Source organism: Mytilus galloprovincialis, chromosome 3 (assembly GCF_965363235.1).
Source record: "Mytilus galloprovincialis chromosome 3, xbMytGall1.hap1.1, whole genome shotgun sequence".
In the NCBI taxonomy this organism is placed as follows: domain Eukaryota; kingdom Metazoa; phylum Mollusca; class Bivalvia; order Mytilida; family Mytilidae; genus Mytilus; species Mytilus galloprovincialis.
Genome location: NC_134840.1, coordinates 104,346,453 through 104,490,631, shown reverse-complemented (window position 1 = coordinate 104,490,631; position 144,179 = coordinate 104,346,453). Strand labels below are relative to the sequence as shown.

The following is a 144,179-nucleotide window of genomic DNA, read 5'->3' as shown; positions in this document are numbered from 1 at the left end:
GGATAGAGACTAACCTAGAAAGCCTTATGCTGGATTGTAACAATTGTTTTATTTTAATAGAGGAGGATAGAGACTAACCTAGAAAGCCTTATGCTGGATTGTAACAATTGTTTTATTTTAATAGAGGAGGATAGAGACTAACCTAGAAAGCCTTATGCTGGATTGTAACAATTGTTCTATTTTAATAGAGGAGGATAGAGACTAACCTAGAAAGCCTTATGCTGGATTGTAACAATTGTTTTATTTTAATAGAGGAGGATAGAGACTAACCTAGAAAGCCTTATGCTGGATTGTAACAATTGTTTTATTTTAATAGAGGAGGATAGAGACTAACCTAGAAAGCCTTATGCTGGATTGTAACAATTGTTCTATTTTAATAGAGGAGGATAGAGACTAACCTAGAAAGCCTTATGCTGGATTGTAACAATTGTTTTATTTTAATAGAGGAGGATAGAGACTAACCTAGAAAGCCTTATGCTGGATTGTAACAATTGTTTTATTTTAATCAGTCAAGGATTTGCACAAAAATGCAAAGACTTATTAGATGACAGATTGATTTTAGATTTAAACATATACTGTGAAAGTACTTTTACTCATAGGGAACCAGTTTTTAGTGGTTTTCGTGAATGACTTTATCCACGAATTTAAGTGTCCAAAGAATTAAAACAAACATTGTCCAAATCAAGACATGGAAAGATCCCCATGTAGGTTTGACTACTGATATCAACTAGAAAATATATTGAATAACGCCAACTCTGAGAATATTATAATAGTAGTCACAAGACAAACACACTATGAACTACAACTGCAGGCATGATTATACCCAAATAATCTTTAAAAACCTAAACTGTAAATCTTTAGATCATTTATATCTCATAAAAAAATACTTTTGATCAATGAAAGTCAGATTTCCAGTATTGATATGCTATGTAAAGTGTTTATTTTATATCCTTATAACTCTCCTACATATGGAAAATTATAATTTCTTGCTGGGCTTGCTTTTGATAAGAATTATCTTACAATTCAAGATACTCTTATAGCATTTGTTTATGTAACTGTTTTCTTTAGGTGACATGTTTATGGTCTAATTAACACATTTGATGGTCTTTAATCTGCTGATCACTCCATCTTAGGCTAATTAGTGTCATCCTACGATTAACACAGGTCCATGTTTTTGCAATTTCCTTCAATCCAGAAAATTTGTAACCTTCGTTTCTAATGGCTTCAATTTTTAGAAACACTAAAATCCAAGAATTTGGGACTGGCAAAATATTCTTAAGTTGATATTGAAAAAATTTGGGGGTGCAAGATCTTTTTCTTTACAAAACTTCAAATTTTTAGAGATTGGAAATCAACTCAGCAATCTTTTTTGGAAAGATGTTTTTCAAGCTTTACACTCATCTAAACCACATGTTAAAACTGATGTCAAGGAGTGTCTCTCGATGGATATCTTGAATTTTGTGAAAACAGAAGATTTCTCATTATATAACAGATGGGGAGTTGCCGGTGTGCAAAACCTCTGTCACATTTTTGACCATCAAAGAAGAGATTTTTTCACATTTGATCAGATTAAACAAAAAGTTCAGACAAATAATTATATGCACTATTACAGTTTAATATCAAATATCCCTATGGAGGTAAAACAGTGTATTAGGGAAAACACTGATACTGACTTAGAAAATTTTACTCCGCAGGAAATTTTTTTGGAGAAAATTACTAGCAGTAAAAATATCAAATTCATATATAATAATCTTATTGTAAAATGTGCACATCCTCCAGTTGTAAAATTTTCAAAATGGGAGGATGAGCTGCATTCTAACATTGAAGACTGGAAGAAATACTTTTGTATACTTCAGAAATGTTGTAGAGATACATATTTGTATAATTTCCAATATAAGTTTTTACATAGGACTATTCCTACAAATACATTTTTATATAAGATTAAAATCAAAGATACAAAGTTATGTTCTTTTTGTAGATGTGAAGATGAAACTATTGGACATTTATTTTATGATTGTCAAGTGACATCAAATTTTTTATATTTGTTTTGTGCTTGCCTGAAAAATTTCTATGTTAACATTGATTTTAACAAAAAAAACTTTTTTCTTGGTTTTGTAGAAGAAAGCTTATTTTTAAATTTTCTTGTAATTTTTGCCAAAAAATACATATATAAATGCAAGCTAGAAGAAAAGCTTCCAAATGCAATTGAATTAAAAAATAGACTGAGAAACTTTTATAACTTAGAGTTATATACAGCAAGAAAATACAACAAAGTTTTTGAACTTGAAAAACTTTGGGCCCCTATGCTAATTATTTATCCTGAATGGTAATCTAACAACCAAATTTATATCAATATATATATCTTTTTGACCTATTTATGGAACAGAGCAAACAACATGTAATATATGCATAGCACATGTAAACCTTCTTTTTTTTTTTCTTCTATTTTAAAATAATCTATAGATATTTCTATATGAAGAGATTGTGAAAAAAGAGAGAAAGAGAGAGTGAGAAAGAAGGAGAGAGAGAGTGTGAAAGAGAGAGAGAAAAAAAAAAGATTTTCAAAATATTTATTTTTTAGTTTGTGTAAATCTTGATAAAACAATAGTCTATTGTTGTTATATATTTGAAACCCTGTAACACCCTAGTCAGGTGGTGCTGTAAGGGTGATGTTAAATCCTGACTATTGAAAAAATAAATAAAAAATAAAAAAAAAAAATCCAAGAATTTAAAAATCCATGAACATTTAAATGTTGCTCAAACCACGAAAATAGATACCCACGTTTTCATTGTTTTCCATAATAAAAAATGTCAATTCAACACTTACGCAATTTTAGCTGGCATAAATATTAACAATGGAATGACGGGTGAATCTTTGTTTCCGTAGATAATAAAACCCATATCATGTAACCTCCTTCTGAAATAGCGTGTATTCCACTTAAGTTGTTGTACTCTTTTTTGACCTAAAATTGAACAACAGCATGTTAGCATTCTATAGTGCCCAATTCTAAATATCTGACATAAATATCATAAATTATTTCACAACTAACAAAATATTTTGCATTATAAAAGCATAAAAGGAGGTTAAATTCCTTTATTGCTTTCTTTAAGTGGTTCACACAAAGGTCTAAAAAATATGTGAACCAGACTTTAGAAGCATTACTGTAAATTCAGAAATAATATTGTGATGTTTTCATTATTGCAAAAAATGCAACAGGGTTATAATCGCAATAATTAAAACTTGCATTTTGAAATTTTGTATATAAATTAAACAGGATTTTTCTGAATATTGCAAAAATTAAAATCGCATTTTAGTCTTAAATGAAAAATTGAAATAATAAATGCACACAATAATTTCTGAATTTACAGTACTATAAATAACACTGAATTATACTGAAAGTCAAGCTTACATTCCATATGGTCTTAAAACTGTAATATTTCAATATACTATCTGCTCTTAGTTCGGTATGATGTTTGCAACATTTAAAAAATAATGCAAAACAAGGTTATTAAGTTTTGATTTTTCGTTTGAATTGTTTTATATTTGTCATTTTAGGCCTTTTGCTGTATCGGTTTTACTCATTGTTGAAAGCTGTAAGTAACCTCTAACTGATAACTTCCATGTCATTTGGTCTCTGGTGGTGAGTTGTCTTATTGGCAATCATACCACATCTTCTTATTTTATATTTACAAAAACCTTTAAGTTATATCAAATTGACTTTATAATTATATACCAGAAATATCATTAAAGCTTAGAAGGTTTAATTTAACTTTGTTTATCTAAGAATTTTTCATATCCTTACCTTCATTTGTGCCATCTGCTCCCATGATGATTGACATTGATGATATGATTTGTTGTGTTACTGGAGGGGCCATGGTACAGGAATATATTGATCCATGAGACTGTAATTTCAAATGGTTAATCAAATCCTGGAAAATAATAATAATTTTAAAGTTATTTCCCTTTGATTAATAAACGCAATAACATCCACCATACAAATGTCATTTTGACTGAACTAGTGTTTCAGAAAAAGGGTGAAGGTTTGGATCCATGAAAACGTTTAATCCCGCTGCAAATGTTTGCATCTGTCCTAAGTACAGTAGTTGTCATTTGTTTATGTAACTTATACGTGTTTCCCGTTTCTCATTTTTTTATTTTATATAGATTAGACCATTGGTTTTCCCGTTTGAATGGTTTACACTAGTAATTTTCCGGCCCTTTATAGCTTGTTGTTCGGTGTGAGCCAAGGCTCCGTGTTGAAGGCCGTACATTGACCTATACTGGTTTACTTTTTTTAAATTGTTATTTGGATGGAAAGTTGTCTCATTGGCACTCACACCACATCTTCCTATATCTAGTACACATTTTGGTTTAGGGGCTAGCTGAAGCCCGCCTCTAGAATCGTGATTTTCTCACTATGTTGAAGACCCCATTGGTGGCCTTGGGCTGTTTTCTGCTCTTTGCCCACTTCCATTCTCAATTTTACCATATCTTCTTTTGATTCCTTTTTCTTTATCTCTTAAATGATATCAGGAGATTGATTATCCAAATTATTTCTGCATTGCATATTATTTAACAATAGAACTAACGGTAATATAATAATTGGAAAGTTATCAGCTCTTATATGCTTCTTTTTTTGATAATTTCAACAAAAACTTCACAGAAGTTGAATACTTTTTCTATAATTACAATTTACATATACCTTGGACCCTCCAATATAACCGCCAGCAGCACCAAAACTTTTTGTAAACGTTCCCATCATGATATCAATGTCTTTAGGATCAATTCCAAAATAATCCACTATGCCTCGGCCATGTGGTCCCATGGCTCCAACACTATGGGCCTCATCTAAGTAAATGTAAGCTTTGTATTTCTTCTTCAATGCCACTACTTCTGGCAATTTTACAATCGATCCTTCCATACTAAAAGAAAGAAGTCATTATTATTAGATGATCATTAAAATTACCAATAATACACCAGATTAATTTCCTGCCAGAAGTGAATTTATTATGTGTAAGTGTGTCACTTTAATATCTTCAGTCTAAATAACTAAAAATAATGTACCACACCAAATTCTTTTCAATAATAAAATTTACACCGATTGAGTTTACTTAAATTATAAATGCATTATAAAAGAACTTTTTAGAGCCTATATTAATCTTAAAACCAAGGCAAATAATCAGTTCTAAATATTTTTTAATTATATGAAAGTACATGTCTTTCCCTCTAAAAACAAAGATGTTTTTTTTTCACACAAAAGAATGTTAGAGACTTAATTTTTTTTGTTTAAAAAATATTTAATTTAAAAACTCCTTGACTCTCAAAATTAAATGTTATGACCTAAATTGTTATAATGACAAAACAATTTTAAAACTTTGTAAATTATCATATGCTTTTTTCATCTTTACCTCAATATCTTAATATTGATTAAATAAGGCACACTATACCAGTGTTTCAGCTGGCATGAAATGGAGGGGCGCAGCGTCCCGCCCCCGAAATTTTGCGCCCCTATGTGCCCTTTTGAAAAAAGTTTAAAAACATTCTTTTTTCCTCATTTCGTACCCTTTTTTGAAAACGCCGCCGCTCTATTTTCAAATCCTAGCTGGAACACTGCTATACTCTAATGAAACACAATCTGTCAGAAGTTATACTTTTAAATATATTTTGCAGTACTGTGGATTCCATTAATTTTGTGTGTAGCAATTTTCATGGATTGAGTTAAAAATGTGTTTTCATGGATATTTAATTTTTAGCAATCTCCATATAGAAAGCTGATAGAAAATTTGTAGTTTGTTGAACATTTAAATTCATGTTTCACCTGTACCAACAAAATCACGAAAAATTGGTATCCAACAAATAATACTAAATCAACAGTATATGTACTATCAAATACACAATTGCTTATTTGTTTCCTACCTATAGACTCCTTCTACGACAATTAGAATTTTTTTCCATGGCCTGTGTGTTCTTGGCTGTCCAAAGACTACTGCAGTTTTTAATTTATTTTCTAAATCTTCTATATCTGAAATATTATGTACATCAAATAGTGAAATATTGGCAACAAATAGCAAATCAACCATACACGTCAAGTGACATGATATTTGCGTGTAATACACGCGAGGATTTTGTCACATGGCGTGTACACGCTTTTCACCACTTTACACGCAATTACACGCTTTTTCGTTCTTTTCATTTTTTGGTCGTTAGTGATATCGCTATTCTCGAGTTTTTTCCTTATTCGGCGATAAAGACCGAAAAATTCGAAGGAATTGTTTGGCTGCCATATTGTTTATTTTTCTATATGGACAAACACTTGAAACAGTAAAAGGTAAGTAGTTTGTGATTAGTTTTAAACGATTTTGTGACTTTCTTTCAAGTTCACTTTATAGGGGAAATGTGCACAGAAAGAGGTCACTTTCAGGGCCTGTACCCTCGTCTAAAGCGCAGATTGTTAAGCTAAAACGATGTGTACGGCAAGATTCAAAATTTATAAATTATATTTTGGAGTTCGAGTTTAAATGATCTAGTGACAAGTAACGCATAATTTGTGCATTCTATGATGCAATGACAAAAAAACAATACATGTGAGAGGAGAAATACAATGTAGCTATTTGAATAAGCATTATACATGTTTATCTAATGGAAATCAAATTTGTAAAACATTTTTCTTTTTCAATTTCAGTTGAGTTTCAAATCTAGCCAACAGATTTCTACATGCCATGGGGATGAAAATATCATAGAACTGTTGGATCAGCTCTCATAGTACCAGCTATCTTTTGATAAACTACGTACCCAGTTTTGACCAGGCAATAGCAATGGGAGCAATGGCAGATTTAATAGATGACATTTTACATTGCCAAATTAAAAGACATTATGACATTCTTTCAAATCTTGATGAAGCTACATGTAATTCAGTCAAATATCAATTCCTACTGTTGGAGAGCATTTTCAATTATAAAGAAATTGACACTGAATTCTGATCAGAACTTGACTATGTTACATTTATGTTGTGTGCTGCTATTTAAAATAAATGTAACTAAACTTGAAACTGGCAGTTGTTTTGGAATATGTGCCTAGTGGTGGTGCTTTACAATAAAAGTTAACAGTAGAATATATATTGTTTCTTATATTAACAAATTTGTATGTGAAATTATGAACATTACCACATTCATATTAAAAGATACGCATCTACGTCACGCGTTTTCACACGCTTTTTGACATGTCATGTCATGTCATGACATGATTTTCCATTGTCATAGTTGGCAAGTATGAAATCAACAACCTGGATCAGACAGTAATTACATACAGAAATAAATAAATACCAAAGAAAGTCTTCCAAAATATGATTTTTAATTAGTATATAAAATATGCAGATTCCAGTTAAGTTTTAAAAGAGACATTAAGAGATTAGTCAATATTTACCATTATGACGGAATGTTTTAATGGAAGCTCCTGACAACCTTGACCCCAGCACCAAAGATGAGTGATTCAGTTCATCACTTAAAATGAGACATCCCTGAAATTATGTAATGATAATAACTCATAAAATTGCTAACAAATAATGCACAAAAGTATACAAAAATTATTTGTTTTCACTAATCTGAACGACCCTATGTTTTATGCATACAGTCACTAATTTATGGTGCCTTCCATAAATATTTTGTTATCTTGCACAAGGATTTTTTGAATCTATAGAAACTTCTTTTTTTTCATATAAAAATATTTGACTTTCAACCAACATTATTATTTCAACATGTGAAAAGAAACATTATTTTATATATTTTTGGCCTTATGAAGTCATCCTATCTTTTTTCTGCTATCAAAATTTCTTACAACTTTGTGAAGATTATTGATGTTGAGGTTTGTGTTCTATTCATACATTTTCATCGGTGGAAATGGAAGACATTCTTTACTTTTAAACTGCTGTTTCTTTAATATTGATGGGGTACTAAATTTCCACGATTTATGTATTTCTAAATTACAACAAACATTCATGTTTATAACACTTTATAAACTTAGTGCATCTGTACTCACTACTGCTTCTCAGAAATTAACGTAACCTTTTATGTTTTAATCTGTAACCCTAACTTTATTGTTGATATTGTGAAAAATAGCTTGCAGTGGTGTTATCCTGGTTTTGCCCACATTTAATTGCAGGTTTATAAAACATGGGTGAATAATGTCGTAATAATGTACTCCATAATAGAACTAGTTTGCACAATGACTTACCTTTACTACAATGCTTGGCATATTCATGGAATTAGTAGTAAAATCCATTGGAAAAGTGGTTACAGTATATAATGATGTACTCTACAAGACTTAAAGGGTTTGTTAATAAATAACTCACCTTTCCTACAATGCTTGGAGTTAGTGGTAAAACCAAAAGGAAAAGTGGTTACAGTAACAATGTACCGGTACTCCACAAAAAAGTTAGTTTACACAATAACTCACCTTTCCTACAATGCTTGGCATATTCATGGAGTTAGTGGCAAAACCCATTGGAAAAGTGGTGGCAGCTTCTACTCCAAGAAACTTTGCCACTAATTCATCCAGCTGTTTATGGATTTCTAAATAACCTGAAATAATTAAAATATAACATTCAAATCTTTACATTAATTGATAGATCTAGTTTGTACATTTCTTTCATTTTACACTTCTTCATCCTAAGAGTTTCTTAAAATAATTATTCATTTAGTCATTGATAAATATTTTACTGATTTGATTCTTCTTGTCAATATTAATTGAAAATCAAATATTCTGTCAAATTATTTTGATATTGTCTGCTTTCATTATCCAGTTAGTGCAGTTCTAAGGAAAACTGTTGTTGATTCAAATAAAATGGCAGATGACAAAATTATCTGAAAACTGTCAGGTTTTTATGATATCAGATATAACTAATGACAGATACTGCTAACGAAGCGGTACAAAGATGTGGTGCTGTTAAACTTCTTTATTTTGCAATCAACCCTTCTTTTTTTAAAGATGTGTTTTGTCATTCTTACAACATCAATAAAGCACTATCCTAATAGGCATATGTATAGTACATGTAATGGACCATTGTGGAGATATTGTGTTTTTTTTTTAAATTGTTGGCTTATTAGGTCTGTAACAGAAACTTCTATAAACTTGCATAGTATTTTTTCTACACAATAATTCATCTGTATGCGAGTGCCTTTTGGAATCTTATTCGGCAATAGTGCATCTAGATTCATCCTAAACTTAACTGAAACATTAAATTTCATCATGTATTCCTCTTGATGTGTTTTTAAAGCTGAAAGGTTCCTTAATATAAGTTTCAAAATTACAAGCCTCTTAAGTTAAAAGGGAACTTGCCCTCTGTTATTAACTAACCTAATTCTTGCCTACTTCCACAACATCCCACGCCATACTTCATGGTAGATTTTTCTACAGCATCTGCACAGGGACCTTTGTTTTCAGCAAAACCAAGATAATTATAAGATCCAAAATTTAATACATGTTGCTTCTTTCCTGTTAGTCTGAAATAAAAGAAGTTTCATTTTTAGCTAAGAGACAAATTTTTTTTTTTTAATTCTGTTTTTCTAACTATGTTAAACAGGTTGAAAAGTGTTCTAAATCAAATTACAAATAGGTCCTTGTATAATTGCAATTGGCGATAAAAAAATGCTGAGTCGTTTTGCAAGCCTAACAAAGGTCACTTGTGAAAAAAAAAATCATGAAAATTCGCCAATATGAGACATTTCTTACAAATACCCATTGACATGACTGAGAGTCCTGTAAGAAGGGTGAATAGACCACTTTCAAGTTTGTCTGTCAACGAAAAAAACTCAACTATGTGCACTTAATGATGCCATTAAACCAAAAAGAGGGGATTGCCTGTATCCCTGCACTATTAATGTTCATCAAGCATCTTTGTGATTGTGATTTTACAGGATAAACTAGAAATAATGTTTTTTTCTGTAGGTACTTAATCACAACTCCCTGATGACAGCAGTACTGATTGTCAATTATGAGAATTCAATTTGCCGAATAATTTGTGCAATATACAATGTAGCATCATATTTTTCTCACTCGCTCAACATGGGAATGGAAGTAATGATGTTCACTAAAACCAACATTTTTGGACAGAAATGCATCTTGAAAGTTGTCTGTTATGTACATACTCGAAGTTCCATCCATTATCAGGAGATACACGTTCTAACATATCCATTTCTGCGCCAGCTACACTGCATATTGGTCTGTTCCAACAATCTCTTATTCTTCTGTAGAGATTCCTCGTATAAAAACTTTCCCAGCTCTGATAGAGTGAAACATAACCCTACAGAAAAAAGTCAAACTATAATTTTTAGAATTTAAATTGCATGATATACAAACATGTTCTATTTCTTTTTTTTAAACAATGATAATATGATGTATAAAACATACCAGAATCAAGTTACTGTTATATTTGGTTTTTTTTTTTTTTATCTTGGCAGCCTTGTGTAAATAAAAGAGACAGGCACATACAAACCGATTCCAAAGTAAGATTATCATGATTATGTTTAAATGAGAACAAATACCTTAAAAATAGGCACAGAAGCTTAAAATGTATAAATCTTTTTTTTATATATTTCACACAACAAAATAAAGAAGGGGGTTCCAAGTCTAAAACATTTGTATTATACATGTACTATGTGTACCATATATATTGTACCTGAAGCTTGGGTTCTGTGCATGACTTTATTTTTTCAATACCAAGACTCCTTAAGAAATCTCTAATATGTCCAATAACAACAAGAACAGCATATCCCAGATATGTTAAAATGGCTGTAGATAGAGGTGTTTCCTCAAATGTTTCTATAAATGTATCCTTCAGAGGTGTGTTCTGAAAATATAAAGGTATTATTTTCAATACAAGGGAAATAACTAGTATTTTTTCTTTTAAAATGACCATTATGAAAAAACTAACTTCATTATTGCAACATATTGTGATTCTTGATCAATAGATATTGCTTTAAACCCCTCTGCACTAAATATTTTGGCTGTAACAATTTTTTCAATCTGTATTCCTTTTTTACAAATTACATGGACCAAAAATTGTTTATTATACACAATGTATGTTATATCTTACCCATAACTGTTTACCCTTCATACAATCAGTTATATCGTCTGTGCAGGACTTTAAAACCGGTTGACACTTTTACAAAAATGTACCCTCTTAGTATCTAACATGAAGTGGTGATCTATCCTACAGACACATGTACATCTGAAACCACCCTTTTCATGGGTACTTCACTGCAACACTCATTTAAAATGGTTTTCATAAAAATTGCTACCTTTTGTTCAATTACACTTTAACTAAACGTATATTGCATGCCTGGGACATTGTTAAAGTCTGAATGTTTGTGCAGTTGGTATCGTTATGGTGTATTTATATTGCACAAATCTATACTAATCAATATTCTCTATTCATCTATGTATGCTCTGTATGTCCCTTGGGGGTCCATAATCAGAAATAAAGTATGCTGTTGATATTCAAAGGTTGCAGTTAAGTTATCAAAATTCATATTATCAAAAACTTGCAATATATCCAATCATTTATGATATATTAAATGCTTTTAAAAAACAATCTGTCAAAAGGCTTAGGCACTCTATACTGTGTAAACAATGATTTTTCCAATAACTTGTCAATTTGATATGGAAAACAACTCCTCAGTCATTTAAACAGAGCACTTAATGAGATTTTTATCTTCACACTTTTGTTAATAGGAGAGTGATATTTGACTTACTTTCAGAAGACCAGTCTAAAAACAATTTAAAAAAAATCTCACTCATTTGTAAATAAGCTTACATATTTTTCAAACAATAATATTTGCTTCTGTGTATTAAGAATAATTATAAATACTTCTACCCATTAAGAATAGTAATCTTTGAATGTACATATTCAGAATATTAATATATGATTTAAATTTTCCTTTTCAATATTCAGCTTGTAACAGTGTTTCTTTATAATTAGTAGTTATCTGTCATTTTGTCTGTTTAAAACACTTATAAAAATTACCTTTCGTAGAATATTCAGAAACAGTTTAATACCCATATTTCAAACTATATTCCAATAAAGTTTATACACAAATGGAATTTATTTTTTCATGTCCTTTTTTAACTATACTACTAAATAAACATATATAAACAATACTTGTTCGTACATGTACTTATAGAACAGACATAAACAAGTTTTCACACTCAAATCTTAATTGGTGACAGCAGGATGTGTCAATAGATTAAACTTTTACTATAAGTACATGTATATAATTGTTTACAATAGTGTTTCCTTTTATTTTGGTTAGGTCTCTCAGTGTATTGATAAAGGCCAAAATCAATTAATTTTACAAAAAAAATCTTCAAATTTGGAGTGAGACACACCAAAAATAACAGTGAATCATGCATTTTTTTTTTTTATCATTATCAAATGTCTTTCTATAAATACATGTATGATGTGGCATTGATATTTAAAAAAAAAAAATTATTCATGCATCAGCAAAATTGTCAACTGTTGTATAAAACTTTTAATTATTTAATTACGGTGTATTTATATCTTATTTCAATTCTTTGGACAAATGCTTCATTAATTATTTAGTTTTATTACAACATCAACACATGGAAAGCATTGATTATATATGTAACAATATACATAAAAGTTCACTGTTAATATTTAACAAAATAAAGGTGGATTGCTAAAAATTGTAAGCACACAGAGTCAACACTTATTTCCTTTCCCAAACTGAAACTGCATTGTATCTTTCTCATAAGGAGTTATCTGAGTACATGTATTTCAAATTTAGCTTTACAAAAAAATAAATGATTTTAATCATAATTCAAATTTTCTATAGAAAATAATTCGTTCTGCTTCCAGTATAGAATAGAATAGAATAGAATAGAATATTTTTATTTCCCAAATTACAGGGCCCGTAAAGGGCATAAAATCAGATACAATTGATTTGCATAATTGGTAACAACAACAATAATAGAGGCATAAACATATATATTTGGAATATAAGCATTGGTCAGAATCAAGCTAAAAACCACATATATATTGTGAATAAAAGAATAATAAAATTACATTATACATGTATATGTATTTATTCTCAAATTATTTACTTGACTTAGTGTCAGTATTCATACCTGATCTCCTTAATTCAAAACAGTCACAAATATAACAGCCCAGTTTTCCATAAGAGTAACATTTTCTTGGGTCAAGAGCCACAAAAATTTAGAAGATTTATTTAAATTTATAAAATTATAACAATTGTTAGAAATATCTTGAAAAAAATTGTCCCTTTGAATATCATAAAGAGGGCATTCTAATAAGAAAATGAAGCTCATCTTCAACTTTACCAAGTGAGCAATTTAATAGAACAAAGACGCTCAGATCTTTCTATATGCTTTTTTGAATATCTGTCTGTCTCAATTTTTAAAGAGTGAGCACTTATTCTTAATTTGCAAATTGACTGTCTTTTTTTGAAGTCCTGTAATTCTAAATATTTTTCTTTTTTAAAACAATTTTTTATAGAAAAATAAGTACCAAGCTTCCCTTTTTGGGAGTTAATTGTTTGATACTTCAGTTTATTCCAAAATGTGAAATAACTTTTACGTAACATAGTTTATTTTTAACATACTGACATAAAGAATCAATTGATTGGTCAAAATTTGGTAATTCAATCTCTCTCTGAATATAATCTATACTGGAATACCATGTATTTACAATAGAGCTATGTAACTGTTTACAACATATAAATGCATCAAATAATAATCCTTCTTTCAAATGTTCCAGTCTATGACAATAGTTTAACATTGATAAAATTATAGTAAAATACATAAGAAATCTAATAAGCTCTGACATTACAGCTATATTACTTGACTTTCTGTTTACACCAAGAATATATTTCATAAATTTGGTATGAGCTTTTTCAGAAGAATCCTGACCAAAGACTTTTTCTAATATATAATCATTATCTTTTTTACAAGCAGCTGAATCCGTTCTAAACATTCCCCATATTTCACTGCCATATAATAGTATGGGTTAAATTGTATGATCATAAAGATGTAAAAATGTGGCAATACTAGGGTTAGATAATGACAAGCATCTCTGTAGCTTAAAACAAGCTTAATATATCTGAAATGATCTCTTAAGGAGCTTAATGAAAGAAACAGAATTACAAAAACCATCATTGGTCAAATTTGACTGAGGGAATTGGAACCTTGCTTTTTTTTTAATAACTTATCAACAAAAAACATGTCACTGGTATAAAACTGATCATTTAAAAATTTTAAAAATACAGCATTGAATGTTAGCAGCTACAAATGTAGACTCATCAGTTATCATTGAATTTGTAAACAGAGACTTCACCAGCTGTATCTAAGATTCTATGAGTTGAATCTTGAAATACTACTTATTTATAAAAATATGGATATCAGAAGTTATCTGATTTAACAAAAGATAATTAACATAATGGGTTAAGATAATTTGTAGTTAATTATTGACCTTTTTTTTTAACTACATTGTATATAGATTGGTCATGGCTAAAAAAAAATTTGTGGTTAACATTTGAACTTAAACAATGAATTAAGAAGGAATTATTTGGTTTAAAAAAAAGTATATATTTTTTTTACAACCGCAGCATACCCGTAGCCAGGGGGGTTCAGGGGGTTCGTCAGAACCCCACCTTGAAATCATATAAGCACGGTTAAAGTCAACATTTAGTTCAAATTGTGACTGTTAAAGTCGAGTCCATGAGTCCAACAAACCCCCCCTTGGAAATTCCTGGCTACGGGCCTGTGCAGTGTGCATTAAATAGAATAAAACATACAATAAGGGACAATAAATTCATCACAAAATTATTCTAATAAATTAATGTATCAATATAGAAATGTTCTTTAACTTGCAACAATATATAGTTCTGTATATATAGAATGCTAAAATTGAGAATGGAAATGGGGAATGTGCCAATTTGTGCTATATATTTTATCTAAGAAACGGTCAAGGATATATATGCAACAAAAAAATTGTTTAGATAGCAACATGCCTAAATTCTAATTATACAACGCAAATGTAGTTCATAAACCAGGTACAGCACAAATTTGTTTTGGCAACCGGCAATATTTACAACGGGAGATAATCATGGAATGTTGTTTATACTATTAAAATGGGCGTGTCCAATCACGCATTCGATTTTTTTTAATATACAAAAAATCGAAAAATTATTTTAGGTTTATTCTAATATTTTCATTAAATATAAACGAGATTTTACAGTTATTTCGAATTTCATCAAGATAATGGATCACTTTTTTCCGGTTGTAAAAACTGTTTCCAACAAATGTTTCAGTTGTAAACACGCGCATTTCAAAATATCATACAAAACATGCGTTAGCACATATTTTTATTTTACCTGTAAATTCTGTCCGTTTTGATAACAATGATTAATTCCATTAGTTTTGCCGTTCATCCCATTTTTCGGCTTCGTTTTTCCAGCCATCTTCACCACCCTCAACTATAATTTCTAACCAAATTTCGTAACTCTTATTAAGTACACGAGATTCACCAATCAAATATAACGTTATATTTTCTCAAAAAGTAACTGACGTGTATTCCCTATTCGAAACAATATAGCTAAGGGAGAAAACTAAGATTATACCGGAAGTTTCTGAAAATAATTTATGTATGCGCATGGCCATAACGTCACTTTTCAACTGCACGGGACAGCTGAGTGAACAGTTTGTAAGATTAACCAAGAAATTAAAGGTGTGACAGAATGGCAGACAACGATCTGTTAGGAGATTTCCAGTCAGAAAATAACTACCACCAAGAGGATTTCGAGAAAGTGGAGAAAATACCAGAGCAAGATGAAGAAATTTCATCGAGTTATGTCGGTGAGGAGGCAGAGGCTGATCGTTATGATCCCGGGCCCGTCAATACTGATCCAGTTGATAATTTAAATGATTTAGTTAACCTTGGTTCTGCTGGTCAGTCTGCATTTGCTACCAATGACCCTTTTTCTTATCAGCCCCAAGAACCTACAGCACCCCCTAAAGAAGTAGATCAACTTATGTCTGCATTTGAAAACGAGAACACTGAAAGTGAAACGAAAATAGAACCCCAACAAGAAGTGCCCAAGCTTCCCAAGACAGGTAATAGTTTATTTGAAATGCGCTCTTGTTTTCAAAAGATTTTTCAAACATATGTTAAGATAAACTCATTCTGGCAATTTTGTTACGGTTTGTCAAGACTCCAGTTGCAGTGATACAATTTGCGAGTCTGACTCTTCACGCTTTTTGTGTTTAAAATTAATTTATTTCATGTATACATATTTTTAGTCTTTATCATGTATATTAATACTGTGCATTATTTCATATAATGATTTATGACCAATTGCTTCAGGGCAATTCAGGTCACAAATTGTAGTTCAGTCTATAGTCGCCGTCACTTAAAATTGGCACCATGTTTTTTGTTAATTTTTTCTTAAATATCGACCGCGTTTACTAAAGATCATGTTTTTCAATTAGTGGAATAAAAATCCTGTCCAAATATCCACTACTGTCCTACCTTTTATTGTGTTTGCACTGTATAATCCTGACCTTCACATAATCCAAGATAATTTTGTATGGTGGAATCCGACATTGTTATTATCGGAAGTGTTGCCGTGGAGTTCCACGTGCTCTCCATTTTCTTGTGTCTCTCGGAGCTTTTCGTCATCTTTACGTAAAAAAGCGCGGGAAATTGTATCATCAATGACAATGATATTACCGGAGAGTAACGAATGTTATGGAATAAGGGATCCTCATAGAAACCAAGATGGCGGTTTTACAATGTAAATAATCTTGAAAAATGTGAAGGTCAGGATTATACAGTGCAAACACAGTAAAAGGTAGGACAGTAGTGGATATTTGGACAGGATTTTTATTCCACTAATTGAAAAACATGATCTTTAGTAAACGCGGTCGATATTTAAGAAAAAATTAACAAAAAACATGGTGCCAATTTTAAGTGACGGCGACTATAAAACATGCTAAGCCATGTGAGCCTTGGACAGAAACATCTGTGAATAATTGTGTTACATGTTCATGGACTGAAACCCAGAAAGGTTAAAAATTTTCTAATGCAATACATTTAATGCAAGCTGAAAATTGTCCTTATAAAACATAGTGACAAAGTAAATTTTGAAACCATATACAATGTAGTATACTACACAGTAACATGTTTATAAATGAATTAAACTGATCTTAGACATGTTACAGACGGGGTTGTAAAAATGGAAAAGCAAATGCAGTTGGACCAAAGATCCTGTTGAGTGCATTAACATAGATAACCATAAAGAGTGCTTAGGCTATAGCGCATGGACATAACTATTTATCACCTTGTCAGTTGTTTTGACTTGCTTCTTTGCTGTTAGAGAAAATTTGGGCTTTGCTTTCTGTTTAATTTCTGAATTTAACCTCTGACTGGACATGGGTATCGGGATCGTTCGCCCTGATTACATGTTCGCCCTAGGTTCGTTCACACTGAGTTTGTTCGCCCTGGCAATCCGTTCGCCCTATTTTCATTTATGATATGTATATGTTACATGGGCTTACATTAATGAAAGAAATATATATTTATATTATATTAAAATTTATGTATATCTATTAAAAGTTAAATACAGAATATTAATTAAATAAAATTCTTGGCTGCATTGTTGCAATTTATTTTATAATTACTTTTAATTACTGTTGATTGAATTTTGATTGCTGATTAGGTATAATTTGAAATCTTTGATATCACTGATTGGTATATGAATTGTCTTTGATGGATTAATAATGAAAATAACATTTTTCTCAAATAAAATAGTCGGCTTGGATGGGTAAAAAATTTCCTAGAACGTAATTATATACAGGTACTAACTTAGTTCTCAATACCTTGAAGTCACAATATCTTGTAGTCCTGAAATTTACAGGAACTTATAACCTAGTAGCAGCTAGCTGTAGACAACATAATACATCGTAAATATTCGGCGAAATTGTAGACTGACTAAAACATATTCAATTAAATACACACAACACAACGCTATAATAAAAAATAAAAATCAGGGCGAACGGTCTCAGGGCGAAATGGAACTAGGACGAACAGTAACTAGGGTGAACCGAAATCAGGGCGGACGGATCGGCATTCCTGGACATGTACATTTCAGCACCTATTGGCTACAATAATTTTTTGAAAAAAAACCAGTAATTTTATAAAACATTTAGTAAAAAATCTTAAGTAGTGAAGATTTATGTCCAAGCACTGTAGTTGTCCATTTGGCTATAGCTAGCTACAATGTACTTCTAGTTTTTAGTGTGTGTGTTAAACTGACACTGCACTGGGTCTTTCTTTGTGTAAAAATCCTTACTAATAAATTTAAAGTAGTATGGACTGGAGTGTGTGCTCTGCTCAACATAAACAGTCAACATAGTATTATACATATGGCTATGCACAGTGTATCTTCAATTTGAATACTATTTAACACAACATTTGTTCAAAACTAGTTCCAATTGTTTAAAAAATTTGGATACCCTGGCAATGAATGAGAATATTTGTTTTTATACGACCGCAAAAATTTTAATTTTTTGGTCGTATATTGCTATCACATTGGCGTCGTCGTCGTCCGAATACTTTTAGTTTTCGCACTCTAACTTTAGTAAAAGTGAATAGAAATCAATGAAATTTTAACACAAGGTTTATGACCACAAAAGGAAGGTTGGGATTGATTTTGGGAGTTTTGGTCCCAACATCTTAGGAATTCTAAGGGGCCAAAAAGGGCCCAAATAAGCATTTTCTTGGTTTTCGCACTATAACTTTAGATTAAGTGAATAGAAATCTATGAAATTTTGACACAAGGTTTATGACCACAAACGGAAGGTTGGGATTGATTTTGTGAGTTTTGGTTCCAACAGTTTAGGAATAAAGGGCCAAAAAAGGGCCCAAATAAGCATTATTCTTGGTTTTCGCACAATAACTTTAGTATAAGTAAATACAAATCAATGAAATTTTAACACAAGGTTTATGACCACAAAAGGAAGGTTGGGATTGATTTTTGGAGTTGAGGTCTTAACAGTTTATGAATTAGGGGCCAAAAAGGGGCCCAAATAAGCATTATTTTTGGTTTTTGCACCATAACTTTAGTATAAGTAAATAGAAATCTATGAAATTTAAACACAAGGTTTATGACCATAAAAGGAAGGTTGGGTTTGATTTTGGGAGTTTTGGTCCTAACAGTTTAGGAATAAGGGGCCCAAAGGGTCCAAAATTGAACTTTGTGTGATTTCATCAAAAATTGAATAATTGGGGTTCTTTGATATGCAGAATCTAACTATGTATGTAGATTCTTAATTTTTGGTCCCGTTTTCAAATTGGTCTACATTAAGGTCCAAAGGGTCCAAAATTAAACTTAGTTTGATTTTAACAAAAATTGAATCCTTGGGGTTCTTTGATATGCTAAATTTAAAAATGTACTTAGATTTTTAATTATTGGCCTAGTTTTCAAGTTGGTCCAAATTGGGGTCCAAAATTAAACTTTGTTTGATTTCATCAAAAATTAAATAAATGGTTTCTTTGATATGCCAAATCTAACTGTGTATGTTAATTCTTAATTTTTGGTCCAGTTTTCAAATTGGTCTACATTAAGGTCCAAAGGGTCCAAAATTAAACTAAGTTTGATTTTAACAAAAATTAAATTCTTGGGCTTATTTGAAATGCTTTATCTAAATATGTACTTTGATTTTTGATTATGGGCCCAGTTTTCAAGTTGGTCCAAATCAGGATTCCATATCAAGTATTGTGCAATAGCAAGAAATTTTCAATTGCACAGTATTGCACAATAGCAAGAAATATCTAATTGCACAATATTGTGCAATAGCAATTAATTTTCAATTGGAGTTATCTTTCTTTGTATAGAATAGTAGTTGATAATATATGTTGGAAATTTGCCAGACATGACTATGATGTCATTTTCTATTTTTATTTGCCAATAACTTTATGTAAATAACTTTATTGGAAATTTGCCAATATAAAATATTGGAAATTTGCCAATATAAAATGTTGCTGATGAAGCTTTTTTTCCTTATCTTATCTAAAATGTTTTTAGATAATGTATGTTGGACATTTGCCAGACATGACTATGATGTCATTTTCTATTTTTATTTGCCAATAACTTTATGTAAATAACTTCATTGGAAATTTGCCAATATAAAATGTTGCTGATGAAGTTTTTTTTTATTGTTTTATACAATAAACAATGTATATTCACTTTTACTACCATTGTAACCAATCTTTACCATTCAGTGATAACAAGCACTTTATTTTACATTTTAATATTTTATGATGTATTTAAAAGAGTAGTTATTGTTGCAAACTCCATTAGAAATTTAAATTGATATCAGTTTTGGAAAAAGGGAAACGGGGATGTAAAAAAAAAAGGGGGGGGGGGGTTTAAATTTTTCTCATTTCAGATTTCATAAATAAAAAAAAAATTTCTTCAAACATTTTTTTGAGAGGATTAATATTCAACAGCATAGTGAATTGCTCAAAGGCAAAAAAAAACTTTTAAGTTCATTAGACCACATTCATTCTGTGTCAGAAACCTATGCTATGTCAACTTTTTAATTTTAGATTTAAAAGTTTGAAGAAGAAATCTTTAATTGATTTGTAAAATCTTGACATTTGTTTTGTGTAAGAAAAAACCATGTAATGTCAAAAATTTGATCACAATCCAAATTCAGAGCTGTATCACGCTTGAATGTTTTGTCCATACTTGCCCCAACTGTTCAGGGTTCGACCTCTGCGGTCGTATAAAGCTGCGCCCTGCGGAGCACCTGGTTAGATGATATTTTTTTAGTCCTAGATACAATGTTTGCCAATGAAATGAGGTCGTGAAGGTGGTATCTTGATCTTGAATTATTGCAATTACTGCATTTTTAGAAAATATGCATTTACAAATGTATCAAGTTATCTAAGGCCAAAAAAAAAATAGGTGTGTTTCCTGTTGCATGCCCCAAAAAATTAGGGTCGGTAGGTAGGTATTTTTTTTTTTTTTTTTTTTTTTTTACTGGCCTGCTTCGGTTGTGGGAGATATTTCATGGTTTTTTCCAGTCACAGTAAATTCATTGTTCTTTAATCCAAAGTCATGATACTGATTGAATATATCAATAAAGGTGGTAGAATTAGAAAATGGGGCTATTATACTTTTTTTCTCGTTCCTGTGTGGACACTCATCGATTGTTATTGATAACACACTTTGACTGATGGCCATAGCAGAAGCCATGCCGTTGTTTGACTTCAATCTGTATCACACAAATGCTTACTGTATTAAAATTTTATTTGAAATCAAACGTTTAAAAGATGCCATTCAAAGGCTATACTAATCAAATTTTTTTTTTTTTTTTTTTTTCGGGAAAAAAAGTTAGGGTCGGCGCCAAAAAATTAGGGTCGGTCGGGCGACCGGAAACACACCTATTTTTTTTTTTTGGCCTAATCATTACAAAATCCCTTAGAAAGAGACTTTTTGTGGGTAAAATAATTTCATCTACTCCAAATCCATAAAGGATGCCTTTTGGCTTTACAGAAATCTTAGCTTTTTTCTTCCAATTGGAAAATTCTTCCCTAGCTAATATTAAGCGTTCTATTTCTCATCTTTAATGTTTGCATTTCACGTCATGAATTACCTTTTATTCATTTGATACTTGCGTTTGGTGTGTGTGTGTTTTATCAGCTCATGAAATTGATTTAAAGTATTTATAATGCATTTATTTAGTCTTTATAAAGATCATTTAACCTGTTACAAACTTTGATAAAATTTTAAATATTATTAGCAATGGAAGTTTAATAATCAGAATTTGTTTCTCTATTTTAAATTTATATACAATTTTTTTTATTGTTAAATACATGTAAAAGATAATATAATTGTAGCACAAGTTTTTCTGTTTACAGATATTAAAATAATGTGTGCACTTGTACATATATGAATATCAAATAGTCACAAGTAATAGCACATCATTTATATTTTCTTTTTCAGAATCAGTAAAGCAAAGCACAAGTCCACCTGCAGGTAACAACTTTGATATTTTTGTTTTCTTACTTTTATATAATGAACCCATACATTCTATATTTTTTTTACAAAAGTTAATTTCCTACTATTTCTGTAATATGTACATGTATTACAATTCTGATAGGCAATTAAATAAAAAATCAAATATTGCTAATATTCAATAACTTTACTTGGATTCAAATGAAACCCCTTTAGTAAACAGGTCCCACACTTTCAGTCATATGTTCTAAACAAGCCCATGAGAACCACTTTTGCAGAATACTTGAGTGTTACATGTACATGTATATTTTTCTGTGAGTGTTTTTCACCTTCTTCCAGACCTGTATTGTAAAATATTGAGTATCAACCTTAAAATCATTACTTCAATTGAAACATTTATTTAACAGGTCAACTGTTGATACATGTCAATTATATTTTCAGAAACTGCATCATGGTTAAAAAATGTAGATCCAAGAGGTAAGTGTTACTATAAATAACTTTCTTTTGATTAGTTTGATATTTGATTAGACAAGACGAACATTATCTGTTTAAGGTTGCCCAAATTACCCTGAATTTAGTATCTACCCTTTTCAATTCCATCTTCAGGACAGATACTTATGTACCATCTAAAATAAGGTTATTTTAAGATCACTTCCCCACAGAACTAATATTTTTGAAAGAAAAATCATATTAAAACCTTAAACAGGTATATTTGAAATCATACTAATATTCATTACTTTTACTACAAAATTTGAATGAATGCAACTTTTGATAATAAAGTGACATGTAATATACAAGCTTATTTTCACACCAGTTCACAATAACTAAACAATTGTTTGTTTATATGGTAGACTCCACCTAATCGTCTAATTGGATCAATATACAGGGTAATGGGATATTTTTTGCTGAGTATCCGATTTGTTGGATTTTTACTGTACCCTTAAATAAGGCATACTCTGTAACATGTATTATATAAATATCAACTTCACAAAGCAGTTGCACAAAAAAATCTTTTTTTAACTTCCAGTCCTAAATCCACTTTTCTAACATTTTTCTTATGTATTCAAGGTAGATTTTTCCTCAATCCATGAACATTGGTACCCATGTTACTGATGAAGAAAGTAATTCCTTAGTTCAATACCTAGGTGATAGTCCGTAAACTTAACATCAGAAGTCACGTCAGTAAAATTTACATCAGACCTTGAAGGCATAAAACTTTGCTCAGTGCTATGAGCACAAAAATCCTGCCCGAAACATGAAATCCAGCAATTTGATTGGTTGATTTTCGACTCTTTGAGTACAAAAATCATGCCCGAAAGTTTTATGACCGTGAGGCCAGACCATAGAGTTAAACACTATCTTACAGTCTCAGAGTTTCAGTTACATAATGAAACAATATCCATCATGCCAAAACATACATCCATGTTTTTATAAATTAATAAAACAATCTGCACCAAAAACTTTTTCAATTACTAGTCTGAAGACCAATATTCTGACATTTTTCTTATTGGTTCAAACAAAGTTTTTCAAAAACTTACTAGTCCAAATGAAATTTTATGAGTCTGGGACATCGAACTAGGGGCTAACTGTGAAGACTGTAAAAAATAAAGGTCAAAGCTCATATTCAAATTAAATGGAAGCCCTCAACAGATGTTTTATCATATTCTGGTGCCTTAAATTAAAATTAATATCTGTATCAGCCCTGGTGACATTTAGGACCTTCAACCTCAATATTTGAAAAAGGATTAAATTGCTATGATACAGTTATAGTCTAAAAGTGGTGCTCTGTAGATTTTCAAAGGACTGACATAATTTTGGTATTGTGCAATAGAAATAATAGCTGGGAAACTTGGAAATCCTATGTAAGGTCTGTGAATAAAGGTTTCAGTGGAGTTCCAGTTTAACCTTGTCAATCTGTTTGTATGTGACACTGTATGTCTGCAGTCTGCACGGTTAGCCACTAGTCCGATGCCCCAGACTAGTAAAATTTCATCCAGACTAGTTAATTTTTGCAAAACTTTGTTTAGACCAATAAGAAAAATGTCAGAATATAGGTCTTCGGACTAGTAGTTGAAAAAGTTTTTGGTGCAGACTGTGTCTGTATCTTTGTATTACATATTATATCAGCAATTGCTTCTTACCAGTTGATTTCTTGCTGAGACAGGTCTTTAGATCCCTGCTTTTCTTCTGAATGTTTGAGTATCTGCTAAATGTATCCACCACAAGTTCGAAACATTGTTGTTTATATGAGAATGCCCATTTCAAAGCATAGTACCCATAGCATATTACCCATATAGTCATATTCTTAAGATCTTGTCAAGACAGTAGGCTTAAATTAAAATATTGTTTGTTTGCCCTTTACCGACCGACCCTGTCAATTCATTCTGCCTGAAAATCTTTTATTTGTATTTACCAGCAAGATTTTATTTTATTTTATCTTTTCGTTCCTACCAAATATCTTATATTTGTATTTCCCGCTCAAAACTTTTTTACCGGAATCCTTGGGTTTTATCTTTACCGTATAAGGTCTAGTCCGTTTGGTATCTCGTGAGCGTTTGACATGAACACTTGCAAATAGAGTTTCAAAGCATTTGTTTGAAATCGATGTTGAACGCTTTGAGAAAACATGGTGATATGACGTTAGCTGCGAAAACGTAGCTCTTAAGGTCCTTTTGATGATTTTTGTCGAGCCTGCAACTTTTGTTGCAGAAAGCTCGACATAGGGATAGTGATCCGGCGGCGGCGGCGGCGGCTACGGCGGCGGCGGCGGTGTTAGCTCACTTCTTAAAAGCTTTATATTTCAGAAGGTGGAAGACCTGGATGCTTCATACTTTGTATATAGATGCTTCATGTTACGAAGTTTCCGTCAGTCACATGTCCAATGTCCTTGACCTCATTTCATGGTTCAGTGACCACTTGAAAAAAAAGTTCAAATTTTTTGTAATGTTGAATTCTCTCTTATTATAAGTAATAGGATAACTATATTTGGTAAGTGCGTACCTTGCAAGGTCCTCATGTCTGTCAGACAGTTTTCACTTGACCTCGACCTCATTTCATGGATCAGTGATCAAGGTTAAGTTTTGGTGGTCAAGTCCATATCTCAGATACTATAAGCAATAGTGCTAGTATATTCGGTGTATGGAAGGACTGTAAGGTGTACATGTCCAACTGGCAGGTGTCATCTGACCTTGACCTCATTTTCATGGTTCAGTGGTTATAGTTTAATTTTTGTGTTTTGGTCTGTTTTTCTCATACTATATGCAATAGGTCTACTATATTTGTTGTATGGAATGATGGTAAGGTGTACATGTCTAGCGGGCAGATGTCATGTGACATTGACCTCATTTTCATGGTTCAGTGGTCAAAGTTAAGTTTTTGAGTTTTGGTCTTTTTATCTAATACTGTATGCCATAGGTCAACTATATTTGGTGTATGGAAATATTTTATGATCTTTATGTCAGTCGCGCAGGTTTTATTTGACGGTGACCTCATTTTCACGGTTCATTGCATAGTGTTAAGTTTTTGTCGAGCCTGCAACTTTTGTTGCAGAAAGCTCGACATAGGGATAGTGATCCGGCGGCGGCTACGGCGTTAGCTCTCTTCTTAAAAGCTTGATATTTTAGAAGGTGGAAGACCTGGATGCTTCATACTTTGTATATAGATGCTTCATGTTACGAAGTTTCTGTCAGTCACATGTCCAATGTCCTTGACCTCATTTTCATGGTTCAGTGACCACTTGAAAAAAAAGTTCAAATTTTTTGTAATGTTGAATTCTCTCTTATTATAAGTAATAGGATAACTATATTTGATATGTGCGTACCTTGCAAGGTCCTCGTGTCTGTCAGACAGTTTTCACTTGACCTCGACCTCATTTCATGGATCAGTGAGCAAGGTTAAGTTTTGGTGGTCAAGTCCATATCTCAGATACTATAAGCAATAGGGCTAGTATATTCGGTGTATGGAAGGACTGTAAGGTGTACATGTCCAACTGGCAGGTGTCATCTGACCTTGACCTCATTTTCATGGTTCAGTGGTTATAGTTAAATTTTTGTGTTTTGGTCTGTTTTTCTCATACTATATGCAATAGGTCTACTATATTTGTTGTATGGAATGATTGTAAAGTGTACATGTCTAGCGGGCAGATGTCATGTGACATTGACCTCATTTTCATGGTTCAGTGGTCAAAGTTAAGTTTTTGAGTTTGGGCTTTTTATCTAATACTTTATGCCATAGGTCATCTATATTTGGTGTATGGAAATATTTTATGATCTTTATGTCAGTCGCGCAGGTTTTATTTGACCGTGACCTCATTTTCACGGTTCATTGCACAGTGTTAAGTTTTCGTGTTTTGGTCTATTTTTCTTAAACTATAAGTAATGTGTCAACTATATATGTTGTATAGAAGCATTGTTAGCTGTACATGTCTGCCTGGCATGGTTCATCTGACCTTGACCTCATTTTCAAGGTTCATTGGTCTCTGTTAAGTTATCTTGATTAATGTTAAGTTTATGTGACAGTTGTAATAAAGCTTAGCTTTATACTTAGGACTATCAACATAATATCAATGATTAGTATAGAAGGCGAGACATTTCAGCGTGTGCACTCTTGTTGATATTTGCGGACCATAGATCTATGGCAAAAAAAAAAATCAAAGGACAATAGAGCTACGTTTTCGCAGCTAGATATGACGTACGTTACTCTGTATCTTTATACTTGGAGAGCAGAGTTCACTTACAAAAAAGTTCGTTTAATACAAAATTATCAACGTGTGTACAAACTTTTTTGTAAACGGACGTTGTATTCTATGTACAGTAGGGATGGCCTTTTGTGATCCGTAGATCAGGATGATTATGTTAAAGATGCCTTCGACCAGCATTGCTGTATTATTTATATCTGACATGAACCAAAGGTGGCAAAACCCTGTAAAGTGGAGAATATTTGGCAGTAAAAGCTCCCAAGTTTTCCAAACAGATCATTTATAAATTGCGATGTAGAATACGTACCCGAATGGAATAGACTACCAGACAATCTCGTGTGTGCTAAGACAATTGAGAGCTTTAAACTTCGGTTGCTCTCACAACGTTGGATTAATTTTCCAGCGCCTCTCTCCCGTTGCCACTGATGCCATATATACTGGCCCTGCAACGTACTTATTCAGATTCAGAATTGAGTTCAAGTCTTGTAGCATTTTTATTGGAAACCCAGACACACACGAAAATTTAAACACTCTAGGGACTTTTTCTACTAGTAATGTATCTCTGGCCGGACATATTTTACCAGGACAAAGTAATCGCTTATAATATACAGAAAACCTTAAGGTAGAGGTCAGCGTACAAGGTACGTAGTACAGAATATTAGTGCAAGTTAAAACTCTTCAAAGTTCCAGGCATATACACGTTGAAAATATGCGGCACAGCTCTATATTTTGATATTTGAAAACAAAGTAGTCTTGCATATGAATTAACTTCACATTCTACATGATATTTTTTTTTTTCAAAACTTCCTGGGACTATTAGTATAATAGTCCCATCAACTTATTAGCAAAAGCAAAACAGACAAAAATGACATTATGCAGATTTTGTATATTATGTTTCTTGTCACTTGTGTATACAATGTACTATGTTTGCATTTTAACCCGTCAGGGTTTCATGTTTTTTTGCAATATAAAATAAAATATTATACCTACCTGCCTACCCATGACAAAAAATATACCGAGCCAAATTATTTTTTTTGGGAAAAAAATAAAATATTTTACCTACCTACCTACCCTGTTTCAAAACATAGGGTCGGAAAAGGGCCAACAAACAATATTTTAATTTAGGCCTTAAGCAATTTACAGCTTGAATTATGGAAAGAGAGTTGTCTTAATATTGTTAAGACAAAAAATTGACATTGAGACATATAGACATATAGATGTCTTATTGTTTGTTGGGATGCTGTCTTATATATGAAAATTGTATACCATCCTGAAAGAAACTAAGATATTGTTAATTTGAAATGAGCAAAACATGTTTCTATGAAAGTATATATAAAATTGGGATTTTGTTCTGAAACTGCTGGGATAAAAATTTAAAGTATTATGTACTTTTGTTGATGTCTTTTTATATAGTTTATTGAAAAGGGTTGGATATTTAAAGTTAATATGAATGGGGAAACCAGTCTTTTCTATTGGTATTTAATTTCACTGCATTAGTGAAATGTGAAATCAACCAAATTAGTAATCAATTGATACATGTAATTGTATTGTATACAAGTCTGAAAAAATAAATCGTAGAAAAAAGATTAAATGTATATGAAAAGTTAAACATGTAATCATGTATATTCATTGAAAAAGGTTTGATGTTAACTAAGATCTTGAAGATAGCTGCTGATTTTGTTTTTAAATATTGGTTTGTTTGTGTGATTCAAAATGGGTCATTATTAAGGATCATTATTACAATGGATTTGCTTAATATCAATATAGTTTTTAACGATCCAGAAATTTCTAAGAATGAGACAAATTTGTGGAATTGAAATTGAGGTTGACTCAAATTTATGATGCTTCTGTAGACCAAAGTCATGATGAATCCTCATTTGCTCATAGGACAATAATCTGGTTTACTTCTCCTGGGTTGTAGGGTATTGTTCCTGTTTGCTGTATTTAAAGGGAAAATTCACGATTTTTTACTTATGGTTTAAATATGTTCATTATGACATAATATATATATTCACAAAGTTTTATCGCTATATGTGCAGTAATAAAGGAGAAATTCAATAATTAATGAAAAAATATCAACTACTTCCTGTAGGTCGTGACGTTTTCTCCTGATTTTTGCATGCCGGGATTTAAAATACAATCATTAAAAGTCTTGGTTTTTAATCATATTTTAACGTAATCGTAAGCGCGCCGATGACGTATGCTTTATCTAATAACCATCCGATAATAAGAAGATAAAACGCACAGACGTTCAATTGTACTCATTCGTGAGATAAATTATCTATGTTAAACGTATATATTCGAATTATTTTTGTAGACAACACAAAAAGTTATAAATTTATTTTTAATAAATGCATTTTCGGACTGATAAGGTGAACAAATTAAAGTACAATAATCTGTAAAGACAATATGTTGGTGTACTATTATTGACCTTTTACTATCTCTGCTATGGCTAGGTTTATACGATGTGTGTATTCACGGTTCTGTGGCAATACTCGTAGATGGCTTGTTGAAAGGTAAATTGTTATTTGCACTTCGGTATTTAACCACGCCTCTAGGGCACACCTTGCCAGGTGTGACTGTCTATTCGGATCAGTGGTAGCATTTAATACACACATTAAAAATACATATTCAAGTTGGTGACAAATAAAAATTGGTCGCCGTGGAATTATTTAATTATATTTGGTGCTATTATTTATTTGAATTCAAATAAGTTAATTTACTAAGAAATACACAATTTTCGGTTAAAGACGGGAAACTTAATTCATATGTCAGAATGAAATGATATACAAGTCTTGTCCTTGATTTATGTCTCATAAAAAAGGGGGACTTAGAAATTAGAAATAGCTTTACTAAATCATTTTTATTTGTCTTTATTAGGCGAAAAAATGTACGAGCACACTTACATTTAGACTTTTGAAAGCCATGTATTAATTAATATATGAAACTATCTGAAGATAACTCTACCGAAGCGGAATATAATATGTACGAATAAAGAAAAAAATATTTTTGTAATGGAATCGAAAAATTACGAATAGATATTCTTTTCAAGTGTGATAAACGTCAACCAAATTTATTCATAATCGGGAACGTCCTTATTAAAATCTGAGACAACTATAATAATCGTCGTCTCCCAACGTATATATATACTTAAATAACTATTTGATCAACGATGTTTAAAATTAAAAGACAACGAATTTAATGTTATCTTTCCCTATTTTTGAATGTTATTATAAGTCTGTTCAACTTGCAAGAATACCCCTAAAGCGGACAAATATCCGACAAGCAGTTTATTCTTTAAATTGCTGTCATTGAATATCAAGAAAGAAAATAAATCCCGAAATTGATACTCAATAGTTTTCCTAGAAAATATTCACATTCCTTGGGGATTATTAGTATACGTCCAGTTGCATATATTTTACATGAATGTTGGAACAATTGTGATGATGACGAACTTCGTCCTTTATTCGAGAACAATTTAATTGATATATAAATCTGTGAGTTTACTATGTTCTTAACTTCGATGAACCAAAGCAAGTTATAAATTGACCTGTATTTAAATCAAATTCTTTCTTTTTTTTTCTTCTTCTTCTTTTGGTATACAATAGTCTATCGAATTCGTTGATTACATACTGTTGGCATACGTGGACTAATCTATTTACAAAACTTTTACCACAATTTACACAGAATGTATGTTTCTTTCTTATGTTCAATGTATACATGTATACATATTTTAAATAGCGCTACTGACTATAGTTCCGTAACTTTCTACCAGGCGTATGTATACACGAATCGTCGACAAGTGCGCACATTTTTTTAGATCAATAATTCTGGTATGTTCCAATCTGTCCTAAACTATTGACAACGAGTATATATTACATTTTCCCAAATTAACCCTTGGAAAAATATGTAAATAGATTTGTATTTCTTCAATTATTTTTTTTTGTATTATTTTTTTTTTTATAAATAATATTCTTTACACCAGAAATGTTATTTATAAACAAGCGTATGAGTTCAGTAATGACTAGTATATTATATCACTTTCGGACACGCAAGACAAAAATGTATATTAAACATGCACCTGATAGTTCAAATGGAAAGTTATAAGTAACGGTCGTGTACACTGATCAATACCTACAGAAATGAAACGATGCATGAACTTGCAAGCCCGCCGGACAGGAAATCGATTGAATACCTGGACGTGTCACCTTACACCCCTTCCAATACCTTTGGGAGTAATACCTTTAGCCATGCTGGTGATCAGATGAGGGAAGATCCGAATTTATTTAAATAAAGTTTATTACTTGAAAGAATTATGAACGAATTAGATTTTCGAAAACAATTTCCACGGAACACTTATTTATCATTTTATGATTTGAACTTTGACTTTTTAACTAATTACAATATTATCAGTTTAAAAATAACAGACTATATGGTTATTTAAAAATATAAGACCATTTTCCGTATCAAGTTAGTCAGTCAGATAAAACAACCGTACGATTGACAAGATATCGACACGCAATTACGACTACATCGTTTACTGTAGTTTTGTTCCTTTGTGGTTTATTGACATATCGTGATTTTTCATCGGAGAAGGTGACAAGATGGCGGAGAGTAGAGAACTGATACTCAAAATTTAAAATTGATGGTGATCTCTTATTTAGCGGAATAAAACTTTAATATCTATAAATTTGAGCATTTTTATACAGAATGGACATAATATCAATTTTTGATTTTTTTGCGAAGTTTCCCTTTAAGGTTCAAACCCTATTAGAATCTGACATAGTTTAGTACATATCATCACTAAGCATGCTAAGGGAAGTATGAGTAATGTTATAATTAACAGGATCATGATTAGAACAGCATACCACAGTTTTTACAAGTCCCTATTGATTGTTTTATCATTGATATTGATTGTTTTATCATTGATATTGATTGTTTTATCGTGGTTGTAATGGTTATAATTCCATCATAAATATTCAATACACTGGTTAACACCAGTCTCCCGAGTCAGTAGGTCTGATTTTATTATCTTTATCATCTCAAGATAAGAATGGATGTCTTGGAAATGATGGAAGGAGTATGGTACTATTATATCCGTCTGCCAAGTCAATAGACAAATTCAGAATCTAAATATTAGAATTCAAAATGACATTTTATGGAATATATTTTTTTTTAATCAGAACAACATAGCCTTTGAATTCAAAATATACGAGAGTTTTGTGGAATAATTAAAGAGTAAATTTAAAAGCTTTCAGTGATTTTATCGATTTTAATAATGATTGAAGTCATTGTTATTATTAAGCTGAAATATTTATGAAATTTGTATAAAATGAGAGATAAAAATCTGATAAATGTAAAGTATATATATTTATGTCAGATATATCACTCCAGCTTTCTGTCTGTTAAAGAAATGTCTTCTATATTACTTGTGTGGAAACAACAGATGACTATTAAGAACTTTTCCAAATAAACAGCTGACACAAGAAAATCCTATAATATATATCAGTGTGATAGGATAAAATGAAAAGTCACCTTGCCTTCATGTCTCGTCATTATAGACATATTTGTTTTAATGGTTGGGTATAAAGAAATAAAATTCCTAATTTACATATAATAGCATTATATTCTAGTTAGAATGATTACTAGTAGAATTTTGTGTTGTTTTTATTAACCTTCTTTATTTGATAATTATTTAAACACCAGACGATGAAGAAGACACTTATTTTGCCTCTGACCATAAAGTTACCACTATTGAGGAAGAACCTGAGCATAAAGTTTGTAAGTTCGGCATGTGTATTCCAAACTAAAATGGCATCCAATATACATGTAGGCTGCAAGTACTCTGCATGATTGTCATGAATAATAGCAGATAATGTCCAGGCTTTCCTTAGTAGGCTATTTTACTCCCAAAAGAAGACCTACTTTGAAAATATGGGTTATATATACTGATCAGGCTTGTAATCTACAATACATACAAGGTGGTTCATTCAATAGTATTCTTGCAAATGTTGAGGGATTCCGTGTATAAGAAATAACGAAATAACCAGAGGATCTCTTTTTGAAATTCATTGAAAACCGATTACATGTACTTGACACCAAAAATCATGGAAAAATGAGCAAAAGAGATTTGGGATTAACATCTTTGAGATAGCTACCCAACAATCTTGATGTTAATGCTTTTTATTAGGCCTTTTGTATGCAATATTTGCTCTTGTGTTTGCTTGTGTTTCGCATTTCAAATTTATCTATTTTAGTACTACAATGTATTTGAACTGGTTAAGTGTGGTTTCTTAAAAACAGGATGAATTTATGAGATTAAAAAAATCTGCTAGACAAGATAAGCCTTATTCCTTGCATATTGTGTGAAGGCGTAATGATCAATGAGCATACATTTAGTAATTTACTGGCCCACCATGTGTCTTCACATTTGCATTAATGCCATTATGGTTTGGGTCACATACATTTTTGTTTTCAAAATTATTATACATTTTGGTTATGCTTTCTTTGTTTCACATTTTGTATTTTTTTGTTATTTCATTATTTCTTTTATTGTTCTATTTCATATTATTTCTTTAAAAAATCTTTATACTACAAAAAAATGATTGATTTAAAAAAAAATGTACTAGTAATTGAGATCAGAAAAGGTAACGGTCAACAATAAATTTCTAGTTTTCTTGCTCAGACTTCATTGACATTGTATTGAATATATATTAACTTGTACGGAAAATAAATATAATCCCTTCCATTTGTCAAATAGTTTTGTTATGGTTAAAAAGGATTTGTTGATCAGTATAGGCTGTCAGATATGCAAAGTGATTTTAAAAGCAAATTTTCTTTTAAATGAATGCAAGAAACTTGCTTTGCAGTAATTCAATGAATGAAGTAGGGAGAAATGTATTGCCACTGAGGGGACCTAATCTCTTTTATAGTCTGGGACATTCTTGATTTTTTTATTGTTTTCTGCTCAACACTTAAAAAAACAATAAAAACATTTTTGGATCTTGTGTCAACCATGGCCAGGTATACATGACAAGTTTACAGAATTTGTTTCATGCTTCATGGTACATATGTTAAATGGATTTACAAGGCTTCCACCTACCTACATGATATGCATGCATACATTACATGCCCTTCAAAAATTTAAATATATGTATATATAACTTTTATTTTAATTGATGTAAAAATTGCAATTTGAAAGCCCTTTCTTGACATTTTTGTTAAAGTATTTATTACATGAAAGAAGAGTTACACATACATTAAAATGCAATTGATCATGTATTTCTGCTTTTACAAGAAATAGTTGGTGTTTAAGATATTTGAATACACAGTCAGGTAAAAGCTCATGACGAGGTTAAGCTATGGTTACCTATAATAAAAAAAAAGAAATGTGCACTAAATGGAAGCAGATCTTGGCAAACAAATAAATTGAGTCCTCCTCCTCCCATTCTGGGACATCAGGTTCTTAATGAGTCTCATCGTTTAATTCAGATCTAACCTTTGCAACAAAAAAAGTTGTTGTTAAGCTTGACGAACCTTGGTATACTAGATAGGTCATGATAATTAGATTGGAATTCTATAATTTAATCAGAAAAAAGTAACTATCTATTAATTATTTATCACATAGCTGTGCAGTGATGTGTTAAACAGCTACTTTTTATGTTTCCAGTATTTATTCTTGCATGAAGTTCACAAAGTAACCTTCAAAAGGGAATGGTTAGGTCTCACATTAGTATTGTTGTCCACTGAAGTCTAAATTGGATCTGACTTAAAAATAATAATTAAGGAGGCTCAATTTTCCTGAAATTACCAAACATACATTTACCTTCCTTTTTCAGTGGCAATCAAGTTTAATCTTTCATTCCACGTTGCCAAATCTACCAGTTATTATATTTATTGTTATTAAGTTCTTATCTAGAACATGCATGAAATATTTTCTACTGGAGTCGAGCAAAGACCAATCAATAAATCAATCTTTCTAAGGGAAAATAATGAAAAAATGTTCAATTGATGTACCATGGTGACAAAGATATACACATAGCATATCTTTGTTTACGTAAAATTATTTTGAATATCATTTTAATTTTTGCTTTAAAGTGGTGAAGATGAGTATGGGCTAAATGAAATCTAACAAAACTAGTTTAATCCCTACCACTTGTTAATACCTTATAATACTCCAAGTTGTCACCTTACAATACCCTAACTTGACACCTAACAATTATACCCTAAGTTTAAACCTTACAATACCCCTAGTTTAAACCTAACAAAACCCCTAGTTTACAGCATACAATACCACAAGTTAACACATTACAATACCCAGGTTTACACTTACAATACCCCAAGTTTAAACCTTACAATACCCTAAGTTTACATCTAAAAAGTTTACACCTTACTACACACCAAGTTTACACCTTACAATACCCCAAGTTTACACTTAACAAAACCTCAAACTTACACCTTATAATACCCCAAGTTTACACCTAATAATGCCCCAAGTTTACACCTAACAATACCACAAGTTTACACCTCACAATACCCCAAGTTTACACCTGTCAATACCCCAAGTTTACACCTTACAATACCCCAAATTTAAACCTTACATTATACAATATCTAATGTTTACATCTTACAATACCCCAAGTTTACACTTTACAATACCCCAAGTTTACATCTTACAGTACCCCAAGTTTACACCTTACAATACCACAAGTTTACACCGAGCAATATCCCAAGTTTACATCTTACAATGAATACCCCAAGTTGACATCTTACAATGACCCCAAGTTTACACCTTAAAATCCCTCAAACTTGCACCTTGCAATACCTCAAGTTTACACCTTACAATACCCTAAGTTTACATTTCACAGTACCCCAAGTTTACACCTTAAAATGCCTCAAACTTGCACCTTGCAATACCTCAAGTTTACACCTTACAATACCTTAAGTTTACATTTCACAGTACCCCAAGTTTACACCTTACAATGCCTCAAATTTGCACCTTGCAATACCTCAAGTTTACACCTTACAATACCCGAAGTTTACATTTCACAGTACCCCAAGTTTACACCTTACAATGCCTCAAACTTGCACCTTGCAATGCCTCAAGTTTACAACTTACAATACCCTAACTTTACATTTCACAATACCCCAAGTTTACACCTTACAATGCCTCAAACTTACACCTTGCAATACCCCAAGTTTACACCTTACAATACCCTAACTTTACATTTCACAATACCCCAAGTTTACACCTTACAATGCCTCAAACTTACACCTTGCAATACCCCAAGTTTACTTACACCTTACAATACCTCAAGTTTACACCTTACAATGCCTCAAGTTTACACCTTACAATACCTTAAGTTTACACCTAAGTAGACTCCAAAGTTTACACCGGTAGTAATCAGAAATCATTATTTCCTACATCAGAATAAACTGTATAACATCTGTTCTTTGGTAGTGGTTAAGAAGTGAATTATCTATGTAATAACATGATTAGAAAGTTTGTCAGTACAGACTAGATGTTAATGTTTACATTACTGCAAAATCTAATTATTGCATCATTAATACATTTTTGAAGTAAATGAAGATTCCAGACATTGCAGGTATCAAAGCAAAAAAAATATTTATATTGAATACAATAACCCAGGCATTTTGTAATAGTACATATTCCTGTTTCTGGGATTATCAATAACAAAATTAAAACCCTCCAGGAGTTCTCTAAAACCAAACAATTGTATATTACAAATCTTGGTAAAACTGATTAATTTCAAAAGGATTAGCAATGGCAGTTGTGAAATCACAATTTATGTGTAAGATTTGCATGACTCCTGAATCATAGATGTATAACATTTCTATAATGATAAAGAAGTAGACTGAAACAACAGTACACAAACTATTGACAAATCGTATATTACAGTAACTGAGTCATTGACGAGGTGATTGATTTTACATTTATTGTGATTACAGATCAATAAAATCTTGATCACCTTTGGATCACCTGTAGGAATGCATGTTATCAATGGAATGCAATGCATGATAAGGTGAAAAGAAAGCTTTGAATGCAGCCTGGTTAATCTTTAGAATTTAGAGAAAAAATATATCATGTATAATCAATATGAGATGCAGCTTGAATGCAGACATAAATATGTACTATATAAAACGCAGTGTTGATCATTGATTTTGTCAACTTTGGTTGTGGTTAGGATTTTTTAGGTCTTGCTGCATTATACAACTGCAGTTGTTTAATCCTTTATCCGAGTCACATATTTACAGAAATTAGAGAAAAAAGGCCATATTATAGATTGAAAATGTCACTTGTCACTAAAAACATACTTGCATAAGTTCATGCACAAAAGAACATCTTTAGGAGATATATATATATATATAATATCACTGTTTTACATACCTTTTTATAGGGGTGTGGGTCTTTAATGATGGATATAGTTGTATGGTCAATACATAAAAATATGATTGACCACAATTTATATCCGAATGATATCACAAATTTTGTAGACATTGTTAAGGATTTGTAATGAACAAAATCTTTCGTAAACGTAAACCTGGTAAATAACTATTGTGTTTGCATTTATTCATTTGCTTTATTTTGATAGATGTAAAAATTTGTTAATATTGAACTCGTGGGTTTATGAGACTCGATCTCTTATTCAGAATCAGGGGATTCAAGGATTTGTAGATAATATGTTTGGAATAATTGTAATTATAGCTTACATGTTATCAATATTTATTAATTATTCATAGGAGTGTTCATCTAAAAATTGAAATGATATTAGATATATGGTCCCCCTAGATTAATCAAGGCTAAACTGTGGGTACTCTATTTTTTTCGATGATCAATTTCATCATTACATGTAAATATTCATTGGAATTGAAATTAAATGAAAGTATCCAGTTTTTATTGTGTGTGTTTTTTTTTTCAAACTTAAATCAATATTAGGGTGGGCCTAGCTTCATAAGTCAATATTTTATTTTAATTAACCACCATTATTGGCAGCCTTTTTGCAGATTAGGGTTGAGTGTTCAGCATTTTTTATCCTACTATATTTCTTATATGAACCTTTCCCAAGAATGAATCCTGTAATTCAGTGTGTTGGGTTTTTTTTGCTGGATTTGACAGTTTTTTGTATGAATTAGGTTGTTAATTTCGTCTTTTGAATTATAGCACATTTTGTCATACACTCACAAAATCTTATCCCACACAAAATACATGTAAGTCCAAAAGTAATTTGCTTCAAATATAGTGGAATGAAAGCTGTTGTCCTTGTTAGTTTATGTAATGAGTCACATGTACCTATGAAATATATCCTTAATGTGAAAATATGTTATGAAATCATAGTGTAATGATTAAGTATGTAAGTGTTCCGCTTATCCAGGGCCCTTAATTGGAACAATGCATAATCTTATTCCTTACTAGAGGATTCTTCAAAAAAATTACATTGGTGCACTTGTGCTGTGTGGAAAAGGGATAACTTATAGATGACTTGTTCAGTATTGATGGTTAGATGACTATAGTTATTATGATCTGTCATTTAGCTTAATTGATTGTCAAGTTAAAATATTGATTTTTGTCTACCAACAACAATAAAATTCCAGTGCAGAAGGATGGATTCTGCATCACAATTGTTAACTTAATTGATGGGGACAAGGGTATACCAAAAGTATAGTTTAGTATAGAAATATTATACTATAAAGTCCAGTTCTACATTGAGTCAAATCAAACTTGAAGTTCTGTTAGAACTTTACTATAAATGATTGATGATGGTGAAGTTTGCTTAACACACAGCTGTGTAAACTTATTAAATTTAGATCCTTAACCCAATACATTTAATAATTTTCTATCCACCACTTACAAAGTTTTTTTACATCAAGATGGCTTAAAATGTCATTGAATATCCTGCTTTTATCATGCTTTAATCAAATATGTTAGAATTGTTGAAAGACTAGGCGAAATCTGTCCTTTTGCAAAAACTATAATATCTTGATACAAATTAGATGCATCCCTTTGCTTTGGCCCTCTGGTGCGTATCTTTTACATATACTGATTGACTGGTGCAGTGAGAAGCATCAATAGACCAAAAGGTGGAAACAAGCCTGCTGGCTCCAATATTTTTGACATTCAGATATTTCATTTAGGTCGGTCCACTAAATTAAGCTGTGACTCTAGAAAAAAAGTACATTATATTTTTGTAAAACAGGTTTCTACATGCATAATAAACCTGATCATGCTAAGATAATAAACAAATAACATTGAATATTTGATTATGCATATATACATGTATCTATTCTTTCTGTATTGAAGGACTATTATTAGATCGATTACAACTTAATATATAAAGTCAAAAGTAGTTGCATCTGGTTCAAAAACAAGGTTGAGACAGTTGAAGGTTAAAAATGCTATTAATCATGTACTTAACTTAAAGTATACTGTTATTGGCTTATCATACATGGGACGCATCTATAAAAAGTTATATTCTGAAAACATCATGTTTAATTGTGTAAATTATTTGTTGTGAGAGAAAGTAATTAAAATTAAAACACTTCCAAAACCCCACCCAACCCCTTTTAATATATCCTACAATATTTCTTTTTATGTTGTGAAATGAAATGCCAGAGTTAAAACCTGTGAAATAAGGGACAAGAACAAGAGAAATGGATACCAGCCAAAACAAATTTGCTCCTAGAAACAAAAAAAACTTAACTAGAACAAAACACCAATTTATAAAATTATGATTTTCTTCTCGTATCCCAGTTTTGCTATTTTAGAATTTGCAGTTTGCTTCACTTTTGTGATGCCAAATGCACAACAGTTTCAAGCACTTTTGAAAATATATAGATTTATGTTGCCTCATTTTAGTTTCAGCATCTTAAGTGTGATATTGTTTTGCTGGGCTGTCATTTTCTTGCCAGGCTTAATTTTACAATTAAAATTACTGTGAATTTTATCATCGTAAATAGAAGTTAAATAAAACGTACTGTTTTAATTTCAGTATTGGAGCTGATCTATTGGAGAGATTTAAAGAAGACCGGGATAGTGTTTGGGTCTATGTTATTTATATTGCTGTCTCTGGCTATATTCTCAGTACTCAGTGTGTTAGCTTACCTTTCACTAGCTGTCCTGTCAGTCACGTTAAGTTTTAGGATTTATAAGAATGTTTTGGCGGCAGTGCAGAAATCGGGAGATGCTCATCCATTCAAGTAAGATTTTTTTACTTTTATGGACTTTATGGAGGTTTGGGATTTGAAAATAGTTTGAATCATTTGTCTTATGTTACTGATAATTGTCAAGGATTGCCAGTTTCCCTTACAAATATAAAAAAGAAGATGTGGTATGATTGCCAATGAGACAACTCTCCAAAAGAGACAAAAATGATACAGAAATTAACAACTATAGGCCATTGTATGGCCTGTAGTTTAGTTGTTCTCTCAAGGGATTCAGGAGTCGATTTCACAAAGAAACTTACGGCTAAGTTTGGTCGTAAGTCATGAACAATTCAGTATACTTAAGATAAATCTTAGTCGTAAGTTTTTTTTGTGAAATCGACTCCAGGCTTTCTCCACCAATGAAAACTGGCAAGGATGATATAACCTAGATTGCTGAAAGTAGTGTTAACAACCAACACTCAATTAAGATTACTGCATCTTCACTGGAATAACCAATTAATACATAACCCTACACAAAAAAAATAGTAAATTCATGAGGCAGTCGACAGTTTGTTAACCTATAAAAGTGGGAATGAAGAATTATTATAGTTACATGATGGTGTAATATACATGAGACAGCAACCCAACAAAAAAATTACCAAAACACAGGGCCATATAAATGTATTTATACGAATGCCATGTTCTTAATTATCAAAAAAAAAAAAGAAGCTGTATACATTATACTCAGAAACCAACAAAGCAAAAGCTTCAAGCACTAATTCTACAAAGAACCAAAGTTTATCACAAGACAACACTGATTGTGTCATCTTTCAAAAGAAATGCCACTTTTGTACCTCAGATAATGAGATTATGTATAGTTTAATACAATGGTATCACAATAGTTTTAGTTGGATCAGTTTAAAATATATTCAATATGTAATTGTAGAGCCTTGTTGGATCTGAACATTGATTTACCTGAGGATAAAGCACAAATGGCTCTGAAGAACATCTGTAAACATATTAACTGTACTGTTAGAGAGCTCAGAAGATTGTTCCTTATTGAGGATCTTGTAGATTCTATGAAGGTAAAAATGAATAGTAAATTTAACATTTAACAAACAACAATTACAAGAACAAAGAAGTTTTTTCAAAGTATAGAATTTCAAATTTATAGAATACTATTGAACTTTCAGTATCTGATTACATACTTTTGGTTAGTTTTTCTTCCTCTTGTCCTCAAACTAAGCTTGAAGGAGTTTCTATTTAACAGATGTTATAAGAAACCTGATTTCACATGGGACATCTCTTCACTCATTAATGAAGAAGAAAGAAAAGTCGTACATCTTAGATCAGGAAATGACCTGTGTTAAAATGTACAGACCATTATCGAATATGACCATTCCATGGACTGAGTACAAAATCCAAAAAATATTCTTTTTAATAAATGTCAGCTCATTTTGTCAGGAAGAGATTTTCCCATGTTTGGCTAGAACATTGTTTTCCCTATTTTGATCAGTCAATTTTCATTATTTACAAACATTATTAGCTTTTATTTAAGGTAGTTGAGAAGGGGAGATTACATTTGTACAATTGTATGAAAATCATAAGTATTAAATCATGTGCATATAGATGGGCTAGACGTCTTTTTAATTTTATTGTGTGTTAGAGTTATTTCCCCTTATTCATTGATATTTAAACTAAGTATATATTCTATATTTTCAGTTTGCACTGTTGTTATGGGTGTTGACATACATTGGATCTTGGTTTAATGGAATGACTCTCATCATTATGGGTTAGTACACTCGTAATTTATTGTATAAAGATAATTCTGGTTTCTACTGTTCAAATATAAAAAAAGAAGATGTGGTATAGTTTAAACAATATTTTATTCAAATAAATTGAATTGGATTGGGCAACAGGCATAGCCTATGTAAGCCCTCTTCACAAAACAAGGTACAATATATTACATTCAAACAAAGCAACACATACACAAACATAAAGACAAAACAGAATTAATTTTTCAAAAATACCTCTTAGCTGACTGGAATGATATTTCAAATAGTTAACTCAGATCAAAAGTATGACTATTTTAAAATGCTTCAAATGTTAACTCAGAAAAATTATGAAAAAAGAGATTTAGTATTCTAGGTTATATACTCCAACATTTAATAAGATGTGGTATGATTGCCAATGAGACAATTCTCCACAAGAGACCAACATAACACAGAAATTAACAACTATATGTTACAATACCGGCTTCAACAATGAGCAAAGCCCATACCACATAGTCAGCTTTAAAAGGCACTAAAATTAGAATGTAAAACAATTAAAACGAGAAAACTAATGGCCTAATTTATATACAAAAATTGAACGAAAAACAAATATGTAACACATAAACAAACGACAACCACTGAATAACAGGCTCTGACTTGGGACAGGCACATACATACATAATATTTATTAAGTTTCTTTTGAGAGAAAAAAAAATAAGTTCTCTGAAAAAAATGCTTTCAAAAATAGATTTCTGATCCAAGGGTCCGGAAACGGTCATATATGCCAGACATGACCGATTTTGAAACTCAAAAGTCCTAAATCATTTATTGGGATTTAGGTCAAATTTTATTTTTCAACAGAAATAATTGCGGTCATTTCGTTGAGATTGGGTTTCAAATCGCCATTTTAAACATATTTTTGTTTTGTTATCGATTTTATGTAATTAAACTGCCACTCCAGTAAAGTGTTATAATCCTGAGGGCCCTCCTAATAGCTATATTAATGCCTCGGGGAGCTATTGGCTAATGATCGCTAATCTCTTTACCTGTGTTTTTAATTCACACCTGGCTATTAATCACAAGCTCCGAACTAATATTATAAAGAAATTAAAATTCAATACCAACTGTCTTCATTATTTAATTACTTTTCAGCTAAGACAATTGTCAATTATGATTTAAAATTAAATTAAAACTCGATTTAATTTACGTAGAAAAAAGATTTTTTTCACTACTAACACACGTGCTTTGTTTACTATGATACGCATGCCTAAAATTCTCTTCCGCAGATTTGACGCTAAATCGTAAATTTAAAATGATTTCTTGCTAAATAAAGCAAGTGCAACTATTTTCATTAATATTCTTACACTATTAAAGGTAAAATATTAAAAAAACAATGTTTTTTTGTGAATTTGATAAACAAAACTAATCCTGGGAATAAGTCTGGAATTGTTCGTTTTAGTATTGTCACATTACATACGGTTTGAATTTCGACTTCAGAATCGAACGAAACGTAAGCGATGACTGAGAAAATTCAGATTTTGAGTCATTAAAATCATTTTATTCTTAAACTGTTGCCTTCTCTTAATTGCTTTTGATCGATTTTAGGAAAATGGTAGGATAAATCATGAAGTAAACGCGATGCAACAGTTAAACAAGTTCGTTGAAGCTACGAAAAGGAGCATACTCATGCAGTAATGAGATTTTGACAATCTGTTTTTGAAAAGGGGCACCAACTTTTAAGTTATATGAAAATGACCGAAATTAGGTGAAAAAAAATCCAGATCCTTGGGCTGATCCATATATTGAAGGATTGTTTCCTTACCCTATTTGTAACATTTTTACTGAATGAGAATTTTCATGGATTATGGTGTATGCATAGCAAAATTTATGTATTGTAAGCCATAAAAAAGGGAGCAATATTTCAGACTTGCAACTTATTCAGTATTGCTTGAAAATTGAAACTTTAAAACTGATTAGTAACATGTTTAGTGTATACTTTTTCTATATTGCAGGTTTGGTAGCTATATTTACTCTACCTAAAGTCTATGAAACATACAAGGTAAACTTTATATCCAGATTTTTAAAAATGCACTTGGATCATTTGAGAAATAATAATTAAAATGTTTTGTGTTCAACAAAACAATTTGCTTAAAAGCTTGTATACAGAATTACCAAAAAAAAAAATCATGTAGTTCTAGAAAAGAATATTTGTTTCTTAAAGCAATTATTTCATACATATTCAAGAAACTTACCTGATGAAACAAGTTAACAAAAGTCATCATGTTGATAAATACAGTTGATATAATTTTGACTTCTGTCATATGAAAATTTGTAAGACTGATTAAATCTTAAATAAGGCCTATGTGCATAGTTGGTTGTATTCTTTAAAACATGTAGTCTTATATGTTCTGAATTGCAAATATACATATATATACATGTACTAATTAAAAGGTAATCCATGAATTTGAATGTTCAACAAAGTTCAAACCTTATAAAAGCTTATATGCAGACTTTGTCAAGACCAACAAATGAAGTATCCTCAAACCTTATAAAAGCTTATATGCAAACTTTGTCAAGACCAAGAAATGAAGTATTCTCAAACCTTATAAAAGCTTATATGCAGACTTTGTCAAGACCAACAAATGAAGTATCCTCAAACCTTATAAAAGCTTATATGCAAACTTTGTCAAGACCAACAAATGAAGTATCCTCAAAAATCAAGTTTTCCTTAATCAACAAAAATGGGTACCCATGTTAAGATATTCCATTAATGGACATGTCCTTAAGTTCTGAGTAAGATCACAAAATAGTGATATGAGATTATATATATATTTTTTGTTGACAGGTACAAATAGATAATTATGTGTCAATGGCTTGTGACCAAGTCTGTAAAGTTAAAGCTCAGTAAGTATTGATTATTCAAGTCTTCACCATAAACTTTTAAATCTACAAGAATTAAAATTAGTTAACATTAGTAAAGAATTACATCACCATACATTACAAGATGATCATCCAAAGATAACTAATTGTGTTCTAAAGTCTGTTGATATACCAAAAAACTAGTCCTGGAAAAGGTTTAGAAACACTGTGCAAGACGCTGAAAGAAATTATTTTTAAGTCAAAAAGGGGGAAAAAAACAATGTTATCTAAAAGGAAGGAGTAAAAACACTTTGCAAGACACTGAAAGAAAATCATTTTGAATACAAATGGTAAAAAATTCTAAAGTTAAATTAAGGAAAAGAGTAATAGATCAATTTTTTGAAAAACAGTATTAATAAGTAGTAATTTAACTAATAGTATATTTCATTTTATTTCAGAGTCGTAGCTAAGTTACCTTTCCTAAAGAAGAAAGAAAAAGCACAATAAAGCCATAAAGAATAATAAGTAGACAAGAAATACACCATATATAAAATAAAGATGACTGTGTCCTCTGATTGTGTATAAACTGAGAGCCAGAAAGTGACATATTTATTTTACATCACGCTTTGTACCAGTATTAGTCATTGTATCTTAAATGATTGAAATGTTTTTTCGGACTGCAGGACACATAAAATTCCATCATAAAAGAATTTTTTGCTATCAGCTGACATTAATATGCAAAAAAAAAATGTTTGAAATTAAAAAAAAAATTAAATTAAAAACAACTTTGAGAGGAGTATTGTATTGTAGAGTTTTAAAAATTTCATAGTACATTTTTTGTAAGCTTCATTATAAAGTAAAATGTGTTTTGTGTGTTGTACTTATTTATTCATTGTCCTAAATGTTGATCATAATTCTTAAATATTACCTTGTAAAATATTTTTTCTTTCCGGTCTTGTGATTTTTTTCTGTATAAAAGTTTTTAGTCTATATGTTTCCATTCAATCAGAAATATATGTAAAACACCACAACCTCAAAAATAAATATTCTTCTCATCCACATGCAGATATTTGGTGGTAAATACTCTATTTTGTGGCATGATGTCAAAATTGGAACAGAAAAATTAGTTCTCTTTAAAAATTGTTGAAGATTTTCAATTGTCCATTTGAATGATTCACTATGGAATTTCTATAAGTTAAATAAATAAAAGTATATATAACAGGTTAAAAATCAAAAGTGCTATTCACCAAAAACACAAAAACAATACCACCAGAAGCAGATTTTAATAAAAATACTTTTTTATTGAACAAAAACTATTAATTTGAAAATTAAACAAATTTAATTAAAAATAAAGAGGAATAAGTCAATTCCATTTACCAAAATAATCACATGCCATGCTACCAAATTGGGTGTTTTTAATTAACAAGTTTTTACAGTACCGTCTTGCTGTATTATATCTCTTATGACACATTTGCAAAGGTACATGTAGTTAAATACCATAAAAGAATGTATTTGATACAAACATACACCTAAAAAATTTGAAGGGATTTAATAACAAGATGTTCTGTTATTTATTTGTTAATATATAGCCATATGAACATAAATACCATACCACAGCATAATTATTTAAGGTAGACCTGTTCATATGAAAATTTTTGAATAATTTATTTTAGACTTTCAAATGCTTGAAAGACTTCATAGCTTTTAGCAAGTGGTATAGAATTTTGTGGGTATAAAATAAATGTAATATAAGCTAGATATGTGAAAATAAATTTGGCAAGTTTACACTTTGGAAGAGTGAAAATTTAAAAAGATTGCTATTTGAAATATCTCTAGATTTTTCAAGTAAATCATCAAGTGCTCCATAAAGTGCTGTAGAATAGTATGGAATGGAACACCTTGCCTTTATATAATTACTAAGTAATATATAAAATTAGACCTCACATTCGTAGCAAGATAGTCGTCACTGTCTCATAGTTATGGTAACAATGCTGTAGAATAGTAAACATTGTAAAGTATGTTTGAAATACACTGTATATAAACATTTCAGTCTTTCTACTTGATGTTTTGTAATACTCTGTTTTTATTGCCTTGTTATGTATATATAGATGTGTGCAAGTCATCCTGTTAAACCAATTTGTTCAAGTTTTTAGTTTGAAACAGTCGATATTTGTACTTTGGAGTTTAAGGATTCGTTTTGAAGGCTTGTGATCTGTGAAAATAATAACTTTGTTCAGTGACAATAGAAGAAATGAAGTCAGTTAAAGACTTTTGTAGTGTGGAAAAGTAGATAAGACTAATTTAAGGCAATTTAATAATTAGGATTATATGGTTTTGTGTAAACTTTGGAGATAAATAAGTAGAACAATACACATAATTATTCAAGTTCAGTCTGATTAAAATTAAACATCTCACTGCTCCAGTTTTCTAATATGTCACATGACACATAAATGCTATTTAATGAAAGCAAGTGAGAGGTTTGAATTTATTTAAACTGATTCTAAATGGGAGATAATAAATTTAACAGGTTAATTAAAGCGAGCTTGAGCTTTTTACAAGATTTAAAACAATTTTTAGATGAGCGAAATTTAATTGAAGTAGAAGCTGTGAAGGTAAATTTAAGGAGACAGAAATATATAGCATTACATTCACATCAAGACTTCATTATTGCAGATATCTGACTGGGCTATCATCCACTGGAGTAGTGGAAGTTACTGATGTCTTTTGTTTTATACCATCATTGTTTCTTTTATTATATTCTCTAGTGTTTTCTTGTCCTAATGTTGACATTCATTGAAAACAGTTAAGAATTGACTGAAATAAAAACATGTTAATAAGTTGACCACATCTAGAATTTTATCACGGTTTGTGTTTGTTTCGCTCAGTTTGCTGTGACCATTGTGGAGTTAGGTTTCATTTAAAGTTAGTTGATATTGCATTTCATTTTCATTGCAAGAACAAAGTACAACATCTTTAGGATTTATCTTAATTGTTGGGTGCTGACTTTTGTAAGAATGGTTGAACCACAAAGTTAAATGCTCTTTAATATACTTTATAATAGATGTGTAAATATATATCTTTCTATCTGGGTATTTAGACGAAATTTATCAAAACCATGAAATCAACGGAAATATCATTGGAAACACTTTACTACAATCCACAGAAAAATGGTACCAATGAAAATAAATGAATCCACCTTATTTGAGAACAATGTAAACACATTTTGTTTATTTCCCGCCCACATTCACAGTACTTAAAGTTAAATCTGCATTACTGTTGTGTATGGAAAGCATGTACTTGGCAAGTAAAACAATAAAAACCTTTTTTGACTGATGAGACATATTGGTTTTACTACATTAAAACTATATTTGGATTTGAATTATACTGACGTTTTGTTAAAATTTTATTTTGATTTTTCTGCCATGATAAGAAATTTTATTTAGATAATGTCTTCCCATCATAATTTAGTTGAGTTAGCGGGATGTCTATAAACATAAAGTATACTATACAGTTAGGTGTATCTAATATATTTACATATAAAGTGTTAAGCTTTGTACTGTTTTGTAGTTTTCAATGTAAAAGTGTAAAATTTTTAAAATATTTATTTATTCAACATGTTCTGATACTGTTATAAACAGTTTATACACTTGATAAAAAGATGAAAATATTAAAAAAAAATATCATTCTGCAAGTAGATATTTTTTTCTTTCACGTCATCTGGCACTCCTGCTTCCTCCACCAATAAGAACTGACCACCACAATATGCCAATAGTTCTGAAAGTGGCATTAAACACCAAGCGATTGATAAATCATTTTTTTCTGCATAATGATTGATAGTTGTTTTATTGACAATCTTCCCGTGTTTTCCATTTACCAGTGATCAACTGAAACTTTTTGAAACATTTTTTATCTAAAACCTTAAAAGTTATGTAGTTGAAAATTTCATTCATCCCATAGGTACAGGAAAACACTGATAAAAACTGACCAAACTGAACACATTTATTGTTTGAGGACATATGTATGATTAAAGAAAAACTTTTTTTTAAATAGAGTTATACCTGAACAAAAACATCAAATGTTTATATTTTCTTGAAGTCTGAGTATTCTCTTAATGCTGTGACATTTTGTAATCATAATGTTCCTTTATTTAATATGCAACTAATTATTTTAGAGAGAACATCTTTTTTTTCTATCATTTATGTACATGCATTTACTTTAATTCCTGAAGACCTTGTGATTAATTGCTTTATGTGCAAAGCCTTGAATAAAATAAACTGAATGTTGAAAGTATTTGTCTTTATTGAGTTGATATTGTTTAATAAATCCAAAGTATTTATTGGATGGGATGGCTTAATTTCTGTCATTCTACATTTCTTCATCAGTTGACATACCATCCAGAACCTATACGGTGTAAATAAATTGGTGCTCTTCCTGTCTTGGTCAACTAAAATTGAATTAGATAAAATGAGCTGTAGGCAAAAAGTGTATCTATCTTATGGTTATCAAAATCTGTATTATGTTGATCAATCAATTATTGTGTTTTTGGTAAAATACCACTAAATTAAGTATGCCAAACAAGTTTTAAGTTGTAACATAGTATACAAGCAGGGGCGTCATCTGTGTCACATGGATTGGAACATTCTCTCCATCATCTGTGTCACATGGACTGGAACATTCTCTATTTATTTTAATATGTGGTTCATATATTGTTATTTGGAGATATTCATTTAAAAAAAAAGTGGAGAATTTGCAATTGTTTCTTCTAGTGTAATATGTTACTGCGATTTTGACAGAAGTTTGAGTCATCATAGTATTTAAATAAGGTTATTGTTATTGCTGTTGTCTGCCTTATGGTCGAGTTCTCTCTTTGGCACATTCCCCAATTCCATTCTCAAATTTATTAAACCAGTCGTATCATTAATTTTTAGGCACTTCTGACCCTTCTGTAGCACATGAGTTCACTGACAGTTTTTGCTAGGGTCTGTGTTACTCAAACTTTAAATAGGTTTGCTTTGTGGTATTTTGTGGACTTGTTTTCTCTTGAGAATTTCGTCATTTGCCATTGCGTAGTCTGTTTTGCCATGGTAAAGACTGCTTGGTCGTCCTTAAGTCTGTTGGGTCATGGTGTATTTTGTCTGATATAGTCTGTTTGTCATGGTGTAGTCTGTTTGGCAGTGGTGTAGTCTGTTTTTGTCATGGTGTAGTCTGTTTAACCGTGCTGAAGTCTGTTTGTCCATGGTGTAGTCTGTTTTTGTCATTGTGTAGTCTATTTGGCTATGGTGAAGTCTGGTTGGCAATGCTGTAGTCGGTTTGGTCATGGTGTAGTCTGAATGATTATTGTGTAGTCTGTTTGGCCATGGTATAATCTTGTTAGCCGTGCTGCAGTCTGTTTAGTCATGGTGTAGTCTGTTTAACCATGCTGAAGTCTGTCCATGGTGTAGTTTGTTTTTTTCATTGTGTAGTCTGGTTGGAAATGCTGTAGTCTATTTGGCCATGGTGTAATCTTGTTGGCCGTGCTGTAGTCTGTTTGGTCATGGTGTAGTCTGTTTGGCAATGGTGTAGTCTGTTTGGCAATGGTGCAGTCTGTTTGGCCATGGTGTAGTCTATTTGGCCATGGTGTAATCTTGTTGGCCGTGCTGTAGTCTGTTTGGTCATGGTGTAGTCTGTTTGGCAATGGTGTAGTCTGTTTGGCAATGGTGCAGTCTGTTTGGCCGTGCTGCAGTCTGGTTGGCCATGGTGTAGTCTGGTTGGCCGTGCTGTAGTCTATTTAACCGTGATGCAGTTTGTTTGGCCATGGTGCAGTCTGTGTTTGTCATTGTGTAGTCTGTTTGGCTATGGTGTATATATATAGGAAGATGTGGTGTGAGTGCCAATGAGACAACTCTCCGGCCAAATAACAATCTATAAAAGTAAACCATTATAGGTCAATGCACGTCCTTCAACACGGGGCATTGGCTTACACCGAACAATAAGCTATAAAGGGCCCCAAAATTACTTGTAAAACCATTCAAACGGGAAAACCAACGGTCTAATATATATAAAAAACGAGAAACACGTATAAATTACACAAACAAACGACTATTGTACATCAGATTCCTGACTTAGGACAGGTGCGAACATTTGCAGCGGGATTAAACATTTTAATGGTACCAAACCTTCTCCTTTTTTCTGAAACAATAGTCTGTAAGCCATGGTGTAGTCTGGTTGGCCTTACTGTAGTCTGTTTGGTCATGGTGTAGTCTAAATGATTATTGTGTAGTCTGTTTGGCTGTGGTGTAGTCTATTCCACCATGCTTTAGTCTGTTTGGTCTTGGTGTAGTCTATTTAACCGTGCTGCTGTCTGTTTGGCCATGGTGTAATCTGTTTAGGTCATGGTGTAGTCTGTTTGGTCGTGATGTAGTGTGTTTGCCATGTTATAGTCTGTTTGGACGTGCTTTAGGTTGCTTGGTCATAGTGTTGTCTGTTTAACCGTGCCGCAGTCTGTTTGGTCATGGTGTAGTCTGTTTGGCCATGGTGTAGTCTGTTTGGCCATGGTGTAGTCTATTTGGCCATGGTGTAGTCTGTTTGGACATGGTGTAGTCTGTTTGGCCATGGTGTAGTCTGTTTGGCCATGGTGTAGTCTTTTTCGTCATGATTTAGTCTGTTTAGTCATAAAAAAGAAGATGTGGTATGATTGCCAATGAGACAACTATCCACAAAAGACCAAAATGACACAGACATTAACAACTATAGGTCACTGTACGGCCTTCAACAATGAACAAAGCCCATACCGCATAGTCAGCTATAATAGGCCCCGATAAGACAATGTAAAACAATTCAAACGAGAAAACTAACGGCCTTATTTATGTAAAAAAAATGAACGAAAAACAAATATGTAACACATAAACAAGCGACAACCACTGAATTACAGGCTCCTGACTTGGGACAGGCACATACATAAATAATGTGGCGGGTTAAACATGTTAGCGGGATCCCAACCCTCCCCCTAACCTGGGACAGTGGTATAACAGTACAACATAAGAACGAACTATAAAAATCAGTTGAAAAAGGCTTAACTCATCAGATGGACAAAAATACAAGTTGTACTCTCTTTGCCAGGTTGTAGTCTGTTTGACCTTGGTGTAGTGTGTTTGACCGTGGTGTAATCTGTTTGACCATGGTGTAGTCTGTTTGATCATGATGTAGTCTGTATGTAGTATGTTTGGCCATGAAGTAGTCTGATGCCAATGATGTTGTATAATTGGTCATGGTTTATTCTGTTTGGCCGTGGTGTTGTATGTTTGGCCATGATGTAGTCTGTTATGCCGTGGTGTAGTATTTTAGGCCATGATTGTAATCTGTTTGTTCATGTAGTGGTCTGGTTGGCCGTGGTGTAGTCTGGTTAGTCGTGGTGTAGTCCGGTTGGCCGTGGTGTAGTCTGTTTGGTCATGATGTAGTCTGTTTTTTTGGGCAGTGGTGTTATCTGTTTGACCTGATGTAGTTTGTTTGGGAATGGTGTAGTCCAATAAATCAATCCATCAGTACATGTTCAGTATATGATATGGACAGACAAGCTTCTTTCAAAGCTAAAACTTATTCGTACTACACGTTTCAAGATTAAACTATGGACTTCGTCCTCTTTTTCAGTATAACAAGGAAATGTGGAGCATTATTAGATGAAACTTAATAATCGTCTAGATAATTTCCGGATTATTTCATTAAAAACTCTCGATACATCTAAAATGTGTCCTAAGTTATATTTCTTACTCTTCCGGTATAATCGGATATACTAATTGCAATAAGAAAATTCACTTATTATGGCAGCTTTTATTAACTTTTTGTTGTGGATTTATTATTTATTTTTCACCATGAGAAACACACCTGATCGCGAGTTTGATGTGATATGGAATGTGCCTTCAGAGAGATGTTACACAAGGTATGGGGTAGACCTGCCTTTGTCAAAGTTTAATATTCGATCGAACAGGAACCAGTCGTTTTCAGGTGATTTAGTAACGCTTTTTCTTGAACCTGCTCCAGGACTATATCCTCAATTTTTACCGAATGGAACGGCACAGTACGGTGGTTTGCCACAGGTAAATATTCTTGACTGAAATGTAAGATTTTTTTCCTTTTCTTCTAATCGATTGCAAACCAATATCTTTTAACGAACAAACTAGTGCGTATACCTATTACGTCATGCTAATCTGAGCCAAGGATGTCATAAGTTCCTGGTAGGATGACTAGTCTTCCTTTAGAATTGCTACAGTAACCTTGTCACAAGATCGAATTTAGCACAGAAAAATCCGAACCATAATATTGGGCAAAGCAGGGTACCTTTTCTAAAACGTGCATGTAATATTTGCCACTGGATGTTAACTCATCATAACAGTTCCTTTGAAAAAGTCAGATCACGACACGTCGACCTGATCAAATTGATCGTGTAGTTGTAGAAGCGATGCATTACCGTCGGTTTTTAGTGTGGGTCATGATACTCGGTTGTTAGTATGTAGTGCTTTTTTGGACTTGTTAGTTTTCCGGTAGTTTCTGTCGAGCCTGCGACTTTAGTTGCAGAAAGCTCGACATAGGGATAGTGATCCGGCGGCGGAGATGTTAGCAAACTTCTTAAAAGCTTTATATTTTAGAAGGTGAAAGACCTGGATGCTTCATACTTTGTATATGGATGCCTCATGTTACGAAGTTTCCGTCAGTCACATGTCCAATGTCCTTCGTGGTTCAGTGACTACTTGAAAAAAAAGTTTAGATTTTTTGTAATGTTAAATTCTCTCTTATAATAAGTAATAGGATAACTATATTTGGTATGTGCGTACCTTGCAAGGTCATCATGCCCGTAATACAGTTTTCACTTTACCTCGACCTCATTTCATGGATCAGTGAACAAGGTTAAGTTTTGGTGGTCAAGTCCAAATCTCAGATAATATCAGCAATAGGTCTAGTATATTCGGTGTATGGAAGGACTGTAAGGTGTAAATGTCCGACTGGCAGGTGTTATCTGACCTTGACATAATTTTCATGGTTCAGTGGTTATAGTTAAGTTTTTGTGTTTTGGTCAGTTTTTCTTATACTGTATGCAATAGGTCTACTATGTTTGGTGTATGTAATGATTGTAAGATGTACATGTCTAGCTGGCAGGTGTCATCTGACCTTGACCTCATATTCATGGTTCAGTGGTCAAAGTTAAATTTTTGAGTTTTGGTCCTTTTTTTTTTACATGTGATATTATATGCAATAGGTCAACTATGTTTGGTGTATGGAAATATGTAATGATCTATATGTCAGTCATGCAGGTTTTATTTAACCTTGACCTCTTTTTCAAGGTTTATTGCTCAGTGTTACGTTTTTGTGTTGTTTTTTTTTGTGTTTTTTTTTCTTCTTAAACTACATGTATAAGTAATAGGTCACCTATATTTGTTGTATGGAAGAATTGTTAGCTGTACATGCCTGCTTAGCATGGTTCACTGATCTGACCTTGACCTCATTTTCATGGTTCATTGGTCAATGTTTAGTTTTCTAGGTTAATGTTAGTTTATGTGACAGTTGTAAAAAAGCTTCATATTTAGGACTATCAACATAATATCAATGATTAGTACAGAAGGCGAGACATTTCAGTGTGTGCACTCTTGTTTAGTTTTGATATGGCGTTCTCAGTTTATTATCCCCTATTAGAGTATGATTTGGGATTGCTCCTTCCCGTTGGTATCTTCTGTCTCTTCATTAAAACATTTTCCCTCATTTATTCATGAATAAAATTGAGAAAGGAAATGGGGAATGTGTCAAAGCGACAACAACCCGACCATAGAGCAGACAACAGCCGCAGGCCACCAATGGGTCTTCAATGTAGCGAGAATTCCCGCACCCGTAGGTGTCCTTCAGCTGGCCCCTAAAATATGTATACTAGTACAGTGATAATGGACGTCATACTAAACTCCGAATTATACACAAGAAACTTAAATTAAAAATCATACAATGTATACTTCTGGACAGTATTTAATGGTCGTTAGCCCATAATTTATTTATTTCCTTTTTTAAAGCGGGTTAATCATACCAAACACTTGATGAAAACAAAGCTGGATGTCATAAACAAAATCACAGATAGCTCGTTTGGCGGGTTTGCTGTTATCGATTGGGAAGGTTGGGTTCCTATTTTTGATCGCAACAAATACAGTTATACTCGAACGATCTACATTAACAAATCTGAGGCACTGGTTGCCAAACTTCACCCTGAATGGAACCCATCAAGAGTAAAACATGAAGCAAGGATTCAGTTTGAAACCAGTGCAAGGTATCATTTAATAGAAGCTTTTTATATTGTATTTGTATTGCCGTTATTTTTCTCTTTTCTATTGTTTCACATTTTCATCGCTGACTATACGTTGTAGGTTTTGTTCATTTCTAGCACACCTGATCCAAAGGGTCAAATGAGCTTTTCTTATCACTTTGTGGTCGTCCGTCGTCGTCGTCCATCGTCGTCAACTTTTACAAAAAACTTCTCCTCTGAAACTACTGGGCAAAATTAAACCAAACTTAACCACATTCATCATTGGGGTATCTTGTTTAAAAAATATGTCCAGTGACCCGGCCAACCAACCAAGATGGCCGCCATGGCTAAAAATAGAACATAGGGGTAAAATGTAGATTTTGGCTTATACCTCTGACATGGGGTAAAATTGTTTATCAAGTGAGGATCTATCTGCCCTGAAATTTTCAGATGAATTGGACAAGATTATTATAGATAGAGATAAGCTGTAAACAGCAATAATGTTCAGCAAAGTAATATCTACAAATAAGTCAAGAGACCAAAATAGTCCCCTTCAGGAGTTATTGCCATTTATAGTCAGTTTTACCATTTTTTCTTACATTTTTGTAATCTTTTACAAAAATATTCTCCTCTGAAACTACTTAGACAAAATGTAACCAAACTTGTCCACAATCATCATCAGAGTATCTAGTTTAAAAAATGTACCCGATGATCCTGCCCTCGAACGAAGATGGCAGACATGGCTAAATAGTACATAGGGTAACATCCAGTTTTTGTTTTATATCTATGTAACTGCAGCATTTAGAGCAAATCTGACTGGTGGCAAAAATGTTCATCAGATTTAGATATATCTGCCCTGAAATTTTCAGACAAATCCGACAACCAGTTGTTGGGTTGCTGCCCCTGAGTTAGTAATTTTATGGAAATTTTGCAGTTTTTGGCTATTATCTTGGATATTATTATGGTATCTAATGATATCTTATACTATAAATTATGATTTTTAACCTTATTTTACATGATTTCTAAAGCATTAGTAAATACAGGTGAGCGACACAGGCTCTTTAGAGCCTCTAGTTAAAGTCCGCGAACGGTGATTTATGATTTTTGCTTACATCCACGCCACTCGTCTAAACATCAACCCAACAATGTTAGATCTGTAAATTTGCTTTCGCAAATTTATATATACTGATTTCTGATGGCTCTACAATTTCTTCTTGAATATTCGTTATCTAAATCACTGATATATCATATCGTTTTTCATCAATATGTAAATTAAAGAGAATCGGTACCAAAAAATTACTCAAATTCATTAGTCAATGAGAAACGTACAACACCACGACAACAAAAAAACCATAAAACAATGGCAGTATATACAAAACACAACATAGAAAATATCAGGTGCGTCTGAAGGGTAGCAGATCCTGCTCAGATGTGGTATCCTTCTATACAAACAGTTAAAAAAGAGGACAATCAAAGAGCAGTCATCAATACTAAATTCATTATATATTACACAGCGTGAAGGCGAAATAAGAGATACAATTACAAACGAACGTAAAACAAATTACTCGTATCCCTGTGGGTACAGGCATTCGTTTTTTGTCATTGTTGTGTATGTTAATTTGGTGTACTGCACATAATTTAACTGTTTTATTCAATTTAGAAAGTTAATGCTGGAAACATTAGAATATGCTACACAACTGAGACCAACAGGACACTGGGGATTTTATGGATTCCCAAGATGTTACAATTACAAGAAAGGACAGAAACGCTGCCCAACGAACGATATGGAATACAATAACGAGTATTTATCAGTTTTCGACACAAATTCATCAATTTATTTCAACACTTGGACATTTCATAATTTACTGATATTTGATTGTATATGTGTATTAACAAAATAATCAACTAAATTGAAAGTAAAACGGTAGCCTTTGTTTGGGGTCAATACGTGGTTATATCGACCAAGAGAAGCATATATATCGACCCGGACTTTGTCCTCAGTCGATATGCGTCTCTTGGGTCGATATGACCTCGTATCGATCTCATACAAATGCTATAATTGTATAATAGCATATAGTCAAGATTTTGATCGAATCAAGACAAAAGATAACCGTGTTTGATCATGCAAATATAACAGGTGGTTAAAAAAATAGGTATCATACATTTATATAGGGATCCCAAAAGTTTCCAAATTGGTGATCAGAGTAAAAGTTTTATCCTTGTTTGGGTTTGAGCGTTCAAGACAAAGGTTAATTCAGAAAAGCGCTTCACGTGTGGCTTGTAGAGGAAATTAGACGAAGTTAAGGTGTGGGTGGCTTCGGGTAAATCTTATATGGAGGTCTGCTTAGTGATTTTCCTCCATGTTTTTGGTGCATAAAGTAAATTATTCTCGTTCAATAATTTTTTACGTCAAGATAAAGATAGATAAAGCCTTCAAGACAACGACATACCAGCAAGGGGACCTAACTTCTTTGATTCTCAAAATATTTTCTAGTCGTGTTTTTTTTTTTTTTTTTTTATCTTTCATAATTTCCTACCTTCAAGAAACGGTTACTGTTAGAAAAATACTAAAAGACCATATAGGAAACAAAGAAAAACACAAGTTTTGCCTTCAATAAGATACTATCAAGTTGGCTTACAGAGCAATGACCTAAAATGACTTGCGTTTTACTAGTACTAAACAGTACAATTTTGATATATTTTCCAGATTGTGTTGGCTATTTGCAAGAAGTTCTGCGATATTTCCTTCAATTTACTTGCCAGAAAAGTTTGGAACAGACAAAGACAAGCGTATTAGAGTTTCTGGAATCATCGCAGAAGCCAAGAGAATGAAAACGAAATGTTCAAAAACATCAACTCCAGTACTAGCCTACTCTCGCTATCGATATCGGGATACTGAACATTTTTATTCACAGGTAAAAGTATACTTAACTTTATCCTTATTTTTTTCATTTTTCCTTTGATAATTTTTTGTGATAATTTTTTATATCATGCTACTCGCTTGAGATGGAAAATTATCGCTAGAAACTACGGAGGCACATGGCGTTGCTAATGAAATTGACAACGTCGTCATAGGTAAAATAGCGATAAACATATTCTTATCCACAGTTATTATATATATAGTTGAATAAAACTGATAAGAAGATTAACAGTGACCCTTTTGCTGACAGGATTCGCGTGATCCATCGTGACATGAGATGAATATTGCTTGTAACTATTTGTATTCTTTTTTTTTATCTTGCAGGCAGACCTAAAGAATACCATTCAGCAAAGTTACGACACTGGTTTGGATGGTGTTATATTGTGGGACACTTCGAATAATTTTGCTGATAAATCTGCGTGTATCAATCTGAAATCATACTTGTTAAATGTTCTTGGACCTTTTGTTAATAACTTGACAAGAACGTAAAATTAAAACGACAGTTCTTTGACATGGACGATGGAGAGAGGGGAGGATAATTTAGAAAATAAATGACCGGTCATTTCAACTGACAGAAAGACTGATAATCTTTCTAATGTAAAGGCAGCTTGAAAATGAATATATTGACCCACAAAATGTTGGAAAGATAGTTGTGCATAAAGAATAAAAGTATATACATTTATCTAGCAATTATATATATAAAAAAAAACCACCTGTGCCTTGATCTGGTACAAAGCTAATGTTCGTGGAAAAATATATAGTCTTGCTCTCATCCAGAATGTCAAACAGTCGTTCTCTTGATCAAGTCCAAATAAAATCACATATCTTCCATAAAACTTCATAATATCGGTCTCCAAAACATAAAGATACAGAATATAAAATAAAAACAGGAATATGGGGCTGGGTTAAAAAAATATGTTCGTACGTCAATAAAATGAATATATTGACCAACAAAATGTTGGAAAGATAGTTGTGCATGAAAAAAAAAGTTTATACATTGATCATCAATTATATGTAAGAATAAAAACGTTTCTCAAATTGATTAAAAACTAATGATCGTGTAAATATATATACTCTTGCACTCATCCAGAATGTCAAACAGTTGTCCTCTCGATCAAGTTAAACAAATATCAGTATAAACCGCTAATAGTGTTTTGTTAAATTGTGTATCATTGTCATTTTGCTAAGTTTCTGTTGTTATCTATTCTGACATTGGACTCGAAATTCTTTTAAACTGAGTTCTACAGTGCGTATTGCTATGTGTTTATTTATTCTGCATTGTCTAGACGTATAGGGGGAGGGTTGAGATCTCACAAAACATGTTTATCACCGCCGCATTGTTTGCGCCTGTCCAAAGTCAGGAGCCTCTCGCCTTTGTTAGTATTGTATGTATTTAATTTTAGTTTCATTTATATGTTTTGGAGTATAGTATGATCATAGTATGACGTCCATTTTCACTGAACCAGACGTAGTACACAATTTTATTTAGGGCCACGTTCGGGTGCGTGGAAGACCCACTGGTGCATGGACTTCGGCTGTTGTCTGCTCTTTATTCGGGTTTTTGAATTTTAAAATCTCATATCTTCCACAAAACTATGCTAACTATCGGTCAAATCGTGAAGTCGCATGCACCAGTGGGTCTTCCACGCAGCGAGAAAATCCCGCCCCCGAACGGGGTCCTATATAAATTGTGTACTATGTCTGGTTCAGTGAAAGTGGACGTCATACTATACTCCAAAACATATAAATGAAACTAAAATTAAAGTACATACAATACTAACAAAGGCCAGAGGCTCATGACTTTGGACAGGCGCAAAAAATGCGTTGGCGGTGATAAACATGTTTTGTAAGATCTCAACCCCGGAGGCTCCCCCTATTCGTACAATCATGCGGTCAGATCTGATATAAAAAAAAGATATTTGGAATATACGAAAACTGCACTTACGTAACCCAACGGCAAAGCGACAAAATGATATTTAGAGGACAACACTGCAATTCTCAACAAAAGCTAGCTAGACAAGTGTCTGTGTAATAGGTTAAGCTCTTAAAAAACGGAATCTATAAAGAGCTTGAAAATTAATAAGAAACCGTTTAAGAAAAGCTATCAACACTTACTTCTCCAAAAAATAAAGATATACAACGTAATATAAAAAAACATGAAAATGCGGCGGGGTTAAAAGATATGTTCGTACGTCAATCTTTCTCTTGTAAACCTCTACCAGTAAACTATAACAAATTACAAACAAAATAGTATGCATGTTTTGTTGTCACATCAGTGTTTCAGGTTAGTATACGAGGAAGGGATATATCATTCACTGGTTGTCGTTAGATTAGTCTATCATTCACTGGTTGTTGTTAGATTAAGCAATAACTTTAAAATCTGCTTTGTATGTGTAACTATGTGTATAATGAATTTTATCCAGTATCATTTATAGATATAGAGTTATCTCTCTTTATCCATCATTCTACATAATTGACTAGACTAGACTGGACTAGACTAGACTAGAATAGACTAGACCAGAATAGAAAAGAATAGTTTTATTCACAAATGTAACATGTGTAATGAAAAAAAAACAACCCAGGATTAACAAACAAAACAAAATACTGAATAGCAATTAATAACTAGTGACTTTCTTTTATGCGTGTTTTACATTAAACTGGACCCCTGTTGTGTTCACTTATCGCTACACTGACAACAGGTATGGCCTAAATCCCGTGGTCAGAATTCTGACCACGGGATTTGATAATTCGACGAGACTAGTGCATCATGTGCTATGTTTATTATGTGTTATACTGATAGGAAATAAAACAAGAAATTAGCACATTTATAACCCTACTGAGTTCTTGAGGGAATAAAAGATACCGGCTCAGTTTGTCAAGAACATGTTAACCCGCTTGTTTGTCATTTATCTGCGCTACTACCATGGGGTTAATTAACAGATACTTATTTATTTTGCGGCATCACAGTATTAACATTTGAGGTCAATTTCCTATCACTATAATTGGTCAATTTTATTAGCGAATCGTTGAATTTGTAAAACTCGTCCAATTAATGCCAATGTGACAATGGCACCAACCCGTTCCTTCGGTGCAAAGCTATAGATAGAACGGCGGACCAGTTTAGTTTTACATTGGCATTTCGCCTCTAAAAAGAAAATGAATTTACCAATATACATTTAGATAAATGTTTATCGGATTTTATTCAGAGACGAGTGCCTGTGTTTTACTGTGCTGTTATCCGAGTGATTATGTTTAATGTTCGAAAACTTCATATTTTACAATTTGTTTCATTTTTGGTATTTTTGTATATCGTCCATTTTCTACTCTCCCTTTTCGTCCCTATTGTTTGTGCTTTACACATTAGAATTTATACACATCCTATGTGGTGTTAAATCATATGGTCCCCTTTTTAATTACTGATGTTGCTAAAATATTCAGAATTATAGGAGATGCTGAGAGCGACATGTCGCCCTGGTATCATAGACGAGAAATTTGTAGTTCAAATATGAATCTTTAAGGAAAATCTAGATCCCCATACTTTGAGTATCATAATAAACGGGAAATTTGGAATTCCTACAAAATGAATTATAGGAAAATCGCTACCCATAGTTTGAGACTAATTAGCATTTCGGCAAGAGCTAACAACAATTAAGCAATTAAAGGATTAACAAATAACAGATGCCAAATAAAAATAACAATAGATTAAAAGAGTAACAAGTGCCATGCAGCTAATATATTTTAAAATCATTGTAAAAACTTTCAAGACTGGCATATATATGTCTCTGCCAGGGGCTCTGGTCAAATATAATAGAGAATACATCATCAAATAAATAAGTTATTTAAATCCAGTCCTTTGTGATCCTTTGTGATGCCGCGGATAATTCATCCATGTAAAACTCTTATGTCTAAATTTAATAACATTAAGCTGAATATATGTAACACTCCCAAACGTGTCCTTCCCCCCAAACGTGTCCGATTTCCCCAAACGTGTCTATTCTCCCCAAACGTGTCCGTAATATTCAATATTCCCCAAACGTGTCCGATTTCATAACCCCCAAACGTGTCCGATAATTGTTATTCGCCAAAACGTGTCCATTATTACACGCCAGAACGTCTCACGTCTTTTAGCGGTAATACATGCATGTCCAAAATCAATAACGTTTACGGCAATTTAGGAGATAACTGTATTGTATTTTAAGCTCCGACGGCATCAATTGGGGATTTGATGGTCGCAAATTAAGTTTACTGGCGACGCGTAAGCGGAGACAGTAAACGGGCATTTGCGACCATCAAATCCCAATTGATGCCGTCGGAGCTTAAAATACAATATTGTTATCTCCATTCTAATGAAACTGACAGAAAACAACGTTAAAACATGTTTTAAAATCTGTCATATGCCGTCTGCGCTTGCGCGTACGTCCCATAGCATCAATTGTCAATTGATGCCATGTAAATAAGTGACGTTATCCAATCAAAATGAACGTTACAAACGTTGTTGCATTAGAATTTGTGATGGGGGACACAGTTGATAAAGTGGTCATTTATTAGCATTAGTTTGTTCAATGCCAGTTGTTAATCATAAGAATAAAAAGTATTGCAAATTTAATCTGTAACACATGAATTGACTTTTGACTGAAATTGATTATTGTCCAGTTGCAAGTATTTCATGCGCATTTTGAGCAAACATATATATAATTCTTTTACTGGTGAATTAATTGTTTACTATTGTTGAAGGCTGTACGGTTATCTATACTAGTATCTGTTAATTTATGCGTCATTTGGTCACTTGTGAAGAGTTGTCTCATTGGCAATCATACCACATCTTCTTTTTTATACTGTAGATAGGTTCTTTTATCTAACCGGGATTGTAGGATTGGGCCTAATTTTTACGGTTATTCGGGGTTAACACTTGTTTGGATTTTAATCTTTAAAAAAATAAGAGTTAGTAAAAAACGATAGTTTTATGACTTCAGTTAGAAATGCACAAAGAATGGGACATTCTACTTACATGAGGTGTCTGATTTAATATCTTCACGTATTTATGATATTGACACGAATGATAATTCCAGTAAAAATAGATATGGACACAGTTGGGGGATTAGGCGCGTTTGGGTGTTTTCTAAAAATGGACACGTTTCAGTGGCGGATGCCGGAATTTTCGAAAGGGGGGGTGCTAGACCAGGGCAAAGGGGGGTGCAAAGGTGCAAAACATATGTCCCGATTCAAATGCATTGATCGGCCAAAATAAAGGGGGGGTGCGCACCTCCGGACCCCCCCCCCCCCCTGGATCCGCCACTGCGTTTGTGCATTTATACAAATGACAAGCTTTGACGCTGTTTTACAACTAGACATGTTTTGCAGTTTAGTGACGTCGAAGTAGACACGTTTGGGGGAATCGGACACGTTTGGGGGGAAGGACACGTTTCTGGGTGTTACATATATACCAATTATGAAAATAGAGAATTACATTGAAATAATTTAGTGTTGATAAAAAGGCGAGTTCCCTTTCGTACGTCATACCAGAGATACCAGAGACATATATATGTCTCTGGTCATACGAACACTGATCCAGTCATAATATTATATTGCAAAATAACCTTAGTTAGAACAAGGAATTGTATATTTAAAAAGTTCATATATACAATATCCTTTGATAAGAAAAAGCTGGAATGACAGATGTCTTCCATCATGAAAATTTGTAGATCTAGCACGTGGAGATGTTTTAAAAAGTAAGCAAAACTTATGTGACATATAAAAAATGTAAGATGGGTATTGCATCTATGACAGAAGTCGATTGCACAATGTATCTATGGCCTACACTATATTGATTAATATGATAAGATTTAAAAATAAAAGCAATGATGATCAATGATTACAGCTTGGGTTTTATATGAAAAACTTAATGCGGGAAAATTGGTAATAACATAAAGGCAGGTTTAAAAAACGATATACATTTATATATTATAAATACTGACTATCCCTGCTGATATTTTCCCCTTGCATTCAGTCAGTTTTTACGGAAATATTTGATTGTACAAATATTAACGTTATGTTGTGGAAAAAATGTTTATTTGTTCATATTGGTCCCTGATTTGTCACATTAATTATTAGTCTCAACACCCACAAACAAATATATCCCAATTGTGCCTCGGAAAATAACCAGATAAAACCAGTCATAGCGACAAACGTAGTCCAGACGATGATTACGTAAGGGAAAAATACAACTGACATATACCTCCGCGTAATGTTTACAGATTTTCTGTTGTTTTTCAATTTTCTAATTGGTAAATGCATTTAAAAAGCTTTTTTGATTTCAAAATAAATTTGTTATTTTCTAGAATATTCCAAAAAGCTGTATATTATGTTATAAAATCTGTTTTTGATTGAAAAACTACTGAACTATTTTGGTAAACACGTCGCGCAGGAATAAATTTGTGTTGAGGTATAAATACCAAATGTCGTGATAAACAGTATTTACGCAGCAAAGACGAACGAGAATGGTTGAGAAACGCTATAGCAGAATTCTTCAAGTTCAAGTTGATAACATGGACAGGCAAGAACATCACATAAGTAAATATTTGCTTTGTATGTTGTTCTGCATGGCTTTTATTTAATATTTATATTATTTAGTCTTCAGAATACGTGGCTCGTTGAAAAAGGAGGGATTACTAAAATTATAATGCCACATATCTTTCTTTATATATTTGGGCGGGCAAATATATCTTCTGCATACGATTTTTTAGTGTGAAGTTATGGGTTTAGCCTATTCTGAGTATCTTTGGTTTCTTTTCACTCCTATCTGTAAGGTGGAATACGTTTTAGCACTTCCATATGGGCTTTATGATCATTGATGATAAAATTTTGCCACATCAAATCATGTGGCTCAAAACAGACTTGGTTGGCTTGAAATATATTTTGAGAAAATTGTTCAATTAATTGTTATTTTATTATAATGTCGCCATATTGTAGATTGAAATCTGTATTCATTTATACTGATTTCGTAAAAAAAATTGAATATTGATTGAAAATGATTTATAGTTCCATGACAAAGGGTCTTATAGCGCTTCAGTAATGGGGGTACCTTCATGACAAACAACGTTAAAAGTTCTTACGAAATGATGTTAATGGTAATTTTTGGTACATGGTGGTAAAATGTATATTCTCTTTTCGAGGATAAAAACATCAAATTATTTAGATGACTAGTTTTTAAAAAAATATTAATGTTCATTACTTAAGACCTCTGACAAATTACGATAATGATATTTTGACGATTTACAGTATAATTATAACAAATTTGACGCCAACGATAGCAAGATGACTGTTTGACTCCTGACATTAAAGGGCATTATTACCCCAAGTAAAGTTAGACCACAAAGAAATGATACACTTCGGTGTGCCAACACAAAACTATCATCAACTCCAACATTCTAGCCATGAACAGTTAAATCACCAAACTTTGCCCTCAATTAAGGCCCTTTGTTTTGAAAAACCATAACCAATGATTTATATAAGTATTGTGGCAAATCAAATTTTATGTAACATATACATTGTACATAAAATTTGATTTCATTTAGTTTCTTTCGCTGTTTGATTATGTATGATACTATCTTCAACTTTTTATTCTAATCCAGTCGTAGCATAGAAGATAGTTTAAGCCTTGTCTGTCTATACATATGTCCCAAAATTGGTACATGTAACAGTTTGCCTCAACAAAATGTTATGAAACTTGTGCACAATGCTTATTACCACAAAATTCTGATCAAGTTTGAATATTGGTGGTGTCACATGTACATTCCAGTCTGAGTTGTTCCCCTTTACAGATGTAAAATTTGCTGAATTAATTCTTTCTTAACCTTCAAATAACTACTGGTTAAATTTAAAATAATAAAAAAAATCATCTATCATGAACTATATTTGTTCTTGGTTACTGATGTTCTAATATATACAATATTTTGATATAATTTTGGCCATATATATTCGCATTCAAAGACAAAGGGAAATAATTAAAATTGTCTATTTAAAATCTGAATCGCTCTAACAATCGGTTAGTGCAGGGCAGTATAAAATTCAACAGAAAAGGGTCCTCTTGCCATATTTTTGTCCTATTAAATTCAAAGGTCATAATTTTCATCAGCATTGACATGATTTGTTTTAAATTAACTGCTCAGTGTAAAGTCAAACGTTGACTCGAAAAAAAAAGAGATTATAAGTTTTGATCTTAGAACACTGCAATTTTCACATACAAATCTTTGCACTTGCATTGCTAGCTCTGCCTCTGGGGAAATTTTTTTATAAGCAATTTGTTGATTTTAGATTGTACATGGTATACAGTACTTGCGACATGAAAGAAATGATGAATATTTATTCAGATGTGATGCACATGGGACAAATCCTGGGTAGAACCTGAAACCCTGAACCATGGATTAGCTTTTTGAAGGTAATTTATCTAACATTAGTTTACTTGCACTGAGAAATTTGCATGCCATACACTTGTTATTACTGACTTACAATGTAGTTCTTAAATTCTTTAAAATTTAGGATAAGCTTACAATATGCATCAGGTTTATGAAATCTTCAAATCTTGTTTTTTTTTAAACAAAATCAGATACTTAAAAAAAAAATTGATAAACTCAAGATTTCTCTAATTATAATAATAAATAAATCGGGTTGACTTTTTTATGCTCATGTTCAGTTGATGAAGTTTTGAAAATAAATCTCGTATCCTACCTGTAAATCTGCATTGTTGCCAAGGTATTTATTTTGTTTCTTTTCAGGAAATGGTTGTCAATGATGTTGCATATTGTCTTGGGTTTTAGTTGCATGGGGATAGTCGACTTACTGGAAATATGTGGACCCTAGTGATTGTTGTCTGGTGGAAGATAGCCATTGACGTGATAACAAATCTGTTGGTCATTGTGTAGAAGAGGGGCATTGAAGATAAATAAGTGGGCAGTTTTATCATCTTTGAATAGATTTTCAATGCAATAGTTTCAATTTTGCCATAGATAATTGAAAAAGTTTCAGGTTCCAAAGGACAATACCATATACTGGCAGCAAATAATTTTTTCTTGTGCATTATCCCTATATGCATTTAGATCCTTGATGTCTGACATCCTGCCTTGATGTTTTCTTTTGTCTATTAATTTAGATTTTAAACAACTTATACTTTTTATTCATGGATTTATTATTTGGATTTTGATTGTGCTATCTAGTAAAACATGCAGTGTTGTAGAATTTTTTTCCATTGGGACCAACATCTTAGCATGGGAATGACCACCTACCTTCATTGCAGATATTAGTGGGAATGGAATGCAAAGACTGGAAAAAAATATGATATATTAAACAATTTAAAACAAGATTTTTTTCCTCCTTGACAGCCTTTGATTAATACAACTTAAATAGCCTTGATTTGACTCGTTCTGATTGTGTTTCAGAGATTCTTTCTTGCATTTAAAATTTCTGTGTAACAGCAAAGGATTTAAAATAATAAATTGCATTAAACAGTCATTGAAATGGCAGGGAATTTAAAATACTATTTGCTATATATTGTAATCTTGAGTATTTATCTAGGTGATGTGGTTTGTAGATTATAACCCTAAGCAATTCTTTAAATTTTAGACGCATTAAACAATCGATCTATACCTGCTAAATCATATACAAGTACCTTGTAACTAATAGATTAATCCACTGATTTTTATCCAATCTAATACAGATTAGTTATAACAGCTTTGTTGACCTTGAGCAATTTGGTGTAAGTGTTTTAAAGTTTGTTTCCATCTTATTTCTCAGCACCAACCAATGAAACTACAAATGTCGGAATGTGCAAGTAGACAAGTTACGGTAACGATATGAAAAAGAATTTTCAGAAATCCGAATGTGCAAGTAGACAAGTTACGGTAACGATATGAAAAAGAATTTTCAGAATCCTGCATCTAGGACTTCACATAAGTACAAATGTACACCACAGATTTGGATCACTTGTTTATAGAATTTATTTATTTAATTGGACAACTTCTCAAAGAAAAGCCAAATATTATGGCTATAGCTAGGATTGATTTGTAGAAATTTGTTGAAAGGATTCACAAGATATAAAACCATGCCAATTTATATTGAAAGAAATTAAAGTTGAGAAAGTTCACCTATAAATATAAAATACCAAGTTTGACTTGATACTGAAACGAATTCTGAGTATTGGATGTTTGTTGCAGGTTTCCATTTCTGTTTTAATTTAGAAATCTACAAAATGAAAATGCAGGAATGGCTGTATAGTTTATATAAGATCAGAATATTTGATAAAAAGGGATAGATATATTTGGACAAAGATGAGACCTCATTCTTGAAATTTTGATATAGTTTTTCACACGCTGTGTGTTACCCTTTGAAGCTTTGTGGTGGAATAGGGTTATATTTGGACATATAAGCTATTTATACATTTTACTATCAGCTAGTGTACGTGTGCGGGATGCATAGGATTAATTAAATTATTTTATAGTTAAGAGGACTATTTTATTGGATATAACCATAATAGATGCAAGACATCCCTCAATATAGAAGTACATCCCTAAAAAATGAAGGCTAAATATGGCAAATATGATTGAACCAACAAGAAAACCATTAGCAAGAAAATAAATGATAATTTGTTTAAAGAATTTTTTAATAGCTATACTTCAGTTTGCAGACCATATCAACCTTTTGATCTAGATTCCTTTCAGATTATCTATCCATTGTTTCCAAACAGGTCTAATTTATGATTTAGCAAGTGAGGAAATGCTCGCCCATTCTGCTGTAAACGGACAATGCTTCATCTTATTCTTGGGATATTTTCACATGCTATAACTGAAAGCTTTCACTGGACTAGGGTTGTATATTGGAACAGATGTATATAAAAACTACATAGATTAACAACAAACTCAAAGTAATTGATTAGATGCAAGTGAACCCTGAAAAAAACTGACGGGCAATAAGGATTGCACCAAATTAATAGGTATAAATAGGTCATTTACAAAATTTATGAAGGTTTTAGCAATTCAGATGTTGTTTGGGAAAATGCAGACGGGATTCCTTTCAGCTTAGAATGTCGTAAATCTAGTGTTAAATTCAGCATTTTGTGAGGCAAGGCTTGACCATAAACGGCATTCTGCAGTAAATGGATAATACTTCTTGGCGTTTAAATACTTGTAATTTTCATACCTTTTATTCAGGCTTCCTGTAATCAATGCAGTCCAGACTTCAAGGATAAGATTTCTTCCAGATTAATATGTCCTTTGCTTTACTCCAAATTCAAACAGATCTGAGGTAAAATTAAGCATTTGTGAGGCAGTGCTCCACCTTTTCAAAGTAAATGGATAATGCCATGTATCTCCTGCTGAATAGATCAATTTTTGGATTGAATTCATTTGAAGTCAATTTTTGCAAACCATCTATTTAGGTTACCAGATCGAGAAACCCTTCAAGATGATTCTAAAAGCCAGTCAACACAAGTAGATTCTTCAGGATTCTTATTGGTTGAAATTAATTGGTTCATCTATTTCAGATTTTTAGATGTAATGAAATTATCAAAAGGTTTCTTTGCATTCAGTCAACTTAAACAGGACAAAAAAATCCAAAAAATAATTCTTAATATTCTAGGAAGACTAGTTTAAATGTGCTGTTTGCCCAAATAAAACCAAGGAAAAGAAGACTGAACTAAACAAAACCACTTTATTTCCAAATTATATTCAAATGATGTCAGAGGTTTTTGCAGTAAAAAAGATTTATTTAAGAAGAGACCACAACTGCAATGGGATTTCTTTCAGGTTTGGATGTTAAAAAGAAAAGTTCTGGTGTTTGATATTTTGAAAAAGGATAGAAGTACCTTTGCAGTTTTATCCAGTAAAATTTTCAGATGTCTTGATCAAATATAGGAACCAAATCCCTATTAGATGCAAAAAGAAATACAATTTCAGCTCAAGCATGGACTTTTTAAAATATTTTTATCATTGCACATTTCTAATACAGTTGAACATAACCAACAGCCCATGTGGATGCGCTCTTTATGAAATATCTACCCAAAGCGACTTGAAATCAGTAAAGAAAATGAAAGGTATCGCAATATAAATTTTATCACATTGGTCAAAACCCATTAGAAGATAATAGGACACAGCTTAGAGTTGTATCAAACTAAAGCGTCTTAGAAGATTGTCATATTTCAGATCCAGTTTCAAGTCTAATGCTTAAAGTTAAATATAAAATGCAGAGGTTTTCAATATCAAGATGGATTATGTACCAACATGTACCTAGTAGAAATTTATTTTAATTTTAGACGTGCTTCCATATAAACAACAAAGCTTTAAAAGAAGGGGAAAGAAAAGCCACCCAAAGGACTAATTATAGAATTATATCATCACATAGTCCAGCAATTGTGGCTCTAATAACAAATTATAATTTTAGAATTTGCAAGACTTCACTAACAAAGGGAATATAAAAATAGGCAAAACTAATCAAGATGCTTCCATATGAGGTACAAGGCTGACTTTGCACTTCCATATGAGGTACAAGGCTGACTTTGCAAAGCACCAATGGAAGATTAAACTCTGCTTACCTAATCAACAATATCACAAGATATATAAAGTCCTGTTTTAAGGTGTAACCAATATTTGCAGAGGGAAGTCATAAAGGGAAGTAACTTGAACTCATGGATTTATGTTTCTTTATTGAAGTTCTAGCAGACAACAGATCTACTGTTGGACAGCGTAATATTTTTAGGTTAAGCGATTGGGTGTTCACAATTTAATATTTCGACAAAGAACCCTTGCAGTACAGTAACTGATGTTAAAAAACAAACTTAATTTTTTTCCAATTCAAACAGAAATGTATATATGCTAGCATACAACTGAACTACACAACATTTTTAGCCTTTTAAGGAAAAGATGAATAGTGTCAATTGATTCAAAGCTTTTGAGAAAAAGAAATGGAATGAAACCGATTTTCAGGAGAAAAAATGTAGTTTTAATTGCAGAACCACTATCAACATTTAGACCCATTACTGAATTTGATGAAGCTAAGTTGAGGCTTTTTATATATTGTTTTCCATTTACCAAGCCTGAAGATAATGTGTTCATGTATTCAGGCAACAAATATTTCTTTTCATAGAAACAGTCGGGAGGCTCTTTTAAAAGAAGCAGTTTAAAAGCTGTAAAGAATTCACAGGTTTAACATTTGGAAGAAGAGGTGGCCATTTCAAGAAGAAACTAGTATTTATATCCATGAATATGCGTTCTTTAGTGTTTAATTAGATGTTCCAAAATTTTAATTCCAAGCTTAATCATGAAGTTAATACAGGTCTCAAGTTATAATCTTGAAAACATTGCAGAATCAAATAATTAATTAATGCACTTTTCAATTTAACAAGAAATTTCTTTGAGTTGAAACATTTTCTTTTTAGTTATAATTATAATTGCTATAGTATGAGTTTCTTAATAACTTAAGCTTAAATATATATATTCACAACTTTAAATTATGGATGTTGCATGAAGTCCGAAAGTTTATAGATGTAAATCTTGAGGGTTTGGGAGGGATTAATCACTTCACTCTTAATAGTGCTGTCATTGTATCAAGATGCTGAATGAATGTGAAGCTTGCATATTTTGATGAATCGCTAGCCTGTACAGTGAACCAAAAATTGGAGGTAGTGTTGTCTGTCTGTATCATTGAAACAATTATTTGCCTGAAACTTTTTTGATTTGATAAACATTAAGCATGTGTTCAAAAAATTATGGTTTCTTTTTTGTAAAAGACATTTGAAATGCTTTATATTCACTTTGAAAATATAGATATAATCAAATAACAGTAATTAATACTTAAATATTATCAAAACTTTTGTGAATGTATATACATGCTGGTATGCAAATGGGAGGGGTTGATTTTCAGGGCAGTTTCATTGTTTTCATAACAAGACCTGCTGTGTGTTGAGGGAAATCTACATGCCACTATGGTAGTAAGAGGAAAGGGATTAAAGCTAGGTTAATAGTCCTTATCCAGATATATGCTGTCTCCTTCAATCCAAACGCTAGATAATATAGAAGCTTAACAAAATATCTGCGGTATGAAGTAGTAGTAAAAATGCATGAAATATTTAAAAAGTTTTGTTTATAACTTTCTAATACAACTTGTTTGATTTCTCATTTGGACAAAGAATAAATGCACCTTTGAAGTTATCTTGCTACCTATAGTATACTTAATCATCTTCAAATAGCCTTTCAATTTTTGCTTACTTTTGAAGTTAATATTTTCAAGGTAAATTAATGTAAATAAATTATAGATTAACTTCTAACTATAAATGCAATAGTCTAGTTTGGGGCGGGGATTAATATGCAATAGATTTTTTTGGCAGTGAATGTGGTGATCATTAACAGCAGATTTCTGCACATGCACTAGGCCCAGTTGTGATACAGCACATCTGGAATGGAGTCCAATTTAGTAATGATATGGGAAAATATGTAGTTTATATTCCAACAATGGAAGCACAGAAAAGGTTGTCAAGTATGTTATAAAGATCATTATGGGATTAAGAAGTCTGATGTAAAATGTATACTGTATTGAAAGTAAGAACACATTTATTGATATACAAATTTATTGGTAATTTACAGTCATGACTGTTGATAAATATTTTATTGTAGATTTTGATTGTCATGTTTTTTTAAAAATTCTTGTACAATGCATACACATCACAAATTACTTGATTAATAGAGTTGTCTAAAGCATGTTTAACAGGAAAAATAATGTCTTATTTTGCTACATTTGTCTGGTGTTTTATATCATATACAAATACAAATATAAGTTTTGGCAAATAACAGTATCATTTGTATTAATATTGTTGTGTGATTGTTAATATCTATGCATCAGGAAGGGTTGATTTTCAGTGCATTTTCCATGTCCTCAAAGATCTGTTGTATGTTGAGGGAATCTGTATGCCACTCTAATCAAAAGGGTAATAAATGTCGGTCCAGGCTGTCTTCTCTCCTATCCCAAGATGTTCCATGCTAGAAGCTTTTTCACCAAATCTGCGGTATGAAGTAGTTGGTAAATTTGCATGAAATATTTGAAGTTTTGTTAGCTGTTTAATAACACTTGAAAGGATTTCTCACCTGTACAAAAATAAATGCACCTTTGAAGTGTACCTTGCTTCCTATAATATACTTAATCATCTTCAAGTAGCTTTTTCAATTTTCATCAATAAATTAATGTTCTGAAGTACAGTATTATAAATGTATGCTTAACTGCTAACTATATAAATGCATTAGTCTACAGTTGTAGTTTGGGGGAGGGGATTAATATGCAATAGACTTTTTTGGCAGTGAATGTGGTGATCATTAACAGCAGATTTCTGCACATGCACTTGACCCAGTATAATACAGCACATCTCCTGGAATGGAGTCCCATTTAGTAATAACCCTAATGAAGATGATACCATGTGTATAATGAGAAGAAACAAAATCTGTACAGAGATGTGGAGTAATATTGAGTTCAGTTGGTAAGCCCATTTTCTAAATGGCATTTTTGTTTGTTAAGTAAAATAGAACTGTTGAAACTTTACAGAATTTATTTTTTAAAATGTGTGTTGACAAAGAAATTAAATGTAGAATTAATGCAAAATATTTGTGACCTAAATTAGATATTAATAATAACAGTAACATGATTATCAGATAAAAAGGTCTAATTAATTCAAATTTTGATACACTTCTGAAAAAATTGAAGAAATATCTTTTTAGCATAAAGGTACTGGAAGTATACAGTAATTTTGTAGTTAACTTTATAACCATAATGGGGGGATTGGGAATATATATATTTTTTAATTGCTACAGATAGCGATATTATCATGTACTCCTTTCCGTGACCAGTTCTAAAAGGAACAATCTCTGTGGTCGTATTTGGCCAGCATCTGACCCTGTTGCTTTAAAAGGAAGATAAATTTTACAGGTATTGTGTTTGAATCTTATTGTTCTGTGTTGATCTCATGATTTATGATGAATTCTTGTGAATGGTAATTTCTTTCCTTTCATTGTTTCAGCGACTAATTTTACAAAGAAAATAGATTTTTTATGGGTTATATAGATTAAAAATTTTAGGAATCCAGCTTTTAAAGTTTGTTTTCAGGTCTGACATGAATTTAAAGGCAAATGAGGATTTGATTTTCTAAAAACAAATTTGGGTGGGGGTTTGTATACTTTTAATCATTTATAGTTTATTGTCAGGAAATGACTATGTTGAGAGATAAGAAAATAGATCAGTGACCCCAAGAGTGACCTGGTAACCATTATAACTTATTTTGTGTTGTACTGTATTTTATTTAGTGTTTGATTTTCAAATGAAATATAAATCATTATTAATTTAAAATCAATTAATTTCATAATAATTTCATAAATCATATTTTTATGTGGGAGGTTTCTCAACTTGCATTCAAAATTTTTTGTGAATCAAACTACCTAAAAGTGGGAAATTTGATGGGAAAGGGCAACTAATCATATCTTTTGTCAGTGATACCTTTGGTAATAGGAAGACTCAGCTTGTGATTTGCTAGCTTAATTTAAGTATGAAAGAAACCTATGGGACTTAACAGATTGAATGCTGCTTAACATGTGAAAATATGCAGGTTAAATTTCTTGATGGGAAGCACAGAAAAGGTTGTCAATATGCAGGTTACATTTCTTGATGGGAAGCACAGAAAAGGTTGTCAATATGCAGATTAAATTTCTTGATGGGAAGCACAGAAAAGGTTGTCAAGTATGTTTAAAGATCCTCATGGGGCAAAGGACATCGATGTAAAATGTATACTGTATTGAAAGTAAGAACACATTTATTGATATACAGATTAATTAGTTATAATTTATAGTTTTGACAAACATGTTATTGTAGATGTTTGATTGTCATGGTTTGTTTTATAAATATTGTATCTCTTGATAATTTGATTTAAACTAAATCTTTAAGCATGTTTAACAGTAAAGATGATGCTTCATTTTGCAATAAATGTCTGAAATTTTATACCATATGAAAATATAAGTTTTGGCAAATAACAGTAACACTTGTAATAATATTTTTTATGTGATCGTAAATATCTATGCATTGGGAGGGGTTGATTTTCAGTTGCATTTTCCAAGATCTGTTGTATGTTGAGGGAAATCTGTATGCCACTGTGATCATAATGGGTTATTAATGTCAGTCCAGGCTGTCTTCTCTCCAATCCCAAGATGGTCCAGAAGCTTTTCCACTAAATCTGCGGTATGAAGTAGTTGGTTAATTTGCATGAAATATTTGAAGTTTTGTTATCCTTTAAATACCACTTGAAGGATTTCTCACTTGTACAAAGAATAAATGCACCTTTGAAGTGTATCTTACTACCTCTATTATACTTAATAATTTGAAATAGCATTTGAAATTTTTGCTTAATTTTGAAGTTATATTTCAGTAAACTTAATTTTAAATGAAATACAGTTTTAAAAGTGTGCTTTTCTGCTAATTATAATACATTTGTTCAGTTTGAGGGAGGGGATTAATATGAAATAGATTTTCTTGGCAGTGTTATATCTTAATCACGAACAGCAGATTTCTGCACATGTGCTTTGCCTAGTTGTCATGCTGCATTTATCTCCGCCATTTCCATCCTACTAAAAACCCTAATGATGATGATACTATGTGTATAATGTAATGAGGTGAAAAAGGAAATATGTTATAAGATGTGGAGTAAATTGAGTTCAAATTGGTAAGCCCATTTTCTTATTGTCTTGCTGAAGTTCAGCCATGATTTTGCAAAGTAAAAAAGAATTTTAGAATGCAGTTTTAATTTTTGAGGACAATTGAAAAGTATTCAAATGTAAAATAATTGTAACCAAAATATTATATTTATATCTTATGAAATGGTGAAAGAAAGAACTTGTTACTTTTGTTAAAGTTTTCATCAGCAGCCTTCTAGCTTTTAATAGTTTATTTTGGAACATGAAAAGATAAAATGAGTATTTGATCTTTTAGAAATTAACTGGGGAGGGGGTTTGTGTATTTTTAATCTCGTATAGTTTATTGTCAGGAAATAGAGGTTTATTGTCGGGAATTGTTGAGAAATAGAAAATAGAAATGTGAACTGAAGAGTGGTAACCATTACAACTTATCGAGCGTTGTCATTATTTTGCTAATTGAATAATTCAAATGAAATATAAATCAGTTTTGATATTAACTTATTTCAGTATTCAGATTTTAATGTGGTGGTTTCTTGACTTGTATTAAAATTTTCTGTGAATTAAGCTTTTAAGGTTAATTAATAGTGGGAGAGTGGTGGGGGAACTGCATTACTAATAATTTATTTGTCAAACTCCTTGAAAACAGCAGGTTAACTTGCAGTGATAAGGCATCCTCACAGTTTCTTGTATTGATCCTGCTTGAAAGAATCATTTCCCATGTAAAGATGTAAAGGTATAGAGAGATTAACACGTCCTGACCAGATTAGTAGCTTAAAACTGCCTTAAAGTAGAGAAGTTCATGAAAGATCATATGCATAACAATGAGTTGTAAAATGGTAACTTATTTTTATGTTGGTGTATTATGTAAATGGTTTCAAACATCATGTCAAAACAAGTTTTCTCATATCTGTACTATTTAAATTGCAAACATAATTGATATACAATCAATTTTTGATGATATCTGTATTGTAAATAATATCAATTTTCTATAATTATTTATAAATCTTAATTTCTGTTACTATATTGTCAGTACATTAATTGGTCAAATTAGAAAAATAAGGGGTTAGGCTGTTGCTAACTAATTTTTTACCAGCTAAGTATGACCTGTGGAAGAATGTCCTGAAATATAGAGTAAAGAAGCATAGCATGTGGTGTGACAGAAAGCTTGAAACCTACAGTAAAGTTAACAGAAAGAGGTTCATTATGATAGCCTGTATGAAATAATATTTAGTGGAAAGACCCAGAGACAAAAGAATAGTGTTTCTTTTTATCGTTAGAAAAATTGAAATTTGAATATATTGAATGTTTTTTTATCTATAGTAAATATATATCTTGTGAAAATGTTGAGAATTGTATAGGTTAACCAATGCTTAATGAATCATTGTTATCAAAACTTCTACTGGATTAATTTATATTTCAATTATTTGAAATTTATCTTCAGTTTGAACTTATGGATAAAAAGGGGTAGGGAAGGGTTATGCTGATAATATTCTTCTTGAAACTATTGAATGACAGATCATGCTTGAGATATTGGACAGTTTGTATTGAAGAAATTTCCATAAATTATACAGTAACAAGTTTGACCTGTAAAGTAATAGCTTGAAAGTTGAACCTACACAGAATGTTTGAGGGTAAATAGTAAGTGGATCAGATTATGCTTCATATTTTGTGAAAGGCGATCTAATTGTCAGTTATCTTTATCAGATTGTTATCTTTATGTTCAAAGATTATATCTTGTATACAAATAGAAAGTTAAAATGTCCTTTCAGAATTTAAAATGAATCAGTGTTAAAGTTGAATATATCAATTTTAGTAAAGTGTAAATTATTTAAGTATGCAAATTCTTTTTGTGTAGCTAAATATTTAGGTTTCTGGGTTAAAGTTGGGTTTGGGAGGGATGGGGTAACCTATAATATCTTATTTGTCAGTGAACACAAGTCCTTGAAGATACCAGATTCACATTCAGTGGAAAAGACCCAAGATCTGCTTCCTGTGATAGTTCTTGTACCCAGTTCCCAGGTAGATAGAAAGATGCTCCTTGTTCAAGAAAAGTTTGAAACTAGGTGTCAAATTTGAAAAGGTTCATTTGAGTAAGCTGTGAATATGGCATGATTTAATTTGTAATATAATATATTTTGAGAATTTAAGAATGCTTTAATATTAGTATAAATTTAAAATATATATTCAATAATGGTTAAAATTTATCAGATATGTTATTAATATTAATAAGTTAATTCAGAAACTGGGGGATCGGGTATGACTAACATTTCTTATTGCCAGCAAAAGTATCAAAAAAATAAAAGGATGGTAACGTGCGGAAATTGGCCCAAGGGATAGTACATCCTGTGACCAAAAGGTTTGAAACAAGTACAGTAAAGTTTGAATAAAGTGATGTATAAAAAAAGACCTGAAGCAGAGTATGAGATGAAAAAGAGGCCTTGACAAAAGAATGGTATTTCTATCATAGTTATCTATATTTTTTATATTAGATTATTTTTATTTTAATAAGTTGTGCTGTTGTATTATTAACTATATTAAAAAGAAAATGACGTTTTATTAAGTTGCAGAGGGTTTTTTTCTTCATCAACTTGAAAAATTTATTAAGAACAAATTAAACTATAGATTAGTGAATTGTAGGATTGTTGCTCTGACATATATACATTGTAGGTATAAAGATTTAATGCAAGTTTGGTATCTTTTGACAGTGATTTAGATGCTTATATACCCTTATTGTATGCCGTGAAATGTACTTATATTTATTGTGTGATATTTTTCAAAGCATTTGTAGGAAACATGATTAAGCGTGAACGAGTATAAAAGCTCTTGAATTTGTTCAATATCCATGCCTTATGTATAAAACTCAATTAACCGGTGTTTTAGTTGCTTAATATACTTGCACTTATTTAAATTGAAATCATCTAAATATATAATATTAATATTTTATTTTAATGTTTGATTTTACTGATATTTGACTGACTTTAAGGGTGGGTGGGTATTAATTAAAAAGGTTTGCTTTTTTGGTAGTATGATTTTAACAGATGGATTGAGATGACTTAAGTGTTGTGCCTTGATCTAGGTTGAGATTGTGTAGATCCTGTGATAAAATGTGACTGCTAAAAAACAAAAGTAGATATTGAAATCTGTAGTGCCACTATAGAAGCTTATTGAAACGAGCCTACATTACATATAAAGGTATGAAATGGTGTTGTTTGCATGCTATTAAAATATTTTTTTATGGAAAAGAAATGAAAAATGAAAAAAAAAACTGAATTGGAACTTTGTAGGGTGGGTAGGGAATACTATGAAATATGAATGTTCAATGTGTTGGTAATTTTTTGTGTGTGATATAAATAAAATTTTGACAAGATATATATGTAAATATCTTTTTAATTGGAAGAAGAAAGATAAAAAAAAAAACTTAAAAAAACCTAAGGGGGGTGGGGTGATTATTATCAGTCTTAAATGTTCACAGTTAGCACCATAAAAGACCAGCGAAAAGAAAATCATCATTGTCCCTCCAACAGTAAAAGCAAAGATGGTCAAACTATATTTAGCCTATCTAGTTAGTTACTGATGGTGTTTGTCAAGCTTTCACTCCTGGGAGCAAGTAAGCATTTTACTTTCATAGTTGCAGAAGACACTTGCAGTTTCATGTATTGATATTAAAACAATTATTATATTAGTTGAAGATAACAATGTTTCAATTGAATGAGAATAATGCAAAATAAAAAGCTATAACTGTGATAGTGAAAGTTTATACTTCAAGATCATATTTATATTCCCATTTGTCTTGTAAAAGATTTTTCCTGAGATTTTAAAAACTTTCATCTATATACTTTATAGCCATACCATATGAAAATTGAAAAAGGTAGAAAACAGTAGATGTTGTATGTAAAAATTTGGAGGGGTGGGGTTGTAATTTAAATCATTAGTATTCCACAGTGTGAAGCAGTTGAAAAAGCATCAATGGTCCATAAAGTTCCAGACAATATAAAATTGATGTAGGTGGTCTAAGTTTTTACTGATCAAGTACAGTGGCAAGTACACAAATTTTATTACTCTCATGAAATTGAAAAGTTTTCCTTTTGTTTATAGGAATATTGTTGTTGTATCATTGTATTTGTTTTTATTTTTCACTGTAACAATTGTATTTATTCAGTAAAGAAAAGATTTTGTATTCTATTTCTATTTATACCTATCTTTGCTTTGTAGAAGGTTTTTTTAACCAACACTAAATCATTATGCAAAATCGGGAGGGTGGGAGAGTACAAATTTCTTTCTTTTATAGTCTAGACCATATTGGTTAATGCTTGTGTTATCTAATGAGGTATGGCAGTGTAGCTTTGTTGGTGTGTAACATATTCCAATATTTGACCAGTGCATGCATCACATTACTTGTATTATTTAATTTTGTAACTGCATACAATTAGCAAAACACATGCTCCCACTTTAATAATAAGTGTCACCAGTTTAGTTTAATTCTTGGATATTGGTTCTTTTTAATCATGTTGACCTTTGTTTTTTACATACTAACCATTTTCATAATCTGATTATTCCTTATCAGTTAGTCTAGAAGTGTAGCTCTCAACTTGTATGATTTGTATTGTCACTTTCTGATGGCTGAAGTTATTTCTATTTATAAGGTCTTTCCTTATGTATTATAACAGGTTGGCTGCTTTTGAATTTGTTTTCAATATTTTTAATCATTTATCCACAGCTCTTGCTTTTTGTACCTAAATAGTAGGCAAGTGAAGGTATGCATTAATTTTTCCCATTATTTATATTGTGTATGTTTGTTGATGTTTAAATTGATTTACATAATTTTTTTTCAAAGTATTGTAAATATCAGCAATAAGTGGATTTTTTTAAAAGGTTTTAAGAGTTGAGAATAATAAATAAAAGTGGTGTGAAAATTTTAAAGGGGGGGGTGTATAATAATTCTTATTCACAGTATTGACCGTTCAAGACCAGTGAAAAGTGAAGCAATATTGTCCCTCCATGAAAAAAAAATGTTGCCAAAACTGAAACCTGCCTGTCTATTAGACTTTTGATGCTGTTTGTCAAGCTTTTGCTTTGGGAGGCAGGTAAACATTGATTTGTTTTTGTCATGCTTAAAAAATTAGATAAAAAGAACAATTATTTTACTACTATAAAAATGTTAATGTCTAAAACATATTACATATGAGCATAAATGATAACATAACAGTAATAGTGATCATTCTATTTATTTTATTATTCTGCTAGTCTTTTGAAAGATCTTATCTCAGATTTAAAGGTAAATAGATTAAGACATATCATATTGATGTTTGAAAAGAGGTAGAAAAACGTACTTGTATATGAAATTATGGGGGATGGGGACTGTTAATAATCATTAGTTTTCCAGTGTGCATCATCATCAGAAGCAAGGTCCATCTTAAAGCTCCAGACAATAAATAAGATTGTAATGAGCATGTCGCATATAAAGCTATTTCTGAGGAGCTTCAAGTACGGTGGCAAGTACACATATATTTATCAGTTGCATACTTACCAATATAACAGATCCAATTTTATTGCACAATACTAATTAAATGATTCCTTCTATTAGTTTGAATATTTATGATGAATACAGGCATTTTACATAAGAAAATGTTGCAATTATATTGTAATGCAAGGATTTTATATTCATATTTTTTATTGCGAATTTATTTTCACTACAATTGTAATGATGTTGGGTGGTTGGGGTTTTTGACTAACATTGATTTGTTTATCTCAAAAGCACAGATGGATTGAAAATCCTGTAGTATCATGTCAGTATGAAGAAAGTGGAAAAGTTGGTTGAACATAAGTGGTAAATTGTTATCTGTAGTAGTCATTTAAATTGTAAACACTTCAGAATTAACATTTTATTTTGACCTACTTTGGTCACTTTGCAGTGAAAATCATAGAAAGATATGCAACAATTATAATTATCTGATGAGGAATGACTAGTTTTGTTCTTTTAGATGTGTTAAAAATTCCTCGCTATCTCATCACTTTTGTTTTATTAATCTTGGCTTTGTAGAAAGTTTTTAAACATGCTGTAAATCATGATACAGGAAGGGGGAGAGGGAGTTCACATTTCTTTCTTTTGCAGTATAGCCTTTATTGGTTAACCCTTGTGGTATCTAATGAGGTATGGCAGTGAAGCTTTGTTCTTATTATTGTGTTACATATTCCAGTATTTTACCAATGCATAATTTTATTTTTGTAACTGCATACAATTAGCAAATCACATGCTCCCACTTTAATAAGTGTCACCAGTTTAATTACATTCTTGGATAATGGTTCTATTTAGTCATGATTTTTTACTAACCAAATTCATAATCTGAATATTCCTAGATAATCTGCTAGTGAAGCTTTTTTTACCTACATGATCTTGTGTTTGAGTGTGCAAATTGCCATTATAAATATGGAATAATGGGGTGGGGGAGTTCACATTTTTTTCTTTTGTAGTATACTTGACCTCTATGGTCATACTGGACCGCTATGGTCAATGTACACAGTTATCTGGTGAGGAGTGATGGTGAAGCTTTGTTCTTGTTGGTGCGTTAGATATTCCAGCTATTTACCAGTGCATGTATGGCGTAACTTTTAATTTGTACTTGCATACACTAAGTAAAACATATGCTCCCACTTTCATACTAGCTATCACAACTTCTTGGATAATGGTTATATTTATTCATGTTGATCTTTGTTATATTTATTTACTAACAACTTCCGTGATCTGAATTATCCTAGCTAGTGTAGCTTTTAACTTTTTGTTGACAATGTTGAGATTTTGTTGTCTTACTATTAGTTATACTTGATATTGTTTTCCATTTTGATGTTTTTTCATCCTTGTATTTAAAACACAGGAACTGTGCTTGGATTGCAATCGGTTGTATTGTTTGATTTTTTTCTATAGCACTAGCTTCAAGTTTCTACAAGATATATAAGCCAATTTTAGATTATGCATTTTCTAGTTGTAATATTTAAAAACCTATATCTATTTTATTCTATTTATAACTTTTTAGGGATTTTTTTTTAATAATCCCATAAATAACATTAGGTTTGCAGAGAGTTTTTATTTAGGTCGGTGTATCTGTGTGCCATGTTTATGAAAATGGACCAGCCAATGATGTAAGAAAATACTTTTGGGAGAATAAAAGGAGGTGATTTTGGGAGCCTGACCTGGAAGTAATGTTTTTTTTTAACATATTTGTTTATATTATATCAATAGAAGAAATTTTTCAACAAAAAGTTCAATGGGCTTGAAATTTCTTTTATCTAAGATTAACTATTGATTCATAAGTTAAATCTTTATATGCCAAGATTATGAAGATATATAGAAATTGAAGAAAATGTAATTAAAGGGATGGGGCGATGATAATAATTTTTATTGTTCAGTGTAAACCATATAAGTCCAGTGAATAGAATAGCTACAAAGTCCTCTGTATAAACCTTGGAAGGTAAACATGAAATATGCCTGTCTAGTTAGATATTGATGCTGTTCCGCGAAAGGCAAGTAGACATTAAGTTGTTACTTTCATACTTTGAAGTATCTTGCAACGTTTTTTGTTTTTTTGTAACAATTATGTAGGAGTTGTAAATGACTGTTTCCTTTGAATGAGAAAACTGCAAATTTGCATTTAAATGTATATAATGGATTAGCAATTACTTAATATTAAGAGGTTGAAAAATACAATTTATATTATGTATAATAGAGGGGGGTAGGGGAATGATGATAATCATTAGTATTCCACAGTGTACACCATTATAAAAGGCGGCGAGTGTCCATCATAAAGTTCCCGGCTATATAAAATTGAAACTGGCATGTCTAGTAAGCTGTTGACTCTTAGCTTTCAAGTAGAGTGGCAAGTACACATTAATATATTACTTTCGCTACTTTAATGCAAATGAAATGTTTTATCCTTACTGGATTTTTTTTTGATTTTTTTCATTCTTTGTATTAAAGATTGTTACTGTAGAACAATTCTAATGTAAAATTGTAATGCAATGTTTTTTTTTAGTAGTGTTATTTTTGAGATTATATCTTTTTATACTAGTAGTTGACTGATGTGGGTGGGTGGGGTGAATTATATGTTCCAACTTTATTTGCCAGAAAGAAGCAAAAGTTGAGCTGAGATCAATTGAAGAAAATGGTATGAATTGTCAGATTTTTTTTCTGTCTTGTTAGTTTTGCATTTTTAGTTTTAAACATTTTGATGTACATTTGTAAAAAAGGAAGCACAGTTCTTTATAAGATAAAATCAAGAAAATTTATTTGATAAGATTACAGGTGAAAGTGGCACATAAACTAACTATAGAATAAGAAATTATTTGTTGATATTTCATCAAAATGGGTAGGGTGGGGATTTGACTAATATTGAAATTTTTTTCTCAGAAAGAAGCATGAAATGGATTTAAAATCTGAAGTGTAGACAACGGTAAAATTAATAAACAATAATATAATTTGTATACACTTAGGAAAGAAGATTTAGATTTTTATTTTGACCTATTTGTTAATCTTGCAATGGAAATGACAATGTTTTGCAGTAAATGATGTTTTTCACTTTGGAATAAGGGGGTGGGTAGTTCACATTTATTTCTTTTGTAGTACATTTATCAACCATAGGTTATCTGGTGAGGAATGATGGTGTAGCTTTGTTCTTGTTGGTGTGTTACATATTCCAGTATTTTACCAGCATGCATCACTTTAATTGATTTTGTACTTGTATACACTTTAGCTAAAAGATATGCTCTGTCTTTCATAGATGTCATCAGATTAGTTAATTCTTGGATAATGGTTCTTTGAATCGTGTTGATCTGTTTTATATTATACTAACCAATTTCATATTCCTAGATTATCAGCTAGTGCAGCATTGAACTTTATGGGTATATAATATATGTGTTTTGTCACGTTCTAAATGCATATGTTGCTTTTTATTTTGAGGTCCTTACCTATGATAACAGGTTAGGTGCTTTTATTTTGCATACTCAGCATTAATGATTTATCCATAGCACATTTATGTTTAGATATTTGGTTTGTCACATTCTAAGCTTTTTAATTTGAGGTCTTTATTGATAATCATTCTGTATTATAACAGGTCAGCTGCTTTTGATTTTTTGTATATGTCGTCATTAATGGTTTTTCCATAGCACTTTTTTATATACATATGCAAGTTAGGGAGCAGAAATTTTATTTCAGCAAGCATGAATCCGTGATGGAAAAGCTAGAAGTAAATATATGACCAAGGAAGGCAAATAAGATAACTATGCAAGGGTCCTGATCTTTGGCTTACTAAAATTGGCATGCAAGGAAGTGAGACAACACTGCCAGCTGGTCAGAGCAGAGGATAAACCTACCTCCCTCTCTCTCGGTTTGGCTTGAAAGGAGAGAGTAAGGGTTGGGTAGCCGGCTCGCAGCAATAACCTGTGCACATTAGACCTCAAAAATATAAATGTCTTTTAGCAAATTTGTTAGAATTAATTGATCTTTCAACTATTGTTTAATGTTCAACTTAAATAATGCTCATTATGGATAATTTGGTAATAAACTAAACATTATATTAAAAAAAAAATGCTTCCAAAATTTAAAAGAACGTTCTCAAAATGTTGTTTAATGTTCAACTTAAATAATGCTCATTATGGATAATTTGGTAATAAACTAAACATTATATTAAAAAAAAAATGCTTCCAAAATTTAAAAGAACGTTCTCAAAATGTTGTATTCAGTAACTTTATTTAGCAACATCAATAATGGTAATTTTAAACCAGTTTAATAAGCTAAAAATCTATATAAAAAGACCAGATAAAAAAGGAAAAAGATTTTGAAGTAATGGAATGATTTAAATATTGTTAATTGTGCAGAGTACTAGTAAAAAAAGAATTGTAAATATTATTAAATTATTGAATAAAATTTATCATATAAAACATAATTGAGTTTGTTGTTACTTGTTTTAAGGAACAATGTTATAAAGCATATAGTGTATAAGAACCAGAGTTGGTCCACTTCAGTGGTGAAGATGCATTTCAAAGATGTGGAATGATCACCAATGATAATTCTCCTTCCATTTTTATATTTAAGAATTATAGGTCAACCTACATCTCAACAATGAGCAAATGGCAAAGTTGGCTGCAAAAGACCCTGAAATGTCGCATAAAACAATTCAACTGAAAAAACTGGGCAGGCTTTATATACAAATTAGTAACAAATACATTAATACTTCAACAAACAACCAACGAATTATAGGTTCATTGGACAGGCACATGGAGGATATTTCGGGGTTTATTGGCGTCGTATTTTGCATTGAGATTAATGCACTTCAATGATGAAAATATGTAATACAAGTATTCTAAAAAAGGCCATCATGATCACAAAGAAAAACACTGAAAATATCAACAGTGTAAAACTAAAAACAGCTACTTATATTTAGTAAGCTCACCAAAAATACCGAATAGATCTTGAATGCTCCAGACTGGTTAATCTGACTCGTCGATAATAATGTTATGTTCGGGAGGTTGTGTCCCTCATTGAGTTTATGTGGTGTCAATCACATTGTGCGGTTCTTCAGTGTCGAAATAGCATTGCAGCAGCTCAAGATCGTATTGTAATGCAATACCCGATCTAAATATGACTTTAAAATCAGTATTCACTGTAAGAGCAGTTGACTTGTAATGGTCTGCAAAGAGGTCTACAAATGTTTTTAGTTGTGCATATTACATACATAGACAACTATTTACTTTAAAAAAAAAAAAAAGGGGAAGACTCCGATATCCACACGAGACCTGTGTCCATTGAATAATCTTAATACCTATAGAGACATGAATTAACCACAGTTTGAATGTGAACTTCAAAGAAGTTTTTGCTTGTACAATCTATACAATACAAATTTAAAAAAAAGATGGCAAAGCAACTCCTGTCAGCTTGAAAAGAAAAATATACGGAAAAAGTGAACAAATCTAGTAATAAAACAAGACAAAATTAAATGCTTGATTAGACTGAACGGATGAGAAATATTTCCATTATATATTGTCAAATTGGGTGAGCAATCCAAAATAGACGCCAACAAAAAAGTTTTGTTGTTTATAATACATATTAAATACCTTATAGTAAAACATAAATACAACAACGGTATACAAATGGAAAAAAATAAAACTTATTAAACAGTGTTGCATCAGAATTACCTCGGCACCCACCTGCATCGGGAACATCCAAAATGAATAAAGCTAGAAGCACACATACCGAGCCAAATACATGGACCCTGGTTCCTTAATTGTTCGCAAGGACACAATTTACGAAAGCGTTGCATAGCTGAAACAAACATTTTGAACAATTCCAATAATTTTTAACTGAGAAAAACTTGGGAGAATTTCTTCATTATCTCCATTTCATCTGGACTGATGGAATAAAAAGGGTACATTTTAAAAATATACAGACGAAATGAAATACTAGGATGACAGATTTTGAAATTATATATAGTAATGTCAACTCAAGTAGATGATGGTCAATAGATGGTGTTCAGCACCAAATTCAGAACTGTCTTGGTCGTGGTGGTCTGTTTTCATACGACTGCAAATTATTTATCATATAATAGTATGACATCGTTGTTGTGTTACGAAGATAGTTGGATTCTGGACAACAACTTGAGTATAAGTGAAAGTGTATTGATCTCTATGAACCACAACAGGAAGGTTGGTATTGACTTTTTGGGTTATTTGCCTAACTGTTGAGGAAATAAGGACTAATACAGCCATTTCAGGACAATATTTGGTGTATGCTTTATACCACATCAAAAGGAAGTTGGGATTTGATTTTGGGGTTGTGGCCCAAACCGATCGGATATAAGCAGCAAAAAAAAAGACAAAATGTAGGATTTTATGTTTCCAGACAAAAACTTCAGTAAGGGAGCTACCATTTCATTTTTATGGGGGGGCTAGGATGAAATATTTTGTTCTGCATTTTTTTTTAGTTGTAATCTCTGTCCTGCCTTTTTATTTTTCACTCTATTTGGTCCTGCCTTTTTTTTTATTAGTTTATCCTGATTTTTTTTACCTAAATTGTCATCCTGCCTTTTTTTTTGCAAAGTGTCTCATCCTGCCTTTTTTTTTACTCAAAACTCCTGTCCTGCCTATTTTTTTCAAATTTCATCCTAGCCCCCCCATAAAAATCAAATGGTAGCTCCCTAAAAGTTATAGATTTCTTTGAAATTGTTCTTCAAGGTTTCATACCAAAAAGGACGGTTTAGATTGTTTTTGGGAGTAATGATGGCCCTAGAACCGTTTTTCGCAACAAGTCGAAAACAATTTTTTTCTTTCAATTTTAGCATTACATATAATGTCAGCTGAGGGTGAAACAAACAATTTTTTTTTCTCAGAATCAAAAATAATTATTTTTTTCTCCAAAAACTGGAAACAAACCATAGCCCCCCCCAGAAAATCAAATGGTTGTTTGCCTGAGGAAAAGGGGCCAAAATTATACTTCGTATAAATTGTCTTTTTCTCGACCAATTTCAACTCAAATTTTTGAACTTGAGGGTTCTTTAATATGCTGAAATTAACTGTGGATTTCGTCCAATCGGGGTCCAAAATTCAACTTGGATTGATTTCAACAGAAATTGAATAAATGGGGTTCTTTGGTATTCTGAATGATCCTGAATCTGTGTACTAGTACTAGCTTTTTAGAATTTTGGCTCTGTTGTCGAATTAGTCTAAATTGAGGTTGAATGGGTCCACAATTTAACTTTGATTTTCATTAAATATTGTACTCTTTGCATTCTTTGATATCCTAAATTTAATATGACAAACAAAATGTGCTAAGATTGCCATTGAGACAAATCGAACCAATATTTCCTCTTCAGATTTTGAATATTGGATCATAATAGGTAAATATCGGATTTTGAAATTTTTATGTTAGATCACATTCCATCTCTTTCAGAAACGTTTGATATGTGAAATCACAGTGGTACGGTCTACTGTTTGAAATTTACTGATCGCTATTAGATTTTTTTTAAATAACAAGGTAAGCTTTATAGATCTTTATGGCCCATTTATAGGCATCATGTTTTCTGGTCTGTGCGTCCGTATGCTGTTCGTTCGTCCGTCCGTCTGTCCCACTTCAGGTTAAAGTTTTTTGTCGAGGTAGTTTTTGATAAAGTTGAAGTTCAATCTACTTGAAACTTGGTATACATGTTCCTAATGATATAACCTTTCTAATTTTAATGCCAAATTATAGTTCTGACCCCAATTACACGGTCCACTGAACATAGAAAATGATAGTGCGATAGGGGCATCCGTGTACTATGGACACATTCTTGTTCAAGTAGACTTTGTATACATGTTTTTTTTAAGAACTTCCTGGAAGTTTTAATTCTTGGTGTTCTTTAGTATGCATATGCTGTGTCAAATATCTAATCGAATGGTCCATTCTATGTTGCGCCCTGATGAGCATTTATTATTGGTTTAGGAAGCAGGAATATCCTTAATAGTTATCCCAGTCGGACTTGGTGTGTCAGTGTAAGATCACCCCGATGGCCGGAGGCCAGAGGGTGATCTAACACTGACACACCAAGTCCGACTGGGATAACTTTTTTACATCCCAGCTGTTTTAGATTAGACGAAAAACCATTTACAATTCATAAAATCTAGTTTAGAACGCCACACAACCATAACAATATACTTTATATATTACTATATGATGTATACCCTTTTTGACCCCCAAACACGATGAGTAGATATCAAACAATGTCAACTCGCCCCACTTGCCAATCGGCCCACGCTATATCGCCACTTTATAAAAATATCGTCCCAATCTTGTTTACCGACTTGCCCCACTTTGAAAAAGTGTAAAATCAAATTGAACAATCAGTCTGAAAACTCACTAATTAACGTAAAAGGTTAAAACCCCACTGAATAAAGGTTTGACAACTCGCCCCACTAATAAAAATATCTTGCTTCCTTTAAGTATGTCAAATTACTATTATTTCGTATCAAGTCGTCCTGGTGTAGTGGTATGTGTCGTGAATTGATATGCTAAAGGTCTTGAGTTCGAATCCCAGCCTATCTAGTGAATTTTGATAGATAGTCTTTTCCGTAAAATTAATTAAAAGTTTTATAGTGGATTTGACATTCCCGCCAAAATGTTACAGAACAAAGGAAAGCATGCAAAACAAAGAAACTCAAACTAGGGTGATCTGGCAGGGGTGATCCGGCTCAGATCACCCCTGTTAGAACAAAGGAGCTGGGATGTAAAGGTAGAGAGAACCCCGACTTTCTATAGAACAAGAGTGCGCTCACTGAAATGTCTCGCCACCCTTACTTTTATGTTGATATGGTCATAAATATAAAGCTCTTAATACTGCAAGTATCACATTAACTTAACATGATCCAAGAAAATGAGGGTCTGGATTTTTTTGTGCATAATTCTATTATTGATGATAATGGTCGTTACATTATTTTAGATATAACAATTTTTTCACAAAGATTAAGTCTTGCATGTTTGTATGGTTATAATACAGATGAACCTTCATTCTTTGACACAATAATGCAGAATATTTTAATCTTTAAAAACACCAGTGTTTTACTATGTGGTGACTGGAATGTTGTATTAGATAAATTTATGGATACATATAATATCAAACATAATAGAAACCCTAACTCCCGTAAAAAAAATTGATGAAATCATTGATGTTTTTGAACTACTTGATCCTTGGCGTACATGCTATCCAGAAGATAGGAAATATACCTGGCGTCAGTCCTCACCAATAAAACAAAGTCGCCTTGATTATTTTTTAATTTCAGAAGACCTTTTTTCACTTTTGAAGAATACCATTATCATTCCTGGTTATAGAACAGACCATTCGGCAATTCTTTTCACCTTCTCAGCTTGTTTAGAGAAACGGGGCAAAAGTTATTGGAAATTTAACTCTCAGTTACTTAGAGATGCAGATTATATAAAAATGGTTAAATCATGTATTAATGATACTATTTTGGAATACCATCTGTCAGGTGATATGGAAAATCTTCTTTCTGTTGAGTTGTCATGTAATGATCAAACATTTTTTGAAATATTAAAAATGAAGATTAGATCCTTGTCAATAAATTACAGCATTAATAAATCCAGAGAGGAAAAAAATGTCACTCTCAAACTTGAAAATGATATTTTAAATTTTGAAAGTATTATGAATCATTCTCCAAATGATGAGGTTCAAAAATCTTTATTTGAAAAAAAACTTGAACTAGAAAATTGTAGACAAAAGAAAGTTGAAGGCTTCCTGCTTAGATCCCGAGCTAACTGGCATGAGAATGGTGAAAAGTGTACAAATTATTTTTGTAAATTAGAAAAGAAAAATTTTATTAAGAAAACCATAACAGAACTTATTGATGATAAAGGTCAGCATATTTCAGAGCAATCAAAAATTCTGATGGAACAACAAAATTTTTATAAAAATTTGTACTCGAGCAAAAAATTAGATTGCAATGATACATCATTTTTTAATCATAACATTAAGCTTACAGAAGAACAAAGTGATCTTTGTGAAGGAAATTTAACTTTTAAAGAATGTGCTGAATCTTTAAAATTTATGACAAATGGTAAAAGTCCTGGTTCTGATGGGTATTCTGTAGATTTTTATAAATTTTTTTGGAAAGATATTGGCCCTTTTGTCTTTCGATCTCTTCACTTTGGATATGCTGGGGGTAAATTTTCTGATTTTCAGTATCAAAGTATAATAACTTGCATTCCTAAAGAGGGAAAAGACAGACAGTATATTAGTAACTGGCGTCCTATTAGTCTTTTGAATACTGATATGAAAATAGCTTCTGCTGTTATAGCTAATAGACTTAAACCCGTTTTACCATTTATCATAAGTGACACACAAAAAGGTTTTATTAAAGACAGATTTATGGGTGAGAACACACGCCTTTTATATGATTTGATGCACTATCTTGAGGAAAATAATAAGACAGGTCTTTTATTACTTGTTGATTTTGAAAAGGCATTTGATTCCTTGGAATGGTTATTTTTAAAAAATACTTTGAAAAGCTTTAATTTTGGGCCTTCTTTATGTAGATGGTTTGAAACTTTATACTCAGGGGCATCAAGTTGTGTTATAAATAATGGACACATGTCTAAGTTTTTTCATTTAGAAAGAGGTTGCAGACAAGGAGATCCTCTTTCTCCCTATTTATTTATAATTGGGGTTGAATTATTATCTTTGAAATTAAAAGGTAATCCTGACATAAGGGGAATTACTATCAATGATGATGAATCACGTTTAAGCATGTACGCAGATGACACATTCCTTATGTTAGATGGAAGGGAAATATCGTTGAGGGAAACACTTTCATGTTTTGAATCTTTTTATAAAATTTCAGGTTTGAAAATAAATGCTTCAAAGACAAAAGCACTATGGGTTGGAAGTAAAAAATATTCTGATCTTATTTTATGTCCAGACTTAAAACTTCATTGGTCACATTCAAATTTTAAACTTTTGGGGATTGAATTTTCTTTAGATTTAAGCTGTATCACAGAAATTAATTTTGCTAAGAAAATTAAAGAGGTCTCTGCAATTTTGAAGAGCTGGCAACATCGAAAACTCACATTATTAGGAAAAATTACAGTAATTAAATCACTTGCTCTTTCAAAGTTGGTCCATTTATTGACTGCATTACCAAACCTATCACACTCCAGGTTAACAGAGCTCACTTCATTATTTTATGATTTCATATGGAATGGAAAACCAGACAGAATTAAGCGAAACACACTTGTTGGTAATATTTCACAAGGTGGACTTAATATGGTACATCTTCATTCATTTAATATCTATTTGAAAATTAGTTGGATAAAAAGACTGCTGGCAAACCCTAGCGGTGGCTGGCAGCAGTTGTTACTGGCAGACCTTATGAAGTATGGGGGTGAAAGGGTTTTAAATCTTCAGAAAGAAAAGCTGATTGAGATTGCTAAAAGATGTAAAAATTCTTTCTGGAAGGATGTTTTACTATGCTTTTCCGCTGCAAAACCTATTACTGAGATTTCTGTCAGTGACATTTTATCCTTAGATATTTTGAACTTTTCTTCTTTGGATGATTTCCCATATTACATTCAATGGGAAAAGGGGGGTGTGCAGTCAGTAAGTGACCTTATTAATCGTGAAAATATGATTTTTTATAAATTTGAGCAATTTCAAGAAAAAGTACAAACCAACAATTTTATTAAATATTATGGTTTGATATCAAAAATCCCTAACGCTATGAAAAAATGCCTTAAAGATAACTGTCTAAATCAAGATTTAGATAAGTCCAACACTGGTGATACTTTCTTAAAAAAATCAGGTGTAATGTGAAAGCCAAATTTGTATATAAAAACTTAGTAGATGAAGTTATTCAACTACCAACAATTAAATTTTTGAAATGGGCAGAGCTGTTAGTTATTGATACTACAGAATGGTCAGAGTATTTCATGATAACAAAAAAGTCTTGTAGAGATGCTTATTTAAGAACCTTTCAATATAAATTTTTGCATAGAATTATAGCAACGAATACCTTTTTGTACAAAATCAAATTAAAAGATACCAAGTTATGCACTTTTTGTAAACTTGGAGAAGAAACCATTGAACACCTGTTTTTTGAATGCCCAATAACTTTTCAATTGTGGCAGTCTTTTTTCAATATTGTGAAACTTTTTTTTGTAAATTTTGATCTCAACAAAGAGAATGTGTTTCTGGGTTGCAAACATGAAAGTTTATTATTGAATCTGCTAATCATAATTACAAAGAATTATATATATAAATGTAAATTAAATGAAACAAAACCAAATATGATCGAGTTAAAGAATAAAATAAAGAAATACCAATTTCTTGAAAATCATATTGCAAAGAAAAATGATAAAGTCCAAGTCTGTGAAAAATTTTGGTCTCCTTTACATGTAATATTTAACTAAGTGTTATTTTCATATTATCTATGTTTAGTTTAGAGAAAAGAAATAATTTATAAATTATGAGCAAATTTATTTCTTTAAAAAAATTGTATTAAAAAGTAAGTCATGATACATATTGTAACAAAACAGATGAGTGAAAGTATTAGTGTTGTATGTGAGTAAGTCAGAGAGAGAGAGAGGAGAGAAAAATCAAATACAATTTATATGTAACCTAAAATATTTTTATTGTTAAAAATTAATTAGTCAGAGATTCTTTTTGTATATATTGCTATATTTTTTTCTTATATATTCTGTATTTACCCCTTGATACCATTGTCAGGTGGTAGTGTAATGGGGTGTGTAAAATCCTGACTATTGAAAAACAAATAAAAGATAAAAAAAAAAAGAAAATGAGGTCAAGGTCAGATAAACCAAACCGGAAATACATATACACCTTACAATCATTCAATACACCACACAAGAAGCAGAGTTCAAGGCCAGATGAACCATGCCATACAGATATGTATATCCTACAATCAATCTTTGCATTATACATATTTCATGTAGTATCTAAGAAACAAACGTAACCATGAAAACTGAACATTGACCAATGAATCACGAAAATGAGGTCAAGGTCATGATTCCTGCCAGACAGACATGTGTACACCTTACAATCATATGATACAAAAAATGTAGTTGACCAATGGGTTATAGTTTTAAAAAAATAAGACACAAACACTGAGCAATGAACCATGAAAATAAGGTCAAGGTAAAAATAAAACTGCCAATCGTCAAATATTTCCATACACCAAATATAGTTGACCTATTGCTTATAGTATTTAACAAAAAGACCAAAAACATACAGAAATTTAACTTTATTCACTGAACCATAAAAAAATGAGGTCATGGTCAGATGACACCTGCCAGTTGGACATGTACAACTTACAATCATTCTTTGTACCAAATATAGAACGCATATTGTTTATAGTATCTAATATATGGACTTAATCACGAAATTTTAAAATATGACCTTGTTCACTCATCCATGAAATGAGGTCAAGGTCAGATGAAATCTGTCTGACGGGCACGAGGGCCTTGTTAGGTACGCACATACTAAATATAGTTATCCTATTACTCGTAATAAGAGTGAAAATTACTTTACAAGACACCTTAACTTTTTTTTCAAGAAGTCATTGAACCATGGAAATGAGGCCAAGGACAATGAACATTTGACAGACGGAAACTTCATACCATAAGGCAACTATGTATTTATTTCATTTATAGTAGATGTTATTGTTGAATATTGTTGTCTGTACTTAATTGGATCACGCTTCTATTGTGCTCTATCTAATTAAATAATGAATTGAATTGAATTGAAATGAAAAATATTAAAATATACGTATGAAACATCCAGGTCAATCACTTTCTAAAATATAAAGCTAGTTAGTTGACGACGACGCCTCCGCCGAATCACTATCCCTGTGCCCAGCTTTCTGAGACAGAAGTCGTAGGCTCGACAAAAACTGAAAATTCATAATCCGTTAATTAGTCATATGAAACGAGTGACTGGTGAAAAAAAATGTTTATCCAATTCTTGAACCAATGCATGTATATATCATAAACTTAGTCTTCTGTGCACGATTTTATCATTTTTTACGCAAAGATATCGTATAATCGTCATTTTTTTTCTCTGTCTGTTATGATTTAACAAATATGGCAGCTCATTAATTGACGTGTTTTGAAGCCGAAGTTTACCGATTGTCACCTTATAGTAAACAATCAACAAAAAAAACATGGATATCGAGCACGTGTATAAAATATACAATCAGATAATAGATTATTCTAATGACAGATCTAGTACGTGTATTGAGATCTCCGGATTTTAACGAGAACTTGAAGGGTCATGCTAAGGTCACGTGCATATACAGAAAATTGCCGGCGAATTGCTTCCTGGAAGCAAGCAATTAAAATGGTGCAAACTTCTTCTAAATGTGGACAAATTATAGAATTTTCTTCAGAAAAAAGTATATGTACATAAGTTTTATATTGCAAACTGTCCATTTTAAAACATCATATGCATCTTTTTTTTTTTAATTTGAGGTTTCATGCATATGACTTTAAGATTAAGTCGAACACGCCTGCTGTAATTGTAGTTCGATCTTACAACCTGTCAGAGTGTTGACAGGCTAGTGACAAAAGTGAATTACTTAGTCCACTCCGTCTCGGCCACTAACAAATTCATAAAAGTAGAGTTAGACACAAACTTTTGCAATATACCGAGAATAAATCTACAGAATATTTATGCAGATAAAACAATAAACAGGTAAAAAATACACTGGTCCCAATTATTGAACAGCATAAGTAAATCTTTATCGAGGATGATAAAACGTTCTTTCCCCAAGCACTTAGAGTGGGAAAATTTCGTATCACTCTATGGCTCGACGTTAGGTTCCAATCATTTGCATCAGCAAGGTAATAAAAACCATTGGAGTACTTGAAAAGTCAGTTCAAAATATCAGGTTAAATTCAATTTTAGACTGGTCTCATCATTGGAAATAGTGAGCTAGACCGAATTCTTTTGTCCCTATATTGCATATATTTACTAATTTACATTTGCTTTTTATTAATTTTGCTATTTTTTTTTTTTGCAATATAAATAAAAAGCAAATGTAAATTAGTAAATATATGCATTATAGTGACAGAAGAATTCGGTCTAACAGTGAGCACAAACGGGCATATACTCTAAATTTCGAACTCATTAATTGATATTCATTGAAATTTGAAACCGTTTGATCCATCAAAGTAGAGGCCAAAAAATCCAAAACAACCACTTGTATGCAAGTTGTGTGACAATGTCGCATATAGAACAAGGAGTATATTTCCATTTGAATATTACATCTTAGATAGAAAAACGTGCTGTCTGTCATATCATTCTGTTTCTCGTTTATTCTGTCAAAAATCTGTGTTTTTATTTTCCTTCTTTTGAGTTGTGTCACATTTGGGTGCCTTTTGTCAAACTGCTATGTATCGAATGAAATTTATCCGATCATTTTTTTTTTTTTTTAAAGGGTCAAAATATTTTGTCAAAATTAATCGAGTCAAATTAAGTTTAGACAATGTGTTCTGTACCACTTAATAAATCGACGTCAAATATCTTTTATTTTGTAAGTTCGTAGTCTTCAATCAGACTTGGATGGAGTGTTGTCTCATTGGCACTCACACCACATCTTCTTATATCTGTATATAGAAAAAGACAGAGCAAATTGCCAATTTTCACTCAAACAGTTATTCGCGTTAATAACCACATATAGAACAAACTCACCAATTATTGACTCATTATTGTGCAATGGAACATCAATATTTCCCCTCTATTTAGTTAATGAGTAACACTCACTTTCACTTGGAATATAAACATGTCAGTACTAACAATTATAACTGTATAAATAAGGAATTAAATCTATAAATATCAGTTTAAATATAGACACGGTTACGTTTATTGATATTATATTCCAGAAAGACATTTAAACATTTATAGTGATATTCGCCATTTTGGAACTGGACAAGCTTTAAAAGGTATAGATCTGTATTTAATTATATACACAATCTACTTTGATTATCGATTCTCCATATGTTTTCACAATATTACCAAACTATTTAATACACTGTTATTTTCTTCGTGGTCGCGTTCTCGAGTACAGATAGGAGCTGCTATATGAGTTCACTTGCCAACCAAATACATTGAAATAGATTTTTGCAGCTTTTTCAATTAAACTGACGTGATACTAACCAGGAAGAGTTAAAGATTGGCTCTGACAAAATTATATGCATTTCTTTGTACACTGCAGGGGCGGATCCAAGTGGAGGGTTTTAGGGTTGGAACCCATTTTTTGAACGATCAATGCATTTGAATTGGGACATACATGTATAGTTGGACCCCCTTTTTCTCCTGGGTTTGGATCCCCTTTAAAAATGACTAAATCTGCCACTACACCGTGACCTATCCCGTTAAAATTACGACCCAACGAGTCGATGTAGCAAAGCAGGATTAATTCATTTTCATATTGTAAACAAAGTAATGTCCATTATTTCCATGTGCAACTTTGTCCATATTATATAGATATTTGTATGAAATTGTCTGGTTAAAAGGAGGTTATTCGAGGTCATATATACATGGACAATTTTTTATTACTGTTGATACTAAAGTATGTCTTCCAAGGGAAAAATACTATGAAAAATATTCGGCAGGTATTTATGTTAATGAGACAGCAATCCAACAACAAATATTACCGAAATGCATCTGATAGGCAATATCCAGTCTTGAAAAAAGACGGGTGTTAAACAATATGTCAAGCTGTAAATAATAGTGTAATACACTTAAAAGTACAATGTAGTACAGCTTTAAAGTACAATGTAGTACAGCCAAAGAATGGTACACTTGACCAATGTTATCTTATATCTATACTGTTTATGTACGTACGACAGAAATTACTGATCAAAACTGAATGGGGATCAAGTAAATGAAATATCATATCATAGAGAGGCACCTAGCTCGATAAAACCTTTAGTACATGATAGACAATCTAAAATCAAATTAAAACCTTTCTTAAAAAATTTCTATACAGTTCCAATCTAATGAAAATATATAGAACTCGGATTTCATCCGTATGAAATAAGAGTTCTATACTGATTTTAATTAGATTGTATATAGTTCACGTTGTGAAATATTCTCAAACTACAAAACTGAAGGTTTGCATAATAATGTCATTTGCAGTCTTAGAACTCTTATTAAAGATAAAAAAGTTTTGTTTTTTTAGTGAGGAAATATAATGGATTCCAATGGGTTGCTGTACAGGGGTTTGCTGCTACTTCTGAAACTTATTTTAGCCTTTTTCGCTGTTTTAGCTCTGTGCTATATTTTTATTATCGGTAAGTGCACCCAGACATAGAAAAAATGCAATGTAATTATAATGTAAGAATCTTGCGACACATGGATTTAAGGAGATTTGGGAATACGAGACAATGAGGTACTACGTATAGTTTCACCCAAACAACCTAAAAATACTTAACACATAAAAACCTGGAAGTAACCATATGACCTTTATGGATGGTCAATCTTTCGTACAGCAAATAATATTTTATGTTATGACAAATCATGTCACCACTATATTGAACTACATTTGGGTTTTGAAAATGTACCATCGACTCGTAAAAACAACTAAAAAACATAGAATGATCAAATATTGATGTGATGAAAGCACCGATGGTCACCCCTATATGATGAAATTGATAATAAATACTATATTTACATTAATAAAGCAATCACGTGATGGTCAGTAGTTAATTTGTACCTTTGAAATATGCCAAATAGAATCATAATTGACTGAATTTTTGAGAGAACTAATAGTTAATGTGTGTGTTTTTATTTTTATTTTAATAGAATAATTCCAAAGACCAGGAAGGGGAATAGGTCATTATATATTATTTCTATCTTCAAGCATCTGCAGACATAAAACTATATATCGACAATACCGTGTCATGCAGTGCTCATGTACAATCCGTTTTCTTTTGCAGTTACCAGAAAATGATTGAAATAAATGAACTAGAAACGCAAAGCCTACAGTTGTTGAAATCCACGTGATCACTGCAATATTGTGCTTGCTGCTGGAGATTCATATAGCTTGAAGAAAAAACACTGAAACAATTGTTACATGATAATATATGCTACAAAAAAGAACTTGTTTTAAATACTCTTTATTTGAGTCAGGTGAAATAAATTGTTCTTGGAAATATTTCTTTTGTATTTATAGTATCATCTCATTTCTATACAACAACAAGCTAGTATTGATTTTGCAGCAAAACAATGTATTCTTAACAACGCGAAACGCATGATACATTGATATACACTACAGTTAATCATAGCTCTTGCCAAATGAATTATATCAACTGAAAGATGTACATATTAAGCCATGTGATACTGCTGTTTAAGTTTTCATACATAAAATACGAAAGTTCAATATTGGAAAATTGAGTTAATCTCTTCTTACAGAGTAAAGTGTTCAACAAGCCGTCGCTACCGATTTTTACAGATACAATTGAAGGTATATTTAAGAAAAAATTAAGAAAATGTGCTATGAGTGCAAATGAGACCACACTCCATCCAAGTCACACTGTATAAAAGTAAACATTATAGGTCAAAGAACGGTCTTCAACATGAAGCCTTGGCTCACACCAAACAGCAAGCTATAAAGGGTCCGAAATGACTAACAGGAAAACCAAAGGTCTAATCTATAAAAAAGACTAATGAACCACATCAACAAACGACAACCACTGAACAATAGGTTCATATTTTAGGAAAGGTGCAATTTTATATAAACGGATTTTTTTTTGTATGCATAAGACTATATGGGTAAATTAGATGTAAAATATATGCAAGACTAATACACAGTCATTAAGTATGATTATAATCCTTATTATGACAATGATTTGATAGCAATTCATTACAATTATGCTGGCGTTGACAGGAGCAAAATTTAACCATCGTAGTATTATCAAGGGGTATTCTGAGAGATATTCGGAGAGAAAGAAGCTTAAACTAGTTCATTCCAATTCATCAACTAAGCTGGCATTGTATCATTGGCGTTTCTATCTACAGCCAAGAAAAAATGTAACACAATAGTCAACAGATCATCCTTGGTAAATTCCTCCAGAATGCCACGCAGTTGTCACCCTTTCAAAGCTGTTGACTTTATATTGTTTTCTAACTTTAGACAACATCAATCAATTTTATGAAAGAGAAGCGAAAGATACCAGAACGACATTTAAACTCATAAGTTGAAAAATATAAACAAACAACAGTACAAAAAACACACAACACAACGCATAAAGACTGAGCGACTGATCTTAGGTGCTCTGGAAATATATGCACATCCTGCTCAGTATGTGGCACTCTTCGTGTTGCTCGTACGTGTAATTATTAAGTACAAACCCAGTTATATCAACTAAGTATAATTCGGTAGGTCCGCATTCTTGGAAAAGGGGACGGGAACATGCTGTTGTCATCTGTGAAACAGACATTCCACAAAGGCCAATCAACTGGTAATGGCGTCCGTGAAATTTACGAAGGAATTGTTTCAACTTCATCACTTGATACTATTGGTTTGATAACTAGATTGTTAGCAACATTAACCATCTATCAAGGAAATCATTAAAGAAAATATAACTTTTGGAATAACTTTTCAACTGTGAGATATATACTTACTTGTACTCTGTATGCCTGCACTTCTGGAATTTGGCGGCGACATAGATATGGGAAGTTAACAATTGAAATAATCTTTTTTGTCGAAAAGTTTTGTTTTCAACCGACCCTTCATGCCTTGTCAATTTCTGGATGTAAGTCAAGATATGAGGCTGACTTAACTGTATCTGTTGTATATTTTATCCCAAGTTGGATGGGATAAATGCGTTCAACATAGTCGACAAATTTTGAATTATATAGTAAGAAAACATCATTTATTTAGCGGAAAGTGAAACTTATTCACTACTTGAACGCTTATTACTATTAAACACATTAATCATATTCGAATTTGGGCTGTGATGTCAGTATTATTGTTCTCGAGTTATATCCCTTAAAAACTGGAAAAAAAGGACTTTAATTCCTCACTCAAATGATCCCCAATGTCATGAAACTTAATTGTGCTTTACTGATAAACACAGATCAAGTTCGAATTTTGGAAACATCGAGCTATGTCTCTTCGTTAATTGAAAATTTGATGAAATTGCTACATATAATTAAAAGCAGCGGCATCCAAATCTATAGTCCCGAAATAATTATGACGTCTTGAAAGGCTATTATATTTTTTTTTTCTTTAACGCTTTACTTCGAACTACCAAATCTAGAGGACACTTTTTTCAGTTTTATTATTAGATAAAGATAACATCAAATAATACAATATAGAGAAAAACTCTAATCATTCAACAAATTCATAAAACCCGACTGAATAGTGAATGGGAGAAAACATTCTATTAATACCCGTCAGAAGCGCTTTTCTGAAAAAACCTGCATTGGAAAAACTACAACATAAAATCTAACGTAACGGTACCCAATTTGCAACGAGTACCCAAATTGCACCTATTTAGCAAAAATAGCAGCGGAAATCTTACAAGATCTCCTAGAGACTAAACAATTTGTATTTTTATGTTTTGATACTATACATGTCTTTCAAAATAGGTAAATATATTTAGATATACACAAAACGTTCACAGTATTTATCAACAGATGAAGTGTTTACTGAAAAAGCAAAATGTACTGAAACGTCGCCATGCGACGTCATCAAAACGTCATCTTTTTAAAATTAGAAAATACAATATGTTTCAAGTATTCATTTCTTAAAAAAAAGAAGACTAAGCATGGACAAATATCCAATTGTTCAAAATATTTGAAAAAAATAAACAAAAGCTCTGTTATTCCACTTTTGACGATGCGAATTTAAGCATGGATGCAATTTGGGTACTCCTCATTACAGAATCATTGATGGTTTGGAGGTTAGTTCAGACCAATTTTTCTATGATTCCATATAAATTGAAAATCAAATTGGTGTACCTATATAGTAAAGAAGGACACGGCTACAAAATAAACACAAAATTGAAACTTTTGTCTTAATCATAAAAAAACGTAGTTGAAAAAACTGTCAAAATAGGTGCAATTTGGGTACCGTCACGTTATCTGATATCGGTATTGAGAGTTAAACTCAATATTAAGCAAGTATCAACAAATCAAGTTTTTATTCAGCGTTAAACTTGAAATCCATACAAAGTGAAAAAAAATAATCACTGTTCATGTTGTGAACTAGACTACTCAGAAGAGGTGTGCCTACATTGGTTGAATTTATATTACAGATTACAGATTAATTTTCGGTCCTTCCTATTCCATTCAAAATCAGGACACCTCTGGTATTTAGCAGTATTACATGATTTCTTCTTCAATGTGAAAATATAAAAGTTAAATAAGAATGGAATCAGACGAAACTCTCACAAATGGGAATTCAAATGAGTTTGATTTGTCTATTAGAGAAGCAGAACTTAAGAAAATTGTTATACATGAATCTATTGACCAAGAAGCGGAGGCCAGAATTCTGGTTTTGTACACTGGTGGTACAATTGGAATGAAATCAAATAATCAGGGAGGTATAAATGAACTTCTGCACATGTATAACTTTGGATAATTGTTCTTGACCTCTGTCATACATTAAAGTAACACCATTAAGGGAAAACGTTGTTAATATCTTATTTAATCCGTATTAAGATATTCCAAAGCACTTACATAAGAATTTAAGACCAGCAACTGAAGAAATCATGAGAGACTCCTTCCTGTTAAATCATGGCATTGTACCAAGTTTTCACGAAAGGCCTATACTGTATTAGAAGTAACCTTAAAGGACTCATGCCTGAGCTGATACTTTGCTAGTCCAAATAATTATGACATCTTGAAAGGCTATGATATGTTTTTCTTTGACGCCTTAGGACATGTATAGGAAGGCGTTGCAATAAGATAAAATAGCCTTCCAAGACGCATAATAGGGCTCTTCACGGTAAGTTCGGCCATATTGGATAGGGGGCAGATTTTCATAATGAAGGTAAAAATGGTGTGAAAAATACGGGAAAACATCATTAAAACAGAGCAGTTGCTTGGAAACATGCATAGGAATCGCTTTTTGTCCGCCATTACTAGATATCACACAGGTTCCCATTAAGTTTTGACACCATGAAACAAAATATCTGACGCCACAATGGAAAAGAGATTGTTGTATGCGTCAAAAGTTCAAGCGGACGTGTCAGCCAGGATTAGCGATAAGATGTATTCTGAATTTCCTCCATTTTATACAGCCTAGGGTATACAACTTATACAAAAGATACCAAAGGGTTATTCAAATTGACATTGCCATGGCAAAAACATGACATAAAAACCAAAGCTGTTCAAAACACAACAATGAGAAATAAAGACTGAGTAACACAAACCCCACCAACATTGACCAAAACCCAGGGGTGATCTCAGGTGCTCTGGAAGACTAAACAGATCCTGTTCAACATGTGGCATCCAGTGGTCCAAGGACACAGTTACCATCCTTTGGTTTTCGTTGTCTACGAATATAGTCCCTAGTGTAAACAGTGTATAACTTGCATGTTTTATTTGATACACTTTCCCAATTTATTTCTTGATATTAAATGCATGAAATATTAAGTAGGGGGATGTATTTACATGTTAAAAAAATTTGGGTGCTGAATCTTTATATTAAGTAGTGATTTGGTCCAGTTCAAAAAGGTCAAATTTTATCATGTCTGAAGCTGTCAAACTGAATTTTACACCCCCTTAACACAGAATTGTCAATATTTTGAGTTAGAGCTGGTAGAAGTTTCTATAATTTTGATATTATTTGTCTCACTGGTAGTACACTACACTGTAAAAATCTTTTTGAGAAAGAGCAGATGCGATTTTTTTAATTTGAATTTATTGTCTAAAAGAAATGTACTACGAAATAAATGTGTTCTCGGGCCAGTGGTGTTGTTCATATTGTGAGTACAAACCAAATATTCCATAACACTCAACCAAAGTGGATGGCGACAGTAAAATTTTGTTAACAATTGTATATTGAAATGGTAGAGCATTAGAGAATCGCTTTATTATGTTAAAAAGCTGACATAAGAAATTCAAAATATTCAAACTATTTGTGTCATTTAAGCTTCAATTAGGCTCATGGTACCCTAGTTTCAATAAACATGAACAAAAATTATTGAGACATGGGGTATTTATCCATGAAATTTTCAGCATACAACAAGGTCTATTTACCCTCATTTCAAAAAGCTAATTTCATATTTTAGGTCCTTTTTGTTTTGCCTTTCAAGACGTAGGTGTTGTTTTTTGGCAGCTTTTGCATCTTAAATGTCTTAAAAGGTGGCGTCAAAAATTGTAAGTTTTCTGGATATGAAACCATGTTGAATACTTGTTAAAGAAGAAGTTTTCCAAATGGCATTGTGATGTCCTTAATTTAAAGTTGTTCAGTAGTCAAACATTTGTTGTCCGATTGTTAACTTTGGTACTGGTAGTCATATTCTGTTATTCTCAATAATAATTTCCTTTTTTTTTCAGTATATGAGCCAAAAGCAAACTTCCTTGTAGGTGAGTTGAAACATCTTCCAATGTTTCACGATGTTGAGTATGCTGAGAAATATCTTACATCAGATGATGCAGATTACCTTGCAATGCCGTAAGTCAATTATAACATATGTAGGAATAGCACCTTTGCAAATAAAAGAGGCGGAAGTTTTGTATTAAAAAAAACCCATAACATTAGAAACATTCATGCAATACATTTTTGTTACTGGTACAAATGTATTTTGTATTACATGTATTTAGAAATCAAATGTTTAAGTGCACAGAAAAATCACTCATGAATGTTATTTGTTCATGAAATTGAATCAGAGAAAATAGGGTGAATACTGGTGATAACATGCTAAAAAATGCTAATTTAAGATCCTTTCAGGTAAAAAAAGGTAAACAATTCAGACTGAGAGGAAATTTTGATTATATGATTTTTGATAAAATATTGTATAGTTTTGATTTAAAATATACCATCTTTATAGGACAATGATGGGTTATCAATATGCTTTTGAAATTTTGCAGTCACAGACCAGACACTAATATTTTAAGAACTTTTGCATATATATATATTCTATTGGCGTGCAGTAGAAATTCTTATAGTATAGTAATTTTACAACACTGGGTGACACTAATGTGTACTATATTCTATAAGTAAAATTTTTCTTGAAATAAGCCTGTTTTTGCAAAAAATCGGAAAAAAATGCATGTGAGTGTCACCAGGAACATATATATTAGATATAATGTTCCCAGATGTCACCAAGGCTTTACTGCTGATTTTCACATTTTTTAAAGCTTTTCGACTCTTGAAAAAAATGTGGTTAGTAATGATATCAGACAAATGTGCAATAATTTATTTTTCAGGGCCAATTATTCCTCTAATTTCTTCCTTTTCCTTTGCCAGATTTCTGGATTTTAGACAATTTTTGGCCCTCTTATATTATAGCTTTACAAAATATTGAAATTTTTCTGATTTTCTTTTTTGACACTTTCTGTTGTTGTGAGAGTGTTTTTATTATTTAATCAATGAGTAAACTGAAGAGCTTTTATCTGCTTAGGAAAACAGCAGAATCGAAAATTTATAAGAATAACCCGAGATCATATAAATATGTAATAATTTTTGGCTAAAAGCAAATACATTTTGTCTTCTAATACATTGTAAAAATTATCTCTTTTCAAAGACTAGAACGTCCTTCTTGGTATGTTTTGGTGTTTATTTTGTGGTACTCACTGTGCTAATGAATGAGGGTTTGCATGGGGACCAGGAGGTCTTCATTTATTTATTCTATAACCTTGTAGAACATTTTTTCTCATTTATTTTTATCTTTATTATACCCCATGGAACCATAGGGTATATTTTGACCTGTCTGTCAGTCAGCCTATCTGTCAGTTCTGTTCTTGTCATCTCAACTCCTCTATAACCACACTACAGAATTTTATGAAACTTAGTAGACAGGAAATTATGATTAAATTTTTATTCTAGGAGTTATGGCCTTTGAACTTAAAAAATTTTGGCCTAATATATACTACTGCATCAGTTTGTCATCCCAACTCCTCTGAAACCACACAACAAAATTTCATGAAACTCTGTAGATAGTTAGAACATACCATGTATATTATGTAGATGTGCATATCGACTGGAAGTTATAACTCAATTTTTATGCCCCATTTATGGGCATTATGTTTTCTGGTCTGTGCGTCCGTTTGTCCGTCCGTTCATTCATTTGTCCATTTTCCGTCCGTTCGTCCTGCTTTAGGTTAAAGTTTATGGTCAAGGTTGTCTTTGATGAAGTTGAAGTACAATCAACTAGAAACTTAGTACACATGTTCCCTATGAGATTTTCCTCTAATTTCAAGGCCACTGAACATAGAAAATGATAGTGCTGATGGGGCATCTGTGTGCTGGGGACACATTCTTGTTATTCTAGGAGTTGTTCTCCTTAGAAATCAGAATTTTTGCCTAAATATACTACTGCAAGAGTTTTAACTATGAATGTTATTGCAACTATTCTGTCACCACACAACAGAATTCCATGGAACTTTGTAGATAATAAGGACATAATATTTAGATGTGCACGTCTGCAAGACATTTTTATTAAATTTACTTTTGTAGGAGTTTTATAAGTCTTTCAACTTAGGAATCTGGTGAGATTTAGTTTGCCCAGTCAAGTGAGTGACAATGTTGGGGCGAGGGGTCTGTGAGCATGCTCAAAAAGGTTCTTTAATTTCTAATATTTTTATATCAGCACCCCTTTTTCCTCTATTCTTTAATGGTTTTGCCTATTGTTCACTTAGGAGATAACTGTATTGTATTTTAAGCTCCGACGGCATCAATTGGGGATTTGATGGTCGCAAATTAAGTTTACTGGCGACGCGTTAGCGGAGACAGTAAACGGGTATTTGCGACCATCAAATCCCCAATTGATGCCGTCGGAGCTTAAAATACAATATTGTTATCTCCATTCTAATGAAACTGACAGAAAATAACGTTAAAACATGTATTTAAAATCTGTCATATGCCGTCTGCGCTTGCGCGTACGTCCCATAGCATCAATTGTCAATTGATGCCATGTAAGAAAGTGACGTCATCCAATCAAAATGAACGTTACAAACGTTGTTGCATTAGAATTTCCTATATTGTTGCCTATATTTCTCTATTCTGTTAACCCCATGCAGATCCTCATGAATGCTTCAATGTTTTTTAAAATTTAAATAACACATTGGAATGACTTTGGCAGTAACACAGATTTTATTATGTGTATTATTATATTTATAAAATAAGTTACAATTTACAACAATACTTGTATTAAATAAACTATTTTAATATATTACCAACTTTTGACTGACTGCAGAGTATATGATTTTTAGACAGGTTACCTACTCTGTGATAGGAAATTCAAGTAGGTCTTACTTCTTTGACATTGTGATTGAACTTGAGGCCTTTAGTTACAGGAGGTATAAAGAGTTAAAATACCAGATTTATTTCATATCAGGAATTTTTTTACTGGGAAATCAAGGGTTTTTTTTGGGGGGGGGGGGGGATGTGTCAAACATCGAATCGTTATATGCACTAAACCTAACTAAACATAAACAGCACAAGGTTTACATTTATTATAAAAACATTACCAGATTCCCTGGAATCATTTACTAACCTACTGATGTTTATATTCTGAGGTTAGAGGTCAAGCTTAGTTTAAGGGTCCATTTTATTATCCTTGTCAAACTTTTCTTAATGGTTTTCTGGGTAAAATTGGTCTAATTAAGTGCTGGTACATATTATTAACCATTGAACCCCCATTTCCGCTGAATGTCAAGGTCAAAGATTCAGCTATAGTTGAAGGTTAAGTTGGTCAGGTCATTATATAACCATAGACTGGGTGTATTTTTTTCATGCTCAGTGTAAATTCTGGTGAGTTTCAAGGTCATATGTAAAAGGTCAGAGGTAAAATTGATTTAGCATATTCTGTTACAAAATGTATTAGGTGACAATGAGATGCTTTGCTTTGCAGTTTAGACTAATACATTTAATGTTGTGCATTCTGCATGCTTTGTATAGTATTTCATTGTACTAAGCTTGAAACAGATAGAAATTCTTGGCACAGTCTCACAGTCTACCTGTTTTTTAAGCTTTGTACAAACAAATTTTATATTTCAAGACTATGTATAGTTATTCTACATTTGTTCTACATGAGTAATCATGATATATTATAAGAAGACGCAACAATTTATTGATTTTTTTCTACCATGATTATGTGAATAACAGTTCTGTAAATTGTTGCATTACTTCTACTGTAAAATCAATGTAATTGTGCACTACCCTTAGAACTACTGTCAAATTATTGCATATAATATTATCTGTCTGAAGAACTCAGGTGCTCTAGCAGGGAAAGCAGGAACGAAATCAAAATTGCTTATGACTTTAATATAACTTACTTCACTTCCAACATAATTTGTTTTTACGTTTCAATTAATACCTTAGAACTTTAAACAGTTCTTAATAAAATTAAAGTTGTAAGAAAATAAGTTAACACCCGCATGTAAGTCTGTTGCTATTGATTTTCACCTGCCAATTTGCCAATATATATTGCATTTAAGCTATTTCTGTCTCGCCTTGACGGAGTCAAAAAGCAAGACATAGGTATGCTGTTTCAGGCGACGGCGGCGTCAACAATGTATTAGTTTGTGATTAGGTCTAGTTTATGGTGAATCACAGGTGGTAGGTCAATCACATTTGGTATGCAGTTGTATAAGCATTGGCACATCTCATTGCCATGGAGATTAATTGGCCCTGCCCCCTCAGTCATGGTCTATTGACTTCAAAACTTTTGCTTATTTTACATGTATTAGTTTGTGATTAGGTCAGTTTATGGGGAACCACAAGTGGTAGGTCAATGATATTTGGTATGTAGTTGTGTAAGCATCGGCATATCTCATTTCCATGGAGATAATTTGGCTCTGCCCTCTTAGTCATGGTCTATTGACTTTGAAAATTTTTCTGAGTTATCATGTATTAGTTTGTGATTAGGTCAATTCAAGGGGGACCATTAGTGGTAGGCCAATGTTAACTGGTATTCAGTTGTATAAGCATTGGCACAGTCACAGTCTATAAATGACTTTGCAACTTATCTTAGATTACATGTACCGGGTATTAGTTTGTGATTAGATCAGTTTAAGATGAACTGCTAATGTTAAGTCAATGATATTTGGTATGCAAATTTTTTGGCATTTGCAAGTATCGTTTGCATGGAGATTATATAGCCCCACCCCCTCTTATTGACTTTGAAACTTTTCTTTAGTTTACTAGTTAATGTTTTTATTTAGATTTGGGAACGACTTATTATAAGTCAATGGTCATGATGGTATTTGGTATGCAGTTGTATAAGCATTGGCACATCTCATTTACATGGAGATTGTTTAGCCATGTAACTCAGTCATCGTTCATTGACTTTGAATATTTTCATAAATTATGTAAGATTTTTAAGTACATGTATTGCTAATTTGATTTCAACATTTGCATAATCAAAATTACAAAAAGGTGAGACATATCTCTGTGATAACAGTTTATTTAACATCCTTACTTGTTATTGGCTTGACGATATGGTTCCTCTTAAATGGAAGAGGTTATTGGTTTCGATCTCTAACTTCCTTTTCATAAATCTTTAATCATATAATATATTTTTTTAGAACTGTTAACCTGATATCCTGACTCAGGTTGCATGTGTGTTTTGGAAATGTATTCGAATGCTGAATTTATATAATGTTTTTACCCCCGAAACTAATCATATGAGAACAACAACTACGGCAATTCTGCAAACACTATAGACAAAGTCTGTACACAAGATTAAAAAAATTATCACTAAAATATACTTTATTCTATATATATATATGCACATTCAAATCTAACTTCTACGACTGTAGAAACATTATAGGAAATATAATAAAAATTAATTTTATGAAAGGTAAAAATACAGTTTACAGTATATTACTACATGTATACACATGGTGATTCATTTAGAAATCCTACATGCTTCCATAAGTGAATCACAAAATAAAAATGGGATTTCTGGTGATTGAAGTTGACAGTAATATGATTTGAAACCCTGCCATTTATTATTTTTGAATATGCTGTTAGATATTTCAGAGTGAATAACAGTCAAAATAAATTACCCACCATATCCAGCATTCAAAGAGAATCACCAACAACTACCAGTATACAGAGTGAATCTCAAACAATCACCAACAATCACCAGCATTCAATGTGAATCACCCACCATCACCAGTATTCAGAGTGAATCTCAAACAATCACCAACAATCACCAGCATTCAATGTGAATCAACCACCATCACCAGTATTCAGAGAAAATCACCTACATGTACAATCACAAGCAATCGTCCATAATTACCAGCATTCAGAGAGAATCACAAACAATTACCAGTTAACAGGGCGAATCACCAACTTTAACCTGCATTCAAAGCGAATCGCCTAAAATCACTGACATTCAGAGATAATCACCTACATGTACAATCACAAGCAATCGTCCATAATTACCAGCATTCAGAGAGAATCACAAACAATTACCAGTTAACAGGGCGAATCACCAACTTTACCCTGCATTCAGAGAGAATCACCTAAAATCACTGACATTCAGAGATAATCACTTACAAACGCCCACAATCACCAGCTTTCAAGCTGAATCACCCACCATCACCACTTTCAGAGAGAATAACCTACATTCACTGGCATTCAGAGAGAATCACTTCCAAATACCCACAATTACCAGCTATCAGGGTGAATCACCCACAATCACCTGCATTCAGAATGAACCACCCATAATCACTGGCATTCAGAGAGAAAACTTACAAACACCCACAATTACCAGCATTCAGAGTGAATCACCCACACTCATCAGCATTTAATATGAATCCATCATACCCACCAGCATTCAGAGGGAATAACACATTATCACCAGCATTTAGTTCGAATTACCAATAATCACAATCATTAAGTATGGATCATCAACAATCACCAGCATTTAGTATGGATCATCCACAATCACCAGCATTTAGTTTATATCACCCACAATCAACAGAAAAATTTGATTGAATGACCCATGTTGTCATCAGAAATGAATTTACATTACCCACAAACACCAGCAGTGAAATTGTGGCATACCAGTAATCTTTTATCACCAGCATTCAGAGTGAATCACCCACAATCATCAACATTGAAATTGCATCATCCAGGAACACCAGCAATGAAATTTCGTCCCACAAAATCACCAGCATTTAGTTTGAATCACCCACAATCACCCACTCTCATATTGATACCCCAACAATCACCCCAATCAAAGTGAATCACCAACAAGACCTACCATTCAGTATAAAACATTGCCACTATTTGTAGATTTTAAGTGAATCACCAACAATATCTAGCATTTAGTATGAAAAATCACCTTTATTCATAACTTTCATGTAAATTATTACTGTAGTAATTAACATTGTTGGTATATTTTCATAGTTTTTATAACCATCCAGATCCAGATGTGAATAGGTAAACATTATTTGTTGTTCACTTAACTTCTAACCTTCCTTGGAAACTCAAGATTTTCTTTTGCATTCCTTTCTCTGTCGTTCTGATGTCAATTAGAATAAAATCTATGTTGTGGTAACTTAAAGAAAAGAATAAGTTGTCATAAATACACCAATTTTGATTTAAAAAGATAATTTTCTACAAGATATAAATTTAAATACAGTATCAAATTGATATTTTATTTATTTCTGGAAAGGAAGCACAAATATTTCCTGCAGATACATTGCACTAGGAAAAAAGTGATTGAACCAATCAAAATCATTGTTCTATTTGACTTGAAGATGAACAGAGAAATGAATAGGAAAAGACAACCCTGGGTTTCAATTGAGGACTAAATGTATTAACATTTTGAATGGCTATTTTATTGTATGATTTCTATGGCTCCTAATTTTATAGTTGGTTTCCATGGCTACTGAATGTTTTTGTGTTGGTGTCTAGATTATAGTTGTACTTCTTTGTTGTTTATTTCCTAGAATGCTGACAATAAGGGCAGACAACTCATTTGTAACCCTATTGTCTAAAATATTGTCAGTAACAATGTAAATTGATAACTGTTGAAATTAAAATTGCTCAGTAGAAGTAAGAAAAAATCAACTTGACTCAACTGAGTCAAGTTATTTTCTCATGTGCAATTTTAATTTCAACAACTAACAATTAATATAAATCTATATAGGAGTATGCACAGGAATATATGTGGACTAGTAAGTGAACCCTGCAGTTTGAAAGTCTTTATGTATATACTTATATGTACTTATTACCCATGCATGGATTTTTTTTCAAACATACTGAAACTGTGGATTAAAAAAAAATTATTAAACATGGGATAACAGTTTTTTGTGGTAAAATGTAACCCAGCCACTATATAAATGTTAAACGCAAATAAATATTTTCTTTAGGATTGAATGATTTGGACACTACGAAATCAATTATTTACAAAAATGTTATTTTTCTGTAATCCACAAAAATGAGCACCCACTAAAAATGTCAGAATCCACAGTAACTTTGTTATGGTGAAAATTCTGTGTAAATGATTTGTCTTAAATTAAGGTGGTACCTAACACCTTAACTAAAATTAATTTGGCTTGTTTAATTTTCTTAAAATTTTGACAAAGTATTTACTTTGAACTTTTGACATAAATATAAAAGTTTCAAAAAAATTGAACCAACCGTTTAATCAGAAAAATTACACTGGTTATATAGCAGTTTGACAAACACTTATTTTGATTATTGAGAAGCTTAATATTCCCTTAACAACACAACGTAATTAAAACGTTTAGCTGATTTTACAGAGTTATCTCCCTGTAGTGTTAGGTACCACCTTAATAATGTAATTAGCCATTTAACACTATAAAGCTGAAAATTTTATTTATTGTACCTTGTATCCTTCTTGCCTTGTAACGTCTTTTCATCTCTTGGCATCCATCTTCTATTGATATACTAAAACATACTTAAAAATCATATTTAATACAAATTTTCATAATTTGTGTACTCTTTAATGTATGCTTAGATTGATTTACTGAAACTTTATTGGGATTGAATTTCAAAAGGTATCTTAAATCATTGAATTTAAAGATCTACCATTTCATTATCATGATTTTGAATTAAATTGATTGAACGAAAAATATTACAAAAATCTTATATGTAAATTTTCTAGTATGCTTGGATAAGCTGACTACAAACTTTACACTGTATTTAAGGTGAATGAGGGCTCCCTTTTAATATTGAAAATGTTCTTACAACAATTTCAATATACAAACAGAGTGGTGTGTCATGTGCCTCTAGCACAGCTGTTTGTTTATTAGTAACTGCAAAACTAAATTATGCTTAAATTTAATTTTGATTTATATAGCTTTTGCAATTGTTTGAATTTGCATATTTTGTTCAACTTAAATTCAAATTTACTCAATTGTGAGTAGGATATTATATTATTTCTAGGCACCTTTCATTAGAAGAAGAAAGACAATAGATTGATGATAATATATAAGTAAAATGACCACTCTTGTTTTATATGAAGTCTATGCAGTTTAAAAATTGTAGGTTTCATGTAAGACAGGTAATAAATTGAAGGTATCCTTACAGACAGGTAATAATTACACTAGAGAGTCAAGCTGGCCTAACAGTTTCTTATTAAATGTTACAGAAGAAGCCTAATAATGTTTGAAAAAACTTATACACCATACCCTGTCTAGAATTTTAGCAGTCTTTCAGGCACTGTCAAACAAAGTATGACTGAAAATTCAGAAATAAATGCTAGCATTTATCATTTTGAAATTCTTGACTTCCAGCAAAAATGCAAAATCATATTAATTTGATTGAACTTTTTTTTAAAAACATCACTACTGAAATTACAAATTTGAAAGGTTTTATTAATGCAAATTGTGATATATTTTTTGCGTTGAAAAAAAATGTACATCTCAATAATTTCTGAATTTGCAGTATTATAATTTAGACTTGACCTATGTTTAATTTTATTATACATTTACAGGTGTCTGTTTTTTTATGTTTTTGATAGATTAAACATGGTAAAATAAATGAAGACATTTTTTAGTCTTTGATTCATTAATGGTTTATTTATATTTTTGTAGGTATAGCAAAGGAAAAAGAATATTATACAAAATAATTGAATATGATCCGTTATTAGACTCCAGTAACATGAACATGACTGATTGGTTTAGAATAGCTACAGATATACATGTAGGTATTTGTTTTACTACCGCCCACTCTGTGTGTATGTATGAGGGAGTAATTGATCATTTATATGTACAACAATACATGGGGAAAGATTTCCTTTAATAACAGGGGTATAAGAAGAATGGTTAAGGTGGCAAGTTCCTTTTAAAATTTATTTGTCCTCTGCCCCTCTTTAAAAATTCCATGCCATTTGAATATAAAGTATAAATGAATAAAATTAACTGGTCTTATAAGCTTGCTCTGTATGAAATTAGCTTGTTACCAGTCCAACCCCCCTCTACTAATATTATACTAGTAGTATCTTGAGAAACTGGGTAAAAATAAAACTGGATTATAGTTCAGATTGATGTGATGCCAACAATAATAAATTGCAAACATTTCTGAATTTACAGTAAATGAAGATATAAAAAACTATTTTTTCATGTTTTAATGTAGAATATCAAATGTGTTTTATATTCCAGCCAAGACAGTTATTTATGATATGGGCTGGTGCTGAAACTCTATCCTAGTTGATAGTGTTATTCAGTCAATTTGTCCTGCTATGTTATCTAACTGATTATACATTTTATAGAGCCATTATGAGCAGTTTGATGGTTTTATAGTTCTTCACGGAACAGATACAATGGCCTATACAGCTTCAGCATTATCTTTTATCTGTGAAAATCTGGGCAAACCAATCATATTGACTGGATCACAGGTATGGTATTTTATGAAATTTTATACATTAAATCTATGGGAATAAGTGAGGTATACATCATTAAGTCAGCAAACAAACATAGAAATTAACCAATACCGGTAGACATCTTGAGGACAACTAGACAACCTTTGACAATAGACCAGAGTTTTACAATATGTCAAGCTCTAACCTTTCTAGTCTATAAAACTTATGAATAAATCAGACAGTTCTCTTCTGAATATTTTTTTGCAGGTTGATCTTTAGCTCACCTGGCCCATAGGGCCAAGTGAGCTTTTCCCATCACTTGGTGTCTGTCGTATGTCGTCCGTCGTCATCCGTCATCGTGAACTTTTACAAAAATCTTCTCCTCTGAAACTAATGGGACAAATTTAACCGAACTTGTCCACAATCATCATTAGGGTATCTAGTTTGAAAAATGTGCCTGACGACCCTGCCCGCGAACCAAGATGGCAGACATGACTAAAAAAAGTACATAGGGTAAATTGCAGTTTTTGGGATACGATTGCTTTCAAGCAATCTATAGACTTTTACCGTTGACTCATGCTGCATTCCCTCACGTCAACTGTTTTATTCTAAACATTCAGCAACATCTCAGATTCTTATGATTGTCTTACTTTAAAAGGTAAAAACAAGCAAAAGGATTGAACATAAACAACTTTCCTGTAATGTTCTTCTCATAATCTTCATGTTTGATATTTCCCTTGACCTATATGCGTGTTTTTAACAACACGGAAAATCAGAATTAAGCAGTATTTACATTTAGTGTTTTTATAAATTTAGAAACACATCAGAGGGAATTCCCCAGTTTTGATAAATGTGAGAGTTCTCTGGATTCCGATAATTCTATTTCTGTCATATAAGAACTGAAGTGGAGTTTTTCCATATTTTACCGTTATGAAACTGATATTTGAAACTGTGCTCTCATAAAGAAATGGAGAACCATTCATGATATCATTTAATAAACGTTCTTGTTCCAAATCGCAAGTCGCAGGTTTGTTTATGTATTAATGCGCATGCGTATAGTTTTCTTGATTTCAAGGGGTATCAGATTGAGTGGTTGCTCTGGATTCTCTGCTTCATTGATTAATTTGAAACTCATGGGATTCTTTCTATGTCTGTCTGCTATTGAGGGTTATTGTTGTAAATTTTACTTCATATGCATCATTTAAATTAAAATAAATGTTTTGTTTTTACCTATCACACCCCTTCAGCCGAAATGGAGTCTTCCATATTATCGTTTCGAGTTGACTCCCTTCCGGAAGTATTTTCCGTCAAAATTGAAAGTCGAAATACAATACGACTCGTCAAGAAAAATTAACTCGTTAGATGTCAATAAACGTCGTATTATATTAAGAACGATCTCAATTTAAACAGAGGAGTGTGTACGGAAAGGAGTCATTCACACGAACCCAAAGGAAATTAATATTTAAAGAGTTAGAAATGGGGTTCCTCCTAGAATTAAAGGTGATAAGATACGAAGTGTAATACCTTCTCTCCTCAATACTCAATCTTATGGCCTTATGGCACAACTCTTCTCATTGGTGCATATTACGCCCTATGTGTATCTTCCTCCATGTATTTTCCTCCATGTACTTTAATTTTGTTTTTGCTGTTACGATTGAGGTTGCGGATGTTCGGGTAAGTCTCACTCTCAGTGACTGCTGTGGAAAGTAAACTTGGACTTGACAGTACAACAATTAAACACAATAAGTACATTGCTCATACATTTATATCCGGGATTGGCTATTTTTAAAGTTGAGTGACTATTCAGATTATTACATTTTGCATGTGCAGTTGAATTAGTTTTGAAAATAATACTATCCAGCTGTACCAGGGCTGCCAAAAATGCATGAGACTCACGCATGTTCATGCTTTTTTGCGGCAGTATCCTCTTGGATCTATTTTTCCCCCCTCTTTGATCTTTTCAATTTTGGCCAAATCTCACGCATTTGCTTAATGAAAAGTTGGCAGAACTGCTATACATGTGTCAATGAAAACTATGGCAATCGTATCCCTCAGAGCATTCTGCTCTTTGATTGGCTCATATCTCTGAAACCAAAGCATTTAGAGCAAATCTGCTGTGAATAAAATTTTCAGACCAATCGGGCAACTTGCTGTTGGGTTGCTGCCCCTGAATTGGTAATTTTAAGAAAATTTTGCAGCTTTTGGTTATTATCTTGAATATTATTATAGATAGAGATAAACTGTAAACAGTGATAATGTCAATGAAAGTAAGAGCTACAAATAAATCAGAATGACCACAGTGGTCAATTGACCCTTTAAGGAGTTATTGCTTTTATAGTCAATTTTCATAAATTTTGTAAATTTTTACAAAATATTTTCCACTGTTACTTCTGGGCCAAGTTCATTATAGGTAAAGATAATTGTAAGCAGCAAGATTGTTCAGTAAAGTAAGATCTACAAACACATCACCAACATCAAAACACAATTTTGTCATGAATCCTTCTGTGTCCTTTGTTTAATATGCACATAGACCAAGGTGAGCAACACAGGCTCTTAAGAGCCTCTAGTTCTGTTATACACAACATAAATACCGTAACCCAACAACAAAAGTTAGTTTACAAAAAAAGGCAAAGACTAACTGACATAAAAGTAAACAGCTATAGGTCACTGTTAAGCCTTTAACAATGAGAAAAACCTATATAACATGATTAGCTAGTATATAGTACATATTTCACCAATTAATCTATAACATTCTTTGTAACTTTTCTGGGCAAAAAAGAAATAAATTTTAAGCGATTAGTGACATGGTTCTTTACTGAGCATATGACTGGGTTATGATATATTCTTTAATTTAAGTTTCCATGAAAATGTGAGATATTTGTAAAATACTACAGTACACATGTAGTAAAATAAGATTTATATTGAGTAGAATGTTAGTAAATATGAAGATTTACTTGCATAATGTTATTTATATATTTGCTGCTAGATTATTGCAAAATAAATTTATTATCTATATAGGAATCATAGGTTGGCATGAGTGGTACTATCCAAATCAACGTTTGCACCAGTTCTAGGTTTTTTCTTTACTTTATTATTTTTCACATCTTTTTTTGAACATGTATTATATATTTCGCCTCTCTTTTTTATTGGTAATTTTTTCTTTATTTATCCTTTTATATGCAGTACTAATTTTTACCCCACTTGACCCTTAGGGACCACATGAGCTAAAACCATCAATTGGCATTATCGTAATATATTGCAAACTTTATCAAAAAACTTCTCCAAAAAGAAATACACAAACCAATACCACTTTTGTAGGAGTTGTTGTCTGTAAATGAGCATTTTTACCTATTTTTTTGTGTTCGTGGCAATTTAAAAAAAAATAACTGCTAAGAGGGGAAAAAAAGCAGTATTAATCATTTACAAAATAAAGGTGAAGGAAATTAGTAATTGACTATTTATCACAAATTTTGTCCTTAATTTTGCAATAACAATGTGTAGAAAATCAGAAAGTCTATACTTACCTGTATATATTCTGGGCAGGAATTAGAATCACACAAACAATCCTACTTTGAATGTTAAAGATGACTGCCATTGTTGTAATAACTTTTTATGGGAGCATCTTGTAAGATAGACTATTCTTTCTATCTCTTTTCTCCTATTTTTCTGGTACATTGATTTTCTATTTTAGATTTTTCTAGAATTTGATATAATTAATAAAGATAATTATTATAATCAGCAAATATTTCAAATTATTTGTCTGTCTTATTCTATATCCAAATATACAGATACATCTTTTGTGCTTAAATGGGATTTATTTTCTGCTTTACTTAAGTTTTTAACATACTTGTATTACAATTTTTTATGCATGTTAGATATTTGTATAATAATTTATATAATTTTATAGGATGAACTTTTATAATTATTAGTTGCAATTTTCTGTACCATAGTAATTATTTTGCATGAAAAAGAAAAGGAGTAGTGAAATATGTCAATACAGGGGCGAATCCAGCCATTTTGAAAAGGGGGGTTCCCAACCCAGAGTAAAGGGGGGGTTCCAGCTATATGCTCCCATTCAAATGCATTGATCGTCCCCAAAAAAAGGGGGGGGGTTCCAACCCCCGGACCCCCCCCCCCCCTCCCTGGATCCGCCAATGCAATAAGATAGCAATCTAAAACCAATAAAACAAACGCAGAAAGCCATATATAAGTCAATATTGTACTAGCTGTCATAATCAATTGTCTTTACCATATGTGCAAACTCTGAAGTTTAATTAGAATGAGTTCAACATATTCATTTCTCTTTTAACTGTTTTAGAGTTGCTGTCATTGCTTCTTTAAAATTCTAAATTTTGGAGTTTTATTTACAAAGAATCCCTCAGTGTTATGGATTTAAAATATTATGTACAACAAAAGATAGGTTAAACATGTAGTCTCAAACCCTCACCCTATATTTTATATTTCCTGATTTTGATGGTACTTTTATATCAGAGTGATTTTAAATCAGCTCTTGATTTTTATAAAAAAAGGTAAATTTTGTGGATTCAGGTTGGTGAACATACCACTCAACTATATTAAAACCCATTAACCAAAGACTGAAGAGTGTAAGTTTCCCTAAAAATAGACATCAAGAGATGTTTTTAGTCATAAGCTAACATGTGAAGTTCTGAATTGTTTAGTCTTCACAAATCATTAGGGAATTTAGTTCAATGAATGTTATTTTTTCATTAATAGATACCAATATTTGAGATAAGAAGTGATGGAAGAGACAATTTTTTGTCATCGTTGATATTCGCTGGACATTATTGCATTCCAGAAGTAAGTTGCTTCTCATATTATATTGCAAATTGAAGTTGTTCACTTTAGAATCTAATGGATTATGAGTAAGGTAAGTTCATTGTGTCCAAAAAACGAAAATAATGTCACACGTTTGGTTATATTTCTGATTTTTAGGACTTTGTTAACCAATCACAAAAAATAGTACATGCACAGCAAAGAAATTGCTTTTATTGCTGTTTTTCATCTGAAAGTCTTGGTGAGGCCTTCAACCATCGCAAAACATCTCTCACATCACTGTAAGTTTTAAGACAGTCCCTGGCACTGGTATGAGCAGACTATTTGCAAAAATAATTCAGATAGACTTTGGACTATTTTAAAAACTCTCTTTCTCTATCTTAAATGATATATAGATTGTGAATAACTTACCTTTAGTATGATCTCCATAGAAAAATGGGATAATTTGATGTAATGTTATTGGAAGAAAAATGTATTTGCTTTAATTTTGTTTATCAGGTCATGGTTTCTTTTGACAACAAAATTTTAAGAGGAAACAGAACATCGAAGAAAGATTCTTCCAGTTTTGATGCATTCTGGTCACCAAATCTTCCACCATTGGCTAATCTCGAAATCAAAGTAACGGGTATGAAAATTACTTTATTGAAGACATTTACTGTCATTACTGAAATTATCCAATTTATTTCACATGTAAAATTATTGGTTTTTATTTCACTGGGAAATCACAGTAGTTTATTGCAACCAATGTAATGAAGAATTTTATTAAATGTGGTTTTGTGAGAATGTTTGCTGAGTTCATGTGGAGAAAAACTGCAAATTTACATTGGGACACTTTTTATACATTGACCTTTGGATCTTATAATTCTTTATAGAAGTTGTAATATTTTTTTTTTGTAGTTGATTGGAATGCTATATAGAGATCTGGATTATTTGAGAAGTTTTATGTTTTACTTGTAGTTGATTGGGATGCTATATAGAGATCTGGATTATTTGAGAAGTTTTATGTTTTACTTGTAGTTGATTGGGATGCTATATATAGATCTGGATTATGTGAGAAGTTTTATGTTTTACTTGTAGTTGATTGGGATACTATATATAGATCTGGATCATGTGAGAAGTTTTATGTTTTACTTGTAGTTGATTGGGATGCTATATATAGATCTGGATTATTTGAGAAGTTTTATATTTTACTTGTAGTTGATTGGGATGCTATATATAGATCTGGATCATGTGAGAAGTTTTCAGTAGCTACAACTTTCTGTAGAAATGTTGGTGTATTGAGGTTGTTCCCAGGAATCACAGCACAGACTGTAAGTATACATAGCTAAAGGGTTAGCTATTCATAGTTATTTATAAACAAGGTAGTCTGGTCTTCTCTCCTGTCCCATACAGGTAAAGTAAAAGGGCCACAACATCCTCATTATGGTCCTTACTTGATTACCAGAGAATTGGCACAGAGCAAATCATTCAAAAGTTTGTAACTCATTTCAAATTTGATATTGTGACTTAAGCAAAACATGTACTCCACAAACTTTGAAAGATACTCCTATTTTAGAAACAAAGCAGTATGATAAATAATACATAATAAACTTATGTTTAATGCATTCCATATCGCAGCTGTTTGCATACAGATCAAATATCATACTTCGAGATGTCCATTCCTTTAATGCAGATTTTTCTCTCTCAATCAAACCAAATAAAAGTAGACAAGTCAAGGTTGGCAAGTTACCATGGTTACTTTACATTTTCTTATTTTTCCTCATAATTCAAGGTTTAAGCTTTGAGATGTGTGCCCTAGAATTGTATATAAGCTATTTTTTGTAGACACTTTTGCATTGTCTGGCTAAATTGTTCATATAATTGTTGCTGATACTTGAAATGGAACATTAATGTTATTGGGGAAATATGTTTTGTAGGTTCGTGCATTTATGTCAACACCAATGCAGGGTGTAGTATTACAGACATATGGAGCAGGTAATGCCCCCAGTAATAGACCTGACCTATTACAGTCGTTTAAAGAGGCTACAAATATGGGAGTTATCATCGTGAATATCACTCAGTGTAATAGAGGATTTGTTGACACATCTTACGAGACAGGAAAGGTAAACTTTATTTGTTGATTAAATTAAATGGGGTAATTAATTAAAGCCTTTTGAAACCTATGGAAGAGATGAAATTAGAACTGTATTAACATGATCTAAATCATAAGTTTATTTATATCTTTTATGGGTCTGCTTCATTAGTTCAAGATCAGGCTATGCCAGGTAAGCAAAAGCACATGACCTGGTTAAAAGTGGCTAAAAGCAAAACGAGGGGGAAATACTGAATCAAAGATGGTGACTAAATACATTTATATTATTTGCTTTTCAAGCTGTCAAATCTAAAAAAAAAAAAAGGGACCTGTTATTAGTAAATATATGTACGATTTTTTTTCGAATACCTTATTTGTTGAAATAACCTTTCTCAGAGATCATTTTATACGTTTGGAAATAAAATATGGTGAAGTATTCTATTTATTGTCCTAGTGGACCATTACAGGATCACATTACAATATAGTTTGATTAAAAATGTTACAATCTGCATCTTTCAATGTTGACATTTTGTGCTTTGCGTTTTTTGACTACTCTGATTATTCTTTGCTGGTTTGTTAAGACTGGCAAGGGCTGCTTATGCCTATATTTGCCTGCTTCTGATTTATTAGCAAATGAAGCGACTGTGCCTATACTAGAAGTACCTACCTATATTAAGCTGGAGTTTGTATAATATAAAGAAATAATATAGTTCAATATTTTGAAAAAGATATGTAAATTGTTTTAATACATTACTAACAAAGTAATATATTTAGACATGAATGGTCTGTATAATATAATTAATCATTGATAATTTATGTATCAAGATAAACAATAAGGTAAGCTAGAGCAAGGTCTGCACACCTTTCTGATGCATGTATTACATGTGGTGCAATTTGTATGGTTCATATAGGATTGGTACAAATGTTAGCAATGTAAATCTCGTATATTAAATCAGTTAAAATGATGCCAGTAGACTGTTTTGGAATAACTGCTGTCAAACTTGTAACTGATACTTTTCTCCTATAATGATAAAACAGTTTCACCTAGTTCAAATAGTTCCTGTCCTGAATGTGGATGAAACATTTTATATTGTTTTCAATCATCATTCTTGTGAGGGAACTTAAGGTATCATTTAAAAGAATCAGATACACATATTTCATGCAATTTTTAAACATTTATAAAGTTACTGAAAAAAGTCTGATAAAAAATGAAATAAGTTCTATGGCAAATTTCTATCTGGGTAAAGATGCGCAATTCATTTCAGATAGGCGGTAATGGTAGCTTTTCTCAATTCTTCAGCCCATATTGAAACATAGTTATTTATGAATGCTCGTGTCAAAGCTGAGACATTTTGCACATATGTGGTTAAAATTTTAGGGTACGAAGTGAGATTCATTTTAGCACATCACGAAAACCCTTTTGTGATGTGACTTCTTGAGGTAAAAAAAAACCTTTTTTCACACAACATGTTCTTTGAAAATTTAGTTCTTTGCATACATTTATTAACTCCATAGTTTGTATCCGATTATTCTATGGTCCTCTGATCTCAAAATAAGCAAAAATGGTTAAGCTCAGTCATTAGTTAAATATTGAAACATGTCCAATATCACTACACAGAGATTTTTTGTTAACACACTACTTTTGAGTTCCTTACTTTAAGGCACATTAGAGATATTAACCCATTTAAAGAATTTTCTACCTAAATGAGATCCCCCACTTTGAAAGTTTAAAAAGTTGACATTTATGTGCCACAGAATATTCACAGATATATGCTGTAATTATTTTTATGCCCCACCTACGATAGTAGAGGGGCATTATGTTTTCTGGTCTGTACCTCTGTTCGTCCGTCCGTTCGTCCGTCTGTGCGTCCGTTCGCTTCAGGTTAAAGTTTTTGGTCAAGGTAGTTTTTGAAGAAGTTGAAGTCCAATCAACTTGAAACTTAATACACATGTTCCCCATGATATGATCTTTCTAATTTTAATGCCAAATTATAGTTTTGACCCCAATTTTATGGTCCACTGAACATAGAAAATGATAGTGCAAAGTTCAGGTTAAAGTTTTTGGTCAAGGTAGTTTTTGATGAAGTTAAAGTTACATCAACTTGAAACTTAGTACACATGTTCCCTATGATATGATCTTTCTAATTATAATTCCAAATTAAAGTTTTGACCCCAATTTCACGGTCCACTGAACATAGAAAATGATAGTGCGAGTGGGGCATCCGTGTACTATGGACACATTCTTGTTCACTTTGTGATATTTATTGAAATGCACTGTTTTCTTGCACAGACATTGTTTGATTTCATGGTCAAGTTCTATTTGCTTAGACAAAATTAAGTTCAATATATGCATCACAATTATAATATACTTTGTAAAATTATTCTCACACTTCATAATTTGTTAAAATTTATATTTAGGAAAAACAAACTATTTCTAAATAGAAGTTCAAATTGATTGAACTTGAAAATTCGCACAAACTTTGTCTTGACTCACAAAAATCCCAAATATTTTGGTTGCTTGTCAAATCCTCTATTTGTTTTGTCTTGGCTCTCCAAAGAATCAAAATTTTGTTCACAAGTTTTGCTGTGATTCACCAACATAGTTTTGCTGTGATTCATTAACAACTCACAAGTTTTGCTGTGATTCATTAACATCTCAAAAGTTTTGACTTGATTCACCAAAATCTCAAAAGTATTGACTTGATTCACCAGCATCTCAAAAGTTTTGATTGATTCACTAACATCTCAAAAGTTTTGACTTGATTCACCAACATCTCAAAAGTTTTGATGTGATTCACTAACATCTCAAAAGTTTTGACTTGATTCACCAACATCTCAAAAGTTTTGACTAAATTCACCAACATCTCAAAAGTTTTGTTGTGATTCACCAACAAAGTTTTGCTGTGATTCATTAACAACTCACAAGTTTTGCTGTGATTCATTAACATCTCACAAGTTTTGTTGTGATTCACCAACATCTCAAAAGTTTTGACTTGATTCACCAAAATCTCAAAAGTTTTGACTTGATTCACTAATATCTCATAAGTTTTGCTGTGATTCACCAACATCTCAAAAGTTTTGCTGTGATTCACCAACATCTCAAAAGTTTTGACTTGATTCACCAACATCTCAAAAGTTTTGATGTGTTTCACTAACATCTCAAAAGTTTTGATGTGATTCACCAACATCTCAAAAAGTTTTGATTGATTCACTAACATCTCAAAAGTTTTGACTTGATTCACCAACATCTCAAAAGTTTTGATTGATTCACTAACATCTCAAAAGTTTTGACTTGATTCACTAACATCTCAAAAGTTTTGACTTGATTCACCAACATCTCAAAAGTTTTGACTTGATTCACCAGCATCTCAAAAGTTTTGACTTGATTCACTAATATCTCAAAAGTTTTGATGTGATTCACTAACATCTCAAAAGTTTTGATGTGATTCACTTACATCTCAAAAGTTTTGATGTGATTCACTAACATCTCAATAGTTTTGATGTGATTCACCAACATCTCACAAGTTTATATTTGATTCACAACAGTTCACAAGTTTTGCTGTGATTCACCAACATCTCAAAAGTTTTGCCCAGACTTACTAATATCTCACAATTTTTGCAGTGATTCACCAGGATCTCAAAAGTTTTGACTTGGTTCATCAACATCTCACAAGTTTTGCTGTGATTCACAAACTTCACACAAGTATTGCTTGATTCAATAACTCAAAGTATTGCCTTGACTCACAAAATGCATAAATGCTGTCTTGACTACCAGTAATTGTAATAATAGTTTCATATGTTTCAACTCTTCAAAGTTTCACAAATTTGATTTGAACTTGTTTATGTGTAATAAGTATTTTTTTCTGAACTCACCAAGTTGAATTTGCGTCTGGCGTATATACTAAATTTAGTCCTGGTATCTATGATGAGTTTATTTGTAATATTTATCCCCTGGCCTTGCGGTCAGAAAACTTTCGAGCATGATTTTTGTACTCAGACTTAAGAATCAACCAATCAAAATACTGGATTTTGTGTTTCGAGCATGATTTTTGTGCTCCGAGCACTGAGCAAAGTTTTATGACTTCAACCCCTGGTATACATTTTACAGGCATTGTCAGATGTTGGAGTTATTGGAGGGGGAGATATGACTCCAGAGGCTGCACTGACCAAGCTATCTTACATACTGGGAAAGGAAACCTACACAAATGAGAAGAAAAGGGCGGTAAGTATTTTTCATTGTCAGCCATGAGTGAGGTAATCCCAGGGTAGAGGTATGACAGATATGACAGCTGTGGTAAAGTTGCTGTTTAAACTTCAGAAGGATTGTAACCATGCCAAAATCAGGAAATTTCAGAAGGAAAAAAAAAATCGAAAAGTTAATAATTTTAAATTGTTGTGAAATTATTTAAGGAATGACTGTCATATTTTTTCTGTCTATTTTTTTATGAAGAAATAACATAACAAAATTGGTGCACACTGAATAACTCACGTAGCGGGTTATTTAACAGTTTGCACCACATTTTTTATGTTATTTCAAATAGACAGAAAAAATATTACAGTCATTTCTTATAATTTAATTCTTAATTCATATTAAACTGTAGAAAACCATGAAAAACGTTGATGACGTCACGGTCACATGACTTAATTATGTCTATGCGCTGAAAACAAAATAACGTCAGCCAACCAGAAGACATGTTACATCCAAAATTAAATTATTTCATAATAATCAAATATTATACCAAAGGAGTCAGTCAAATAAGATTATTTTACATGGTATTTATATTTATATTTCTATAGATTTAGGTCTCAATAAAGTCATAAGAGACTTGTAGATTATTGTTGTTTTTCCAAAAAGAGGGTGTTTCTTAGCTACAAACTCATCCAGTGACAACAGCCCTAAAACGAGATATGGCCAAGAAACATACAAGTTTGAAAGACCAATAATAATCTGTATATCTCTATTTTGCCTATAGTGTCTTTGGTGTTTACATTGACAACAGCACATGCACCCTTCGTTTCTAGCAATACTTTTCTTTCTGAAGCGAGTAGCTATGAAAAATTATCACAAAAAAAAGGTCAGAGGGAAAAGTTCACAAAATAGCGATAAATAATGTATCTTGCAATAGCTTCTATTATGAGCTAACTGTAATGTATTTAAAACTGCTGTTTACATAGCTGTTCAATTTGGGAGTCATCGTTGTGGTCCAAAGCCATGGGATGTCAATTTCTTAAACAACAGAAACTCAAAACTTGGAAATCAATTAGGAAACATTTTAATGACAATCTTAAATTTCATGATAAAAACAATACACTCGCATTGTCAGAAAATATGTATTATATTCGAACTAGCCACTAAAAAAGAGAAGAGCTGGGAATAGCTCAGTGGGAAGATATAACATGTAAAATAAAAATGTGAATGGAGATAGGGAATGTGTCAAAGAGACAACAACCCGACCAAAGAGTAGAAAAGATGTCTTCATTTAACATGATCAGAAGTATGGATGTTGCTTGGATACCAGTTCATTAAATGATTGTTCTGTCTTGTAATATTTTTGTTTTCTTTATTGATAGATGATGAGTCGCAATCTGAGAGGAGAGTTGAAGGTTGTAGTCAAGGAAGACATGTCTATAATGGATTTTGAGTTAATAGAAGGTGTGGCTAAAACGTTATGTCTTAGTAGTAAAGAGGTAAACAGTTTACACTATTTTTATAAAATTCTTGTATGATTTCCATATCTACAATTCTTGAATGTGATTAAAGTGTTAGAATTGATTTCTTGGCTTGCACTTCGATAGATCAAGCTGTGGAATTTATGTAACCTATGTCGATTTCACTGTGACAGATATTCATGTGCTATATACAGTGTTCTCCCCAGGCCATTTAAGCGCCGCGATTTTCAGTGCTATTACAATTTCCTGCTGTTCTATTGCACTGACCACAACGCTATCCATCGCAAGCTCGTCGCTATATTTTTTTCATAATTTTCGTAATTTTTCAAATTTCACGCTTATTTTCACTTTGGATCACATGATCGACTAGTTTACCATTTCTGAATGATTATTTCCGTTGTATTAAGTAACTTCGTGGGACCAGTCTTACAAATTTTACAAAATGGCGACTTTGAAAGATGAAAATAAACAAAGATTTCAACATTGACATCTATTGTTTTAATTGATAGAATATATAGAGGCATATATGAATAATTAAAATGAGATGAAATAAATTGACCGCATTTGCCAACAACACTCAAAATTTTGTTGAACAAACTTTGAGAACAAACGATGATTTTAAAAACGATCAAACACAGGGGTTTGTTACAATTTGACGGTCTTACTATCCTTACGAACCTCAAAAATGAGCAAATCTTTGAAGTATTAATTATAACCTTTTTGAACTAATTATTGGTAAGGCAGCAATTCTACAGTAATGAATTTTACCATTTGAAAAAAATTGAGAGGATATATGATTAGAAAAACAAACCCTAAGCTGATACGACTTGAGAAATTCACTTTCTCGATGTCCAGCTTGGATGAAGCCATTTGAATATTATATAACGTTAAGGTCAGAAAAATTACAAATCACTATGCTAAAAAATGTCAATTCCTGTCAAACATTGTAAGGTTAACAGTACACTGCTACAGTGGGTTACAAAACCAAATACAGAAGCTGACAATGAATGACTTTATTGTTGGTCCTACATGTTTTGCAACATCACCTGTTAGTGATAAGAAATCTTCACATAGGCAGTCTTGTATAGACCCATCATGGAAAAGACTGGAATAAATTACAACCTGAAATTTCAAACAACACTTCTACAGACTAACCCATGAAGAACTCCTTAAAACCTTTTCTCACTTAAACTAAATGTACCTATTGTTTTTATCTCAATATAAAAATAAAATAAAATAAAAAATGTAAAAATTAAAAGTCCAATAAAAATTGTAAAGTGTATAAAAAAAATAGAGAAAAATTGAAAATAATTTTAAAAAGCAACCTCAATCAGGCATGCGCCAGAATGTAATCTTCAAAATGTTGATGGTTTTCTGTAACTAAAGAAGATTACAAGAGAAAACATCAATAGCATAATACATGTATAAGAAAAACACATAACAAATCAATTACAAACCAACCGCGCGTCGCGACAAAGTTAAAGAGAATTGTTGAAAATCACGCGCTTGCCACAGCGCTATCCAAAAATCCTGGGGAGAACACTGCTATATATGAAAAATGGAATATAAAGAAAAATTATAACTAACATTCTAGTTCAAAATTATAAGGATTATTCACATTTTTGCCAGCGGTTTGATATATAAACTGGGACTATCCACTCACAAACTGGACAACAGTCTTCCTGTTTAATCCAATAGTAACTCTAAACATGATGTCATCTTGAAAGCATATTTGCTACATTGACACATTGTACATTTTGTTCATAACCTTAAGGTCATCAGGAAGTTAATAAAAGTCAACAGAACACTTTCAGCAACTTCAATGAAAGCTATTTCATCAAAAGTTGAGGTTGGGGTGGAAAGCCCAGTAGATGTATAAAGTATGAATGATGGAGTTTTTGACACTTTAGAATACGAAGATTTCTTATTAAAGCATTTATTTGAGAAAATGAGAGAAACAAAATGCTTATTTTCCTAATTTGCCCTGGCATGTATTTTTATTGTGATAGCCATGACACATGATATATTTTTGTATATTACAGGAAGTGGTCAAATTAAAGGATGCTTTGTACCCCAATCTGATGTGTACCTCGGCTAAAACTGGAGATATTCTGGCTTTAGAGAAACTTAGAGGAACTGTAAGTAGGACATTTTATGAAGTTATAAGTCGGCAACTTAATTTATTTTAAATTAGGTAAACTAATCTCTTCTGTCCATATTTAAAAGAGAATTGTTTTTTGGTGAATTATAATTTACAGTGAAAGTTTCAATGTAAATTGATCCTTATTATAGAAAATTTCCAAAGTATTTAAAATAGATTCTGTAGATCTCTTTTTAGCATGCTTTGTTGCATTAGTTAATTTCTGCTGTCACATATATTTTGAAATTCTCTCTCAGAAAATCATCTTAAGATTTTAGAATTATTACTTGTAAACAATGAAGTAACTTATTTTAACATTTCATTTTTCTAAAGGGCGGTAATTTTTCCTCAGCAAACCAAGATGGCCGAACAGCTTTACATGTGGCTTGTAGAGAAGGACATTTAGAGGTTGTACAATATTTGTTACAACACGGAGCAAGTGTCCATGCCAAAGATCTCGACAAGAAAACTCCTTTGATGGATGCTGTTCAAAACAAACATTTCAGCATAATATCTATACTGGTACAGACTGGGGCTATTATAACACTACAGCCAGTCATGCTTGCCATGGAATTATGTAGGTATGTAGCTCAGCATAATATCTATACTGGTACAATAATAAATTCAACAAAATGATAAGTAATTTGTTAAATTGAATTTTTATTTTGTATTTGTTCTGATAGTGTTCATTTCGGAGGCTCCTCATGGGGGTGTCAAAGTAATCACATAATCGCAAATTGTTTGCCAATATAATCACATAGTCATTAATTAGGGCCCCGCCGACGGCGGGTCGCCCTATAGTGATCAGTCTGTCCGTCCGTCCGTCTGTCCGTCCGTCCGTCCGTCCGTAACACTTTCGTGTCCGCTCCATATCTAGAGAACCGTTATGATTTCATACTTAATACTTAACATGATTATTAACCAACACCAGAGGATGTGTCATGTTGTATGTACAACTTCCTAGGTCAAAGGTCAAGGTCAAAAACTTTGGTTTCAGTTGACAACCCCGTGTCCTGTGGTGAAGATCGTGTCCGCTCCATATCTAGATAACCATTATGATTTCAAAGTTTATACTTGACATCCATTTTAACAACCACCAGAGGGTGTGTCATGATGTATGTACAACTTCCTAGGTCAAAGGTCAAGGTCAAAAACTTTGGTTTCGAGTTGACAATCCTGTGTCCTGTGGTGAAGATCGTGTCCGCTCCATATCTAGATAATCGTTATGATTTCAAAGTATATACTTGTCATACATTTTAACCACCACCAGAGGGGGTGTCATGATGTATGTACAACTTCCTAGGTCAAAGGTCAACGTCAAAAAAATTTTGGTTTCAGTTGACAACCCTGTGTCCTGTGGTGAAGATTGTGTCCGCTCTATATCTTGAAAACCGTTATGATTTCAAATATTATACTTGACATCTATTTTAACCAACACCAGGGGGTGTGTCATGATATATGTACCACTTCCTAGGTCAAAGGTCTGTCTGTCTGTTGGTCTGTCCATCGCTAACAAATTTGATCCACATTATATATTGAGAGGACAGCTGTTATTATTTCATACTTTATACCTGACAAACATTTTCAACTTAACATATATATTAACCAACACAAGAGAATGTGTCATAATGTATGCATCCTAGGTCTAAGATCAGTCTGTCGGTCTGTCCATCTGTTCGTTGTTCTTAACAAATTGTGTCCGCTCTACCTCTCGAGAACCATTAATATTTCATACTTTATACTTGGTGGGTCATAATATATTGAAGGCATAATTCTAAAAATATGTGACAAATATCAATTGGGCAGCACCTTTAAACATATTGTTCAAACATCAATCCATATATCCAGAAGTCACCTTAGAGTAGTAATCAATGAGTTCACATCATGCAGTCATATCACTATTATACTATGAAAGTAAGATGAGAATATTTATCAGTTTTAACTTAAAATCTTAGATCAAAATCACACATGAGACTATGTTATAACTTCAAATAATGCTTCATATCAGATTATCCATACAACTTATTTACCCCACGTTATTGACAGCGGGGCCCACAGAGATGGCTCCCATCTCAATGATATCTAGTTACTTTTTTAAACAAGATAATTAAATAATCGAAAATACAGTCCTAGTTTATCAAATAATCAAATAATCATTAAATATTTGGTCTGGTAATCAAATAATCACTATAAAAATGGTCAAGTAATCACATAATCAGAAACCCCATGAGGAGCCTCATTTTTTTTCTTTCTTATAGACTTTATATGAAAATACTTCTCTTCTAGGGCTGCTTCTCAGGAGGATGTTGATACATTAAAAGCCTGGAAAATAGCGGGAGCAGATTTGAACGAAAGTGATTACGACAATAGAACAGCTTTACATGTGGTATATTTCATTTCTAGTAGAAATAGTTCCTCTTATCTTGATAGCTATCAATGAACAAATTTTAGTAGAGGCAGGGATCTGCCAATGTTTTAATTTATTATTCTATCTCTGGCCACTAAAATTCGTGTCTGCCATGGTCATTTCTGACAATGAAAAATTAATTTCATCTTACAGCATTTCAAGCTTACACATGTTCACCATGTTCACATGGTGACAAATATAATTCAATTCAACATTGTTCATTTATATAGGGCTTTTATTACCTTTGATAAACTGATAGACCCTAGTTGTTGTAAAAACAAATTATCAACTGACAAAAAGCATGCACCTGTTTGTCATTAGGAAAATTGTCTAAGTTACCGTCTATGGACAACTGAAAAATTGTTATTGTAATGTAAAGTGAGTAATAGTTTTATTTTGTTATCATTAAAAAATAATATAATATATTAGTCTTTCTGTAGTCTGTTTTTCTTTGTGCAATCTCATTTTACATATAGTAGTCAAGTAATAAGGTCAGAAATCTATACAGTGTTTCAATCAACACAAGGTTGTATAAATAAAAATAAAACAAAATAATCATATTGGTAATACTAATTGACAATAAAAAGAATAATGGCGCACTCACTACATATTCTTTTTGATAAAGTCAGTTTCTTGTGTATAATTAGGAGTTTAGTATGACGTTCATTATCACTGAACTAGAATACATATTTTTATGGGGCCAGCTGAAGGATGCCTCCGGGTGCGAGAGTTTCTCACTACATTGAAGACCCATTGGTGGCCTGCGGCTGTTGTCTGCTCTATGGTCGGGTTGTTGTCGCTTTGACACATTCCCCATTTCCTTTCCCAATTTTATTTTTTGTATCTATAATACTAAAATTACGAGGTCCAATTTGTCAGCCGTCGTCACGTAAAAACAACGAATCAAAGAATTCAACTTTATATACAACTAATATAGTACAAAGGTGTAGATTAAAAATTACACCACTCCAGGCCCTTTTGTTTTCCACGTAATTAATATTGCCAATAATTAGGAAGTTCCTTATCTGTACGTTCCGCATCTGACAGGCGCACCACCAAACGGTGTATTCAGGATCAATATGCTATATACACGGGTCATAATCACAGGGTTGACACTACTAAATTGTCAAATTGTTACCTATTGTAGTATTTTAATCTGTAAGACTTTCTAAGATAACAATACGAATACTAAAAATCTGGACTAAAAATAAGTTTCAATTTGTTAGCGGGCATGACGTAAAACAGCGAATCAAAGAATTCAACTTTATTTATAACTAATATAGGACAATGCTGTTGATTAAAAAATACTCCATTCTAGGACCTTTTGTTTTCCAAATAATTAATATTACCAATAATTGATAAGTTCCAGTTCGACGGGTTCAAACAGAAAGATTTGAAAGCAGAGAAAATTGTGTATCTTATAATCGGCATGACTTTATCAGATGACAGTACTAATACTAAGATAAGGCTTGCGCATAGTTATATACTTTAATTCAGTCACGGACCCGCGATATCACAGGTGTGTTCTAGTAAAGCTTAAAAATGCCAATATTCTATATTCATGTACATTTTTGTCTCCCTTTGTTAGAAATAAGGAAAGATAAGCTTAGAATTTTTTGAAATTAAAGTTAGCAATAAAGTTTTGGCTAATTGTTATAAAGCTAATTTTATTAAATAATTTATTACTTTTTCACAGGCTGTAAGTTTAGGACATGTTGAAACTGTAAAATTTCTGCTGGACAATGGAGCATCATGGATGTTAAATGATGCATTTGGAAAAACAGCAGAAGAACATGCAGAATTATTAGGAAGAGAGGAAATATTAAAATTGATCAGCAAGGCTAAAGAAAATCATACACAAGGCACATAATTTTTTGTTTAGAACACAATTATATACTTTACATCAAAATTTACATGAATGTGATAGTTTGAAAATGTTATGTACCGGTGCTGTGAATGTATTAATTGGCACCATGTGTGGTACCTATTTTTATCAATCTTTTATTCGTGAAAATTATTACTAATGAAATACAGGTACACATTTGTAAGTTGTTAATACAAAATTTATTCTAATTTCATCCAGTACTTTTAACGTATGTGTTAAATTACAAGCTTTGGTGTTTGTATTTACCCCGACATCTTCCTCAAATAGTTTATGCCTATGTGTTCAAAGCCAAAGATCATTCTTGTCTTACACTGTATTTATTTTATTTATTAGGTAGTTGAATGTTGAGGTCTTTAACCTTCTTCATAACAACTTAATGATCTAAGTCAGATGGCAAAATATTTATACTTAGAAATTATATTAAAGTAGATTTGTTTCAGTCAAACCTGTATATTTAGGTCATTCTTTGAAAAAGAGAAAAGTAACCTGATATGTGGGTCGTAATTGTGGTACCTTCATGACAAACAGTAAAACATACATCTTTTCAAATGAGATTTACAGTAATTTTTAGTGCATGAAGATAAATTGTACACTTTTTTTTAACGATATAAAAATCGACTGATTTTGACAAATGACCATATTTTTTTCTCAAAAAATAAAGGTAACAAAAATTGTTTGTGACCGCTGACAAAACACAATTAGGATATGTTGGCGAAACACAGTAAGATTTTGAAGGTTTGACTGTATTTAGAAATTTTAGAGAGATAAAAAAAAAGAGTTTGATTATGTTAGTATAGTACATTCCTTTGTTTTTATATTGAATTGAATTTTCTTATCTCTTGTCATGTTTAGACAATAATCTTTAATGTTAAGTTGAAGTGCTATTTGATCTAATTGTTTTGTATTGAATTTGTTTTTTTGAATTAGATTTTAATAGATGGTTTTTACAATCAATGTCTGAACTTAACATGAATCTCATTTAGAATTAATACTGTAAATGTGAAATTAATGCATTAATTTTTTTTATTGTCTAAGAGGTCTGTTTTTATTATTTGTTTATGCCATTTTTCTCTGGGCTGGACCGCATAAATACGCCTCTGAATGGTGAACTTCAATATGAGGATATGTAAAATATGAAAACCAGAATAGCTATAAACTAGCTAATATTTTTCAGCTTATAACCTGCCAAAAAAATTTGGACTTTCTGACCTAACAATTATTTGCAAGTAACTGCACAAATGTATACATAGTTTTGCATTGTTAACTTTACATGTTGTTATTAATTGTTTTCATATTTATTGTTATATATTGTTATAAGTTGTAAGGCTTTCAAGTTAATCCGAGTGAGTATGCATGAGAGTCTTAAATAACAAGATTATTTTATTGAATCTCCCTAGAATGCTAGGCCATTAGGGTAGAAGTGCTGTAGAATGAATCGCTGTAAACTAATATCCTGCCAGTATTAGACACTGATCAAATTTTCTTTGATGAACAAAGTTTGTACAATGAATCTCTTTCTCAAGTGCATCTACACTTAAATAGTTCTCGTTTAAATACAAATTAATAAATAATTTACATAAAATTGTGCTTTATTTTCTTAATTTATGATTTATATTTATAGAAAACATATCATTACGTAATTGAATGCATAAATGTCATCACCCATTTGTGCAAGAAACAAGAATACATCTGTGTCGTTATTTGTATTCTCTTGACAACAGATGTGGGATGGTAGAATGTTATATTATAGTCTACATTTTACATGTCATACATAATTTCTTGGTCAGGAATCAAAAATTTTTTGTTTAAATTTTGTCTGTACATTTTAACTTAAAACATATCAACTTCTTGCATTTTAAAACTTCAAGGAAAAAACATAAAACTAATAGCATCTTTTATGATCTTGATTTTAATATTTAGATAAAAGGAACAGCCAAAAAAATATATATTTTTCTTCAAGATGCCTATACAAAGTTTTGATGCGAGTGAAATAACTTTTTGCATTCATATTCATATTTAAAAAAAAAGTGAAGTATGTGAATATTTACTTAAGAAATAATTCATGGGGGCTTGAATATATCGTGATATTACCATGAGTTGGCCCTTTATGACAAATATTTTACCCTGAGCGATAAAGGGACAACCTGTGATAAAATCTAGATATATTGAAGCCCCCATGAATAATTTCAATTCTAATAGGACAAATACGACAATTCTTTTGGAGCGAAGCGCTCTAGGTGGAGGCAAATATTTGCCATTCCCATAAATAAACACACTATTAAATTGGCGTAAAAGAACGGAGCAAACCGAATTGGTGACATGCTCAAACTATTTACAATAGGTATTTAGATAGTTTTGGATGAATTTAAATGATAATATGTCTTATATGTATAAAAAAATTGGCTTATACCACATTTTAGCATCGTTTGTTAACATTTCCTTGTTGTGGTGATTTTCGGTTTCACAAGCGTGTATTTTCCTGTAAAATGCTTAAATTCTTACGTCATTGTTCTACGATGTCAGGTAACTCATTCATAAAAAAGCATATGACGTGGGAGTACGATTGGAAAGGCCCAGGCAATATATTCATATTTTACCACGGGTGTGTACTCAAAGCATTTGAAGGGCGTCATGTTAGAATTGATTATAAATGATGTCACAATGACTATACAGTTGACATGTCTGTAACAAGATTATATCATATCTTAATTTGCATATATTGAATATTTATACTATTTCTGCAATTTGAAGGACCTAATTATGGCTCCTATTATAAAAATAATTCTTTGATGTGACACATATGGTCAGGCTCATAAATATTGATTCTAGTAATGTATTTGATTTAGTGATTTTTATTTAATCTTTGTTATCATAAACAGTTTGAGTTAATGTTGTGAATAATTAAGTGCTTTATTTTATTTTGTGTAACTTAAAAATTTAATAGACACCTTATTACAAAACTGATTATTACATGTGAAGCCATCTGTTGCTCAGAGTATTTTATACCTACAATTATCTATGGATAAACGTAATAGAAAAATACATTTTATTACACATAAGTACATTTTTCAAACTAAATGTTAGATCCTAATGATTCAAAGTGATTAGTGTTATATCAGTTTTGGTGGTTTTAGTGGGTATGGATTAATTTAAATAAATTAATAACAATACATGTAGTATAAGAAGAGAAACCACTGGGATTGGAAAAATGTCTCATGGGGGTCTCATTGGGGGGGTTCTGATCCCGGATCCCGCTTACTGTTTTGTCAGATTCCCGTATCCTGCTTACACTATGTACGTAAGCAATTCTCATTTTTTTGTAATTTCCTGTGTCCCGCTAGACTTCGTTTCCCGTTTTCACAGCACAATAATTTGACTTTTACGTGTCACGCTTACAAAAATTGGCAATCCCGTGTCACGCTTACAAAAATTGGCAATCCCGTGTCACTCTTAGACCCCAATGAGACCCACTCTCATGAACTTTCTACATTATTTGGTTTATATGTATATTTGTTTTCAAAATAGTTTTTTATGCCCCAACTACGATAGAAGGCCATTATGTTTTCTTGTCTTTTTCCGCCAATCAGACTGATTTTATCATTTAGCCAATATCCTTGTCTCTCCTGTATCAGGATTAACATTCAATAATTTATCATGAAGTTAAGTTAACATCAGTTTGAAACATAAAACACATGTTCATTGTGGCTGCTTGTGAACTTTTTAGAATAGACTACTGTAAATTCAGAAATTATTGCGAGGTTTTATAATTGCGAAAAATGTGAGAAACTTTATGAACGCAATAATTTAAACTCCCATTTTAAAATTTTTTATATGAATTATACAGGACTTTTCTCAAAATCGTAAAAATTAACATTGCTTTTTCGACTGAAATGACGAAATCGCAATTATAAATGCACGCAATTATTTCTGAATCTACAGTATTTTCATATGACCAATTGGTGACTAGATTTTCGTTTTTTTCTAAGGTTACCTAATCTGTTGTAGTTCATCCTGGTACTCAGTTGGGTAAGAGCAATAAAAAGAAGTAAAATAAAAAATATCATCTGGTTTGCAATTTTGGCGGTAAGTTTACTGTTTTTCTATTTTTTTGTTGTTCATAGAAAACACAAAACAGTCAATTTTCTCCCAAATTTGTACCAATTGACAGCTTGGTTTTACTTTTTTGTGTTGCTCTTAATTGACCAGTTCCAGGATGTCCTTGAGTAGGTAACTAGAAAATAATATGAACTCTGAATTCATAAGTCGGTAACATGAAAATAGTCTGACCAAAATTTTGATGTTCACTGTTTTTATGAGGACACTCGTTCTTGTTTGTATATTTTATTATATTCCTTTCTGACTTTTGAATCTCCAATTAGTTTTTTTTTAGTGCAGCTATTTATGTTGATATCATTCATTAGATAATCAAATTGTATCATCAATGTCTGTAGAATTTTTATTCCTGGGTTTCAAATTTTGTAGATTTTACAATTATTCATAACCATATGAACATTGTCGGAAAATATATGATTTATTTGTACAAGCTTTAGAAACAAGACAGAAAGACTCGTCTAGCTTTTCTCCTATTTCATAGCCAGTACAACTACTATTTCCAACAATGTGTATATATAGTTTTTTTATCCTGCAATTTGCATCTGGCACTTGAAGCTTTAGCTGTCTAATTCCAAATCATTGTCTCTGATTTTCTAAAGACTTACCCTCAGTTAACTTCCCACCAATGTTTACAATACATTACTTGGTCAGAAATCAATATTTTATTAAGTCTTATATATATACGCTGTAATCCTTCAAACAGATAGCATTTAAATGAATAAAATTACCCTATTCATATATCCATAAATGAACCTAATATTGAATGGATCATTTCATATCTACTTTGCACCCAGGAATAAAAGTGCTGCTTGCACAGTACACCCATTCTTAATATACTGTTAAGTTTTATGGTTTTTAATTCAGTGTTTCTGTTCAAGAATAATTTCAGTTAATATTTATTAGGGTGCTTTTTCATGTTTTTTTTAACATTTTTGTAGTGAATCATTAAAATTTAAATAAAACTTTGAAAATTTATTTTGTCTTTGATTTTATGTTTAGTCGTAGACATCAGGAATTTTAGGTGCATGCGACAGTTATTTTTCTCTTTATTTGTGTGCATGACTGATTCTATCTGTTAAAAGAGGGACGAAAGATACCAAAAGGACAGTCAAACTCATAAATTGAAAATAAACTGACAACGCCATGGCTAAAAATGAAAAAGACAAACAATAGTACACATGACAAAACATAGAAAACTAAAGAATAAACAACACGAACCCCAACAAAAACTAGGGGTGATCTCAGGTGCTCCGGAAGGGTAAGCAGATCCTGCTCCACATGTGGCACCCATTGTGTTGCTTATGTGATAACAAATCTGTTAAATAGTCTAATTCGGTAGGTCACATTCATGAAAGGGAAGGGGATTGTAGTTACCACGTAAGGAACATATCCGATATCATTTGTGAACCGGTGATTCCATAACAGTCAACCAACTCGTGATGGCGTCCGAAAAATTTACGAAGGGATGATTTCAACTTTAGCATTTGGAACTCTTGGTTTACCGGTAATAGCTTCCTTGTGAGCAGCAACCCTCTATCAAGAAAATCATGATAGGAAATGCAAGCATGGGAATATCATATCAATTGGGGATATATACCCTGTATGCAGGTGCTGCTGGAATGTTGCTACTTAGAAATGGAAAGTTCACAATTAAAGCTGAAATCATCTCTTTTGTCGTAAAGTTTTGTTTTCAACCGACCCTCATTGTCAAGGTGCTTGCCCAAGTGAGTTTATATATTCGTTTGCTTGCACTAGAGATTCTATCTGTTCAGTTGCATGCATAACTAGATATCATTGAGATGTGGGCCCCGCTGTCAATAATGTGCATTAAAAAATTGTATCTTTACCATAGGACATGGGTTTGTCAACTTAAATCAAATTTTTTGACCTTGACCTTTGACCTAGGAAGTTGTAAATAAATTATGACACACCCTTTGGTGTTGGTTTATAAACATGTCAAGTATAAACTTTGAAATGATAACGGTTCTCAAGATATAGAGCGGACACGATCTTTACCATAGGACATGGGGTTGTCAACTGAAACCAAAGTTTTTGACCTTGACCTTTGACCTAGGAAGTTGCACATAAATTATGACACACCCTTTGGTGTTGGTTTATATACATGTCAAGTATAAACTTTGAAATGATAACGGTTCTCAAGATATAGAGCGGACACAATCTTTACCATAGGACATGGGGTTGTCAACTGAAACCAAAGTTTTTGACCTTGAACTTTGCCCTAGGCAGTCGTTCATAAATTATGACACACCCTCTGGTGTTGGTACATATACATGTCAAGTATAAACTTTGAAATCATAATGGTTCTCAAGATATAGAGCGGACACGATCTTCACCACAGGACACAGGGGTGTCAACTGAAACCAAAGTTTTTTTCCCTTGACCTTTGACCTAGGAAGTTGTACATACATCATGACACACCCTCTGGTGGTGGTTAATAAACATGTAAAGTATAAAGTATGAAATCATAATGGTTCTCTAGATATGGAGCGGACACAAAGTGTTACGGACGGACGGACGGACTGTTCACTATAGGGGACCCGCCTTTGGCGGGTCCCTAATAAATGTTCAATCTTTGTGTCATCTTGAAAGAGTCAAAAAGCAAGACTTAAGTATTCTGTATTAGTTTGTGATTAGGTCAGTTTATGGGAAACCACTTGTGGTAGGTCAATGATATTTGGTATGCAGTTGTATTAGCATTGGCACACCTTGTTTCCTTGGAGATTAATTGGCCTGCCACCTCAGTAAGTTTATATGTATTTGTTTGTGATTTTGTCAGTGTATGGGAAACTACTAGTTGTACAAGCATTGGCACATGTCCTTTCCATGGAGATAGTTTGCCAAAAATAGTTTAACTACTGCTTTTACCAGTAGTATCTGAGAACCAGACCTATCCAAAAAATACCAATGACCAATGAGGTCAGGTGAACCCTTCCAGAAAAACCTGTTCACCATACAATAATAAAATACACCAAATATAGTTTACCTATTGATTATAGTAGCTCAGAAACTGATCTAACAAGGAAAGCTTTACATTGACCATTGAACTATGCAATTATTAGTTCAAGGTCAGATGAACCTTGCCAGAGATGTACAACTTCCAATTATTCCATACAAGTTACAACTAATATAGTTGACCTATTACTTATACTTATTACTTATAGTTTCTTACAAACAGACCAAACCACAAATACTTAACATTGATCAATTAAAGGTGATAATGAAGACAGACTGTGTTCCAGCTAGGCTGTTTTCAGAGGGCGCAGTGCCCGCCCTTTCCCCGAGTGCCGCCCTGTGCCCTTTTTACAGTTTGCAGGGCGGCCTGCCTTTTTATACGACCGTAAAAATTTTATTTTTTTGGATGTATATTGCTATCACGTTGGCGTCGTTGTCGTCATCCTGCGTCATCTTGCGTCGTCGTCGTCCTAATACTTTTAGTTTTCGCACTCTAGTAAAAGTGAATAGAAATCTATGAAATTTTAACACAAGGTTTATGACCACAAAAGGAAGGTTGGGATTGATTTTGGGAGTTTTGGTCCCAACATTTTAGGAATTAGGGGCCAAAAAGGGCCCAAATAAGCATTTTCTTGGTTTTCGCACTATAACTTTAGTTTAAGTGAATAGAAATCTATGAAATTTTGACACAAGGTTTATGACCACAAAAGGACAGTTGGGATTGTCTTTGGGAGTTTTGGTTCCAACAGTTTAGGAATTAAGGGCCAAAAAAGGGCCCAAATAAGCATTATTCTTGGTTTTCGCACAATAACTTTAGTATAAGTAAATAGAAATCTATGAAATTTAAACACAAGGTTTATGACCATAAAAGGAAGGTTGGGTTTGATTTTGGGAGTTTTGGTCCCAACAGTTTAGGAATAAGGGGCCCAAAGGGTCCAAAATTGAACTTTGTGTGATTTCATCAAAAATTGAATAATTGGGGTTCTTTGATATGCCGAATCTAACTATGTATGTAGATTCTTAATTTTTGGTCCCGTTTTCAAATTGGTCTACATTAAGGTCCAAAGGGTCCAAAATTAAACTTAGTTTGATTTTAACAAAAATTGAATCCTTGGGGTTCTTAGATATGCTGAATTTAAAAATGTACTTAAATTTTTAATTATTGGCCTAGTTTTCAAGTTGGTCCAAATGGGGGTCCAAAATTAAACTTTGTTTGATTTCATCAAAAATTGAATAAATGGGTTCTTTGATATGCCAAATCTAACTGTGTATGTAGATTCTTAATTTTTGGTCCAGTTTTCAAATTGGTCTACATTAAGGTCCAAAGGGTCCAAAATTAAACTAAGTTTGATTTTAACAAAAATTAAATTCTTGGGCTTATTTGATATGCTTTATCTAAACATGTACTTTGATTTTTGATTATGGGTCCAGTTTTCAAGTTGGTTCAAATCAGGATTCCATATCAAGTATTGTGCAATAGCAAGAAATTTTCAATTGCACAGTATTGCACAATAGCAAGAAATATCTAATTGCACAATATTGTGCAATAGCAATTAATTTTCAATTGGAGTTATCTTTCTTTGTATAGAATAGTAGTTGATAATATATGTTGGAAATTTGCCAGACATGACTATGATGTCATTTTCTATTTTTATTTGCCGATAACTTTATGTAAATAACTTCATTGGAAATTTGCCAATATAAAATGTTGCTGATGAAGTTTTTTTTTCCTTATCTTATCTAAAATATTTTTAGATAATATATTTTGGAAATTTGCCAGACATGACTATGATGTCATTTTCTATTTTTATTTGCCAATAACTTTATGTAAATAACTTCATTGGAAATTTGCCAATATAAAATGTTGCTGATGAAGCTTTTTTTCCTTATCTTTTCTAAAATGTTTTTAGATAATGTATGTTGGAAATTTGCCAGACATGACTATCATGTCATTTTCTATTTTTATAATTTTCTGATGTATTTAAATGAGTGTTTATGGTTGCAAAGTCCATTTAAAATTTGAATTGAGATGATGATGATGATGATCGAGTGGCTTGACATTTGTTTTGTGTAAAAAACCCATATAATGTCAAAAATTTGATCACAATCCAAATTAAGAGCTGTATCACGCTTAAATGTTTTCTTCATACCTGCCCCAACTGTTCAGGGATTGACATCTGCAGTCGTATAAAGCTGGGCCCTGCGGAGCACCTGGTTTGAAAATCGATTGTATATTATTTTGTTCGTATTGATATACTTCAAGTCAATGGGTATATTCACCTTATTATTCTATACACCAAATATAGCTGACCCATAGCTTATAAAATTGAGAAAGGAAATGGTGAATATGTCAAAGCGACAACCACCCGACCATAGAGCAAACAACAGCCGAAGGCAACCAATGGGTCTTCAATGTAGCGAGAATTCCCGCACCCGTAGGTGTCCTTCAGCTGGCCCCTAAAATATGCATAATAGTATAGGTATAGTATAGGTAAAACATGTCAAACTATGAAACTTGACAAAGACCAATGAGTCATGTAACTAAGTTAAGGTCAGAAGACTGCCAGACAGATATATACACTTTAAAATTATTTCAAACCAAGTATAGAGTTGATAATCCTATTGCTCAGATAAACAGATGTTTCTAGGAGAAGTTAACATTGACCATTGAACCATGAAAATGAGGACAAGGTTGGGAGACTAATCAGACTATCATTATTTTATTTAATTTATTCCATTGAAGCCTTCTAAAATTTAAAGCTTTATACAAATAGTTAATGTGCTGCTCTGCTGCTTACTCCGATACTGCAACCTTTAACTCAACATAAAAGATTCCCGCAAGACCAGCTGGATTAGGCTTGGTGTATCCAAACATTTTCAGAATTTAAAAATAAATTATACATTTTCGGCCCCAAGTTGTTGTATGTAATATTAAAATAACACTATACAAAATTTGTAGTGATTTTCTGGATGGATCTTCAAAATTGATGGCCAAGGATTTTTAAGTATCGCAACGTGTTAGAAACAATAGCATATAACCTAGTGATTATGTTATGTGTTTGTTGCATGTCTGTCTCATCTCAACAAGGCTGACAAGGTCATTAAAAATTGCATATGTTGGCGTTAATATTGATTCACTTATAGGGTCTTTGCATCGGAACTAAACACATTTATTTAAAAACCAGTTGTTGGCATGA

The 144,179-nt window shown here is 31.9% G+C and overlaps 4 protein-coding genes and 2 long non-coding RNA genes across 11 annotated transcripts in view; 5 read left to right on the top strand and 1 right to left on the bottom strand.

The window, feature by feature from the left end:
* LOC143069634 (serine palmitoyltransferase 2-like) overlaps positions 1–15,595 on the bottom strand; it is an 18,836-nt gene extending 3,241 nt beyond the window's left edge. The window contains exons 1-10 of one of the 2 annotated variants that reach the window (XM_076244368.1): positions 15,406–15,595; positions 10,674–10,844; positions 10,144–10,298; positions 9,353–9,498; positions 8,453–8,577; positions 7,424–7,517; positions 5,918–6,023; positions 4,704–4,923; positions 3,804–3,930; positions 2,828–2,963 (exon numbers count right to left, since the gene is read on the bottom strand). In XM_076244368.1, coding sequence (XP_076100483.1) covers positions 2,828–2,963; positions 3,804–3,930; positions 4,704–4,923; positions 5,918–6,023; positions 7,424–7,517; positions 8,453–8,577; positions 9,353–9,498; positions 10,144–10,298; positions 10,674–10,844; positions 15,406–15,492 — 1,367 coding nt within the window. In that variant the 5' untranslated portion in view covers positions 15,493–15,595. Of the gene's footprint in view, positions 1–2,827; positions 2,964–3,803; positions 3,931–4,703; positions 4,924–5,917; positions 6,024–7,423; positions 7,518–8,452; positions 8,578–9,352; positions 9,499–10,143; positions 10,299–10,673; positions 10,845–12,020; positions 12,168–15,405 lie in introns of those variants that run through there. The other variant, XM_076244369.1, reaches the window with a different exon arrangement.
* An 85-nt stretch (positions 15,596–15,680) lies between these two features.
* Positions 15,681–48,828, top strand: LOC143069635 (reticulon-1-A-like). Of its 4 annotated transcripts, none has more exons than XM_076244373.1 (10): positions 15,681–15,886; positions 22,042–22,074; positions 22,495–22,530; positions 32,456–32,530; positions 39,757–39,964; positions 40,857–40,995; positions 41,633–41,702; positions 43,695–43,741; positions 44,528–44,586; positions 45,000–48,828. In XM_076244373.1, the coding sequence occupies exons 1-10, from the start codon at positions 15,769–15,771 to the stop codon at positions 45,046–45,048; spliced, it is 834 nt and encodes a 277-aa protein (XP_076100488.1). In that variant the 5' UTR covers positions 15,681–15,768; the 3' UTR covers positions 45,049–48,828. The 4 variants fall into 4 exon arrangements, with proteins under 4 accessions (XP_076100488.1, XP_076100489.1, XP_076100485.1 ...); XM_076244370.1 differs by having other exon boundaries at positions 15,687–16,144; XM_076244374.1 differs by lacking the exon at positions 32,456–32,530 and having other exon boundaries at positions 15,685–15,886.
* A 3,394-nt stretch (positions 48,829–52,222) lies between these two features.
* Positions 52,223–58,398, top strand: LOC143069629 (hyaluronidase-1-like). Its single transcript, XM_076244362.1, has 5 exons — positions 52,223–52,613; positions 54,570–54,820; positions 56,457–56,597; positions 57,504–57,711; positions 58,041–58,398. Exons 1-5 carry the CDS (start codon positions 52,338–52,340, stop codon positions 58,203–58,205), a joined length of 1,041 nt encoding a protein of 346 aa, XP_076100477.1. The 5' UTR covers positions 52,223–52,337; the 3' UTR covers positions 58,206–58,398.
* A 5,519-nt stretch (positions 58,399–63,917) lies between these two features.
* Positions 63,918–85,359, top strand: LOC143069633 (uncharacterized). Its single transcript, XR_012976450.1, has 4 exons — positions 63,918–64,286; positions 66,030–66,153; positions 66,491–70,215; positions 70,247–85,359. It is a non-coding gene; the product is annotated as an uncharacterized LOC143069633 (long non-coding RNA).
* Positions 85,360–96,765: 11,406 nt separating this feature from the next.
* On the top strand, positions 96,766–99,122 carry LOC143066684 (uncharacterized). Its single transcript, XR_012975739.1, has 3 exons — positions 96,766–96,908; positions 98,150–98,261; positions 98,907–99,122. It is a non-coding gene; the product is annotated as an uncharacterized LOC143066684 (long non-coding RNA).
* A 3,192-nt stretch (positions 99,123–102,314) lies between these two features.
* On the top strand, positions 102,315–138,982 carry LOC143069628 (L-asparaginase-like). 2 transcript variants are annotated; one of them, XM_076244360.1, is made up of 15 exons: positions 102,315–102,518; positions 104,479–104,596; positions 111,506–111,538; positions 114,163–114,271; positions 114,840–114,965; positions 119,664–119,747; positions 120,222–120,348; positions 120,921–121,033; positions 121,640–121,825; positions 125,903–126,016; positions 127,366–127,482; positions 129,507–129,602; positions 129,938–130,185; positions 131,891–131,990; positions 133,708–138,982. In XM_076244360.1, the coding sequence occupies exons 1-15, from the start codon at positions 102,344–102,346 to the stop codon at positions 133,879–133,881; spliced, it is 1,920 nt and encodes a 639-aa protein (XP_076100475.1). In that variant the 5' UTR covers positions 102,315–102,343; the 3' UTR covers positions 133,882–138,982. The 2 variants fall into 2 exon arrangements, with proteins under 2 accessions (XP_076100475.1, XP_076100476.1); XM_076244361.1 differs by lacking the exon at positions 111,506–111,538.
* Positions 138,983–144,179: the final 5,197 nt, after the last annotated feature.

Bases quoted from the DNA above. Each gene is read 5' to 3' on its own strand.
- LOC143069635 (XM_076244370.1), top strand. From the start codon at position 15,769: ATGGCAGACAACGATCTGTTAGGAGATTTCCAGTCAGAAAATAACTAC. The intron at 16,145-22,041 runs GTAATAGTTTAT...TTTCTTTTTCAG, and splicing joins GCCCAAGCTTCCCAAGACAG to AATCAGTAAAGCAAAGCACA. The intron at 32,531-39,756 runs GTAAGTTCGGCA...TTTTAATTTCAG, and splicing joins AGAACCTGAGCATAAAGTTT to TATTGGAGCTGATCTATTGG.
- LOC143069629 (XM_076244362.1), top strand. From the start codon at position 52,338: ATGGCAGCTTTTATTAACTTTTTGTTGTGGATTTATTATTTATTTTTC. The intron at 56,598-57,503 runs GTATTTATCAGT...TATATTTTCCAG, and splicing joins GATATGGAATACAATAACGA to ATTGTGTTGGCTATTTGCAA. The intron at 57,712-58,040 runs GTAAAAGTATAC...TTTATCTTGCAG, and splicing joins CTGAACATTTTTATTCACAG to GCAGACCTAAAGAATACCAT.
- LOC143069628 (XM_076244360.1), top strand. From the start codon at position 102,344: ATGGAATCAGACGAAACTCTCACAAATGGGAATTCAAATGAGTTTGAT. The intron at 114,272-114,839 runs GTAGGTATTTGT...TACATTTTATAG, and splicing joins GAATAGCTACAGATATACAT to AGCCATTATGAGCAGTTTGA. The intron at 130,186-131,890 runs GTATGTAGCTCA...CTTCTCTTCTAG, and splicing joins CTTGCCATGGAATTATGTAG to GGCTGCTTCTCAGGAGGATG.